The sequence below is a fragment of the Perca fluviatilis genome, chromosome 8 (genome assembly GCF_010015445.1).
Source record: "Perca fluviatilis chromosome 8, GENO_Pfluv_1.0, whole genome shotgun sequence".
NCBI classification, from domain to species: domain Eukaryota; kingdom Metazoa; phylum Chordata; class Actinopteri; order Perciformes; family Percidae; genus Perca; species Perca fluviatilis.
In genome coordinates, this window is record NC_053119.1 from 40,725,773 (window position 1) to 40,869,951 (window position 144,179).

At 41.0% G+C, this 144,179-nt stretch overlaps 4 protein-coding genes across 11 annotated transcripts in view; 3 read left to right on the forward strand and 1 right to left on the reverse strand.

Moving 5' to 3' along the window:
* The first annotated feature begins 4,986 nt into the window (after positions 1–4,986).
* Positions 4,987–76,379, forward strand: ndrg4 (NDRG family member 4). Of its 7 annotated transcripts, XM_039807839.1 has the most exons (19): positions 4,992–5,138; positions 9,217–9,290; positions 36,668–36,758; positions 42,506–42,664; positions 51,464–51,502; positions 57,179–57,284; positions 60,600–60,720; positions 61,319–61,381; positions 63,739–63,799; positions 64,153–64,239; positions 64,361–64,417; positions 65,139–65,242; positions 65,439–65,495; positions 66,684–66,735; positions 69,037–69,084; positions 70,796–70,831; positions 70,966–71,017; positions 72,486–72,524; positions 75,283–76,379. In XM_039807839.1, the coding sequence occupies exons 2-19, from the start codon at positions 9,217–9,219 to the stop codon at positions 75,435–75,437; spliced, it is 1,401 nt and encodes a 466-aa protein (XP_039663773.1). In that variant the 5' UTR covers positions 4,992–5,138; the 3' UTR covers positions 75,438–76,379. The 7 variants fall into 7 exon arrangements, with proteins under 7 accessions (XP_039663775.1, XP_039663777.1, XP_039663773.1 ...); XM_039807841.1 differs by lacking the exon at positions 9,217–9,290 and having other exon boundaries at positions 4,987–5,138; XM_039807842.1 differs by lacking the exon at positions 42,506–42,664.
* A 4,310-nt stretch (positions 76,380–80,689) lies between these two features.
* LOC120564173 (olfactomedin-4-like) lies at positions 80,690–89,659 on the reverse strand. Its single transcript, XM_039808953.1, has 7 exons — positions 89,433–89,659; positions 88,431–88,556; positions 87,518–87,736; positions 86,732–86,882; positions 85,977–86,204; positions 83,674–83,842; positions 80,690–81,589 (listed from the first exon to the last, which is right to left on the reverse strand). The coding sequence occupies exons 1-7, from the start codon at positions 89,484–89,486 to the stop codon at positions 81,124–81,126; spliced, it is 1,413 nt and encodes a 470-aa protein (XP_039664887.1). The 5' UTR covers positions 89,487–89,659; the 3' UTR covers positions 80,690–81,123.
* Positions 89,660–93,786: 4,127 nt separating this feature from the next.
* On the forward strand, positions 93,787–104,114 carry si:ch211-194m7.4 (olfactomedin-4). The gene is made up of 5 exons (XM_039808954.1): positions 93,787–93,896; positions 96,342–96,500; positions 96,696–96,908; positions 101,737–101,869; positions 102,825–104,114. The coding sequence occupies exons 1-5, from the start codon at positions 93,864–93,866 to the stop codon at positions 103,670–103,672; spliced, it is 1,386 nt and encodes a 461-aa protein (XP_039664888.1). The 5' UTR covers positions 93,787–93,863; the 3' UTR covers positions 103,673–104,114.
* Positions 104,115–141,948: 37,834 nt separating this feature from the next.
* Positions 141,949–144,179, forward strand: part of smpd3 (sphingomyelin phosphodiesterase 3) — an 82,445-nt gene continuing 80,214 nt past the window's right edge. For both annotated transcript variants that reach the window (XM_039809354.1, XM_039809355.1), the window contains exon 1: positions 141,949–142,142. The gene's annotated coding sequence lies outside the window, so the exon portion shown is untranslated. The remainder of the gene's footprint in view (positions 142,143–144,179) is intronic.

A 144,179-nucleotide genomic window follows, 5' to 3' on the forward strand; every position in this document is an offset into this window, starting at 1 on the left:
CCATTTTTACAGGATACACACCTGTTGACGGTGTGGAAGTAAAAGTTATCTCGGGTCCAATTCAGTGGTTCAGATGAGTTTTATTCACTGCGCAGTGCAGACAGAAGCTCACAAGAAGCTGTAGGATTCTCTCTGACCAGAATGGGTTTCCTGGTCAGGGTTTTATCCAAGGTTACAGAAAGCAACATAATATAAAAGGCTGAGATGACATTCCCTCACAAAACTCTTGCAGAGAGCCAATACGGTCTGCTCAAACTATTGAAAAAAGGTCCGTTGTTTAAACGAGGTGTAAACTCCGCTGGAGCCAACCTGGGCTCTGAACAAAAGGTCTCACTCCCAGTGACCAAAGTAAAATGCTTTGTTTTTAACACTAAACTAGACCAAAGGCAGACAGACTTAATTAAAACAGGAGACACTAAAAGTTGTTGATCAGAGAAAATAATAGGAACCTAATCAGTGAACAGGAAAGAGGATATCAGGATAAAATGAGACTAAAACTGTTCGGTAATTTATTTTCTTCTACAACGGACACATTGGGAGATTGCAGAGATTGAGCCTGTGGCTGTCTAGTTACAGAACAGTCTCCAGCCTCACTGTAGGCTGGCCTTGTGGTTTAGTGGTTGCTAGAGTCTGACTAAGATACACACATGACAATAGCTTCATGTACTGTACAAAGGAAGTATGCAATGAGCAAGTACTGGTAGACTTCAATTGTAGAAGCTTGCTCTAGCCGTTTGCGGGTGCGGTAAACATTACCATGGCAACAGCAAGTTCCACCAATCACAGATGTAACTGTTAAATTTAGGATTGTGGATACTGTAGTATTTCTCCATAAGATCACATTTTTTTTCTTAAAACAAGGTTAATTTCCTAGAGACACAACCTTGGCGCTCATGGTCAGACTATCTAGGGATGGTTTAAACATTATGGCTGAGAATCAAAAACCCTAGGGAGAAAATGAATGGGATTTTTACTTCCGGAAGAACACATTCTCACTCCCATCGCATCAAAAAGCGATGCTTGGTCAGGTAATTTTGGCATTTGTTATTGACACAAAAATTCTCCTTTAGCATCACATTTAGATGTGCTTGGTCGGGACTCTTGGTGTCACTTATTGACGCTCTGGGTCGGGACGTAAGTTTAACTGACATGCGTCACAAAAACAGGACAGTTTTTCAAGTTTAGGAAAAGATCGTGGGTGGGGTTAAACACGGGACAAGAACGGGACACGAGCCCCGGTCTCTTGGGTGAAAGTCCTGTGTTGTCGCTCTTAATACTATGTCATCTTACAGGGGTGCGTTCCATACAGACGCTAAAGGGTGATTTTTGCGTCAGTATCTGACGCTGAGAGCCACAGACCAAGCGTCCATATTTTAGGAGTTAGGAGTGAGAACGGGTTGTCCATCACTTCATAATCATGATGTTCCTTGTGACCTATCGTCCAGCTCCCTGACTCATTCTGCCATCCTGACAGGCCAGAGTAAGAGAGGCCCAGTCCAAAACAGTGACTCTGTGATGGCCTAAGCCACACAGGTTAAACCGCCAGCAATGGTAATATGGTACACAATTTCACCCCATGATTTTAGTACACATTAATTCATTGTGCAGTCAGTCACACTCCAAACAATTTCAACATTAAAACAAACACATTACATTGTTTGGTTAATTCATAATCCACATTTATTTCCTTTAGCTTTATATGGTTTAAACGAAATACACTCTTTTCTACATTGTAAGGTTTTTGTTATATTCATCATTATTTTTGTCTTTGTTACCATGCTGGCGATGAGGTCCTTCCTGATGCAGAAAAGGCGTGGCCAAGGGTGAAGGACTGTTATATACTATGGCCTGCCAATTGGGCCGTACCATCAGATGCCATGCTGGAGGGGGGATTTAGGTTTAGTTTGGGTTTATTTGTATTAGTTTCAATTATGTCCATTTTCCAGTTTTCCCTGTGTGTTATTTGGTTTGGCCCAGTTAGTATATAGGTTTATTTTTGTCTCATTCATGGAGGGCAGTCTTTTGTGGTACACATTTATTTTTTGTTGTAGATATTTTTGGTTTAAGTTATATTGAGTTGACCTTTTTTTTTTTTGAAGTTTATGTATTAAGTTCTTGGTCTTATATTGTTTGTGCACTTTTGGGTAAATAAAAACCCACTTTTTTCAAACAAACTCCTGTTCTTCCAAATTGTCTTACTGCTTGGTCCCTGACAGACTCACAGAAGTCACTAAGCCAATGACAGTATCAATTGATGCTTCCTAACAGCGCCACACAGGCATTCAATGCTGACATCTTTTTCCTCAAGCCCCATAAACAGCAGTATCCTATTTGTCATTTCTCACAGAAAATGAAAAAAAACATTCTGGGAAAATATCATCTTTTATACCTGTACCTAACTGGCCACAACTAAACAAATGGAAAGTGATTACTCTCTGTAACACCATTTACCATTATTGCCAAATAAAAAAACTGCAATACACTCGACATCATAGAATTATGATACTTGCCAGGGGAGGGAGAACTTAGAATTTCTTTTTTTTAATCCTTAAAAATGGCAAAGTTGCTTATTTCAAGACAGATAATCTCATTGCAAGCTTCAAGGTGATTGCCATGTAATTATTGCACAAAATGCTCTAAATGTGTGCGCAACAATGTGAAATACATATTATATAATGTGACACAGATATGCTATTGACAATTCTATCCGAATCATATTAAATGCTCAACAACATGGTACAGCATATGCTTATCTAATGAAGGGTTGAGCCATACATCTATTTAAATCTAATACATTTAAATTAGATTAAACTCCAGGGCTGTTATTAGATGCTGTTAGATGAAGATAAGTTAGATAGCAGAGAGTGTTTTGGGTGAGCTGCTGTGTAGTCAGTCAGATTGTAGTGTGCTAAGTAGGTCACACTGTCCATGAGAAAAAAAGAAATACGTACAGGGCAGGGAAGGGGAGGGATGGTGGGATGGATGGATGAACAGATGGATAGATGGCTCCCTTGAAACAAAGACAGGGCTGAGTTTCCCCAACTCTGAAAAATAGGTTTTACATGCACATTTCCGAAACGTTATCAGGATGGCAAACAACAGAATCATCTAGCAATCTTTTTTTTTTTTTGCTTGTGCATTTGGACTGTGCATAGGTTATATCAACAACGTTTCCTTTCCCGGATTGTTCAGGTGGCGCCGAAAATTACGCTGAATGTCCCTCATTTTACAGCCGGATATCTGTTACCTTCCGCTTCCTTTGTGTTGTTGTTCTAACCTCCGGTGGATTTGTGAGGACTATGGTTAACTGCTCCTCAGATCTCTGCAGGGTAAATCCAGACAGCTAGCTAGACTATCTGTCCAATCGGAGTTTTCTGTTGCACGACTAAAACTAATTTTGAACGTACACATGATCCACCAAAACAAGTTCCTTCCTCACACTATTTAGCAGAGGCACCGTGGCTCCGCCCAGAGCTTAGCGCCGCCCAGGGCGATGGTCAGCGTTGCGGAGGAGGGTCTGGCTAGTCCACACAGCATTCCTGGATTGGAGAAAAACGTGCTCTGGTTTATTGGCATTTCTTTAAACCAATCACAATTGTCTTGGGCGGTGCTAAGCTCTGGACGGAGCCACGGTGCCTCTGCTAAATAGCCTCGGGAAGGAACTTGTTTTGGTGGAACATGTGTACGTTCAAAAGTGGTTTTAGTCGTGCAACAGAAAACTCAGATTGGACAGATAGTCTAGCTAGGAATATCAGTCTTTCATACTACTGTCTACCATTGTCTCTCTTAATACTACGTCATCTTACAGCGCTGCGGCCCAGCTGCGTCTCTGCCCGGTGCGTCCCGTACAGACGCTAAACGTGATTTTTGTGTCGGTATCTGGCGCTGAGAGCCACTGACCAAGCATCAGTATTTTACGAGTTGGGAGTGAGAACGGGTTGGGCACATCAGGCCACACCAACTAAACTCCCCACCACAACCACTCTCAAACAAACTGGCAGTGCAGGGAACTGATCTGGAAATCAAGGGTCGAAAGTCCACGAGAGGTTTACATGTTTAGAGCTTTGTACTAAAATATCTCCTCTTATACACATAGTATATTCAATGCAGTCTCTGCTAAAGCTTTGTCATGGATTGCTGAAGTCAGTGAGATAACTGAGCCACATGGATGATGTTGCTATCAGTGATCAGTGTTACCATCATTTCATGCACCAGTTGCCCAAACATGGTCTGTTCCTTTGACGGTAGCTTTAACCAGTCAACAAAGCTCTTCTGGTTGCCTGTGGGCTGTTGTGTTGGTATGCCCATGTGTGTGTGTGCTTGCGTGCGTGCGTGCGTGCGTGCGTTTGTGTGTGTGTGTGTGTGTGTTTTGTGTGTGTGTGTATGTGTGTGTGTGTGTGGGTGGGTGTGTTTGTGTGTGTGTGTGTGTGTGTGTGTGTGTGTGTGTGTGGGTGTGAGGATATCTGGGAGCTGATATGGAGTAATTTCGTGTCAAAATTGGATGCTCAGAAGAGGATATTTTCTTTCAGAGTTGAATGAATTTATTTCCATTTTTATGCTTTTTTCTAAAAGCATGAGTAATTTCAAAGCAGGCATTCGCCAACTCAGAGCTGCAGTGCCCTGCTTTCAATAACAAGATGAACACACACAGGACAAACATCCACGCACATACTGTACACACAACTCTTTTCCAGCCAGACTCAACTCTTTCCCTTTTTCCTTTTCTTGTCTCCTCTTCTCAACTTGCCCCCTTTGTTCTTCTTTTCATCAAGTCTGTTTCCTCCCTTCTTCTCCTCCCTTTGTCACTTCTTTCCCCACCTTACTTCTGGGTGCTGTGATCTTCAGTGTGCTGCATCATTGGTGAAGCCACGTGCTCTCTGTTTATCATCAGCAAGGGGAGGGAGATAGAGAAAGAGAGATACAGTAGAGAGAGGAAGACTGCGTCTCTCTCTCTCTCTCTCTCTCTCTCTCTCTCTCTCTCTCTCTCTCTCATTTTGTTTAGTACACCCACAGACACACACGGCGACGCACACTATTCCAATCCTTAGCAGCCTGAGGGACGCACACACTATCACAGAGAGCAGAAAAGCAGCTAAACCAGACTATACCGACTGGAAAAGATCTGAACTACACCACAGGTACAGTAAAGCTTTATCTGTCTGGAGCATGATTTTTAACAGTTTTTTGTCTGGAAATGTGTGTGTGAAACAGTCGTTCTCAAGTGTTTTTCGTACCAAAATCAAGGCTCTAAGAGTCTTTGTGAAACTGACATGGGCAGAATATGTTAACTGTCTAAAAAAAGTATAAGAATTAAGCACCCATATGCCGTAGCTGTTTTGTGTTAGAGGACAACAGGAGGAGGATGTTAAAATGAGGACAAGCGTTTTGGCACAATGTGTGTGAATACTGCTGCTGAGGGCTTTGTACTCTATACTTTACTTCACCACACACACACACACACACACACACACACACACACACACACACACACACACACACACACACCCTCTGCATTGGAGTGAATAGCATGTCGACAGGTTGAATTTATTGTCCCCACAGAAAACAAAGTGTGCCATTTACACTAGAGCCACTACAGCAGTGCTTATGAACACAACTCAAACAGTAAACACCGCAGACCTAAGTTTAAAGGGGCATCTAACTGCAGAGAGGAGGGAACAGTGTGCACTAAAGAAAATAATGTTTGGTTTGCAGCAGACCAAGTTGAGTGAATGATGAACGTAGAGTAGGTGGAAGTCATAAAAGTTGATTGAATTTGGTGCAGGCTTGTGTTAGCGGTGCCCCGAATCTGCCTGTATTTGCTGAATGCTGCTGGCAACTCCTGAAAGACTGAGGCTGTAATGCATGACGGTATAATGGCAGAAAATAAAGCAGTTGGGTGCTCTTAGGCTACGTTTAGACTGCAGGCAAAAGTGACCCAATTCCGATTTTTGTTTTTGCTCATATATGATTTTTTCATGACAGTGTAAACAGCCTGAGTCACATGACATCCGATCTTTTCTGATTTGGGCCGGTCCAATTCCGTTACAGGTCGGATCAGAGTCTGGACAGTCGGAATTAATGCTAGAGCAGGGCTTCTCAAACGTATCACTGAAAGGTCCGCATCTGATCTTTATTCCAGGTCAGAGGTCCAGAACGATTGCCGATTGCAAAACATTTTTAAGCAACATACATTCAAGATGAGTTCTCTGTTTTCCTGCTCAACTTTTGGACCAATTTGGGTACGAATACATTGAATTAGCTACCTTTTTTAGAGGTTCATGCAGTTTTTCTACATTTTCGTCCCTTTTCCGCCCGCCATGATTCATTATTTGTATTATCTTATGATACATCCGAGGGCTGGATGCTGTAACGCCTGTAACGTGGCTATAACGTTATTACCGTCTCTGTTCCCGAACTGCCGGCTATTGGCTAGTAGCTATCGGTAGCTACTAGCACTAAATAACAATTACATCTCCTTGGTTCTCTGAATACATCCATGGGTTTATTTTGCGTGACGTCGTAAAAATCTGATCTGGAAAAAAATCGGAATTGAGCATTAAGTCTGAATGTAGCCTTAGACCCAGTAAGACACTTAAATATGTTAAAGCGCCTGAATTCTACCTGAATAGTCATGTTTTTTTATTGGAAATACTACAAATAAATCTCATAAGACTCACAATTATTGTATTTTTGTATTGAATTTTGTATTTTCAAAGTGCTTGATTGGGTCAGGCCAGAACTAAACTATCAGCAGAAACGTCAACATGTAGCCAACTATTGTATCCCATTCAAAGCCTTTGTAATAGCAACACTGTAATGTCCCATTTTAGTTTGGTCCTCCTTACATAATCTCTCCATAGCATCCAGAACTACGCTCCCCTTTTCGTTTCCTTGCAGGAAATATTTGCACATTCAAACCCATAAAACTTATTTGGTTTTTGTCACTGCTGTGCTGCTCCTTCAGTACATAAACCAGCCACTAAAGCTGAGCCTGCCTTCCCTTTGGGAGCAGGTCTGTTTCTCAGCTCTGGGTTTATAAATAGATTTACAAAGAGCAATACACTCCTGCTTTTGTTCTTACATTAGCTTCACTTCATCACTGCTCATTTAGAATTTTTGGATAGCAGTAGCTAACTATTTACCAGAATCCTCCACAAGTTTGAGTGTGCAAGAAACTAGAATTGAAGTCAAACTTAAATTATATAGGCCTATATTTTTGCTAGAAAAATGTTACTTAAAAAACTCAAAATTGTAATTTCAAGGACAAGTTTCTTTAAGTTTTCTCCAGTGACAGCGCCCCCTATATGTTACTGTAACATATCATCTCAATTCCATTGATTCGAATCAGCTGGTAACATGCGTGTGAGTGCTTAGGTTACAGGGCTACCTGTTGCTGTCGGTTTTGACAGTTCACCATGACTGGACTCATGAAGGAGACAGCTGAAGACCACCCTCCTTTCTATTTCTATAAAGCAAGATGAACAGCAGCAAGTGACTCTGCAGGTTTTGAAATAAAATGAAGAAAAAGTAACATCAAGTAGGAATCAGGGCTAAATGAATTTGCTAAATTTAGCGAGGTAGGCTAACTAGCTAGTTGGAGGGCTTTCACTTTCTGAGTGGAATACAAGTTTAACAGCACGACTGGTTTTCTTAAATGTTGAAAGTTGTTAAGAGACTTAAGTCACAACATTTGACAGTGACAGCAGGCTTGTTGAAAATGGAAAAGGGTATCGCCATTCATAGAATATTTCCGTTTTCAGTTTGATTTTAAGGGTAAAGAGACAATTACTGAGGTCTTAACTATGTCCAGTATATTAACTACTTTAAGGATCCTTAGGGTGCTTTCACACCTGTAGTTCGGTAGACCCGGTGCGATTCGGACGTGGAGTTTGGTTCAGCTCGGTTAGCATTCACACTGCACTTTGTCAAGTGCACCAAAGATTGTAAACCAATGTCACACAGTTGACTCACGGTCGCCTATTGGACAGAATGTCTGAGTGAAACTCGCCGGCACCTCGTGGTCTCAGATGTAATGGAGCAACACCAAATGTATGTGGTCTTGGGTTTTCTGGTTTTGCTTTAGTCTTTTTTAATAATTTAGAAGAAGGCGAACAATTTGAGCAGCTGACCGACAGCAAGGAAGAAGAGGGCAGGCCATAATGAGAGAGAGATTATCATGTGAGATATGAGCATAAGTTATGGATATGAAAGTTATCATCTGTTAAGTTTGTATATTGTGTGCAAGTTTGAATTAATTTTAAAATGCAAATAAATAAATAAAAACTAGTAAATGCAGTTTTTGGTTCACTTCCTATATTTGGGTCAGATGGAGTTTTCACCTAAAATGAACCAAACTCAAGTGCACTTGAAGGCAAACCGAGACCCACACTTTCAGGCAGACCAGAGTTTGGTTGTTTTGGTCCACACCAGAGTTTGATTGAGTGTTCACACCACCCCAAACCAACCAAACCATCCAACGAAAAACTCCAGGGTTCGGATAAAAAGGACCAAACAGCTCAGGTGGGAAAGCGCCCTAATACTGTATGTGTTTTTATGATTCATACAGTTGCTGATCATTACTCGTGAGTCATTGATTTAGATGTTTCTGAGATTTCTGGCATGCAAGGCTAGCTCTGTGTTTCTTTTTTGGAACAACTTGAAGTCCCCAAACCCCATTTTCATGCTGCCAGCCCCTCCCACCCACTGGCATTTTCAACAATGAAGTTTGGCACTGCAACTGGAAAAGCAGTGTTATTACTGTGTTTTGCATGCTAATATTTGTTCCTCTTAGCTCAATGTTTCTTTTAATCTAATTAGTTAGCTTCCTTGTTTCTGTTGGGAAATAGGACTAAAGTAATATTCATGGAAATCGCAGTATGTGTTGCACTTCTTAGAGGCGTATGTAGCTTTAAAGACCTCACACTGGATTTGTTATTGATTTTGAGATTTAATAACTTTGACAGTGGCAATCACTCGACCACAGAACAGTCTTCTTATTTTGTTAACCTTCACATTTCTCTCCCTTATGGCCAGTTCCACAGGATCCTATTCATCTCTCTCTCTCTACCTAATGATATCCTCTGTCTGCTCTGTGTAGTTGTATTGCATGGAGTCTCTTCTTATAATTCTGTGAATCATATTACTGCCTTTGCACCTGCAATGCACCAACACCAGTACAGTAGATCTTGTCTCTTGTATTTTTATACCCACTGCTAGATGGGGCCTGGATTGTTTTGGAACTTCCCTCCCAAGGCTGGCTGCACGGTTCCACAGAGCCTCCTGCAGACCATGTACGTAGGATCGTGATGCCACTGTACCTACCTACATTACGTACCATACCGTGCCACACAGCTCTCTCCTTTTTCCAGCCTGTGTGGATTTATCTATGGCATTTCCCGTCCATCCGTTCCATTCTGTCAATCAGTCAGTCCAGTGTTTCACATATTCATTCTGCAGCAGTGGGCAAAAGCCCCCAGATCCAATGAGAAGTCATCATGAAGTTATTAAGCAAACCTGCAACACGACGAGTAGTCCATCTGTCATCTGAAAAATTTCTATTCAGAATTTTTTTTTAAATCATAACATACTGGAACAGATACTGGGAATTAGGCTGGGAACAAAGCCAGACCCTGAAAACTGAAAAATTCCCTCAACACCATTTGGTGCCAGCCTATTCCAGGTGACACACTGTGTCAGTGAGCCTTTTACAGCATCAGCAGTTTGCTCATCCCTTTTATCCTTTTAACGTTTTTATATACACATCAAAACCAGACACCACAAATAATTATGTCTTTGAAGGGACTGTACTCGACATTCAGAACATTAATGTAGCAGCAAACAAATATTGCTATGTAAAGATATAAAGATACAGTGGAGTAATGGCATCCTGAGCAGAGAATGAAGTCACACTTCCTCTGTGTGTCGCAATCTGAACTTCTCTGTTCTATTTTTTTGATTAACGGTTTGGCCGTGTGTGCATGTTAGTGCATGTACCCGCGAAAAAACGTAGGTATTTCAGGTATTGGGGAAGGGTCTGTGAGAGCTGTGTGGAGGCAGCCTGCTGTTTTTTCTCAGTATTTCGAATACAGCCCGTTAAATCAGCTTTGCCAAACCTCTTGTGCTCCCAGTTACACCATGCCCAAGTTGTTTTGGGTTGTAGTTGTACAGATGAGCTTCTCTTAGACTTAAACTTAAGACTAATCACAACACGGCATATTGTTGGCCTTAAATGTGATACTAGATTGACGAAAATGGATCTCTGGGATCTGCATTTACGCACTTAAAAGCATTCATAAATCCTGCAGTCAAATAAAACTGTATGCTAAAGGGTTGGTAAAACTGAACAATAATTACATTACAGCTTGGGACCGTTTAATTACATTTAGCTTGTAGACGCTAGCTTAGGGTCAGATGTCCTTTGTTTACTAGGTTCAGAAAGTGGCTGCACTGATTTTTTTCTGCAATTCTTCAAGTACATGATACAATTTTACAACAAGATTACCAATAACTTGTTGATCCCATATTTATATTTTGCTATAATTTCAGCCCCCTGTTTCCTTGTAGCCCAGGAGACAATCCAGTGTTCAAAAACACCAGTACATTCGAACAAATGTTGTAACTCCCTAGTACGTTTTTGGATCCTTAACAACAAAAAGATACGATTTGATTGGGTGATTTTTAGGTGAATCCCACCCTGAATTGGTTAATATTACTGTAAGCAGAAAGAAATGGAGCATAACAGCATGTCCTGTGATCACACATATTTCTGTTCTATCAATGTGTGTGTTATCTATTAATGTCGCCCATCAACTTTGAAATGCCAGCCTGGATGCTGGCTGTCCTGTGTGATTGTCTGAGTCAGTCTGGAAGGAACTGCACGTTCCACACATCTCTGCATGCGTATTATTACATATTATTTTTATGGAGTGTCATTGTGTATGCAATATTCGTCGTTCGTCTTCATCTCAGCATCTGCAATAAAGAGTTGCATATCTGTGGTTATAATGTTAATATGTTCCTGAATTGTCAAAAAAAGACACACTTTTTGTGTTTACGTGATCACTGCAGAAAAAAAGCCTTCATTATCAGAATTTGTTCAGAGCCAGAGCGGATGTCATGATGTGTTAGAGAGAAGGGGATCTATTCATTAAGTGAATGCTGCTGCTGACATATTGGTTATTGAATGCCTTCGCTGTGGCCACTAATGGAGGACGTCTATTAAAATACAGGGTGGCACACCAGGGGCAACAGTTTCATAAGTGTGGGAAATGATTTAGCATTTTGCCCTCAAGATGAGTTGTTTGTGAGTTGAGCTTTTATTAATTAGAAAAACTGAATGGCCATTGCTCTCAGCAAAATCAATAGAAAATGATTTGAAATGTCACTGAATACAGATTGGTACTAAAATAGAAATGTGAGCTCTGGTAGTAAATGACTCTGCATTAATTAGTGGGTTATTTGTATGGAACAAAGATAGTAGCCGGGCAAGGATCATCATCTTCATCAAATTTCCCTTAGTGTCTGTAAGGTAGCAACAATCAGAAAAAAATCTAGTGTTAGCTATAGCTACTAAATGAACATAATGAGATGTAAAGGCTAAAAGTAACGTTTTATGGATTGAATGGAAACAACTTGGTTATAAAGAATCTGTTTGTGGTCTATCAATCCAATAAATGCATCAGTTTCGAATATGATCACTCTATGTTACGTTAGTTGGTTAGGTTTAGGCATCAAAAGTACTCGGTCAGGTTAAGTAAAAGATTATGGTTTGGGTTAAAATACCTTGCGTTAAGACTAAGAGCAGTAAAAATGTCAAAGGGAACTGACATTCCAGCCTCATATCCACTAATAAAGCGCCTCAAATTGGCAGTTCAGGAGCATTTGTGGACCAAAACTTTAAACTAACGGTTCCGGATGCGGACCTTGGTCCGGACTTTGTGAAGCCCTGGATTAATTCACTTTTTAATTCCCTGATTAATAATCAGAAAAATAGGAATATTTCCTGACAATAATCGTGATGTCTAAATCTCATATTGTGACATCCCTACTTACATAGCCAGGTAATTAAAGAAAAGTCAACAATGACTTTTGCTTTAATGCTGGACACGAACACCGGTCTCCTGGGTGAAAGTCCCGTGGTGTCCGACCCACCCCCCACCCAGCCTTCCTTGTTATGCAGAATTTCGCTCTTTATACCAGAGACGCTTTAGAAGCTTTAGTTATAGAGCATCTTTGTTTATACAGTTTCCTACCATTGTTGCTCTTCATACTATGTCATCTTACTTAGCGTTGACTATTGACGCAGATGGGTGATCCAGCTTACCGAACAGTGTCCCCATTACTCTAGATAAATTGGAGACATCAGTGTGAACACATTTCCTATAAAAATTTCCAATTAGGTCTGTGGATATTCCAGAGTAACAGGGACACTGTTTTTCTCCATCGCATTGGGTTGGAGGCAGAATTATCACAAGCTAACATGACAAGCTTACATTGCTGTAAGGTAGTTGGGTTTTACAAAGTCATCAATCAGCCTTACTGTATCTTTACCCAGAATAAATGTATCAATGGTGTTGAATTTTAAATGCCTCCACATAGCCTATGACCTCTCAGATGGTTTGGTGTCATGATTGTCCGGTCAGCACACTTTGCCAGTTTTCTTCATTTTGCATTGGCATAGACAACAACAACAACAACAACAACAGCCTAGAATCCTGTTTGTCAATACAATGGAAATATCAAATGAAGCAAAAAAAAGTGACAGCCCTTCTCGGCACATAAAACTTGAAGTATTTCCTATGGCTAGATACATCTATGGAGTTAAGTGAAAGAAAAGTAGGCTTAAAGGGTTAACCCTTTATTGCTTTATAGGTTATCGGCAATAGATTTTCATCAAGATCTATTCTAAAATTCTCCCTCTGGGGAATGATGACCCCTTTATTTCTACGTAATTTGGCTTTACACCTCCAGTCCCAGTCAGAAATTAAAATGGAAGACAATCAGCTGTTGGGGTTCTGAGTTATGACCTGTTTTCAGTGGCCGCTGTAATAAAGCCATGTGTCTCTGAAGGAAGCGACTGCAGTTTGCTCAGGAAACCATTAATCCCCTCCGCGTGCTCCACTGAGCTTTGCTCCTCGACATCTGGTTCGCCGTTTGGTTCAGGAAGGAGACCGACAAACACTCCCCTCACCCCACAGTGTACTGCTGGTAGCCACACACTGTCTGCCCGTCTGGCCTGCTGGCATCCACCCCTGTGGGCGGACCATTAAACACACCCACTAGAGTGGACATTTGGTTGTATTTTTCAGTGCGTCTGGTGGACGGTCCAACAGTGCCATTTAGCTTGAGCCAATTTAAATATAAGTCATGGTGTGTAAATGTTGGTTGATGAGGCTAAGATGTAGTGTTTTGCCGTGGCTGGTGGCCTTAGCATGATGGTAAATGATCGGGTTAATAATGTCTCAAGACCTCAGCATGACACAAGTGATCGTTGAAGCATGTTCATAAAAACTGTGAGAGGTAGATGTGCTCTTTTAGCTTATATTATTTTTATTTTATATTATATTTTTTTAACCCAAAGACATGTTAATAACAAGGCAGAGCTATGACTCAGTGAGCATTAGTGAGGCCCAACACCGATGTTGGCGATAGGCTTCCAGTTTTTGGATGGGGTTGAGGTCAGGGCTCTGTGCAGGACGGTCAAGTTCTTCCACAACAGACTGGGAAAAGCATTTCTTTATGGACCTGGCTTTGCATACAAAAGTGCATTTTGTATGTTAAAATAGGAAAAGGTCTTCCCCAAACTGTTGCAACAGAGCTGCAAGAACACTATTAAGATAGAACATGATGACCATTTAGGTTGATGATGACCATTATTACTCCTTCACCACCAACAGCTTAGCCTGGCATGGCCACTAAATGTATATTAGTCTGGAACCTCACTGTTCATTTTCAAATACCACTGGGCGTTATTGCAGCGCAGATTGCCTCTGGATGCAATTAAATCAGAGCAACGAGACAACATGGTTATGAGTGTCACATGCAAGTTGGGGCAGGGTAGATGCTAGATCGCACCCGATACACGTGTCAACGTCAACGTGAGCCTACTGCGCAGGCATCAACCCTTGGGCTTTCCGTCTGTCACTGCAGCCGAAGACCGACTGTGACAGAGTCTAGCTGCGCTTTCTACCACCAATATCACCAATAAAGTCAAGCTAAGTCAAGTTTATTGTCAGTTCTGCAATATGTGCCAAACATACTGTGTAATACTGTGTAACAATCATGACAATCAGTAAGATGGATACTAGGATTTAGGTCATGGTTTACACATTGGTGGAGATAACAGCTACAGTATAGGCACCTGTAAATATGTTTTATACAGTATTTCTGGCACACAGGATTGCACAAGTTTTTAGCATTAGAACAAGTTGTCATATCAGACTTTATTCACTGCCTACAAATTTGCCGAGCAGAGTCCCAGATGTGAACAAGGTGATGATTAAAAGTGTGCTCACTCAGCCTTTCCAAATTACAAAAAAGGGTGAAGGCGACCACTAAGTACCACTGGCCTCTTGTCCGTGGTCCAATTAAGGTGGAATTAATGAGACAAGTTGATATATATGCAAACCTAGGCATCACTGGGCTTCACTTTAATCACACCTGCTCACTCACATCTCAGGCTTCTCATCCATCCAACACACTCCTTCAAAGCTGGTAACATATTTTAGGTTATACATCAGAGCAGGATTTAACAGAGTTATGCATAAAGTTATTCTTGGCATGCAGGTCATCGTCACTGCTGATGCTTATAAAGAATCTAGACATTGAACTCAAAATGTAACTTCTCTAACTAAAGCGTTTTGCATTCTTAGATTAATACCAAGCAGTCAGAGATAGAGCTGAAATCAATATATCCCAATATTTTCCAATATCAAAATATATCACAAATGTAAATGCGTGCAAAATTATTAGGGCTACGCCCTGAAAGTCGATGAGTCAAATTATCCGTTGGTGACCCCTCAGTGATGACACGGCAGACAAGTCACACCCACAAAGCATGGGCAACTAGACGGTGCTGTGTTTGAAGACATTGCATTGGACTGCATTGGAAATGTTACTTAAGTAACAATATGTATCATCAGGGAAATGTACTTAAAGTATTAAAAGTACTCAATGCAGACAAATCCTCATATTTTAGAAACTGGAAACGACGAAAACAGTTCTGTCAAACAACTAAGTGTTTAATGGTCTAATCACTTCAGCTGGACTTGTAGGCCGTTATATTGTTGGTTAGTTAAATTTATAATAAAACATCAGATTTTATAAAGTACATGTGTATGGTGTGCAAAAATAAAGTAACTAGTAACTAAAACTGTCAGATTAATGTAGTCAAAAGTACAATATTTGTAAATGTAGCGGAGTTGAAGTAGAAAGTGGCATGAAAAGAAAAGACTCAAGTAAGGTACAAGTACCTCAAATTTGTACTTAAGTACAGTACTGGAGTAAATGTACACGGTTACATTCCACCACTGGCGAGGGGTGCTGTAAAGCTCACGGCAGTTGACCTCTCGCAACATCACGTGATCATGCGAGAATTGCGCGATCAAATCTCACATGAAAATGTAACAAACCATCTGATACACATTTCAAAATGTTAGCTTTTTTTCTGCATTTTCCTTGATAATCAGGTAAACTCATGATGCCATTATATCGCAGTATTGTAAATCACAATGACAATATGAATGTTTCTCCAGATCGTGCAGCCCTATCACTATCCTCATTCATATTCGAAGACGCTACAAATACATAATATCCAGCTACAGTAAAGCCTGTCGGATGTTAGAACGAAGGTACAGAGAGTCGTTGCTATGGACATGATTCACCGTCTGGCCTATTCATTTTGGTGTAAAAACTGGCAGGTTTTATAAGGCTGCAGACCAGCTCATTGCAAGTAGTTGCCAGTCTTAACGCGTCTCGTCGCTTGGTGTGAACTGGGCTTTAAAGAGTTCTTTAAAGCTCTTAGATTTGTCTTTCACTCCAAGTAAATGAATTAATAAGACCGGCGATTACACAGGTTCAGTCCTCTGTCGTGTGCTCACATCTTCACTGCTGGAAACTAATATTAGCCTTACCCCTGCACAGTGGCTGCTACACTCAGCAGAATCAGCAGTAGACCCTTAAGGTGGCACCGGGCTCACACACCCCAAATCTGATGCCACCACTGAGAGCTGAGGAGAAAAAAATCGCTCCGAGGGAGTGTGTTGTCAAAAGTGTGAGCACACCACTGTGTGACTTGACACTCCCTGTGTCCTCTTTATTCTCTTTTGTTTTACCTGGTCAGCTTGCTGTATGCTATGAATACAGTATGAACGCAAAAATACACAGCCTTTAATCCCCAAATGTGGCTGCTTTTCTTACTGCCGGTAAAGCTGACTTTTTGGATACTGTTTGTAACACTTTTTTAGAGACACAAAACTTTCATCTGACAGCGCTGACAAGGAAGCTTTTCATGCCAGAAGAAACAAGTGCTTCTCAGTCTGGAGCCGATAGCGGATATTTAATATTTAATTCTCCACTCCGACATTGATATCTCTGCTCTGTGTAGCTTCTCAGCCGCAGAAGACTCCTCTAGACATTCAGCAGCTATAAATAATTAAAAGTTTCACTTAAAATGGTGGGGAGAGCTGAGTTACTAACTGGGATTTAAATACAAGCAGTGCCATGATTATGCCAATTCTTTTTTGCATTAAGGTGTGTAAAAAGATGTCAGCATGTCAGCCGGCAGCAGGTATCTGTTCATTTTGCATGTTTGTGCTCACCACAAAGACCAACAGGTTGGGTGATGGTGATGTGACCGATGATGTATAGAAGTGAATGTCGGGGCATGTCAGTAAGGATTAACATCTCCGCTCTGCTTGACTGGAGGAAGCATCCACCTCTTTCAATAACACCAACAACTGAAATACACAAAGTCATCAGGAATGAAATAAGACAGCAGATATAGATGGGATGGACTGCTGCATAATCAGCTAATGACGTGATGACTCGGGCTGGGTATCGTTAAAAAAATTTCGATATCGGTACCGATACCAATATCGCGACTTCAATAAAAGGTTCCTGAATGATACTTTTAAAAATAATAATTTCATAAAATCCATTTTGACAAAAACAAATGACAACATTAAACATTACGGCACAAATCCTTTTATTTATTTTTCAGCTCCTGCATAACGTAGAGTTCTTCCTGCATGTGTCTACGACATGTAACGTTAGCTTAGATAGCCAATCACAGACATTAATAGATCTTGGTAGAAGCATGCTTATTGGCTCACTGATGCTGATGATATTTAGTCCTTAGGTATTGAACTTTGGTATTGATTGGCGAGGCATTTTTCGATACTCGATACCAAGGAGGCAATTCAGTCGGTGCCTAAAAAGTATCAAATTCGGTACCCAGCCCTAGTGATGACTCGCCCCCTTCAGAAACCAAAGCTTTGCTCCACTTTCAGAAGCAACAAAAAATTCTTCATACTTGAAATTTTCTTGCAAAGCAATCACATGTTCATAAAACAGTAAATTCATCCAACTCACAGAGGTTAAATATGAGACTAGTGAATCTAAAAGTATAAAAAGTATAGTAACACAATCCAGTTGTTGCATGATAAAGATTGGAATGGGGAGTGAATGCTTTGAAATGCAATCTGTGACATATACTGTGAAGCGTCTCATATCCAGTGGCTCAACAGATGTACTGTACTGTTGTTGAGCAATGTTTAAGCAACTTTGTTAATTGCTTTTTTTATTGAAACTATAGAGAATTACAGAAAACAATACATTTAATATAATGACATTGATTTCCTGAAAACAGGTAGTGAAGGGATCCACTGTATCCTGCTTTATTTCACATTTTTAAGGCTTGACCTCACTGAACAAGGGACACTGCCAAGTGAAGCAAAAGCTCAGTGAAGCAGAACTACAGTAGACACGTATTTTATTGACTTCAGGCTTTAAAAAGTCAATTTCGAGTCTGTGTTTTGTAACAAGACTGAAAGTCTTCAGCCACACTAGCAGCTCTGCGAGGCTGTACTTAGGCACAGTTTCTTCAGCCAGGTGTTCTTTACTCACACTGAGAATGTTAACATGCTGATGTTCAGAAAGTATAATGTTTACCATGTTCACCATCTGAGTTTAGCATGGTAGCATTGTAACATTTGTGAATTAGCGGTAAACACAAAATATTGGTACCAACTATTGGACAAAATAAAAATTTGACCTGATAATGGTGCTAGATGAAAATTCAGAGGGTCACCAAAGTGATTACAATTCATCCTGAGGGGAACATTACTGTCTATACCAAATTTAATGGCAATCCATCCAATATTTGTTGGGTTATTTCAATGAAGAAGAAAAAATGGCAACCTCATGATGGCACTAGTGAACAAGTCAGTGACTAAGTGAACATTTGGACCTAATGCTGGCACTAGATGAAAAAGCAGCGGATCACGATCAAATTCATTCAAACCCATGCTCTGGGCTCATGAAGAGGTGTATAACATTTCATGGCAATCCGTTCATAGGTTGTTGAGGTATTTCTGACTGGACCTAAGTGGTGGGCCTACTGACAGAACAACACTGCCATCCATAGAACCATGCCGGTAGCATTACTAGCAAGTTCATTCAAACAATGCTGTTAACGGTCCTATATTGTAAAAAATGAAATGTCTTCTGTACAGTTCAGGACTTCTGTATGGTTGTGATGTCACAAAAATACATTATATAGGTAGAAAGTGCTGCTACAGTGCCCTTGCTGTCATTTCCCGGCTGCAATGATGGTGCAGAGACTCCCAGAGCGCAGATGCAGAAGACCTGGCAACTCCAACTGGGCTTTTTGGGGAAGGGGGCTTTAAGAGACAGGCACTTAACCGAGCGTTTCAGACAGAGGCTAAATACAGGTATATTCAGACAGACAGTATGAGAAAAAAAAGTGTTCTTTGAACATTAAAGCATGTAAGAATGTTCTTGCAGAAACCCCAAATACAAGTACAAACCTGAACATGAGCATAATATAGGACCTTTAAAGGAGCAGTGTTTTCTAATTAAGGGAAAATATGTTGACAGAAATAGAGAATCATATTCATAATTGTTCTAGCTAATGTGTGATCACATTGAAACTAAACATTGTTGTGTTTCTGTCAGCTTGGAATGAGCCTCTTATCTAGAAAGGGAATGCAACCTCACAGCTAGATGCCACTAAACCCTACGCACTGGGCCTGTGACACAGGACACACTTATCTACTGTACAGTATGCTTTTCTATCTTTACCAAAATCTGTAAGTTGTTGTTGAAGTCAAGCTTCAAAGCTGTAGTTGACTTCACAGCATTTCCTTTTTCATTTTCTGGCTGAAGTAATAGATATGTAACAGTGTGTCCTTGTCACTTGTACTATACCAGTCACTCCATCTTCTAAAGCTCTGCAGGTGGTGGGGTGTGTGTGTGATCTCAGTGAAGGGGAGGAGGAGTGTGAGCGAGCGAGAGAGAGAGAGAGAGAGAGAGAGAGAGAGACAGCTAGCATCCATTTCCTTTACAGGGCTGTTAGCCTTTTTGAAGTATGGCAGCCATCTGTTAATTATTAATACACTTGAGCAGAGTCAGGAACCTTGTAGTATGTATTGATGACGTTTCATTTAGGGGTTTGTTCAGGTGCTGCCGGAGGTTCTGCCGGATGTCCCTCATTTCCGGCCGGATGTCCGTCCCCTTCCTCTGTCTCTGTGTTGGCGTTCTAACCTCTGGTGGATTTGTGAGGACTATGGTTAACTGCTCCTCAGATCTCTGCAGGGTAAATCCAGACAGCTAGCTAGACTATCTGTCCAATCTGAGTTTTCTGTTGCACGACTAAAACCTTTGAACGTACACATGGCTTTTTTGCAGAGGCACTGTTGCTATGTACGGCGCTTAGTAGGGCTTTGACTTTTGCCCAAAAATCATATTCGAAGTTCGTTTGTATATTAATATTAATATTCAAATATATTCGAATATTTATTAATATTTTGACCATTAAATGCCTTCAGTTTAAAAAAAAAATTAAGTCAGACCCTGGATTAAACACAAGCAGTGTGCTTTCGACAGGAAGTTCGGAGCTTTCACCGTAGCCTACGTAAGTGGTCTGATGTTTATACTCGTGTGCTGGTGTGTGCGTCGAGCCAGTGTTGCCAACTTAGCGACTTTTTTTCGCTAAAGCGACTAGCGACAAATCTGGTGACTTTCTGTAGAAAAGACAGCGACTTTCTGTAAAATAAAAAAAGAGTCGCCAGTATTGTCCAGCGAGCACGCAATGTATTTCTCTCCTGTGGCCGCCGAAACACTCACCTTTCTCTTCTGTTGAGTGACTGAGGAGCAGCCCCGCCCCCCCCTGTGCTCTCTCCTCATGTGCAGCAGCACTGAGCAGCAGGTAGGAAGGGGAGAAGGGACAGTGTTCGGCGCCGGTGTAGGTAGGAGAGACAGCGGAACGCGACGGGAGAAAGACGCCGCTGATCTGGCCTGGCCCTGGGCCAGCCTGCCTTCTTTGAGAATTCGGGGGGAATGCACCGCTACCGAGCCACGGCCGAGAGACGTGCGTCGCCGCGACGTGTAGTTACATTTTGAAATGCGTAAAAAAGTCTCGGAATCTGAACTGAAAACAACGTTTACAAGCAAACGCATTTACAAATAACAGGTTCGAATATTAAGGGCTGGCTAATATTCGTTCGAATATCATTATTTTTTTTAATATTCGAATGATATTCGAATAACGAAGTTCGGAGTCAAAGCCCTAGCGCTTAGCGCCACCCAAAACGATTGTGATTGGTTTAAAGAAATGCCAATAAACCAAAGCACGTTTTTCTCCCATCCTAGAATGCTGAGCGGACTAGTCAGACCGGAGGGAGGTCTGGCAATGCGAGACAAGGAACCTTGTAGCCTGACAGAGGTGGAGAGAAGGCAGGTTGACAATTTAATCAACATGTAGGAGTCTTTGACCGAGCAGCTTTTCTGGTATGTTGAGCAAACAGAAATAAAAGGAAAGAAGTACATTCAATCTGACACTTCTCTGTGTCAACAGGGGTTCTCTACTCTTTTCCTTTACCGTGGACAAACCACTCACAACCAGTGAAAATCTCTCTCCTAACTCTGTCCTGTTGCTGTCACAGGTTACTCTCCTTCCGTCTTATTTTCTGCCTGCTGTCTCTCTCTCTCTTTCTCTCTCTCTCTCTCTCTCTCTCTCTCTCTCTGCCCGTGTCTCTTTCTGCTGTCCCAGTTCCACGGTATCGATTCAGTGATTGTATATCAGATCTGATGCTTCCCCTTCACATGGACGTGCAATTGATTTCCCCCTATTACAGGAAGTTTCTCTCTGAGCCTCTTTACTGTCCTTCCATCCCGTCAATGTGCTCCATTGTCATTGGATGATTGGAGCAAAAAAAACTGGCTCCGAATCTTCCATCACTCATACATACCACACAAATGGTTTCACTCATTTACACGCATTCTCATGAACCTGTTTGAATGATATCGTACAAAAAGTTAGGCACAACTATTTGTATGATATTTAACAAAAGATCTCTGTAAGCCGGCTACCAGGCACGTAGGTAATGGTCGTGACAGAGGCTGTTACAGTTAAGTTTAGTCAACAAAAGGTGACTCTGAGCCAGGTAACGCACCGTAACTCATGGTTGTAACAGTGATAACGGCCGTTCAATTGGCTGATAACATTCGAAGGGGCTGTCAGGGAGGGGAGAGCAATAATGCCAAATCTATTAGTTAAAACAATGACAATGCAAATGCAATGATAGTATTAATGCTATGGTGCCAGCTCTCATAAGATGGTGGGAAAATTTTGTGTAATGTAAAAAAAAAAAAAAAGCAATGAGGAGAAGGTGAGCCAGACTAAGCTTGGTTGTCATAGCAACCTTGTCTGGGCAGAACTGAAAAAAGGAGCCAACGAGCGAGAGAAAAGAAAAGAGGACAGGTCTATTTTGTTCTCCTCAACAAACTGCTGTAAAAGCCCCCCTGAACTAGAATCTGAAAAGCCACTTGTTTCTGAGAGAAAAGGCTCTTTTTTGGCAGTGTTCCTTAAGGAAAGAGTGGACATAGAAAACAGGCCTGTAAATAACTTCTCACCCACTGGCACTTTTGGCTGCCTGACCACAGTTGGTTGAGGGATAAAAGAGAGGCTTTGAAGTTAGGCTCTCCACTGTGATGGCCACATGTCTCACTGATCCATTCATCAGGTACAAAACACATTCCTGAACGGAGGAGGTGAAATGAAATCGGAAACTATAACGTTTAAATATATTCCAACATATTAAATATCTATATGATAATGTGAAGAATATATATATTATAAATGTTAAAGGGGTGGTTCAGAATTTTGGACATAGGATCTCATTTCCAAGTTAGCCAGTGTGTTATTTATCAGTGGAGACAGTTTTTAACACTTTTCATCCAGTCCTTCCAGTTGCAGAGTTTGCTGGTGCTAGGCTGGCGCAAATCAACAGTATCTGCTAGCCTGCCATTAAAAGCAGTCTTACACACTCCAGAGTACACCCGAGGCAAATAAATTATAACGCTACTATCGATTTAAATGTCTGTTAATAGAATAATGTTAGAATTAAAACTACCCTTGCATCTCAATGATCGCATTACATTTTGAGGGACTAGTTTCTAGGTATGCATCACATTACCAGGTCTGCGTAAAGATATAGAGAAGGCAGGTGACAAGTTTCCAAATTGTCCAAAACAACTAATTAAATAATCAGCCCCATTTCCAGACAAGAACATTCTGCATATATCGGACAGTTCTGCAAAAAAAGGAATACATCCGCCAGAGATCATTACGACTAGTCTCTCTGATCTCGTGATCTCTGATCCCTGTATATTGTGAAGCTAACTGTGCCATGGGAGGCTGCAGTTGGAGAAGCGTTTGAAAAAGGCTGAAATGTCCAAACATAGCAGCCGAGGCAGTACAATAGGGCTGGCAAACCCAGGTACTGCCAGTAGAGGTCGGTTACAGAGGTTTTGTAGCCACTTCAACAACCAGGCTGCTGAAAGGGATAGGAGTCCAAGGACAGGCATTACGACAAGCTGTCAGATCACTGTCAGAGGCTGCTGAGCGAAGTAGCAATTGGCTTTGGCTGAAAAGAAAGGACCCCAACTGGAATGCAAACTGACCAGCTAGAGGGGTAAGCAGAGGGGAGCGCACCTGGGACGGCAGGCGTCGCTGTTGAGCCCTCCGGAGGTGTCGTGGGCCTATCAATGAAACACCAAGGAAGGAGGGTGCCCACCTGATGACCCCAATGAAGTGATTACCCCTACTCTCCACTCAAGACACCAAGAACGTGCCGATTATTCAAAGGGATTGTAACATCAAGTCCTTTTTTGTGGTTTTTAAAATTCTTGCCTTCTATAATATCTCCACATATACATCAACTATGGTTTATGTATGGTTAGGGTGAGGCAACCAAAACAAATGACCATGATCGTGGTTACGTTTAATAAAATATGAATACATGAATGTTAATTGCAGGTCTATGACCGAACGCAAAGTTTGTTCCACTGTGTAAAAGCCAGATGCCTATGCACCATCCCGACATCCACACCCTTACTTCCCACCTCACTACACACACCATTTCCTGCATTGGCACTCAACATTGGCACTGGATGTAAATCCTGAGTTGTGGAATTGTAAGGATAATGGCCTGAAACAATTCACCCTCTCATGAATATCTTGACATGGCACAGCTCCACTGCTTCCAACGTTGCTCTTCTGACATCTCCAAAGTGTGTTGCACCAGTGGTTTACAATCGTCTAGTCTCGCATTGCCACACCTTCCTCCACAACGCTGTGAAGGATGGTCTGGCTAGTCCACACAGCATTCTGGGATGGCACAAAAAAAACTTCCTCTGGTTTATTGGCATTTCTTTAAACCAATAACAATTGTCTTGGGCGGCGCTAAGCCCCGGGAAAAGCCACGTTGCCTCTGCAAAATAGTCTCAGGAAGGAACTTGTTTTGGTGGAACGTGTACGTTCAAAAGTTGTTTTAGTATTGCAACGGAAAACTCAGATTGGACAGATAGTCTAGCTAGCTGTCTGGATTTACCCTGCAGAGATCTGAGCAGCAGTTAACCATAGTCCTCACAAATCCACCGGAGGTTAGAATTACAACACAAAGAAAGCAGAAGGTGTGGGACATCTGGCGGAATACCCAGCGGCACCTGAACAATCCCGGAAGTTGAACGTCATCGATATAGACTAACAATCTCTTCCTACCACACTGACCTACCAAACTGAGTGACCTACATTATAATACTGCTACTATTATTATTCCTACATTCTTATCAGTAGCTGGAATCCAAATGTAAAGTTTGTCCTGAAGGTGTGTCCCAATGACTGTGCTAAGTGAGTTTCATAGCAATCCACAAAAAAACCTTAAGGAATAATTTTATGGGGACCTTGACTGCACCAAATTCCATAGAAATCTTTAAGATACCTTATTAAGGAGTTTATTAAGTGGAAATTAGGGGCCGAAGAGTTTGTCATTTGAAAATTAGGCACCAAAGAGTTTGTCGAGTGGAAAATCTTACATGATGGTGGTGCTTGACAGAAAGGTCACAGAGTCACCAAAATGATTAGGAATCATCCTCTGGGTACTATAAATGCTCCACATTTCATCCAAATCTAAACAGTAATTGTTGAGCCATCTTGCTACAGTACAAAGTGATCAGCAGACCAAATGATCAACATGCAGTCTGACCAATTTAAATGCTCACAAATTCACAACTTCACACACCATTTACAAACTGTGTACATAGACTAGCAAGGAGACACACAATCACTTATAAGTCCTAAACTACATGTGTTTGAGTAACATCTCTTGTTACAGTAAAGAAACAACAACTTCACCATGGATCAATGCAAAGTTAGGCATTAGACAAGGTATTAAATCAGAGGAGGACCGCACCGGTGTCTTTCCACTGATAGCAGTGGCATCATGAGGCCAAATATAGCCGGTGCAATGCAACGGTAATTGATTTCACAACCAGCTGTCTTACATAAGCATGTCAGAGAGAGTGAATAGAGATGGCGAGAAAAAGAGGGATGAGACCGGGTGAAACGAGGAAAGAGAAAAGACAGGGATGGGAGGATGAGATGGCGTGAAGGAGGAAGAGTTGAGTGAAATATTTGCAGTGACCGAGAGGGATAGAAGAGAGACTTGCTGTGAGTGGCAAGAAGAAAAAGAAAACCGAAGAAGACAGCTAGAAGAAGGCATGAAATGCTGGGAGACAGAGAAGGAGGTGCACAGGGAAAAGAGTTTGGAAAAAAACTGTCAAACAAAAAGAACCAGAGACGGAGAGAGTGACACAAGCCGATTTAACAGCAGAGAATGCCAATGCAAGAGAAGCAGACATGGCTGGTGGAAATAACACATTTGTCAAGACTGTCCTCCCCTGCTTCATTAAGTTGTTGAAGCAGCAATTACGACTCATATTTACGTTTGTAGTGATGGCGCACTCTAGCAGCCATAGTAATTATGACGGGAGCAAAGCAAGTCAAAAGTCAGGTGACGAACAATAAGAGCGCCAAATTCGGCATATACTTTATTTGGTTTGGATGGAAAACACTCCTATGTTGTTGCATGGTTCGAAGGACTTGTTGCAGTTATTGTCTTACCATCACTGAGTGGCTGTGTACAAGTAATTTGTAAAGCCAGCAATGTTGCACTAATTAATAGTTTTTAATGTAAACAATGCATCAAATGATTACATATCATGTGAAAATAATCGTGAATCCACAGAGAATTATCACCAAACCTTCCAACTAACTTTATAGCTTCTTTTAGCTCATTGTTGAGGTTTTACATCTGCAAAGTCTCTTCTCATCAGCACCATTTTCTAGCAGCAGCAGGCAGCTGTTTTCAGTATAAAAAAGAAGCTAATGTACTGAGTTTACAGTACTTGCTTAGCACCAAACAGTCGAGTCGCCGGCTCCTCATTTGTATAAAGTTTTTTTATTTTATTTTTTTGACAATTTTTTTTATTGATTTTTCAATTAAGATACATAATAGAACAAGGCACATCAGTAAATACAAATAGGCCCCCGATAATATTCCATATGTAGAGATGATAGTGGTATGCTCATCTGTTACGGTAACCCCTTGACTCCCACCATGGCGTTAAAAAAGGGGAAAAAGAATAATACTAAAGATAAACAAACATGTACATGCACAGATGGACACAAAAAAGAATAAAAAATATATAATAAAAATAAATAAATAAATAAAAAGTGTTTAGAAACAGTAGACTACAAGGTCACAATGAAATCTCCCCCCTCCAGAAATTGCATAAATGAGCCCCAAATCTTAACAAAGGTGTTATATTTCCCTTTAACAACATATGTAAGCTTCTCTAGGGCAAGGCATTGCAGTAGCCCTTCGATCCAGATGTGTTTGCTTGGTCTGTGAACAGATTTCCATGACAGTGCAATTTTATGTTTAGCTTCAAGAAGACAAAATATAACCATCTTCTTCCTGTTATTGTTTAGCGTACAGCTAGCTGGAAAACATCCAAAAATACAAAGTTTGGGACACAGTGGAAGTTGTTCATTAATAAACATAGATACAATTGCAATGATCTCTTTCCAAAATTCTTGAATGAGGGTGCATTCCCAGAGGCAGTGAAACAAGCTACCCTTCTGTATACCGCATTTGACACAAGTATCCAGTGTATTAGGGTGGATGCGATGTAGTAACTCTGGGGTAATGTACGTTCTCATCACCCATTTATACTGGAGGAGTTTGAACCTTGTATTTATTGTTTGTACTTGGCCCTGGAAACATATATCCCGCCATTCTTCAACAGTGATTTCTTCAGTGAGATCTGAACACCATGCTTATCTTTTATCCTCTGAGGACTCTTTTGACGCAGCTATGATAATCTGATAGAATTTTGTGATTAGTCCAGCTGTGGTTCAGAACTATCTTTTCTAAAGAATTTAGACAGGGAAGATTCACAGAGTTCTGTGTTTTCGTTAAGAAGCTCTTTATCTGAAGATATTTGAAAAAATGTTTAGAGTCAATACTAAACTTTTGCTTAATCTCATTAAAATTTAAAAGAGTATCATTCTCAATCAGATCTGATATTTTCCTAATACCTCTGTCTGCCCATAGTTTAAAACCAAGGTCATTAGTACCCGGAGTGAAGCTTCTGTTCCCCCAGATAGGTGAGAATTGGGATAACGGGGCATTTTCCCCAAGATAACTTAACACATCATGCCATACTATCAGTGTGTTTTTAACAAAGGGGTTTGCAGTGTGTTTTTTCAGAGTGGATAAGTTTGCTGAATAAAGGTATAGGTATAAGGGGATTTTAGAAGTTGTGATTTCCTCCATCCTAATCCAGTGCAGAGGTGACTGGTGTTCAAACCAGCATGAGGCTGCTCTTAGTTGGGCCGCCCAATAGTATCCCTGGAGGAAAGGGAGCTTTAATCCGCCCCTGTCATTTGGTAAGTACAACAGGGTCATACGCAGTCTTGAGCGTCTACAGTTCCAAATATACTTACGAAAAAGTTGTTTCATTTTAACAAAGAAATTAGGAGGGGGAGCCAGTGGAATCGATTGAAAAAGATACAGGAGCCTAGGGAGAATATTCATCTTCAGGACATTAATACGTCCAATCATAGAGAGTGGTAAAGAATTCCATCTGTTAATAGATTCAACTACTGACTCGACCACAGGGTTATAATTAGTAGGTACCATGGATTCTATTGTAGGAGTGATTTTGACACCGAGGTATGTAAAGCTATCCACAATATTCCTAAAAGGTGTACATAGTGGAGGACACAATCTCTCAGTTCTTTTCAGAAAAAGGATTGTAGACTTTGAAGCATTAACTTTATAACCCGAGAAGTTGCCGTACGATCTTATTACATTTAATAGAGTAGGTATAGATTGTTTCAAGTTTGTCAGAAATAGAACTATGTCATCGGCAAATAATCCTATTTTATTTTCAATATTATTAATTTTGATACCAGTTATCCCACTGTTGCTTCTAATCGCGATCGCTAAGGGTTCAATGGCCAGTACGAAAAGAAGAGGGGACAGAGGACATCCCTGTCTCGTACCTCTGGAAAGGGAGAACTGATCTGAAACTCTATAGTTGGTCATTACTGAAGCCCTTAAGTCGTGATATAAGATTTTAATCCAACTAAGGAAGTAGCTGCCTATTCCAAAACCCTTAAGCACTTCCCATAGGTATTCATGCTCGACCCTGTCGAAGGCTTTTTCCACGTCAAGCCCAATCACAGCCGTATCAGGTGTTTCTTTCTTGGTGTATATAATATTCATCAGCCTACGGATATTGTGAGAGCCCTGCCTATCTTTAATAACATTTGTATAAAGTTGAATCCAAACACACTCTGTGTGTTTGTGCATGTTGCTTTAATGTTTTAATGTGATTTGCACTTACGATACCAAGACACATCCCTCGTGTGTGTAAACATGGCAATAAAGCTTTTCTGATTCTGATTCTGATTCTGATTCTTTATGCAAATGAGGAGCCGAAAATCTTTTAAACTGACAGTTGTTGATCTGAACTAAAGACAGATTCAGCAACTGCATGGCCTATTTCTCGTTTAAAATGGTTTCAGAAAAACGTTTTGGTGAACTATTTTCGCAAAATAACAGATCGTATTCTGAACGAGCTGCCATTATGGTTGGTTTTGAAATCCGACAGCCCTGTGTGACGCATTTGTCCAATCAGCTGCAGTTGTAGGAGGGTGTAGACTGTTTTCTTTGTTTGTCAGTGTAGAGGACCTGGTGGCAAGCTAACTAGCGTGCAGTACAGGGAAGCAGGGCGATTTTCATCCCATGAAAACAACATGTATATGGACACGTACCATACACGCAGAGTGAATATTGAATTTACATTCATCGGGTGACCTTTATCATGACACCAAATGAATGATAATGTTGTTCTGTGTCTGCTGGATACATACAGTAAATAGGCACTGGATATTATAATCGATCAGCAATCAATGTGAAAGGTCAGCAAAACAACATTGAAGGCCACGAATCAATAAATGATAAATGAAAACTAAAATCAATAAATGCTGTTCTGAATCACATTCGCTACAAATTTCCAAGCTCTTTTTTAGCCTTAAAACCTGACGTTAAATCACCGCATGAATGCTCACCAACTGTAAAAAAAAAAAGGTCAAATTGATTCAGTATTATTGTAGTTTGTGTTGTTGTTTAGCTGATTTTCCAGAAAGATTTCCTAAAGATTGTGTTACTATGTGTGTATGCGGTGACAGATAACATATAATACATATTGTATACGGGGATGTCTGAGTTGTGTAATTAAGTTTTGTGCTGATGGATCAATAACCACACAAACCTTAGGGGAGACAATCTTCTCAAAGTTATGCACAATTTAGAGAAAATCCAGTATGATGTACACAGATGGTCCTAGAGGCAAAATTGTAAATCCCTGGAAGCGATTATGTAAGAAACCCAAGGAGGGTAGAAACAAGGATTTATCAAAGTGAAATAATGATGAGGTTATCCTTTAGGATGTTTGTTGTTTTGAATATTTAATGCTCAGTGCTTATTTCTGCGCTGTCTGTGGGCGGCACAGTGTTCATTTTCTTTGGATTATCTGTCAGTGACGTTGGAATGTGTGTAGGTGGCGCTCTTTTCTTTGTCTGTTCAGCCGTTTGGGCTGTGACTGCTGGCGTTACTCATCCAGTTCTACTTTTGATTCCAGCTTAAGACAATTCACAGGCTGTCTAATGCATATTGAGTTGATCTTCCTGACAGTCAAGAGGCTTTACTTCTTGGCTGTCTCCAATGTCAGTTGCAAGTGTGCACTTCCATTTAAAATAAGGCTTTGCCCCCGGACCCCCGTACACTACCCCCACATGTTTGTGTTTCCATCATTCATAATGAACTTACTTGGAATCCGCAATTTGGTGAGACAAATGGTATAGGATATTTTTCTATAAAAATCCTCCTCCTGAACAATCTGTCCCTCTCACTTCAGAAATTACGGCTATGCCCCTGACGTGACGTGTACGCTTGTTGCAATTTAGCGCGCGGCAGGTCAGGGCCAGCGTAGTCTATATCCTCGACCTTCCACTTCTGGGATTGCTCCGTTGCCGCTGGAAATTCCGCTGTATATCCTTATTTTTGGCCGGATGTCCGTGACCTTCCTCTTCCTTTGTGTTGGTGTTCTAAACTCCGGTGGATTTGTGAGGACTATGGTTAACTGCTCCTCAGATCTCTGCAGGGTAAATCCAGACAGCTAGCTAGACTATCTGTCCAATCTGAGTTTTCTGTTGCACGACTAAAACTACTTTTGAACGTCCACACGTTCCACCAAAACAAGTTCCTTCCCGGGACTATTTAGCAGAGGCACCGCGGCTTTTCCCGGTGCCTAGCGCCACCCAAGACGATTGTTATTGGTTTAAAGAAATGCCAATAAACCAGAGCAGGTTTTTCTCCCATCACGCAATGCTGTGTGGACTAGTCGGACCTTCCTCCGCAGTGCTGTGGAGGAAGGTCTGGCAATGCGAGACTATGGACAAATCAGACTCAAACAGGAAACAAGGCTAAACAAAGACACATCAAACCAAACACTACAACATAATAACAGAAAGTAAATCAAGTGAAACATACAAGATGAGTACAGGAAAAACAGCACAAATAACAAGGAAACAGGAATCAATCAAAACACAAAGCAAGAGTTAACAAAATAAAACAGAAACCCTGACAAAAAAGCCAAACGGAGGATGACGGAGAGAGGAATACTTTCAGCAGCAGGAAGTATTGTCATTATATAAAGGATTTGATCCGAGTGGGAACGTCGATGACATCCAACATGTGACTGTAAGCAGAGCAGCGCCCCTCTCCCCTCTCGCCTTGTGCACAGCGAGTTGCTATGGTGATGGGAATCTGCATCGCCAGGTCCGTTTCATAACGTAAGCCTTTGTGAAACTCAACAACAAACTTAATATGTAAATGTGCGACAGCCTTCGTAACATAACATAGTTTAAAGTCAGAATTTAGACTTTTTTCTTAGAATTCTGAGATTAATGTCAGAATTCTGAGATTCTGACTTTAGACGAAATGTTCACATGTGGCCCTAATCCTCTTCCGTAGGTGTTTGTACAGCAACTGTAAAAAGCATTAATTTCAACCAGAAATACAGAATAGGAAATAAATTGGCTCAAATAAACATCTCGTTACTGATTTGTTATTTTAATAAGAAGATAAAGGATGATGATGGAGGAAAGCAGCAGAAATGCAGCTTTAAAGTAAAGGGAGCAGGAAGAAGAGAGGAGGTGTTGTTTGGTCTCTGTTCCCTTCGTGGCTCCGGTCCAGTGGCCTCAGAAAGGTCACATTCACCCACTTAATAAACTGGTCACAATGGGAGGGAGAGAGCAAGAAGAGAAAAACAAAATCATTAGGTTTGAATGGAATGTGTGCCTGGCTCCATGTTTATCTAGCGGTTGCGAGGGATTTCCCCCTTTCTGGTATATTTCTAGAGTTCCTTCATGTAGAGAAGAATGTGTTTACCCAGAGTTACCCAAAATGTGTTTGTGTGAATATCCTACAGCTTAATGATAAATGACATTAACTGCTAAAAACTGTTTGAAATAAGCCTAAGCTCCCCGTCACCAGTGAGTAATGGTTCCTGCGTCTTGGAAACACAGCCAGGACACTGTGCAAGTGCAATCTAACTATTAACCCTGAGAGGTCAAAGGGCATTTTTACATATCTTTTTAAATGAACCTTTTAAGTGTATTTGTATATATAACATGATCCCCATGTGTTTCATATCAAAATGTTCAGAACAAACTCAGCTTTCTGTATAGTGAGGCCCAAATGTGTTCCAGAGCAATGTATAAAGAGATAATTTGGCCCTAAAGCTGAAAAGGTGATATTCGCTTTTTGAAATTTCTCACATCTCTTGTGAAAACAAACCTACACTCACTTGTTTTGGTGCTTGAAATTAATTAACAAAAGTCTTGGGTTCGCAATAGTAGCGTAGCATATGAATAAAATAGTAAATAAATGTCTAAAATGAAAATTTTGTAATATCGCTTTTTGAATACGAGCGTTGTCAAACATCACTTAGACTCGCCGGTGGGTCTTTTGTCCTTGGAGGGTTAAAACAGTATATGGAGCTCATAGTGATGAACCCACAGAGAATTATTACCAAGCCTACAGTTCCCCTCAGCTCCACAGAGCATTTCATCATGTTTCCGCTCATCATTTTGTTTTTTTACGGCTCACAACTTTATAGTTTTGGTTCAGTCTCACAGCTGCCTTATGCCTTTACAGCAAAATTTTAAAAAGCCTTGGATGCATGAACAAAGCTCTCAGGTTGATTTGAGTACTCAGTAGTCACATATTAGCTTTGCGGTGGAGCTTTACTTCAAAGATCCTCAATAGCTATGGTCTTCACTACTTTTCCATGAGAGCCACACTGATAGGACAAAATCAATAGGAGAGCCCCTTACTGCAATGTATCAAACGTTACATCCAGTCATAAATAGCATGACTGCTTATCATTCCTGAACATATGTAATTCTTTGCATTGCTGGACAGACTGCCCAAAACTGGCAACTTTGCAGGGAGTCAGTGTTATGGATGGAAGGGCAGAGCAAGTTTAATACCTTTTCTAGTCTATATTTCTATCTTGTAATGCCACTGTTTTGGGTATTTAAAAAAAATTAAAATAAAATAAATATATATATATACATATATATTTGTAAGATGACAGATGACTTAAGGTTATGTTATAGCACTTCTTGTTTTTAATGTGTTTATGAAATATCTGTATTGACTGCATGATCATATCACCGTATTATTTACTGCCATGCGAGCCTCAAATTAAAGCTTGGGGGGCCACAGAGTAACACTGCTCTATACTAAAGATCAAGCGCATTTAAAGCAGCGCCGATGGTATGATATATATATACACACGTGGCCTTGTTTGAACATGTATTGAACGTTGTGTGGATGGATGAAACTTATATTTCAATAATTTATTAACATTTTATTTTGTTAATATTAGATATTTACACAGATTAGTTTTGTTAGGGTGTTCATGAACATTAGCTGACGTTAGCTTCTCTGTGTTGCCAGATCTCGTGAGAGTTTGGTCCTGAGACAGAAACAGGTCTCAAACAAAGTTAATTTTCTCCTGATGTGTCCGTCTGAAAATTTTCATTTTAATGTCAGAATGTTCTGGAGATATGTGGCTTCTGAAGAATAGGTCCAATATTTACATTGGTGACTATGAGGCTAAAGAATCGCTCATAATCTGTGTTCACGTTCACTTCTCTATTGGAATCAACACACTCAGGACCTGCCGCTAGTCTCCTAAAGAGGCGTGGCTGTGGAGGAGCCCATGTGACACTGATACAGGAAACTACTCGGAGTTGGGGCATCTCGGCTCTAAACCGTCAATGTTTACTTTAAAAATCTGTCCAGGGCTAATGGGAATAATTTCTTATAGGGTGGATTTTTGTTTGTAAGTAGTGTCTCTGACACTCTAGGGTCACTCACACACACACACACACTTCATCAGCTGCAGGGAATGACTGTAAGTGGCATCTGGGCTTTGTCTCTTTAAGGGTGTTGGATAAAAACACAGATTTCGCTGAACCACTGCCAGAGAGAGGAGACGGAGGGCAAATGAGGATGGAGAAAAGCAAAGGGTGGAACGAGACAGAAGGGAAGAGACAGAGAGGTGGTGTGTGGGTTGATACCATTGTCAAGGTGTTGCAGGCCCTGACAGATTTGGGTCAGTGACATCATCAGTTACATCCATCTCTCTAACTTCACATTAAAGGAGAAATTTTAGAGTGTGTGTGTGTGTGTGTGTGTGTGTGTGTGCCCTCAAACACAAAAGGTCAGTTTAATCAGACCCTGATACAGCCTCTTTCTCTTATTATCTTTGGGGCAGTAGTCTGTGTACTTGAAAGCTCCACTTTATACAGAGTAATCAGTCAGGAAGCATCTATGTCACATCTTTGTTTGCTGCGTTTTTCTAGATACTGTATTTTAACCTTTTGGAAAACAATAAGATGGTTGGTCAATCTCTCTCAGGAATTGCTTTTTAGAGTGTGGTGGAGAGTGATGTGGCATTTGTGTGTACAGAAGAAATACAATCTGTATCTGTCCTGCGTTATCACTTCCTTGTTAGGTAGATTAAACTCATGTCAGGACTGCAGACACATGACATAAACTGTGCTTTTTTACTCACTGTACTGCAAGTCCAGACACACAATGTACAAATTCCAGCACAATTAAAGGCACCCTGTGGACTTCTAGTAGTGCTAGAGCACTGGGTTTATGAGTGAGTTTTCTTTGTCTCATGTACTCACACAAGAACAAACATGCATTCTTGCGCATAGGTGACTGCCAATGGTTTCACATTATTCCAGTGACCTATGCACCAAGAAACATTACTGCACCAACAAAGGCAGAACGGAGAATGGATATAAGCAAGGCAGGTCTCAAAATGCTCAAAAAATTGTGTTTGCAAATGTATTCCGCGGCAGGCTGTTCTCATAAACCATTTATACATATATCTACGAAAAGAAATGCTGTAATTCGTATTTATTCCATTTATTTATTGCTGTATGCACCACAGTAACTGCTGCTGTATAAGGCTACATTTACATTGCTACATTTTGGTTTTTAAGCGGAGTTTTGAGCCAAAAGCGCTCTCCGTGCACATAAGTGTTTTTAGCTCTACTAATCTAACTAATCTCCGTTTAAACTAACACGCCCAAACCACATATCTCATCAACATTCTCATACTGGGCATGCGCGTGCCCGTTGCTGGTAGTTGCCATGGTAATGTTAATAGCTTAGTCTCGAACATCGTGATGGGTGAAAAGGCGGTGAAACGTTGGCGTCAGGGTCAGCGTTGCGAAAGGTCTCCGTTTGCAGCCGTTGAGACTGCAACACAAGTGAGAGGGGGAAACGCCAGAGCAGGGGGAATGAGAGGGGGAAACGCCAGAGCAGGGGGAATGAGAGGGGAAACACACCAGAGCAGGGGGAATGAGAGGGGGAAACACCAGAGCAGGGGAATGAGAGGAAAACACCAGAGCAGGGGGAATGAGAGGGGAAAAGCACCAGAGCAGGGGAATGAGAGGGGAAACGCCAGAGCAGGGGGAATGAGAGGGGAAATGCCAGAGCAGGGGGAATGAGAGGGGGAAATGCCAGAGCAGGGGGAATGAGAGGGGGAAACACCAGAGCAGGAGGAATGAGAGGGGGAAACACCAGAGCAGGGGGAATGAGAGGGGGAACACCAGAGCAGTGGTGGAAGAAGTATTCAGATCCTTTACTCAAGTAAAAGTTCTAATACTTGTAACAGTAACTGTACCAGTTACCTGTACCTGTAACTAATAACTGTAACAACACTCACAAGTAAAAGTCCAGCATTGAAAATGTTACTCAAGTAAAAAAAAAAAAGTATCATCAGGAAAATGTACTCAAAGTATTAAAAGTAAAAGAACTCAATGCAGACAAATCCTCCCATTTTAGAAATTGGAAATTATCTAAAAAGTTCTGTCAATCAACTAAGTGATTAATCGTCTAATCATTTCAGCTGGACATATATATTGTTGGGTAGTTTCATTTATAATAAAACATTGTATCTTATAAACTACATGTGTTTTGTGTGCAGAAATCTTAATGTGTAAAGTAACTAGTAACTAAAGCTGTAACAGATGAATGTAGTGGAGTAAAAAGTAATATTTCTCTCTGAAATGTAGCGGAGTAGAAGTAGAAAATGGCATGAAAAGAAAAGACTCAAGTAAAGTACAAGTACCTCAACTTTTGGACTGAAGTACAGTACTTGAGTAAATGTACTTAAATACATTCCACCACTGGGGACCAGTGTTTTAACCCAAACCACATGATGCTCACATTTTGTTGGCTAAACTCAACTGAAACGGCCCCTAAAACGGTACCCGACTCCCAGTAACCTTTTCTCTAACTAAACTAAAGCTAAACTTAGCTGTTATGTGACGGCGGTCACCTAATTTCGTAGGATATCACACCAACCCGTTCATGAGAATGCGTTGTATGGGGAAGGAAATGCATTCAGACCTCAAAGATACACACAGCGCAAACATACTGTAGCATTATGAAAACTCCACGGAAAAAAATCTGTTTGGATTAACCTCTAGCTCGAATCTAAAGCATCACTGGTCCTGTTTTTACTTTTTCATTAACTTGTCATTAAATTCTGATATGTACGGTAACGGTTTATGTTGTGTGTTGATTTCCCAATAAATCAGGTTTGCAGCAAAACTAATTCCCATCTTGATTCCATCTCCTCTGTTTCCAATCAGCTCCTCATCTATCAGCTGCTCACATTATTTCCGTTCAGTACAACCTTTAATCAGCGAGTCCTTCCATAATTTCACAATGTGGATTTGTGAAATTACCCCAGGAAGGACTGTTTTTCATTCCATTGAATTACAACGGCCATCATCATGTATCCCACTGGTAGCGATGCACATGCAAGTGTTTGGTCAAACAGAAAGTATTCTGCATAATGAAATAATGGTGTAACCCTAGATGTATGTGTGTGCGTGTTGCCATGGTGATTGCAGGTTGCTGTCCAGGATGGCGGGGATGAAGGAGCAGCAGTTCACCGAGGAGAAGCCCCTGCTGCCGGAGCAGCGAGGAATGGACTCAGACATGGTCAGTCCGCCTGCTTTATTTACCGTGTGTGTGTCCTCTGTGCAACTAAGCCTCCTTTGTGCAATTAACCCTCCTGTCTGGGCACTCACACACTGTTTAGTGTGTGCAGGATGAACCGTTTTGAAACTCTTGTGTGTATTAAGACAGAGATGTTTGTGCTCATTAGCTGTGATGGCTCATAATTAGACAATGGGCTTGTTTACCAGCGGAGAAGGAAATTAATGAACTCCATCCAACCATGACTCATTTAAGCTGAGAGAGAGTGGTGGAGAACAAAATTCAGTTCAGTTTTATTTATAGTGTCAAGTCATAATAGGAGTTATCTCAGGACACTTTACAGACACTTTATGGATCAGAGTAAGTCTAGACCACACTCATAATGTTCAAAGACCCAACAATTCCCCCATGAGCAATGCAATGCATCTGGTGCAACAGTGGTGAGGAAAAACTTCCTTTAAAGGTCCCATGACATGGTGCTCTTTGGATGCTTTTATATAGGCCTTAGTGGTCCCCTAATACTGTATCTGAAGTCTCTTTTATATAGACCTTAGTGGTCCCCTAATACTGTATCTGAAGTCTCTTTTATATAGAACTTAGTGTCCCCTAATACTGTATCTGAAGTCTCTTTTATATAGACCTTAGTGGTCCCCTAATACTGTATCTGAAGTCTCTTTTATATAGACCTTAGTGGTCCCCTAATACTGTATCTGAAGTCTCTTTTATATAGACCTTAGTGGTCCCCTAATACTGTATCTGAAGTCTCTTTTATATAGAACTTAGTGTCCCCTAATACTGTATCTGAAGTCTCTTTTATATAGACCTTAGTGGTCCCCTAATACTGTATCTGAAGTCTCTTTTATATAGGCCTTGGTCCGGCCCCCAATACTGTATCTGAAGTCTCTTTTATAGAACTTAGTGTCCCCTAATACTGTATCTGAAGTCTCTTTTATATAGAACTTAGTGTCCCCTAATACTGTATCTGAAGTCTCTTTTATATAGACCTTAGTGGTCCCTAATACTGTATCTGAAGTCTCTTTTATATAGGCCTTAGTGGTCCCCTAATACTGTATCTGAAGTGTCTTTTATATAGACCTTAGTGGTCCCCTAATACTGTATCTGAAGTCTCTTTTATATAGACCTTAGTGGTCCCCTAATAATGTATCTGAAGTCTCTTTTATATAGGCCTTAGTGGTCCCCTAATAATGTATCTGAAGTCTCTTTTATATAGACCTTAGTGGTCCCCTAATACTGTATCTGAAGTCTCTTTCCCGAAATTCAGCCTTGGTGCAAAATTACAGCCACTAGAGCCAGTCCCACAATGAGCTTTCCTTAGTATGTGCCATTTCTGTGTCTGAAGCTATTGAGGAGGAGAGAGTGGGGGGGGGGGCAAGGTGGAGGGTGGGGGTGTGGCCTTGACCAACTGCCACTTTGCTCGTTTGAAAGCCATGATGTCTCTCTCTCTCATGGGTGGGCCAAATTCTCTGGGCGGACAAAGCAGAGAAAGGGGAGGTAACCTTGCTCCTTATGACCTCATAAGGAGAAGATTCCAGATTGGCCCATCTGAGCTTTCATTTTCTCAAAGGCAGAGCAGGATACCCAGGGCTCGGTTTACACCTATCACCATTTCTAGCCACTGGGGGACCATAGGCAGGCTGGGGGAACGCAAATGAATGTTAAAAAACCTCATAAAGTGACATTTTCATGCCTTGGGACCATAAAAGAGGCAGAAACCTGGGACAGACCCCTTGGTGGGCACTGCCGGTTGGGACACAGATACAGACATACAGAAATATGATTCATATTAATTAAAGCAGTTGGTGTGATGGACAGTAGCAATTAGAGTGACAACAAAAATAATATAACTATGACTAGAAATAATAGTAGTAGCACTGCAGGGCGTAGCAGGGCGTTGAGCAGGACCACGGTAGCAGCTGCAACCACGATCTAGGTGCGACCACAATCCAAGAAAACCTGCAAGGCCAGAAAACACAAGGACCCCTCGGAAGAAGCTAAGTTAATAACACACATTAATGGCACATGAATGCACACAGATGGAGAGAGAGGAGAGGGGAGCTCAGAGTGTCAAAGGAAGTCCCCTGGCAGTCTAAACCTATAGCAGCATTACCAAGAGCTGGTCCAAGGCAAACCTGGGCCAGCCTAAAAAGGGTTGGTAGATGAATACGACATCAATGAAGAGAAGCAGAGCTGAAGAGGAAAGCAAAGACACAGAATAGGGAGTGGACGGTTACATGAAGGCCACCTATCCATTATCTCAGCAACAGGTTGTGGCTGAATCAGGGCTCTTGAATGTTTGAGAGCCACTCGTTGCAGAAATTATGGAAATAGTGGAGATGTGCCAGATCAACTTGACGGAAAAGCGACACGAAGAGGCAAGAATTATGCCTGAAAAAACACTCCTTTCTCCTTAAACTTTTTAAACAGCCATTGCTTAGTGAGGTGCGTTGGTTGTCACCAGACTTAAAAGTAATCTGCAGATTTTTTTGGTTTTGTTTTGAGCTTCTCACCCTATCTCTAAGGGTGACGCCAGCCCCCCTCCTGAGGAAACCCATTTCGGCCGCTGGTTCCCTGGATCTCGTTCTTTCGGTCATGACTCAGCCTTCATGACCATAGGTGAGGGTAGGAACGAAAATTGACAGAGTAGGTAAAACTAAATATATAAAAAACTAAAACTAAACCTTAATAAAATAGAAAGAAAATTAAACTAAAATAGCAAACACACTACCACTAAACTAAAATGAAATAAAAACTAAACGCTAAACTGTTATAACCTTGGAATGGAGAAGAACAAATGTAGATAGAGTGTGTTCGATACTAAATTGCCAATTATGCAAATGCTGTTTTTATTGTAGTGGAAAGCAAACAGGCAGCGAGGTGATTACTGCCCAGAATAGCGTGAAAACAACATATTGAACAAACCATAAACAAGACTGGTTTATTCTTCTGCTCCTGACAAGCATCTCATTTCTGTTGGAGGAATCAGATGAAACATGTTAGCCATGACGCACTTGGCCAGTATGTCAGAAATGAAACATGCAGCCAGGAGACACAGTCGCTCAGGGTGTCTTGACTCTGAAGCTTAACCCTTGTGATGTCCTCGGGTCAAATTTGGTCAAAGTTTCTATTTCAGAAATATAGGTATCTTTCAACCAAATTGCCCAATAATAACACAGATGGTTCCATACAACGCTCTTCACAAGTAAAATTAAAGATCAGTTCACTATTTTCATTAAATTGTGGGTGTTTTATTCAACATTTTAGCACATTTCTGCTTTTTAAACAAAAAAATTAGGTATGATTTCATATAAATGAGTTGTAGTATGTGTTAAACTAGTGTTTATAATTTGGTGTTAGTGGGACAAAAAAACTTAAGCGAAAAATGTCACAAGTGACAAAAATGTCAGAAAAAGTTACAATCAGTCAAACACAAATATAAAAAAGGCGTCAAAAACATCGGTAAAAAGCAACAAAATGGCAAAAAAGCAACAAAAACATCAGGGGGAAAAACAAAAAAAAGGCTACAAAAACGTCTGAAAAGTGACAAAAAACTTCAAGAAAGTGCCGGAAACCTGGAAAAAATGAAAAAGAACGTTGAAAAACGTGTCACATTATTTTTATAGCCGGGAGGACAACACAAAGGTTAATAGAAGTAGCCATAAAATGCTCTGCATCAATATGAATGACTAATTATGCTATTGATCACCTGGGCAAGCGGAAGGTTATTTGGCCTGCCTCGTTATCACTCGCTGCCTGGGAATAAACTAGGCCACGGACTCCTGGAGCTCTGATCCAGTTACATGCAGCGGTGGAACAAGTACTCACAACCACACTGTACAAATACTCTGATACAAGTAAAAGTCTTGCATTGGAAATGTAACTTATGTTAACGTATGTTAGAATCATCAGGAAAATATACTCAAAGTATTAAAAGTAAAAGTACTCAGTGCAGACAAATCTTCCCATTGTAGTGTGTGTAAAGGATCCAACCAGTTGTGTGTTTAATGGTCTCATCATGTCAGCTGGACTTGTAGCCGTTATATTGTCGGCTAGTTTACTTTAGAATCAAACATCAGATTTTATAAACTACATGTGTTTTGTGTGCAGGAATCTTAATGTGTAAAGTAACTAGTAACTAAAGCTGGAACAGATGAATGTAGTGGAGTAAAAAGTCCAATATTTCTCTCTGAAATGTAGCGGAGTAGAAGTAGAAAGTGGCATGAAAAGAAAAAACTCAAGTAAAGTACAAGTACCTCAATATTTGGACTTAAATACAGTACTGGAGTAAATGTACTTAGTTATATTCCACCACTGATTCGCAGAGTGTGTCATAAGTTTATTAAGTAAAATAGCTGAATACTTCTTCTACCACTTTTATTAACTGAAGGAGAAAGATATAATCAAAATATCAAAATTTTTATCTTTATACTTCTCCAGTGTTGAGCAAGTTACTCAGGAAGTGTAATGTGTTACTCTTGACTTATTATCATGCAGGGATAACAGAGAAGTCCTGCTCCCGATCAAGCGAATTCAAATATGACGATACGCCAAATAACAAACGCCAAAAGGCACCTGACGAGGCATCCCTTTTTGACGCCATGCACTCTAAGAACTACATCTGTAAAATAACAGAAATGGTACTGGCAGCTCGTTACCTGGACTTTGCCCCGTAATAAAAAAAAATGAAATTATGTGTGTAACTACAGTTAAAATACATTTGAAAGAAACTTCAAAAGTGTTGCAAAAAGCGACAAATGCCGAAAAAAGCGACAAAAACCTCGTAAAAAGTGTCAAAAGCTCAAAGAAAAGCAACCAAAACCTTTAAAATTTAGTAAAAAGCGACAAACTCTCCCAAAACCAACCTCTGTGGCCGCCAAAAGTTGGACAATTTCTGTTACAACATACAGTGATACTGTTGATACACAGATATTTCTGTGACTGTGAGTGTGGGAGAAGAGAATGTGTTGCCTCAGTATGTCTAAGATCCTGCGCTACGGCCCTGAAAGAAACATCCCAGCTGCAGCCTTTTTCTAGTCTGCAGCTTATATTTACAGTGTTTCCCATGTGACTTGAATGCAGCATATTCCTGGTTTATAGTTGCATGTGCACAGTTTCATCCAGCAGGTCTCCGCTCACAACCAGTTCCTACCAAAGGAAGCTTGAACTTCCTGATGATGCTGGAACAGAAAGTGATGCTAGAAGTGTGAGCCATAAAGGCTTTGAGCGGGGGTGTCAAACTCAACTTCCCTGAGGGCCACACTGGAAAAGAGAATCAGATCTGAAGGGCGAGACATGTAAAGTTTATTGACATGCTTTAATTTCAATGAAAAAGTCAAATATCTTTGACCTTGTTATTGCATGTCTTATAAAAGTCTTCTTACTTCTCACAGTTTTGTCGACATAAAGCTCCAAAAAAGTCAGCAAAGACGTTTGGTAGCCATCATAGAAAAAAGCGACAAGAATGTTGAAAGAAAGTGACAAAAAAGGTTGAAGAAAAGCAACAAAAACAGCGGAAAAAGTAGCAAAAACTTCGCAAAGAGCGCCAAAAATGTTGGAATAGATGTGGCCCGCGGGCCTTAAGTTTGACACCCCTGGCTTTGAGGCTCACTGTGTGCATCCCCGAAGACCTCCATAAACATTGCATCAGAAAATGAATGATGAATGATATTCCTTGTTGACTTCCCCGGTTGTTACCCAATAACCACCTTGTGTTTGTTGTTTTCACCACACAGCAGGATAAAGGAGGGGAGGCATCAGGGGGGTTACCGCGCCCCGCCAGCCCTGCGGCCCTTAACCCCCCTCCTCCCCCTAGCCGCCCCACTCACCGCTGGCATGTCATGGCACGGCACTGGCTCCGCCAGACCCGCCGTCGGACCAGCGGGGTCCTCCCGGTAACTACCAGAACCAGCAGAAACATCCTGACTGCCAGCACACTGAATCAAACACACACACAACATGGACACAGCTCGGAGAAATGAACTGGGTGCAGCTGAGCAGTTATAGAAAAGCAGGAAGGAAAAATGTCAATTTACAAAATCATAATAATAATAGCAATAAAAATAACTTTATTTATAGCCCCTTTAAAAACAATAGTTTACAAAGTGCTTTGACGGAAGAAACAACAGCACATACATACAATACACAAACACACAGTATACACATCATTGTAATAGAGAAAATAGAAGATGGAACACCTTTAAAAGGACAAAAGACATTTTATTTATCATAAAATGAAATAGGGGTGATAGGGGGAAAGAAATGATTAATAAAAGACGACATCACATAAAAGCAAGCCTATAAAAATGTGTTTAAGAAGTGATTTAAAAAAATAGATAGATAGATATTTATTGTGCCATGAGGGGAGATTTGTTTTCACAGTTTCAATAAATCAACAGATAACATAAAGACAGGTGTATGGACACATAGAAACCAGCACATTTACATTTGTATGACACCGGATCTATACAAGGTCAGCGAGATAGTTTGTTATATAGTGCTATGGCAGAAGAGACAAAACTTCTGCCATAGCCAGTCCTTCTACACCTCAGAGTCCTGGATCTGCGGCCCGATGGCAGCAGTGTGAAGTGTGGATGTAGAGGGTGATTGGTGTCATTGACAATGGTGAGGGCAAGGTGGCCTATCGTTCAGGTCTGAGATGTCAAAAGTCAGCCTGTTCTCATGAACCATTCGTTCAAAAAGCTACGAAAAGTTAAGCACTGTAATTTGTAAGCATTCCACGTTTCTTTTTTAACATACAGGACTTTCAGGCCAGAGAGCGGAGTTCACTTCCTGGGGAAAACTAAAGTCTTTCACCCAGGAAATGCGTGTTCCTCAGTAGTGTTTTAATCCAAACCACAACCTTTTTCCTAATCTTAACTAGTCCTTTTTTAACTTTCGTCGAAGCAAAATGCTAATGCTAAACTAAATTTAACTGTAATGTCTGCCGAAACGACCGGCAGCTCGCGGTGCTCAGTACCCGGCTCAAAGTCACCTATTCTCGGGTAACTGAACCACCAACTACTAGTGATGAAGCTTCGTGAAGCAGTTTCTTTATTTTCTGAGCCCACTAGATGGCGCTCTCTGTTCAACAAAGGGTTGAGAATAAACTGAATTGCAATGCCTTAGGCCTTTCTCTTAAAACCAAGAGTGCCATCTAGTGGGCTCAGAAAATAAAGAAAAAGGGTTCACGAAGCTTCATTTGGCCATCACTACCAACTACCGCTGATACAACGGAGGTCTGTAGCCAGTGTCACCAAGCTCTGTAGTGGCTTAAACAACTAGCAACTGCCGCTCAGCGCCATGGAGCTCATAGACAGCCGGCGTGGTCACATGACCACCCGACATAACGTGACTAGCCGGTAGTCTCCTAATTTCTAAGGATATCATACGTTTTGGTGTCCATACATTTTCGTACGATATCATAGGAACCTGTTCATGAGAATGCGTTGCAAAAGTGAATAGAAGCGACTGATTCGGCAAGTCTTATCTCCTCGGGGCAAGTCGTTCCAAAGCTGAGGCGCCCTGATGGAGAAGATGGAGCCTCAACTTTGGCACAGTTAGAGGTCCGCCGCCCGAGGATCTGAGGCTGCGAACAGGTTCGTATGGGGTCAGCATTTCTAGGATGCAGTTGGGGCATAGACAGTGAAGAGCTTTAAAGGAACACGCCGACTTATTGGGAATTTAGCTTATTCACCGTAACCCCCAGAGTTAGACAAGTCGATACATACCCTTCTCATCTCCATGCGTGCTGTAACGCTGTCTGACGGCTCCAGCATTAGCTTAGCCTAGCACAGATCCTGCAGGTAACTGGTTCCAACTAGCCTACTGCTCCGAATTGTGACAAAAGAGACAAAATAACGCCAACATGTTCCTATTTCCATGTTGTGATTTGTAGAGTCACAGCGTGTACAAAAAACAACGTAACATGAGACACAGCCATCTTCTATCTGTAAACAAACCGGGAACTATATTCTCAGACAGGCTTGCTGCGAGCATATCACTCCGCCCAAGTACTATATTCTTCCGCCTGTGAATATAGTTCCCGGTTTGTTTACGGTTAGAAGATGGCTGTGTCTCATGTTACGTTGTTTATTGTACACGCTGTGACTCTACAAATCAAAACATGTAACAAGGAACATGTTGGCGTTATTTCGTCACTTATTCGGAGCAGTAGGATTACTGGAACCATTCACCTGCCTGTTCTGCTGGCCTGATGCCACTGGAGGCATGAGACAGCGTTACAGCACGCACGGAGATGAGAAGGGTATGTATCAACTTGTCTAACTCTGGGGGTTACGGTGAATAAGTTAAATTCCCAATAAGTCGGCGTGTTCCTTTAAAAGTCTTAAAATCTATTCTAAAACGGACAGGGAGCCAGTGAAGGGAAGCTTGGATTGGATTTTTTAAGTGGGGTGGCACAGGGGGGACCAATGATGAGACAGGGGGGGCAGGGGATTTTATCAGAATACAGCATAGAAGAATCTGCTTAGAAATATAGGAAATATTGGATAGGATAGAACAACACAATGTAGTTTTGCTAGATAAAACACATCACATTCATTATTAATTTAACTTGTTTTAGTTAAATTAATAATTTAACAAATTGTGTATCCACATACAATACAGATGTTCTACTGGCTCCTAGGGCCAGATTTTGGATATGTGGAAACATTAATAGGTCATGTGAAAAGGGCTGGGACGATTTTTTGTCACAAAGCCTCACAAAAAATAATGTGCAATACATTTACAATAAACTTGCCTCTAACTTCAACAAATAGAACCTTATTGTAAACAGTTTTCAGATAACAGGAAACAGAAAAGAAATAAAGTGCAATACACAATTTATTTCTCAGGACTCACTTTCTTTTTCTTTCTAATCTCTCTCTCAGAGACTTTCACTAGTATAGAATGGGACATTTTGATAAGATTTTATTAATATGATAATTTAATAAAACAACATCATTTATAACACTGCAAATCAGTTACATAGGCTGACATTAAAGATCGTCGAGTATGAAACCACAATAAAATCCAAAGGCTTATTTCCATCGTGGTTCTGTGGAAAACCACATATCCCGCCACAAGATAAAACGGCACAGCATCAAGACAACAAGTGCAGACAACACCATCAACATACAGTATGATGGCAGACAGCGGGTTGCTATGTCAACATGCTTTTTAAAAGTAGAGTTAAAATGAAAATGCTACATGTTGCTCTGTGCCATGTCTTTAAGACCATTTTAAACATGCTCAGTGAAACACTCACACACATTATGCCACTCTACTGCTGCCGTGTAGACACAATGTGGTCCTCAACAGGGGGTCCTCAGAGTGTATACATTAACATAATTCCAACATATTATTTGTAAAGATAAATCTTTCTTTAATTTACACAACATTAATCATAGGCTTACTGGCCCATAGGTAAAGAAGCCATCCACAGATACAGTTCAAATTAAGGATGAACTGTTCCACAAGTTAACAAAACCAGTGTCCTACCTATAATTCATTTAGCTGGACAACTAAATAACTTTAAAGTCTAGCGAGTTAAGGTCTTTTGCCTTTGTAGGGCAGTAAAGTGGCTTTGATTTTGAAATTTTTTTTCCAAAAACATAGAAGCCACACATTTCAGCCAGTACACACTACAGGTCCACAGTGCTCTCCACTCTCACTGAGCTCAGCGGCTGCACATCCTCTACATGCAGCATCACGGGGCGAGGGCAGGGGGGGGGGTTATAAGAAAGAGAAGATTGCCACCTGCTGGTCCGACCACCATACAGTCAACTCTCATTTGTATTCCCTTCTGAACACAATGATCCATTTGCATGACGTCCACAGGGACTGAAGTTGCCCTGTCAGTTGCACATTTTCTGTTGAGATCACTTGTATTGGATTTCTCCCACTCTGGTGATGATACAGTAGCATATCGGATAAGTTAACAGCTCATTAGGGCTGGGCCATACATCGATATTATATCGACATTGATATATGAGACTAGATTGTCTATCGTCGGGAGACACTACAGACAAAACCAAACCAAAACCATAGCATTTCTTCTTTCAGACTACTGGGGAAAAAGCATCCAAAATACACATTTAGATGTTTATTTTAACCCACTTTGTCTATTTGCGCCTGTATATTTCTCCTAAATTCAAACAATAGTTTTTTTTACAGAGGGATTTGTTCAGATATCATTCATAGCCTGATTTATGTAACATTGTATTCTTAAAAACATGGTGTTAATTGTTTTTTGTTTTCATGGCTGTTGACACCATATTCTGATTTACAGAGTGATAAAAAGAGATTTTCTAAATTCCCTCTGTTAAAACCTTTGACTTTAATATGTCAACAAAATGACGTAAAATGACATATCGCCCAGCCCTATGGCTCATTCAATATTATTTGATATATCATATTCTTCCTATAGGGCAGCTTCAGGTCCTGTTGTTTTCTCTCTCTTTAGGTGTGTCCGTGATCTGACTTTGTTCACTCGGTGGAGTGCCACTCCTGTCCTTTCTTTTTCCAGTCATCACTGCTAATCACTTCAAATGTGACTGTCTTCACTCTTTTCCCCCTTTCTTAATCCACCACTATTCCTTTTCCTTTTTTCACAGTATCTGTACAGTATCCATCTTTAATCCTGTCATACTTTCTTTCAGCAATAATATCACCAATAATAGTATCTTCTATTTGTGCATGTTTCACAAAGGAAGCTGTGTGACAACCATCTGTCTGGCAGTTCTGACTGGTGGTGTCTAACCTCATGTGCATGTCCTTTATTTTAATCGTCATCGATTTCCAGATGTTCCTGCTCTGCTCTAAGCTTTTACAAAGGCAGCAGAGCAGGAATTAGCTCTTAAAGGGTAACTGCCATTTTGACAACATGTCAGACACTTTATGGAAAGGATTTCTAAGGAGGTTGACCTTTCTGTTAAAGAGTAAAATCCTTTTTTTAAACATAAATTCTGTTCGCTTTACCCACCAGACTCCATGTAAATAAACAGTAATTTTAGCGGTAAAATACAATTAATTCAAAGTCAACAGAAACAAAATTAAACTATGAAAAGCCATTATGGGTCGTCCGTTTCCACTTGTCCAACCATCACAACTCTAGTTCTGGTTGAAATAAATACATAGTTTACTGATTTACATGTGAAAATATGTTGGTTCTATACACGCTAAAAGTATTGCTTTTTTAAATGGAGTCTGGTGGGTTTAGGGTTTCCATAATGTTGTTAGACACTTAGAATATTAATCTGAGTCTGTCAACGGCAAAACGAGCACTTTTGTGAAGGTAAATACAAGTTGTACAATTGCTCTATTAACTTACATTGTAGCTTGTTTTACCGCTGAAGACTGCAGCGATCTCTCTTAATACTGGACCAATGTCAAAGATTGTTCCCATCAGTCACTTAGACACAAACACATAGGAAAATAGGGTCCAGGTTGAAAAAAACAGCAGTTACCCTTTAGGCATGTGCTGAAATAACACAGGTTAGGATCAGTGAGAGTTCACTGTTGTGTTGAGAAATGACAGAAACCATATTAAAAATGAGGGTAACACTTTTTAATAATGGAACATTAATTAATGAATTTAGCACTTCATGAACTATCAGTAATGCACAAGGATTAATAGTATCTCATGCATGACTTCATGCAGGAACAATACTTTAACTAAAAGCCTCCCGGCACGAGTCGCCCCCGACGACCCGCCCAGCACACAAAAACGATACCCAAGGCGCAATGGTGGGGAGGCAAACTTAAATTATAATTCATGTACAATTATTATAAAGTGTTACCAAAATGAGTTTGAAAGTCGCTCCGTCATTTCCCAGGACATCAGTTACATTTAATCATGGATGGGAAACCTGTTTTATATCAATTTAATCATGGATGGGAAACCTGTTTTATATCAATGCATCTCTTCTTAAATTAAGAGTCAAGAACAGATTCCTCAACAAGTACACACTGCAAGAGAAAAGCATATTTTCTATTTTCTTCAAGCCTCCAAAAAATATATTGCCTGACATGATATTCAGAGGATTCCAACACTGGAAAGCTTTGTCTGACGTTGGCATAGCTATCACTTTGACTGATGCCAGCTTGTCATCAATCAGTGTCTCTGAAAAAAAATCTATTTTGGCAGGGATTCTGACTCACTGTGGCCGGATGACAAAAAAAGTAATTTTTTTACATCCAGATCATCTGCCCTAACTCGTCTTTGTATACAGACGTAGATGACTCGTATGGAATCTGGTTGCTTTGCTCTCTCTCTCATCCTCTATTTAAAAAGACTATCTAACCCTCACTAGTTACTGCTGATTTGTCCCCAGTGTCCCACATGCACTTAAGTACTTATCTTTACTGTCTCTTTAGAACGAGATAACGCTGGAATAACGACTGTATTTGGCACTAACCAAAGGCAAACAGATGTTTTAAAGGGTAATATCGGTATTTTCTTTTAACCTGGACCCTATTTTCCAAAGCATTTGTGTCTAAGTGACCTGAAATCTTTGAAATTGGCCCAGTATTGAGCGAGAACTTTGTAATCGGCAGCTGCGAACCGTGCTGCAATGTAATCCTTGAGGGCAAATGTTCACCATCAATTTACGTCCACAAAAAGTTATGTTTTTGCCGCTGACAGACTCAGATTATTATTCTTAGTGTCTGACAACATTATGGAATCCCTACAGAGATAGACGTGGTTGTTAAAGAGTAAGATCCCACCAAACTCCACCAGACTCCATGTAAATAATCAGGACTTTCAGCTTGTATTTTCACATGCAAATTGGAGAATTAAGGTTTTATTTCAACCAAACCAGAGTGGTGATTGTTGGAACGGTGGAAAGATGAACCAAGATGGCTTTTGATGTGTATTTTGGGATAATAAAATGACTGTTTATCTGAATGTAATCTGGTAGGTATAGCGATTTCGGGGCCGTTTTATGTTAAGGTGCTGACACACTAACCTGATAATCGGCCGTTGGACAGTCTGTCGGTGACTCGAGTCTGTTCAGCGTGTTCCGTGCCGTCGTCAGTCTGGGGGGCTGTCGGCGTTCATTTTGGCCGAACTGACGTGTTCAGTCGGAGGCAGTCGGGATTCACCCGGAAATGGCAAGCGGAATGAGCGTGACTAGAGTCTCTCAAAATCTGACGAAAATCTTTTAAACTGACCTTTGTTGAGCTGAAATGAAGACAGATTCAGCAACTGCACGGCCTATTTCTCTCTTAAAATGTTTTCAGAAACACTTTTCGGTGAACTATTTTAGTACAATATGAGATTGTGTTCTGAACAAGCCGCCATGACAGTCTGGCTTTGAATTTCCGGAGAAAACAAACCCATGTGACGCATTCGTCGAATCAGCTGCCGGTTTTAATTTTTTTGGGCAACAAACAGATTAACGCCGTCTGCTGTTATGGAGACGTATTACGTCTGAGGCACTTTTTGGACCAACTCGGGGAGACTGATCAGTCACACTGACTTTTCTGCCGACGGTCGGCCGTCTGGTCGGTGTGTAACTGCCTTTAAACAAAAAGGATTTTACTTTTTAACAAAAAGGATTTTACTTTTTAACAAAAAGGTCTATCTCTGTAGAGATCCCTTCCATCCAATGTTCTCAGACACTTACAGTAACACCCTGAGCCTATCAGTGGGAAAACAAGCACTTTTAGTGGACGGAAATTGAAGGTGAGCACTTGCCCATTAACGTTCCATTACAGCTTGTTTCGCTGCTGCTGGCTGCAGCAGTCTTGCTTAATGCTGGATCAATTTCAAAACTTCCATCAGTCACTTAGACACAGAAACATGCATAAATCCAGGTTGAAAAATACCAAAGTTACCCTTTAAAACAGTGCTTTTAAAGGGGCACTCCACCAATTTTACCCACCAATATCAGTTTGCTAGCCACAGAGAGAGTACTACTACTACTTTGAAATCAGTTGAATCATGTCTTCTGTGGCTCTGGACGGAGCGTTTCAAAGTCCAACAAAACAAGCCTGATGATGTCATTATGATGTCATCAGGGTTAACAAAAACCTTTTAACAGAGAGTTTGGTAAAAACTGGTGATGTGACATTTTAATGGCTGGTTACCAGGGCCTGATGAAAGCCACTGACTTGCTGCATTATGGGAAACGTAGGATCCAGCATTGGAATTTGAACCATTATAGGGACTAACTCAGACTTGACTTCCATTGCATCCCTTCTGACCATTCGGTTTTAAATATGTCTCTTGTTAGTAGCCCGACCCAATGCAGTGCATTACTAAATTGCTGGAGTACCTTTGAATTAGTTCAAATGCCTACGGTACAATTCTACTACAAAAATATTGGCGTTTTGTGCCTATAAATGGGGAAAATAATGCTAAATTGAATTTATGACCTACATTTCTGTTAATGTTCAGAGACAGTTGAAAATGATTGAACACGACACTGTACTGCTAAGGTGCTTTTGGGAAACTGTGTTTTTTGTGTCTGTGGTTTGGACCTACAGTGCACAGCTTGTGTTGCTCTTCTGTAAGTCTTCAGTTCCAACAGTGGATGCACACATAAATGTGTGTGTGTGTGTGTGTGTGTGTGTGTGTGTGTGTGTGTGTGTGTGTGTGTGTGTGTGTAAGTTCAGATCACTTATGTCCTACCCATTTTAATTTGGTTCTCTCTGTCTTTTCTCTCTCTGCTTGTCTCTCACTGCAGGAAAGCTGTGAACAGCTGATGCCAGCGGGGGATTGGAAGGTATGAGCTAGTGTGTGTGTGCTGCTGTCATGTTGAGATTAAGCCTTCCTCTGTCTCTGTTCTCTCCTTTTCTTATCAGTGCGTCTCGTCTTTTGTGTTCTTAATCTTTCTTTGTTTGCTATCTCTTGGTGCTTGCTTACTATGGTAAACAGCTTTTGATGTTTGAAAGTCTCTAGATTTTGACATAAATGTAGATATAAATGTAATTAAAAATAATAATAATAATTATCGATTTTCAAATATTGCACCTGTCAATCCAGAAGGAAATATTCTGGAGCCTATGTTGCCGTCAATACTGCCGACGTTGTCTTTGCTGTAATCAGATCAGTATATATTTAAGTTTATGTTTATGGGAAACTATGGCTAGCAGCAGCTGCGCAGCGTCAGACAGGTTTCTGGTGTGCAACGACATAGAAAACGCCACGCAACAGAAACGCCACGCTCACGCCACGCTCATCGCCACGCTCACGCCACGCCACGCTCCACGCCACGCCCACGCCGCCCACGCCCACGCCCCGCACGCCCACGCCACGCTCACGCCACGCTCACGGCACGCAGGCAGTGTGCAGGAGGCCTAACTGTCCCGTTCTTGTGCTGCATGTCAGTTAAACGTAGGTCCCGACCCAGAGCGTCAAAAAGTGACACCAAGAGTCCCGGCCAAGCGCATCCAAATATGACACTAAAGGGTTATAAAAAATATATATATCCAAATCCACCGGATCAAGCGCCGCTTTTTAATGTGACAGGAGTGAGAATGTGTTGATATGGTCGAATGGCTAACATATTCTTTATACTATTTTCAGCACTGTGGTGGCTGCCCTGGCAGGTTTTACACCAGTTTTAAACTCGAGTAGAGCTATCCAATTCATCAACTTGCATGAACCATTACGCCAGCCATTTGAGATGTCCTTTTTTTTTTAAAGTTGAGATTCATAACAACAAAGAAGTTGAGCTTCACACATGTAACAACTCTGGTTTGTTTTAGTCTGACACGTGCTGCGGGACTAATGAGACGTTTTCTCATGAAACACCTCTCTTTCGCACTTAAACCTGACACTTCAAGCTCTCAAAAATGATCGCTGCATTTAAAGAGCCGTGTTGTTTCTTCGTGCTGGCTGCCAGTGAGATATAGCTCCTTTATAGAATTCATTCTTCAAGTAATTGAAGTTTTTTGTAAGACATTCATGTGTGTTTAACTAAACTGTAAAAGTTGTCATTTTACCAAAAGCATTGCTTCATTGCAAACTTGATATTTGCAATATATAGTGTGCAGACTATTTTTAACCCAACCCACAAAATATAGAATTTGCAACATCAACATGGCATTACTGTTTTGAGGTTTAGCATAAGTCTGGGAAATAAATAGTTTGTCCACTATATAACTTATAATGTTCATTATAATGATGATGATGATGACTCCCAAGACATAGAAGAACTGTTTTAGACAACACAAATGCTTGTGTAGCATTACTGTATGTGTGATATCAATAAATATGGCATTACTATTTTGAGTATTGGCATAAGAGAATGTCATGAGGGCAAAAGTGTCTGGAATTTTTTTTGGGATATTTTGTCCACTGTATAAGTTATAATGTTTATTTTTTTCACTGTTTGACTCCCAAGACATATGAGAACTGTGTTAGACAACAGAAATGCTTGAGTTGCCTTCACCGCAGAGGCACATAACAACTTATGGTTCAGCCGAGGACCGAGGAGTCGAGGAGCTATCAAATCAGGGTCATGAGATGCAGCCAATAAATCCATTCATCCTCTGCTTCCTGATCTAACAATGCCAGCGAGGCGGCTGTGGGTGGACACAACTTCAAAACTCACTAGAGCTCACTGTACTCCACTGTAGTCTACCACGGCTCGGAGGTACAGTGGTCACCCCTCAACCACAAGTTTTTAGGTTTGATTCCCAGGCTCCTCTGGCCGCATGTCAAAGTGTCCCTGAGCAAGACACTGAACCCCAAGTTGCTCCCCGGATGCTGTATGTATAGCTAGCACTGTAACAATTACTACATAATGGTCTTTTTTCTTACATAATGGAGGTTTCTTTGTTTAACTGCAATTAATTGCTAACATTAGCGAAGGTCTTAAGGCGTATGACTGGAAATTATTGATTTTGTTCTGATGAAAAGTCTAAATCCTAAACAGCCTCAATAGATTTTAAGACAAAGTGAAGAGGCTGTTGCAATAATCAACGCATGATGATTCTCCTCTTATTCTTGTTGACTGCTGCATAACACGTTATGTCCAGACTATCTGCCGTCCTCCAGTAGAGGTCTCCTAATATTTTCCATCAAAAGATGCGGCCTCATTACGGCTAAATCAGGAACAGCGGCTGCTTTGTTTTGTTTTGGCCAAAAGGCTGGAACAAAACCACGGTCGCTAAGGAAAACAGAAAGACAGTGAAGGAGGAATAGATCCAAACCAGAGCAGTGGTGCTGATGAGAGAGAGAGAGAGAGAGAGAGAGAGAGAGAGAGAGAGAGAGAGAGTGCAGACTAGAGACTGATGAGACAGCTGACCAATCCTGTGCAGGGGAGGCAGCGCTCTGAGCAAATCATCTCCAGCCTCCCCCCACACCCTGTCTCAAGCGCCTATAGAGTGTGAGAAAAGGGATTGGGAGGGGTGGGAGGGGGGCAGCTCCGAGGCTTAAGGGTCTGGGGTGGGAGTATTGCCCAGCAGACAAAGACATTGCAGCAGTCTGCAGCATCTAGCATCCGACTCTCCACCGTGCAGCGAGGGCTCACCAGGACCTAGTCCCTTAAAACAGGAGAGGCCTGGCTGCTCGTCCACCCACCCCCCACCCTCTGCACCCTCCTCTTCTTTGTCGACTGAGAGTGCAGTTACTGTGGAGCCATGCCTGAGTGCTGGGACGGGGTGAGTGGTAGGCAGGAGTGTGAGGGAAAGATGTACACTATATATATATATATATATATATATATATATATATATATATATATATATATATATATATATATTCACTGTGTTTTGGATCTGGTGTGATAAAGCAATGTCAGAATGAATGTCTGGGTCTTTACAAATTTGGTATATTTTGCTGGCAATCAACGGCCTTTACACAAAAAAACTGTTTTGTTTTTTAAAGTGAGCTGTGTTACATTACTATATGGAATATGTTTTGTATTAATATTCTGTATTGAGAAGAAGAAAAACTGCAGCGTCATTGTCAAATGATGGGTCATTCTTTGACTCTGGCCCACTGACACACTTAAGCTCGCTCAACGTGTACACAGATGGTGTGTGTGTGTGTGTTTGTGTGTGTGTGTATGCGCTTTCTGCTCTTTTTTGGACCCAAGGTCACAATTAAATGAAGCAAATCCAACCAATCATGTTACTGTGTAGCATCAGAAAAGCTTATTTTGGAAGCGTGATTGCCACTTCCATTGAGAGATATTATAAATTCCTCTCTATGTTTTCCTCCTGGCTGTCTGAAGGTCAATAGGAGCTCATGTGTTTTTGGAATGTCTCCATGTCATATTTACCAGAATCCACTGCAAACAGTCTGTGAACAAAGCGCCTGATGCAGTAGTCTCAAATTAGAATGCTGATTGCAGATAACACTGATGTTGAGGCTGGAATAATACAGAGATAATCTGGCTGGATTAACTCATAACTGCTGGCTGCATGACTATCTGCTGCTGCAGGGGGGGTTGTGCAGATGTATGTCAATTGGCTGCATCCATACGTGCAGTTTGTTTCTGTACTGTGAGAAATCACTCCATAGTCAATGCGTATGATGTTTCAGTGAGAGATGCTGTAGATTGACAGCAGCAGTTTGCCGGAGGATTTTCAGTCAACTGTTTGTCCGTGTCTGAATAGTATAGAGGTTGTAAAAACATGCTAAAGGAAAAACAATACTTCTGTATTGGATCCCTGTTTGTAGAGCTTAAATTGGAGTACATAGACATGAGTGTCAGCATCATCAATAAAGGCTTCCGTGCATTTTATCGCCCAAAACACCACGTCGCTGTGTCTGTGTGCGTATGTGTGTGTGTGTGTGTTTACACAACAACACATTTCTCCTACCTCCATTTTGAGTTTGGCTGGCTGTGACCAGCGGCTGCTGACAAAATGTGGGTCATAACAAGAGAGGTTTGGATGCGCAACAAGCAAACTGTTTGGAGCCAATAGCAGCAATTAGACATCTCTACTTTTATTTCATGCCAAATAATTGACTGTAAAAAATAATAAAACAGAGCACATGCAATAGACTCTAACTTATTTGGATGTTGTTACTTTAACCAATGAGATCAATATTTTAAAGGCAAAACTCTTAATACAACATTTAAATAATTGCCTGCTATGTTCTTAGGTAGGATTTTTTTTTAAAGCTGAATTTGATTTTAAGAATATGATTTTCTCCAAGAATATATAAATAAAAACCCTGCCAAGCTACAGCGCCTCCAACATAAGTCAGATGAATCATTATATTTTTATGTAAAATAACTCATTTTGACCGTACATTCAAATTTTCCCTCAATTAGCTTCATGTCCAGTTTTGAATGTTTCCAATTCCCATCTACTTGTTGTATAATATTACATAGATTCAAACCTCCCTTCTCTTTTTGGCATAGACATTTTTATATTTAATTTTTAATTTCCTTCTTTTTGCCATAGAAATGTTACAGTCTACAGTCTTTACAGCCATTTACTGCTCAATTATTGCAGAGCATGGCATCAATCCACATCCACTAATTTACTGTCAGGATTCGGATATAGGTCAAAGTAATTACCGACCTTCTTTCCATAGAGCTGAGACGCTGTCTCTCGGTCATACTGATGTGGAAGCCTTAACACTGAAGATTAATGAGGAGCAATCCTGCATAGATTGGCTGTTAATGGTGAAGGAGCATTTGACTGAAATTCAATAAAAAGCAGGTTGAATAATGAGTTTCTTATAATGCACAGATGGATCTCCTTACAACTGTTTCCCTGTGAGGATTCACATGCCAATATGTTCTTTCTTTCTTCTTTTACAATGTTTTTATTACATTTTCAACAATCCCATGATCTTCCAGATGAGAGCTATAGTCCTTTTTGCCTGTTGTATAGCAAAATCAATACATTTGTATTCTTGGGGTTTCAGATTCAGATTTGTTGAATAACCGTGCAGCAAAATCCTCTTAGGGTCACTGACAAGATAAACATAGTTTTATTGACCCCCTCCCTCCAGAATGATTGAATTTTGTCACACTCCCAGACTCAGTGCATAATGTTCCTTTAGCCTCATTGCATTTTAAACAAACTTCAGGTATATTACTCTTCTATTTATTCAATTTAACAGGAGTTGTGTATGTCTGCATCAGCCAATTATATATGAGTAGCTTTAAATCAAGTTTTCTTCCAAACGTTTTCTGAAATGTCCTCTTCAAAGTCTCCCTCCATGTCTCAAGTCTAACTATTGATGTTTCTTTAGAGCCAGATGTAAGCCAGTTATATATTGATGAGATCAAACCCCTCTCATTGCAATTGTTTGTTGTAATTTATTCTAAGGATGAGAGTGCAGGAAGGTTTTGTATAGAAGAAATAAAGTTCCTCATTTGGAGATATATATATATATATATATATATAAAAAGTGCTAATGTTCTCACTGAAGCAGCTGACTGTGTGTGAACACCAGGTGAGTGAGAGTGTGTTTGTGTGTTTCACAGGAACATGATATCGAGACCCCTTATGGGATGCTGCACGTGGTGATCCGCGGGGCACCCAAAGGAAACAAGCCCGCAATCCTCACCTACCACGATGTGGGACTGAACCGTGAGTATCCAACAAAAATGTGTGTGCGTGTGTGTGTGTGTGTGTGTGTGTGTGCGTGCTTGCATGCGTTCGCATCTGTTTGTGTCTGTGTGTGTGTGTGTGTGTGTGTGTCTGTGCACGTGCATGCGTACGTCCTTGTCTGTGTGCGTGCGTGCGTGCGTGGGTGCGTGTTGCTTGACAGACGTTTCAGGCTTTTCGGCAAGGTGTTTCTTCACATCAGAAGTGATAATTGGCGTCTATGTCGCTTCATTCCTTTCCACCTGCACTCTGCTGGCACACACACACACACACACACACACACACACACACACACACACACACACACACATCATTAGTGTGATGAGTGGCGACAGAAATATAAAATAGAGAAGGAAATGAGGTGGCAAATGAAAAGATGTGAAGACTGTGTAAGAGGCATCCATGAAATGTAGGTCAGAAAAACATCCCCATCCTGCGGAGGGAGGCGGGCGGGGCCAGCGGCGCTGCTTTGACGGGTGGAGGTGGGACAGAGATGGTGGGGGCTGCTGTTGTTGTCTGTCCCACTGCAGGTTTTGGTGCTTTTCCTTTCTCTCTTTATTACTAAGCTGATTATCCATCTCACTTGGAAAAAACATAATAAAATATACATACACTCTAATGCATGTGGAATAAAAAAAACAGTAATAAAGGAGACATAATAGACAAAAAAATTAAATAACTGGTGTTTTGCTGCTGCAGCAGCACGACTGAGGCTTTTAGTATTCACTGCCTGTCACTAAATCACTCGACTGTGGCGCGACTGTGGAAGGAAGGGCAAAAACAAGAAAATTTGTAGGGAGTTTATTGTTATTTTATTTATTGTTTATTGTCCCATGTAAAATGACTCCCAATCAACAAATAGCACAGTGCCCTGCCACTCCCCCGATTAGAAACACAGAAGTAGAGAGGAGAAGCAAACAGGACGGAGTGGGAAAAAAAGCTAGAGGAAATTAAATGTATTGATTTTGTCATGCCAATAAAGCTAATTGAAAAATGTAAATGGAGAGAAAGAGATGAGAAGAGAGAGAGAGAGAGAGAGAGAGAGAGAGCGTGTGTGTGTGTTTATCTATGTATTATAATTATAACACTCACACACACACACAAACAAATACATCCCTAAAAAAATACTGTTTGTTTATAGTTATTTATTTGTAATAGCGCTTTAAATATATGTTCATATATATCATATTTAGAATATTTAAAGATAATCTAATGAACATTTAAAGACAGGAACATTTAAGATTATAATATTAAATTTTCCTGTCTTTAAATTTTCATTAGATTCATATTGCTTAAAGTGATGGTTCGGAGTAATTCACCCTAGGGTCCTTTGCACCATGACCTCGAGCCAAACACCCCCCCAGAAGCTTTTTTCACCTGGGTCTAACATTGGGAGAGTTAGCTAGAGTAGCGTTATCAGCTGAATAGTTTAGCGCAGGGGCTGTCGGACCCACGTTTGTATCTCAGTTACTTACACTAATGATACCGGAATGATACCAACGTCTACAAGTAGTACAAATAGGTTATGCTCTCATAAACGATGGATTGGAAAGTTTGTAAGTACACCAGAAGTTTATGTAAATAACACTTGCCTGCTGGCTTCTGCTCTCTGCTGTTGTTGCTGCTGTAAGACGAGTGCTTAGGGCCGTCTACAAATTACAACACCGAAAAGAGATGCAACAAAAATATTTATTAATTTAACTTTTTTTTTTAAAGTAAGTGCTGTAGTATAACTAGCAGGAGGCAAGTAATAATTGAGGTAAGTTTGGAGACATTACGTTATTTAATCATTGAATTAATAAATATTTTTGTTGTAACTCTTTTCGGTGTAGTAATTTGTAGACGGCCCTAAGCACTCGTCTAACTGCAGGTAGCAGCAGCAGCAACAGAGAGCTGAAGCCAGCAGGCAAGTGTTCATAAACTTCTGGTGTACTTACAAACTTTCCAATCCATCGTTTTATGAGAGCATAACCTATTTGTACTACTTGTAGACGTTTGGTATCATTTCGGGCATTATTAGTGGGGTCATTTACGAGATACAAACGTGGGTCCGTTAGCCCCTGCGCTAAGCTAATCAGCTGATAACGCTACTCTACGCTAACTCTCCCAATGTTAGACCCAGGTGAAAAAAGCTTCTGGGGGGGTGTTTGGCTCGAGGTCATGGTGCAAAGGACCCTAGGGTGAAATTACTCCCAACCATCACTTTAATAACTTTTGTTTTCATGTTTACTTCTTTTTCCTATGCCAACAAAGCCCCATTGATTGATTGATTGATTGATTGATTGATTGATTGATTGATTGATTGATTGATTGATTGAGACAGAGAGAGAGAGAGAGAGAGAAAGAGAAAGACATTTAGAAAAAGGTGTCAAGGAGCAGAAAATATGTAGAAGGGAAGTGTGAAGGGAGTAAGTAGGTCAAGAAGTCAGTGGGAGTGCAGACTGCGAACGCTGACCGATGACTCAGCACGGATTGATGACAAAGTGAGAGAAACTTCTCACCGCTCTGTCCTCACGTAGCATCGGTGTTTCTGTATAAGTTACAAGTCCCCTACTTCTCCATCTCTAACTCAGTCGCCATGTTAACCGTTTTGTTAATCAACAGCGCTCAGTCGCAGCCAGAGGCGAAAACAATGTTGCTGCGTGGTTTCACTGAGTCTGACACGAATTTGGGGCTGAAAGTAGGCCAACTGCAGAGCCAGGGGGAGGAGGGCAACAACTGAGCTGACATCCATTAAATGTAGCTATTTCAGAATGCCATGTTGTGGATTTTCTACACTAGTTCAGGAAGTAGAGCTCACATTTTTTTAGATAAATCCTCAGTGAGTCACTCTTAAAATTAAGCTCTCTTTTGCAAGAAAGGACATTTTTTAAATGTAATTATAGTCCCTCATAATCCCCCTTCATTTAAAAATGAGCTGAGGGACAATGTGGAAACACATACTGCAGTACTGTTACACAACACATACCCTTTTATGGCAAAAAACATTGTTATACAAGCTGTGCTGCTCTGTAAATATTTACAATATGCACTATTATTGATGCTTGCCAACGGCTTTTTAATTTTAAAGACGCTCCAGCGTCAGAAATGATATCACAGTTTGAATCATCGAGGTCCTCTCTGACTGTGGTTAATGTCTGATGTGATCCCATTCCTCTGTGCTCATCCCTCCATCCTCTCCCCCGCTCCTTTTGCTTTCTTTCTACGTCCCTCTCATGTTTCTTCCCATCCTATCTCTCTGTCCTCTCACCCCATGCTACCTCTCCTTATTTCCTCTCCTCCCTCACTCTCCTGCAGACAAGCTGTGCTTCAACTCTTTCTTCAGTAATGAGGATATGCAGGAGATCACCAAGCACTTTGTGGTGTGCCACGTCGATGCCCCGGGACAGCAGATTGGAGCGTCACAGTTGCCACAGGGGTACAAAACACACACACACACACACACACACACACACACACACACACACACACACACACACACACACACACACACACACACACACACACACACTCGGATGGTTTAGAACAGAGATCTTCAACAGAGACTCTGAGCACTAGGGGGGTGCTGCCAAATTATTGTTTTAAATACATTTTTGAAAGTTAAAAAAGACCCCTGGTTAAAAGTTTCACTTTCTGGAACCACACTAGTGAGCAATAAGTAAAACCAGATGATTTACAGTCACCTGTTGGCGGCTAAACAACTGCCACTGGTAGCCGGCGTCCCGGAGCTCTGTAGCGGCTAAATACAACCAGCAACTGCTGCTCTGATTTTATCATTCTATATTCACGTTACAGCGCTTTACTTTACTTTAAAATACTTCTATTTTAGGCAGATAATAAATGGTCTATTGGTGAAGAAGCATTGATAACTATGATGGGGGTGATACATTTTGTTGGATAAAAATAATTCAGCAGAGGCAGGGATATGTGGACCAGAAAGGGGGAAATCCCATGCATCGCACCCCCCTCCCCGCCCCCGCATTGCTGACCAGACATTGTGTCCCTTTTCTCCGCAGGTACCAGTACCCCACCATGGACCAGTTGGCCGCGATGCTGCCCACTGTGGTGCAGCACTTTGGGTTGGTGCTTTTACAAATGACACATATTGCACATTTACTCACAGAGCCAACGCAGCCAATGTTTTATACCATCATATGCCATCTGCAGGGACATTATGTCAGAGATGAGACATTTTTGTGTTGCTGCAAAAACTATCCGTTACCTCTTTCCCATAACATATAAAATCAGCATTATTATCTGTTCATCTTTCCTTTCCTTCCTTTAGATTAGATTAGATTCAACTTTATTGTCATTGCACATACACGCACAAGTACAGAGCAACGAAATGTAGTTAGTGTCTAACCAGAAGTGAATAAGTGAATAAATAAATTAAAATAACGTGCTACAGTATGAATAAATAACATATGCTACAGTACAGAGTGCAAGGTATGAATGATATGTAAGTATATAGATATGTGTCTATACGAGTGACTATTACTACAGGTTTGTACAGGCCATGACTATGGTCAGGCCAGCTGACAGTCTTGCCTGGGCCCGGGACGAGATCTTAGATGGGTCCCCCCCCTTCCCCCTCGCGGCCAGATCTCTCCTTTTCCCTTGCTCTTCCTCTCCTCTCTCACTGAAATTAAGTGTGTAATCAGTCTCTGATCCATCCTGCTCAGACTCTCCGACAGGGCAGCGAGCCCCCCCGCATCTCTCTCTCTCTCTCTCTCTCTCTCTCTCTCTCTCTCACCGGTAGCCTGACTCTGTCCCTCCCGCATCACTCTCTCTGTCACCTGACTGCAGCTGGATCTCTCTCTGTCTCATCCTTACTGATGGAGCTACCAAACTCAACTCTTTCTGTCAAAGTTAACGTGTTGTCTCAGGCTTTTATACGAGCTAATGGACGTTAACATGAGAGCTGGCCTGTTAAGTTACGTTACATGGCTCGTAAACGTTGGCTGCGCTGTTTCTTACCTTGTTCTACGTTGACAGTTCCAGCTTCACCGTCACCACCTTTTTTTTAAATATTTGTTTAGAAAATCTCTACGGCCTCTATTTTCTTCTTCTCTTTTCTTTCCTTTTCCGAGCTCCGGACTTGTGCTGACCGGCCATTTTGAGCATACTGAACTTCAAATCAAGTGACAATATCAAATTTTGATCAGTGGCCAAACCATTTTTATGTTGGGGGTGGGGGTGGGGTTCTTGACCACCATTTCCAGGACAATTAGGAAGAAAACAAATAAAAAGCTTTTATGTAATTCAAATATTATGCTACATATTGTTTTTCCACAAATAGGCCTATTTAAAAAAAAGATTTTTAATTATTCCATAATTTAATGAGGGCCCAGTTCTGGCCCCTACTGTGGGCCCGGGACAACAGACCCGTTTGTCCCCCCCTATCGGCGGGCGTGACTATGGTAATACAGAATAAACAACTACACAGCATGTATATTGGGGCAAATTGTGAGTGTTGGAGGGCTTTTACAACATGTACGGCGATTATACAATATGTACAATAGTGCAAGAGGAATGATTGACAGTGAATGATTTACACCAATTCAATTCAGTTTATTCAATAGAAGGACAGTGCAAATTAATAAAATGCATGATTATACATGGGTTAAAAATGCCAGAATTAGCCAAAAGGCTATTTTTCATTTGTAGCCCCCTGACGTCCATGTTAAAACTACATTTGTTTTTAAATGCTTTTAGATATTTTTAGTACATTTAAAATGATGCATGAGCATGCAATTATTGTTCAAAATAAAAATCAGTCAACATTTGTTTGCATTCACCTTTTTTTCCCAAAAGTCTCCCTGTGTTAAAACAGCACAGCTTCACGGCCATGGTCAGGTTGCTAGTCAGCCTCTTTGATTCCATTTCCAATCCAATCCAATCCACCTTTATTTATAAAGCACTTTAAAAACAACACTGTTGACCAAAGTGCTGAACACAGTCTATGAATAAACAATAACATACAACAGAGGCACAACACAATATTAATAAAACAATAAAAATAAATACAGCAATACAAAACTCAAAGTCAACCCTCAAACTGAGTTAAAAGCCAAAGAAAATAAATGAGTTTTAAGATGAGATTTAAAAACAACAAGAGACTCAGTCAGTCTGATGATGATGATGATGATGACATTTCTGTAGATTGCAGATAGAAAATATCCAGCGAAGACATTTCTTGCCAACAAGAATTTAATTTTAGCCTGGACATGGAGTACCGCAGCTACGGTACAACACTTGGCTCGGCACAAGCATGCTTTTCAATCTGTGCTTCCAACAATGGCAGTCTGTAACATCGTATACTGAACGCACACCAGACTGCCACAACACTCTGTCAGGATTCTTGTATCCATGTACCCTCCACACATATGAAAGATTAATAATAGTGTATCATTATTTCTCTTTCTCGTCTCTTTAGATTTAAGAGCATCGTTGGGATTGGAGTTGGAGCTGGAGCTTACATTCTGGCCAAGTTTGCTGTAAGTGACATCTTAATCCTCCTACACTGTACTCTACTGTTCACAATGAGCATAGCGTTGGATTAAACATTTAGGGGTTTATGTTCTGCAGTGATTTTTGTAACAAGATCTCCAAGCCATGCGACGATAACAGTCGTTTATTCCTCCCCTCTAATACCACCCACATGACAGTTTGCCTCCCTACGTGGGACATGGCACTCTTATACTTTGTCACATAGCTTTCTGCTTTTGCGTTAATATGGGTCTTAATTGCTGCTTAAACAATCGTTTTTAGAGGGGACGACAGTATTGTATTTTGTCAAAGTCTTTTTGCCACTACCTCTGAATCTAAGACGTGTGTCTCCTGCTCTCAGCTGATCTTTCCTGACATGGTGGAGGGTTTGGTTCTGCTCAACATCGACCCCAACGGCAAAGGCTGGATTGACTGGGCTGCCACCAAGGTGTCTGTTTATTACTGTGTACTAATGTTTGGAGTTGGTACACACTGTATATACACTTCCAAATCCACACCTGCTTGTTATTCTTACAATACCAATCTCCCTGTCTTCCCCCCCCCCCCAGCTGTCAGGTCTGACCAGCGCTCTGCCAGATACTGTGCTGCCACATCTTTTCAGCCAGGTAAGCCCAGGGACCGGGAGTAAAGTTGGACAAGAATTGTTTTTCATTTCTATTCTAGTTTCTCTTCATTTATGGTACGAAAAACAAGGCAAGGAAAGTGACATTTCCTAATTCTCAAATCAGAGACTATATTCAGAGGTTATATTCACCCAGATATCTGTTAGAGCAAGGGTGTCAAAATCAATTTCACTAAGGGGTCACACTGGAAAATGAGAATCACATTAAGGGCCAGACATTTATAGTTTATTTACATGCTTTTATTTCATCGAAAAAGTCAAATAGCTTTGATTGTATTGCTGCATGTTGCCTTTTTTACGGTGTTATTTTTGTAGATGTTTTTTGACATTTTTGTTGACATAAATCCCTACAAAAGTGAGCCAAAACGTTCCTTAGCCAAGAAAGAATTTAGCAAATCAAGCAAAACAAAAGCAGCTACCACACAGCCGACTCCAAACAACCTGCAACATCAACTTTCTGCTTCTGGAGGAGTTTCTGAGTCTCAAAGTCGGCAAATCTGCCAAATTCTGATTTGAATGTCGCATAGTTATGGTCTACAAAAGGTTTGGCGCACAACTAGGCGGGCCAATATTTATCATGAACCTAAATTAATTTGCGAGCCTGATCCAAATCTGCCAGGGGCTGGGTTCGGCCCGCAGGCCTTGAGTTTGACACGTGTGTTTTAGAGGCAGATGTGTGAGCCGGTGTGTGTGTTTGTCTGCAGGAGGAGCTGATGAACAACACAGAGCTGGTGCAGAGCTACCGGCAACAGATTAACAACACCGTCAACCAGTTCAACCTGCAGCTTTTCTGGAACATGTACAACAGGTGGAGAGAAACTTACTCTCTCTTGAGTGCATTTTGCTGTTGACACGTCTTAATAACTCTGTACCTGCATGAGTCAAACTATGAATGCAGAAAGTGTGCCCGTAAATTAGTATTGTTACATTGTGTTATGTGCTAACTTTACTTAAGTAAAGGATCTGAATACTTCTTAACATAACATTTATGATGTCTCTTTCAGCCGGAGGGACCTGGAAATGAATCGCAGTGGGACGGTGCTCAATGCCAAGACTCTGAAGTGAGTCTGCACACACAGTTTCATAATATAACCATGTACATCATCCAGTTAATTTGGGTCTAATTGAGTTAAATGTAATTCATATATATATAAATTAATATATATATATACACATCTATTACACGGCTTGGTTGAATTCTTGATTCTGATTGGTCAGTCATGGCATTCTGCGGTCTGCTATTTCTGTATAACAGGCCGTTGCCATGGACAGAGTTTTGATCATAGACTCTGGCAAACCATTTTCAAATCAATATTCGGGCTCATACAGAGCTCCACGGATCAAGTGTCCACAACACTGTGATGCGTTGGAAGTGTCCGGAACACAGTGAGCTTACGCTAGCTCCGTAATTAGCTGTGTGATAAGTTGTGTAATAAGTGGGATAATGTAGAGCAAGCCTGTCATTATTGCGAATTGGAACCCTGACAGGGTGATGCAGCTTGCGTAATGGTTCCCAAACATACTGTATAACCTGGATAAACGCTATCCGTAAATAAACTCAGTATGTGACCAGATCGTTTCAGTCATTTATGAAGATGAAAACACTAACAGTAATTAATATAATATTTGGGGGTATTTCGCTTAGCACCACCAAAGGCGATTGTGATTGGTTTAAAGAAATGCCAAAAAAACAGCATGTTTTTTCCCATCCTGGAATTCCAGACCTTTAGGGCAATGCCAGACTACCCTAAACCTAACCCCACTACACAAGCTGATTAAAGCTATAGTACATAGTTCCTGTCTCCCCCATGAGGAAAACTTTCAGCGCATCCACATGATGCAAGCCTTCCGTGATCGCGTACCCCCCCCCTCCTCCACGCACTTGCTAGTAGCCATGGAGGACATGAAGGATTAAAAAAACATGATGGACTCTTCAGAAGAGATCTTCACTCTAGTTTCTGTGTGTGAAAGTCGCCGGACGCCCCAACCTTCTGAACATAGTCATACTGAGAAATCCAGAGAGGGTTGTGTGGAGCTGATAGTCTTAATTAGCTTTGTAGCAACTCATTTGGCGATGGCTTGAATATAACGGATGTTCATTTATATAAAAAAGTTATGCACTCAAGCTTTAATCAAAATAATAATTAGCAGAATCATACCAATACTGAAAATAATCCGGCCTAAAACTCAACATATAACCACGAGGCCGCCTCCAGCCACTTGTCTTAACAGTCTAAATGTTTCTGCAGGTGTCCTGCGATGCTGGTTGTGGGAGACAACGCCCCGGCTGAGGAGGGAGTGGTGAGTCCATCGTCTTTCTCCCTGCACGACTTTATCCAGATGCTCTAAAAACACTCTTTGTCTCAGCGTGCGTTGCCTTTGTTTCCCCAGCTGTCTTCCTTCTTTAGCTCACTCCTTTAACTTTCTCACTGAGCACTGAGATAACTTCTTCCTGTTTCCAAGAAATATTAAGTCTATCTAAAGTAGGGGTGACCCCGAAAAGTCGAATATGCTGATTCGACTGCCAGTCTCACAGTCAAATCTTCGCCCGGCCGTAAAGTCCAGTTCAGACCACAGTTTCTTGAAAATAGATTATGCATGCCCTACAAGAACAGTGAACATTGAACATGGGTGGAAATTAACTTCTAGCTTGTGTTGCTAAACATGACATGATGACATGAGTGCAGATAGATATATAATGCTCCATTTTTGACTGTTTTCGCTTAATTATGTGTCTAAGGATTTATCACACGCAGCCGAAAGAGGGCATGAATCTTGCTACTTTGCCATCGCTCTGAAACCTGCCAGTTCACACCAATGAGACGAGATGAGATGGTGTATCATCTTCATAGCACAACGACTCTTTGTACTTCCATCCTAACTTCCCACTTTCAGGCTGGATACATAATTTGTTATGTCTAAATATCAATGTGGATAATGCAAAGATCCTCTATTCTAAACCGTCTGTGGTGATAGTGAGATGCTTGCTACAGCTGCATTTCTTTTGATGAAACGGCGAAAATGTTTTATTTCTCTGATTCACGTCTTTGTTTTAAGTACACTCGCTCTCTATAGTCCCTCTCTAGGTCGCCCGACCACATACCGTGCTTGCTGGTGGTCGTTGAGGTTTTGTCTCATATCTTTGAAGCTTTTTGTAAATCTTTTTAAATAAATCCAACCGCCCAATGACAGATTAAAGTTTCACTTTCCATGATCCGTGACCGCCGGTGGCCCCCCACCCACATGATTCGACAATCATTCGACAATAGGCAAGACTTGACAATTCTGATTGGACTATGAACATTCTTAGTCGGCGACACCCCTAATCTAAAGCTCTAAATGGCAAACCCTCCCTTTCTCCCTCTGTTCATGCCATGTTAAGTGTTTTGCACTTGTACTCCAGTTAGTGACTGTCTGTCTTTATTTAGTGAAACTGAAATAGGTCCGCCAGCAGAGACCTGGTTCACTCTCACTGCAACCCTGTTACACCCCCAGAGACTCTGTGTGTCTCTCTGTCTGTCCATCCGTGTGTAATGCCTGTGATACTATTTGTGAGTGTGTGTAATGTGTGTGTTATCCAGGAGCCAGATGGCCTCGCTCCGTCTCTGGGGTTTCCTAGTTTGAAGTGGCCCAGATATGTGTGCTTCTGCACCAGTTAGTCTGCCACATGTACAAATTGAAATCAAATCCCTCCTCCGTCGGAGGAATGGGATGGAGGCATATGAAGGGAGGGTTGTTATGAAACGGAGGAAGATGGAGAGATGGAAAGTGACAGAGGAATGGAGGGAAGCAGTGTGAGGAAGCGAGAGATGAACAGGTTTTTTTGTTGGATGTGGCAGATGGAGGTTATGTTAATATTTTTATGCGCTGATATGACCAGTGAGGCTGCTGGGTTTGCTCCCACTTAAGCCACGTTTCAATCAAACCCTTTTGTGTGTAGTACCTATATGGACATGTACCGAAACACTAGGTCTGTTGTTTTTTTTTTACATTGTTTTTACTTTAGTTTTTTTTTACATTATTCACATACGTATGTGAGTTATAGTTACATATTTCCAGTAATATGTTTGGGCAGTAAAATATGTATTTGGAAATCTGTGTGAAGGACTAAAGATTAAATGCAGCGCCGAGCAAAAACCTGTTTCATGGGTGTTTGACACTGGCTGTGTTGTGTGTACACAAGTGTGATGATCATGCGTTGAGTGTGTATCTGTGCACATCTGTCTACTGTAAGTGTGTGTTGTGTGTGTGTGTGTGTGTGTGTGTGTGTGTGTGTGTGTGCACTGCGGTTGTGCTCTTAGCCTGCCTGGATGACTCATCGCTGCAGCACACTGCAGTATCTGGGCACTCACACACACACACACACACACACACACACACACACACACACACACACACACACACACACACACACACACACACACACAAACACAGACAGACAGACAGACAGACAGACAGACAGACAGCAGACAGACAGACACACACAGATATATTCTCCATGTATGCACTATAAATACAGTACATTCACAGTTCCTCTTCGAGTCCTGATCATCTTTTAGCTTTTTGCCTTATTCAGTTCAACCTGCTGTTTTTGTCCTTAAGGTGGAGTGCAATTCCAAACTGGACCCAACCAACACCACCTTCCTGAAGGTAGCCATTTGTCTTCATCTCACCTACAGCTACTCCATCATTACACGAAAAAGTCTGTTTTGATGTGCAAGCACAACTTGAATTTAAATCAACTTCTTACTTATGCAAAATAAACAACTAAACAAATGCTCAATTTTGAACATTGTAAACATTCTACATTGACATTACTTTTAGTACGTACTGCAGCAGCCCTAACAAAGTATGTACCGTTGCATGCAGAATGCATACAATTGGGGCATACTTCCTTTATAACATTGTGGCTTGAACTTTGATCCTTTTGCTCATATGCTGCAAAGGATTATGGGTCAGAATATGACAGAAATGCATGCTGGCTTGCCAACACATTCTCACTCACATCGCTTAAAATACGGATGCTTTGGCATGTGCCTTTGGCGTTGTTATAAAGGAGACCTTTAGCGTCATATCTAAACACGCTTGTTCGCGACTCTTGACGTCACTTTTGACACTCTGGGTCAGGACGTACGTTTAACTGACATGCAGCACAACAATGGGACAGTTAGGTTTACGAAAAAATGGTGGGTGGGATTATAAAATGTATGTTTCAGTGACAAGCGGGACAAGAACGGGACATGAACCCCGGTCTCCTGGGGGAAAGTCCTGTGTTGTTTGACCCATCCATCACCCCAACCAACCTCCTTATGCGGCATTTAGGTCTTTCATACTACTCGCTATCGTTGCCTCTCTTAATACTACGTCATCTTACAGCGCCGCGGTTGAGCTGCTGCTCTGCCCGGTGCGTCCCATACAGACGCTGAAGGGTGAGAGCCAATGACCAAGTGTCAGTATTTGACAGATTGGGAATGAGAACGTTTTGGGATTGCATACTGCAAAATCTGACTGGATGCAGTACGATATCTTGGTATTTGTGGCGTACATTTTCAAATGTTTAAACCTGGCAGTGTTAACCTTACAGCAGTGCTCAACAATTACTACTGTCAAACTCTTTTTAAAATGAATTAAGATTAATTAAACTTACATACCTGCAGGTGTTTCCTGTGGTTGGACATCAACATTTTGGCAAACATTCTTTATTTATTAACGTTATTTTTGAACCCTTCTCAGATTTTATGAATGAACTGTTTTTTTGGTATTTCCAGAGGGGCATTTCCATTTCCTCTCAGACAGCTTGAGAGGCAATGTAACTGTCAGACAGGCGGCGCTGCAAATTCAAACAGCAGAACCAATCGAAAGCATCATTATAGCATCAAACTTTACTAAACAGCTGTGGCTGGAAATGGCAAAGGAATACATTGCGCACACATGAAAAACATGATGATGTTTGATCATTTTAATAATGAATATTATTCAACATATAGCCTAGCTTTTTACATAAAATATTCAGATGTAACCCCCAATGTACTCACGAACATTTTCATAGGTACATGTAATTTAATTCCCAGTAACTGTAACATGTTAACAGTTACCTTTATTTTGTAATTCATTATGTAATGCTGTTACATGTAACTAGTTACTCCCCAACACTGCCGAAACATGTAAAATTCAAATACGATTATTTTAGAGCTAACTCCTACAATATATAATTTACACCACATATGATGCAAAGACAAGAAGAAAAAAACACGAGTTACCCGTTGCTAGCAGAACAGAGGCAGGCAAAGTAAGAGGGGGTACACTCTGGTTGCGAGCTATTAGCAGTTTGGTTAATTGCTGCTCTCTCTTCTCTTGGTAGATGGCTGACTCTGGTGGACTTCCCCAGCTAACACAGGTAACACTCAAACAAACCTGCATAATCCACAGGCAGCTGTGCAATCAAATGCAGACAGACCGTGAATGCATCATCCACATATGACATTGTTGGCTCCAAATTCAGTGAAATGAAAATGATGTGTTGTTTTCCAGCCCGGGAAGCTGACCGAAGCCTTCAAGTATTTCCTGCAGGGAATGGGCTACAGTAAGTATCCAGAAAAAGAGACTGTAGTTAGTAAGTGATGGTACGTGTCCATTGGCAAGTGTTGTTTCCCATTTTATTGTCCATGTGGCAATGCATTCTGGTAGCGTCGTAGCGAATTAAGTGGAGTTGCCCGCTCCTCATTTGCATAAAGGTGAGATCCAGGCTACTTTTTGCAAATGAGGGGTGTCAGTCTTTTAAATTGACCATGGTCGATCTAAAGTGAACACAGGTTCAGCAACTGTATAGCTTATTTCTCACATTAAATGTTTTCAGGAACCCAGTGGCAGAACTATTTTTGTAAAATATGCGAAAGTTTCCAAACGAGCCGCCATGTTGGTCTGTTTTCAAATCTGGGAGCAGAGAGCGCACGAGTGAAGCGTCAGTCCAATCAGGTGCAGCCATCGCGGTTGTAGGAGGGTGTAGCCTGTTTTATTTGCTTGTCAGTGGTCAGTAAATAGAAACTGCGTCCAATGCTGGGAAGCTGGGCGATCCCTGCCATCGGAAAACGCCACTGTGGCAGCCTGTTCTCATGAACCATACGTTCAAACAGCTACAAAAAGTTCAGCATTATAATTCGTAATTATTCAAAACTTTCGTGAACCACATTGACTGCTGCTGTATGAGAACGCGGCTGGCAGTGTAGAGAGGGGCTTCAGGTGGATGGGTGTTAAAACACAGGACTTTCATGCCATTGAGCAGAGTTTGCTTCCCGGGGTAAATGCATGTCTCTTGGGAGTATTTTAATCCAAAGCTGAAGCAGTACCTGCACAAGAAGCTGCTGGACGTCCTTGTATGACGCTCTCTCTCTCTGTGTGTGTGTGTGTGTGTGTGTGTGTGTGTGTGTGAGAGAGAGTCAGAGGCGACACCCGTTACTGTTTTGAATCAGTACTAGTGGTTTGGGTGCCTAAACTTAACCGCAATGTCCGCCAAAACGGTGCTCTGTACCCAGCTCAAAATCAACTATTCTCGGGTAACTGAACCACCAACTACCGCTGATAGAACAGAGCACCATGCGGAGCACCGTAGCCGGCGTCGCAGAGCTCTGTAGCGGCTAAACACATCTACTAACTGCAGCTGATACGACCGAGCTATGACGGAGGTCTGTACCCAGCGTCACAAAGCTCTGTAGCAGCTTAAACAACTAGAAACTAGAGAACGTGACCAGCCGGCGTCATATGACCAGCCAGCAGTCTCCTAGTTTCGTATGATATCATACGTTTTGGTGTGCATACATTTTCGTACGATATCATAAGAACCCGTTCATGAAAATGTGTTGACTGTGGACACGTACCATGAGAGTGTGATCTGATATGTTTGTGTCTTTGCCCTTGCAATCATTTCTAATAACTATTTCAGCGGCTGTGTTATCGTAGTTATGTGTGTGTGCTGTGATGTCATGTGTTTCATGCAGAGGGACATGAGCTGTGTTAATCTTGCCCTCTGTCTCCCCCCCGCCCCGTTCTCTCAGTCGCTTATGTGAAGGATCGGAGGTTGAGTGGAGGGCCAGGTACTTCCTCCTCCCCCTTCATCCTCTGACCTCTTATTGCTGCCCTGTGCGATGACATTGGCATTGTGAAATTTATTTTAATTTTATTTGGTTATGAATACATTATTTTGGGCAATTTTACATTTGCTGTCATTTCTAGTGGTTTGTTTTTTTTATCCCAAGGACATTAAACCCCCATCATTGTTTTATTACAAATATATTTTCCTCCCACAGAAAAATATACTGCCCTTACTTCCTCTTTCCACATTCCTTTGCCATTGCATCTCCAATACTACTCTTTGCATGGCCTTCAGCTAGCTTCGAGCACAGCCTTTTGGAATAAGTTTTCAACAGACAATGTCTTTAAATGACAACCAACCTTAGACAATTACAAATTTAGCCTTTAAAGGAGAATGGTCAACAGAACAGTAAATCTAGTTTCTGTCATCAAATCAGAACTTAAGCTAATTAACCACAAAATGCTGTTCAAAAACAATTGTCCTCAGGGTTATGTGCGTTCTGTGCTAAACTGCTAAGCCTAAACCACGTAAGCAAAGTATACATTATGAAACATTCAAAGTGTACTTTGAATGAGAGACTCAAAATTGTCCTCTAGGGCTCTGGGCTTTTGTTGAAAACCGTACAAAGACTCTGCAGCCTCAATGAAAGCAGAACTTGAAATTTTTTCTAGAACCAAAGAAGACTCACCCAGCATCGCTTGGACTTATACAGGTCTCTTAAAGCTGGAGCCAGTGTTTTAAATTGTTCATGCTCAAACCATAACCATAATAAATTAATTCCAGGTTATCAGCTCTTTAATGCTGCGCTTATCAATATTAACATGGATCAAATTACTGTGTGACATGCGAAAGGAGTCATTTATTGTGAAGAATTATGCCTCAGCCCTCAGTTTCCTGCAACTTCTTTTTAGCCTCTTGTAGCTCTTTGTTGTGGTTTTCTGGCCCACAAAGTCCACTTTCATCAAGCTTACAGTATCAGAAAACACTCTGGTTAACCCCCATATACTACCCGAAAGTGCCAAATAACAGATAAAGCAACGTTTGTAACGAGCTGGATAACATAGTTGCGCTTTCAGCAGCTTCAGAGCCTGATATTTTCTTCAGGAGTTGGTAGAGACCAAAACAGATCTAAAGGGAAAGTAAAAATGTTTCAGGTGGCCCAAAAATATGACTCCAAATGAATGCTACATAAAAGAAAACGGTACTCGGAGTGCTGTTAACTCACATTGTTTATGCAGTGTGAAGTCGGGAAGTCATTTTCCTGATTATTCCGACACCATATGAATATATATATGCTTGAGGCGTGGTAATCATTTCAACTGTAGACCTTTTTTTTATTCATCACTGCTTTAAACTTACCTACCGACTAAAATAATTATTTGACAATTACATCAATAATGTATTGTTTTATTGCATGAATTCTACAGATATCTTACGGAATTATTATACTTTTGTTAAACCTCAAGCTTAACATATTCAGAAACAGGATTGATACATAGAGCAAAACGCGTAATTCCTAACCTTGGAAACAGCAGTTGACAAAACAATCTCAATTCACTTGCTATTAATTAATTGATTATTAATTAATAACTAGGCTAATTTAATACAATTCCATAACAATAAGCTTCATATAACACAGTGCACGATGCCGAAAATGTGTCTGTTTGTAGACACACTGACAGCTTTAAAGAGCCCCTATTATGTTTTTTGAATTTTTCTCGTCTTTTAGTGTGTTATATAGTTTTTTGTATATGTAATAGATGTGTAAAGTAAAAAAACAAAACATTTCACTCCAAATGGAGCTTTCTCTCCTTATCTCAACTACCTAAAAACGCCTCGCCCACATTCCTGTTTGAAATACGCCTGCCCAGTTTTTCATATGTGCTGCCCAGTGGTGCTGCCTGAACAAGCACAGGCCGCCCAGTGGCTTGTTTGAATTTGGTTTACCAATCACAACAGAGTGGGCCAGCTGACCAATCAAAACAGACTGGGCTTTTCAGGAAGGCGGGCCAAGAGCTCAGACAGGCAGAGGAGCTACACCAATGGCAATGAAAAACAATGTTTTTTGAACATCAAAGCAGGGCTGTAGTCAAGTCCAAATTTGTCGAGTCCATGACAAGTCAAAGCCCAGGACTAGTCGAGACCGAGTCAAGACAGAGTCCAAATGAGAGACAGAAAAATAGAATTCTGAAAATGATTGATGCCTGATAATTGCGGTATATGATGCAGCCAGGCAAACACCAGGCGACCAATGTCAATGCCTGTTCTAGATGGATTTTGAATTAAACCAACACCTGTTTTCTGAACAAGCACGCTTCATCAATGGTTATGTTTAAAAGGAGCATTAAGTGCTGGACTCGGTCCAGACCAACAAGAAAGTTTGGTAAGTCATATGGCTGAGTCCGAGACCATTCCGAGTCCAACTACCAAGAGTCCAAGACAAGTCCAAGACAATAGAAAACATTTTCTCAAGTACTACAGCCCTGCATCAAAGCATGTAAACCTTTTTTAGTAGACCCCCAGAGTACAAATAAGACACTGAAAAGAAGTATAATAGGAGCTCTTTAATGAACAACTCTAACCATTCAGGGCTGTTGTGTGAGCCAGCCAGCTGCCTTTTCTCACGCGCAGAATGATATTTTTCAGTTGTCCACATTAGCATGTACTCCCAACATCTCCACAATATCAAATGATCACACACTTTTTTTTCCAAAATGTAATGCTGAATTCTGATTTGTTTCCACCCCTCCCCGTCCCAGTGCCCTCCGCCAGTATGACCCGCCTGGCTCGTTCCAGGACGGCCTCCCTGACCAGCGCCAGCTCCATCGACGGGTCCCGCTCTCGGGCCTGCACCCATTCCGACAGCACTGAGGGAGTCGGCCCGGTCACCCACACCATGGAGGTGTCCTGCTGAGGAGTCGGCCAGCCCTAGAAAGAGGGAGGGGGTGGAGGGATGGAGAGGGAAAGAGCAAGACCGAAGGGATGATGGCCAAGAAATGACGGGGGTGGGGTATGAGGAAAAGGTGAAGGATAGAAGGTGTGACTCCTGCTGTGTCTCAAATCGCCCACACCAAGCTACAGGACCACCAACGTTTCTTTCAAACTTCGAGGAAAATGCTGCGGTCATGATTGAAACATGCGAACACTGAACTTTACAAATGTACTTCATACACTTGTTTATTCAGTAAGTACTACTATTCTATATTCAGATAGTGATGAAGCAAGCCGATATATATTTTGGCAGGCGACAATAGGTGGCGGTAATGCTCTGCCCGGCTGCAATTTACCATTAAAATGCAAAGGTAGAGGCATTTTTGATCAGTGCATAACAACCGTGCGCGATTTGAGACAACACTACCCTGTTGAAATGTACCCACTACACAATTAAGTACATAGTGTACTCATGGGAGTATCCAATTGAGACACACCTTAACTCTCCGGATCAGACATGGTAGATTGTAGAACGAGACAGCAACAGGAAGGAAAGTTCATGAACAAGGTGGAGACAGCTCTCTCTTTGCTTCATCTATTTCATCCAGATCCCTTTGTCTGCCATCTTTTCCCTACTCCACTGTAAAATAACATATGTGTTGCCCCCCCCCCTCTCCCCTCGCCCAGCAGTTAAACGATTTAAGCAACTGTTTTTGTTCTTGCAGTTTTATTCTTGTGTTTGCTGTCTCCTCTTTCTTTCCCTGCACCCCCACCACCCACGCCTCCACAGAAAAGGACGTGACGCTGTCTATATGATATGAGCTGCTGTTAATAATGTAATTTGGAAAGGTGAGAAGAGGTGAAAGTGTGGGCAAGGAAAACACAACCTTTAGGTGGTACCTTAATGAAAAAGTGTTATGCATCAGTATTTTTGCAAGCAGTTATTATTTTGTTGTTGTATGGACAAAATGTGAGTATCTCTCTCACTGTTTTTTTTAAGAGATGGTTTCTTCTCTCTATGAGTGACTTGTGAGGGTCAGAGGGTGTGTCCAGAATTTAAAAGACAACAGAGCACAGCCCATCGTAGCCGAGTGCACCTGTAGTGCTTAGAGAGGATTTGTTAGCTTTTTTTAGTCTAAGTAGTAAGAGCATAGCTAGCTATAGTACACTACGCTGATTTAAAGCTGCACTTGGTAAGATTTTATGTCAAATTTGTAAACTACACTTTGAATGCAAAAAAAGTCATCTGCATACATGTGTTTCAGGCCGCAAGTCATTAGCGAACTGAGACCTAGCCACTACACCACCAGGGAGCTTAGCTGGCACAAATGTGCACCTCCATCCATTTGTATTGCTTTTCCCATGATAATGTGTATGCGATATGGCCAAAGTACAACCATATTTGTTTTTGAATAATCTTGATGATGAGTGCAATGCAAGATTGTCTTATTCACACTAATCGGGACACTACAGATTCTTGTGTTTGTTATATCACTTCTCTGCCATGGAGAAAAGAAAAATCTAATTAAACTGTCTCCTAAGAGGCACTTATCCACAGACAGCTTTATTCCATTAGGTTTGATTCTGTATAGAGCATCACAGAGACAGCAAGGCTGGTGAACATGAGACATCACATTATTGATTACTGAAGTTCAAATCTTCCCTTATTACTGCCATTTGGAACCACATTATTGCAATGTTGCTGAGTGCAGCTTTAAGCTGTGTGCCATCTCACATTTTGTAGCCAATCCACTACTACATGAATATAGGCTAGAGTAAGTATTTATTAACACGTATATGCATGTGAACGTGAACGTCATTTTAGGGCATTCTAGTATCTGAGTAGTATCTAGTATTAGGGTGTTATTCATTAGCACCTTACATGTGGCTAGTTATATAGAGCCATGGATGTGACCGCCATCATCAGTCTGTAACTCTAGTGCATGGACGCTGTTCTGGCCATATTCGGCTCTCCATCATGACAATCACACTCTGACCCAAACCAAACTAGACCAGTACGACCGAGGCAGGACCAGGATGACCCGAGAAGCTCTCTTTGCGGGTCACCACCAAAGACCTTGCAGCAGCCTTCCCTTACAGCGCCCAGCGTCTATCTGTGGATATACCAAAGCTATCCACCCACCAACTCCCCCCCCCCCCCATCCCCCACCCCTCCCACTCCCCACACACACACAGTATCCACAACCACAAACAGTCCCATGCACACACGCATTTTCACACACCTTCTCAAATGAAACCTGCGTGGGCTGTAAGGGAACTAAGGAAAAAGGAAAGACATTAATACACAAAATTCACACACAAGAAGGAATCCATTTCTATGTCAACCTGTTCTCACTCCCAACTTGTCAACATACTAATGCTTGGTCAGTGGCCATTATAGGCACCCTTTAGCGTCTGTATAGGGCGTAGCAGTGCTGTGAAATGACGTAGTATGAAGAGCAACAATGGTAAGGAGTAGTCTTAAAGACCGAACATCCACACAAGGATGCATCATGGGGTGGCGCGTCACTCCAACCCGTTCTCACTCCCATCTCGTAAAATACTGACGCTTGATCAGTGGCTCTCAACGTTGGATACCGACGCAAAAATCACCCTTTAGTGGCTGTATGCCACGCACCGGGCAGAGCAGCAGCTGGACCGCAGTGCTGTAAGATGACGTAGTATTAGGAGCAACAACGGTAGCGAGTAGTATGAAAGACCTAAAATCTGCATAGGGAGATTGGTTGGAAAGTGGATGGGTCAAACAACACAGGACTTTCACCCAGGAGACCGTAGTTTGTGTCGTACATTTTGTAACCCCACCCACCATCTTTTCCAAAAGCTAACTGTCCCGTTCTCGTGCTGCATGTCAGTTAAACGTACCTCCCGACCCAGAGTGTCAAAAAGTACGGCAATAGTTCCGACCAAGCGCGTCTAAATATGACGCCAAAGGGCTAGATGCGAGTCCTGAGAGCGTCAAGTAGTGACGCCAATAGTCCTGACCCAGAGCGTCAAAAAGTGACACCAAGGTTCCCGACCAAACATGTCTAAATATGACACTAAAGGAGACTTTTTGCGTCAATAACAAACGCAAAGGCACCAGACCAATCATAGCTTTTTGACGCGATGGGAGTGAGAATGTGTTGGTCCCTCAAACGTACATTTGTTAACCCAACTACGATCTTTCCCTACCACTTACTGAGTGGTTTTACAGTACTCTGCACACAACAAAAATTACACCAAGGGTTCCAGACCCTGAGCGTCAAAAAGTGACATCAAGGGGTCATGACAAAGCGCATTGAAAAATGACAAAGTGGTAAAAAGGTTGGGAGTGAGAATGTTTGGTCAGTGTGTGTTTTGATGTGATGTGTAACCATAATCTTACCAGTAGAGTACACATATATAAGTATAGTTTTAGACTAGTGAAGCTGTGTGCTGTTGTCTGCTGTAAAACTGGAACACCTTGTCAGTAGTAATCAGAGATGGGGTCCCCTGGTTTTGGCTTAGTAATGTACAGTATTTGTGTACCATAAGCACCTTCTTCTGTTTCCACTGTCACAAAAAACCCTTTGGTCCCCAGTCAGAAGGGGCCGTAGCTTCCAATCGCTGAGGTGTGCGCTTTCCTGAGGTGGCCTGTAAGGGGCGGGGCTTTTTTGGAGCCATTTGGGCACCAAGTTTGGAATGTAGGGCAACCCCCAGCCACATTAAAAAAATATACCCCCATCCCCCTAAAAAAATCACAAGGTGCCCCGGCTCTCACAGGCAAACCCAGTCGCAACCTAAAGGGCTATCAGCTGAAGTCACTTTTTAAAATGTTGGTAGTGTTAGTCGTGTTTTTGAGCACCAGGGGGCCCTAGAGATCAGCAGATGGATTTTTTTTCAAGCAAAGAAGAAGATAAGGGATTATTACCAAAACAGTAGAGAGAAATTCTGACCTGTAAAATAGTGAATGAATGAATGTTACAGGAAAAATAATGTGATTTTGATGAAGATGAAGGAATTATTGTTGAATTGTTTTAAATATCCAATAAATGTAATAGTTTGAAACAAAATCAAGAGGAGAAATTATTAGAAGATTTTAGACAGTCAGATCAAACACATCAGTAACTCCTCTGTGAACCTTATGGTTGGATTTCATAAACACAGAAGTTTGCATGTAGCGTATAAGATCATCTTTTAGTGTTTTCGCTCTTCACTAAGCTATTTTCTGCCACCTACACTTTGGTTTCCTCCTACACGACTTCTACCCAAACTGCCCAGGGGGGCTCCTGAATGTATTTTGTCCTTTTTTGAAGTGATGTACAGTATTGTCAACCTACGCCTCTAATAACCCCCTCGCATATGGTTTGCACTTCTATCCCTGCCCCACATCTTTAACATGTAACCCTGGACATGAAAACCCAGTTCCTTCCTGCTCCCTCAAGGTCTATAAATAGTGAAGTTCAGTAGTGATTTGTGAAATAGACAGCTCCTGTAGGCTGGCACTCGATCAGTTAGTATAGACCTTGGTCCTCCTTGCACTTGTAGATACTTTTTATTTATAGAGCAGGTTACCTGAAACGAACACTCTAACACTACTGTATTGTGAAGAAAATTTCAACATATTTCTGTTCCTCTTCCCTTGGAGTTTCTCTTTTTTTTATAGGCAACGATAGGGTGTAACCTCATCTTGGTATGATGATATTGGTTCTTGTGTACTACTACTTTTCTTCTTCCTTATACTGCCATTATGAATGATTTGTATTGAGCAATAAGTTCTTTTTTTCTCATTTGGTTGTTTCGTGTTGTGGGAGTCTTCCCTATATGAGCTTGTTTCTATTCACAAGAGTAGAAAGACTCTTACCTACTTTGCTGTCATTCAGATGTGTAATGTAAAGTTTCAATATATTATATACAAATAAATATAAAAAAGTAAGCTGTCTCTGTCCATGTACTGATCAAGTAACAAGTAAGAAATAAAGACTTTATGTCAGACATTTGTGGAATCAGGTGTCTGATCATTTTCAGTTTTCAATAAATGGGGAGCAGCTCTCACTTCCGTTTGCACATCTCTCACCTCTGCTGTGACAAAATCAAATTTACAAAATGTCCTTCAAACCATATGACGATACACATGAGCGTTTTCCATTCTCATATTTAAACGTAACAGTTGTGTTTTGAAACACGTTAAAGTTGTGAAACGATCACAGTTTGGTTATGTTTAGGCACAATAACGTGTTCCATTAAAACAAGTCATATTTTCACTGTGGGATTTTATCTATCCAGGTTAGCCAATGTTAGCAATACCAGTTAATGAAAACGCATTAGGCTGTATTTTGTGCATACAAACTGCAAAACAACATGTCCACAGATAGAAGTTGGACAGTACTGTGTTTAAGACAGATTTAATGATACACAAATAAGACAGAAGTACTAATAAACTATATTACTACAGCGTTCACACTCTAAGATATGCATAAATCACCTGCAGAGAAAACTAGGTTTTGCAATGCAAATTAACATTGTGCAGAATTTACCGTGTAAATAGACTATGCACCATGTACAGTAGGCGTATAGTAGTAGTTATTCCACACTTTCTCAATGCAACTTTTTGCTGGCCTTTACTAAGGAGTCACCTTTATTTCTTTGTGCTGGTCACTATTACTGTAGCCATTATTTAGATACAGGCTTTAATAGAAAACGTTGTCAGCATATCCATTTCGGTTAAACAAAACCTTATAGGAGACCATGTAGGAGTCACAGTAGGCATGCAGCATCTGGTCCACAGGGCTGTAGTTGAGGGCATAAATGTTGGGAGACATCTTTTTGATGAAGATGCCAATGTTGAACCTCTGCTCTCCTGTCGTGGTGTCAAACGAATAGAAGATCTCCTCCAGCTCCTTGTTGAGGTACCGTGTGGCATAAAGCACGCCACATGCCATGAAGGTGTTGGTCACCCCCTGCTTTAAGACCGAGGTGTGCCAAGTTTGGCCGAGCCTCAGCGGTTCACCCTCTTCCACCTTGGACAGCACCAGGTTGCCAAAGTCCTGGGTGGTGGTATAGATCACCCAGACGCCTGACTCATCTGTTGCCAGATCCAGGTCGGTGAACGGGTAGCATTCATCAAGGTGGCAGAAGTTACCCTTTGAGTTAAACCTGAAAAAAACAGGAGACAGAACTGATGTTTCATTTGGAAAACAATATATCAGTATATTTTCTTGGACTCATTATTTTGTGCTTGTACCTTCATAATTTTACAAGTATGTTAAATTGTACATTCATAATTTTACAAGTATATTATTTTTTTTACAGAGGTAGATTCCATAGAATGTTATAATAGTGGACCTAGCATCAAGGATGTCACCCATTGGTTTGTGGACTGCTGTTTTGAAGCTAGGAGTTTGCATTTTGGCGGTCGCCATCTTGGTATTTTGGAGCCAGTCGTGATCATATTTGGACAAGATAGCTGGGAGGATGACACAGCTAAGCCAGTGTTCTTTATGGTTATAATGCGTTATTATGGAACCCATGCAACTTCTAGGCTAGACACGCCCTTCAATAGCATTCACATGCTACTATTGGCCAGGCTTCCATGCTTACACAAGGTAACAGAACCCGATTTGTTCCAGGTCCTATCCTCTGACCAATCGGCTATCCTAACCTTAACCACTCGAGGTCAATGCCTAACCCCAACCAATCAGGTTGCTTCGTAGGGCGGGACTTGCCTGGAAGTTGTGTGGGATCCATGATAATGTGATTATATACGTGCCGCGCTAAATGCTAAGGAGGGAAAGTTGTTGATTTTTTTAACCAGCTGAAGCGAGTCATCAAGCCAAGTTTTGCAGGCTGGTAAACAGGGACCTGTGGGCACTTGCTCCGCTCATCTGCATGTATGGGAGTACAAAAAGCTGGTTGGCTAACACTACTGCTAGCTAGGTAGCTTTGGTTGGCAAGGTGCTGGTGTTGAACAAGACCGTTATAGTCGGCCTACATGTTCCAATTAACCTTCATGAAGTGAAAACACAGAGAGCGTTTTATAACAAAAAATGTTCAGGTCTATTTTCATGTCCACAGCGCCAGGGTTAGCATTGTTAAGCCTCCATCATGATTGACAGTTTGGCGTGTAGCCACACCCCTAAAGCATCCCATTCCCACATGAACCCTAACCCTAACCCTAACCATAACCATAACTTGTCATGACAAAACCAAATGACACTTACTAAAAAAGCATTATGTCATAAACGTTTATGACTTGTTTATAATGTTTTATGACATGTTCATGGCAGTGCCATGTCACTCTTATGTAGAAAACTTCAAGTAAAGTGTAACTGTGTAATTTTCCTATAGACATACTGTACAAGCCAACTTCTTTACCCTAGTCTCGCATTGCCAGACCTATTTCCACAGTGGTGTGGAGATGGGTCTGGCCACTCCCCACATTCACACCTGGATAGGAGAAAAACACGGTCTGGGTTGTTTTTGCATTTCTTAAAACCAATCACAATCGTCTTGGGTGGCGCTAATCTCGCATCTCAAAGAGGATGGAGCGTTAAAATAGTCTCGGGAAGGACCTTGTTTTGGTGAAACATTTGCACCCTGCTAAAGACACAATACAGTAACGTGAGCTATTTAAATTAGCTGGATACATGGTTAAACCTCATTTTCTCTTACCAGTGTATCACCGTGTGTGTTTTGTACATAGCAAGTCCCTGCCAATCGGGGAAGTCGCCGCCAGTTGGAGAGTAAATGCCGTAAACATCTTTACAATCATTCCCCGAAAAAACAAAGCAGGCTAGCACATCCAAATTTTCTTCAAAACTTGCCATTTATAGCGTTTAACCTTAGTTGCTAGCTCGGTTCTGGTTGCTGTCTCTCAATGTGAGCGGAGTTTAGAAACTGAATTCAAAGAAAGCGGAAGGTGAAGGAACTATCTGATAAATGAACTGTCATCGATCCAGACTAAGTCGCTCCCTTCTGGAAATTAGATAGAATGCAGGTTTAAGGCACTTTAGCAATGGCTTCACTTTTCCGGTCCGGAAGGTGCCGTTTGGTTGATTCCTACATTCTAATATTTTACATTCTTGTTTTGTTGTCCTACAAATCTACAGAATTCAACATTGTCGTGCAAATGTAAAATATTTCATGACTTTTGTCTTTTTTTTTTTTTTTAGAAACAAGACATTTATTCTGCCGTCTGCAACATCCATTCAAATAATGATCTCAAAGACAAAGCAGCAAACCTGGTGCCTTTGGGTAGTTGTAATGTGTCAACAGTTTGGCTGGTCAGGTTGAATCGACAAACAGAATCCAGGTTGTAACAATTGTAGTACAACTCCCCTCCATACAGCACAACATTTGGCCCCTGGATGGTGTTGGTTGTGGGATTAGAGGGGCTGATCTGGACATTACCTGGCAAAAGAAGAAGAATGAGCAGGAGGGGAAGGAACAAATGCAATCATATGTAAGTTTATTGTTATAATTTGTTAAATATTAAAGAAAGCAATACAAAGTATTTGTACCCTACTCTTTTAAAGGTTAAGTATTTAGTTTTCTTACTATCAATAAATCCTACAAAGACCCAAATCAGTAAATTAATTCCACTAAGTATTGAAAACAACAAACAACACTCTTGCACTGAATGACATGTTCCATCATTACCATGAACACACACACTAGATTATTTTGACTCAATCCCACACACACCGTCCTGCTGCCCCAAATACTCACTAATGCAACGTGGATTAATTCACCGCTGAAAATAATCCCCAACAAACCTCCTATTTCCTCCTTGCTAACAATTACAGTGTTCAGCTGTTTAAGGAAATAGTTTAGTCCATTTTTAAAGTTAAAGTATAGCCTATTATACAGGACAATTATACATATATGCAGTGCCTGAAATGGGCCAGTAATCACCAGTACGTACCGGCACTTGTCTTATTGTTATTAACAGTATTACAGTTTTTTTCGATTGCTAAACGACAGTGGGCACAACTGGAGTCACATGTGCAAAACTCAAACTACAGTCTGCACTACCTACATTGGATGTATGCATTATCTCTAAATACAAATTACTGTAATGTGGTGTTTCTATTGCTTTCACCTCCATTACTTTCTGAAAAACAGTAAGAACACAGTTTTACTATTGTAAAGATATTGTGTTTTTCACTTTTTTTTATAGCTGCGTACATAACCTCAGACATCTTACCTGGACATATTGGTATCTTTGCTCTTTTACCCGTTTCTCTCAAACAGTACAGTGTAGAATTGTTTCATTCTTATTTGGTGTTTGTATACAAAAAAAGACTTTCTGAGCTTTCTCTGTATAAATACCATATATGTTCACTAACTAGTCTAAAACAAGACACCTGCTTAGGCTTTCAGCTAAAATTGCAATCAGCAGTGTTTGATAGGCACCAGACTGAAATCTATTCTGTTTTGAATGTGTGGTTAACAGTTTTGACAGCAGTGTGTTAGCATTTGAACAAAGTGCTGTAAATCTACAGTGTTGTGCACGTTGTGGTTAAAGTCATGGGATAAGTGTGTAGAGTTTTGAAAACTGTGTTCAAGCAATGAAAAATGAACTAGAGTTTGGTCCACATGAACTGCTGCTGTGCAGACTGTAGTTAGAGTTTTGCACATGTGACTCCAGTTGTGCCCACTGTCGTTTAGCAATCGAAAAAAACTGTATTAGGCTGATATTTTTACCAAAATAGGCAATATATAATTTATGATTTTTGATTTATGATTAATGATTAGCCATTCAGCACCCCATATAGCTCACATGGAATTAAAACGTGTTTCATTACCATATTTTCAGACCCTACGATGATTCAACGGTGAGGAAGGGCAGTCTAATCAGGCTCTTTAGAGCAAGTCGTCGGATAGTCAACTATTCGGGTTCATCCCCACAAGATATAAATATATCAAACATGCGAGACACATGCGACTGGACCTTTTTCTTGTCCAATTTAGGCACTGAGTACATACACAGACAGACTGGAGACATCAGACAGTCTTCTTTTTACCTGTAAACAATCAGTAACTCACACACTGCAGTGGGGATTTTTGTAATTTTTGGAAACATCCAGGGCCAATTAGTTGCATTCATTAAAACATCTCATCGCTCGAGTGCTCATTTCCCCAGAGCTTTGTGAATAGAAATAGAAAATCAGCCCCCCCATCAACCCTTCCATTTTAACATGATCACAGTAATTACCAGTGGGGCTTTAACCCTCTGAGGTCTAAGGGCATTTTTACATATCTTTAACTGATCCCCATGTGTTTCATATCAAAATGTTCAGAACAAACTCAGCTTTCCGTATAGTGACGCCCACATTTTTTCTAGAGCAATGTGTAAAGAAATAGTTTGATGCTAAAGCTGAAATGTTCATGTTTGCTTATTGAAAGTCCTCAAATCTCTTTTTGAAAACAAACCTTAACTTATGATGTGTTGTACAAATTGTTTCGGTGCTTGAAATGAGTTTACCAAAGTCTTATGTCATATATTATTAAAATAGTAAAGAAAAAGACAATGGTTCGTTACCTGGTGTGCTCACCCCAACAATGAGAGAGCTCAGGCTGGAGTAGAGACGGACATAGTTGGCGTATCTGTTGCTGGAGGTCAACATTACCAGCCAATACCAGCTCTCCTTCCCCGCCTGTGGTTTGGGATCCTGACCCCAGGCTCCATACTTGTAGGAGCCAGGGTACTCTCCTGCTGTGTACACCCTTGGCCCCGTTACGTTCAGAAATTTACCGTGGGGGCAGTTCCCTAAGGGGAAAATATTAAATAAATGAGAAGGAAAGAAATTGTACATAATAATTACAGCTGATTGAGCAATGATAATCACTTCCACTTATCGACCTCAATTGAAGTGCAGACACAGTAGACAGAGAACCAGAATGGCCCTTTGATATTGGGTGTAATTTTGCTGGAGGTTAAGGACAGGACAGACCATATCTCATTTTGCTCAGGTAAAATATCAAGCAACTCATCAAATTCAATCAGGAAGCCCAGTCAGTTTCTGTGGGTAACGGTCATGTTCATCTCACTTCAATGTTATTGCTGCAAAATGCAGACAAACTGACCAACACACAGATAATAATACATCGATACTTGGCGTTTGTGTATCAATACAGTATTGCCATGGAAAATATTGCAACACTATGCTGTATCGCCACTCCTACTACACAACCGGAGTCATATTTCATCTGGTGGCCTCCAGTGGAAGTGAAAGAGAAGTAAAATATAATCTCCCAACACGCTGGTGCTTAGTGTGGTTTTGGCACATACAGTACCTTGTAGAGGCTGAGTGGGTTGGATGGTGGCGAGTCCATTGCTGCACTGGTCCAGTTCTTTCTTCAGATCCTTGTTGGCTCGTTGGGTCTTCACGACCTGCATGATGTCGTACGTCTCCAGCTCCTGCATCTCTGCTTTCAGTTCCTCCAACTGAGCAGCAGAACAGACATCACAATATTTGTTTGGATTATTATTTTCTTTTTTACAAACATGAATGCCCTTGAATGCAGCTGTCATCAGAGACACTGGACTGGCTTATACAATGATAAAGAATAGGGATGGGGGAAAAAATCGAAAAGCGTATGTATTCATCATATCTTTTTTCTGACTGAAAGCAGAAAATGCAGAAAATCCATGTAATAAATGTCAGACTGACTAACTGACATGTGATGTGCATTCTTTTTAGAAATCCAACATATTATTGGAAAAGATAAATCTGCTTATTCGTAAAATAGCCATGGTAGCCATCCACCGATACAGTAAAGCTTAAGGAGTCACTAGGACTTCCACATGTATGCTTGACATTAAAACATGATGATATATGAATATGTAAATAGTAGCTTATTATTGTAGAGCACCATAAAGGTTTACACTACACATTATGTTAGGCCTAGTTTCATATGCAACTCAATACAATATATGTAGTAGGGGGTCCCTGCTAGTCTCTCTTTCAGGTTAGGGGTTATGGCCTAAAAACAACCCTGCTATAGATACCAAAATGAATCTGCATATTAAGCAGACAGACGCTGCTTTCTTGAACAACGGGGCCCTCTGTGTGACTCTACCTGTTGACTAGTGTCAGCAGTTAGGTGCTGGTGTCCCAGGGTGGTGCTGTTGAGCCTGTCCATGAACAGCTTGATCTCCCTCAGTTCGTTCTCTATCACCTGCAGGCTGATGACTGCGTAGAGGTCTCCGTCATCCTCCCTCTCCAGCATGGACACATCGTCCTGCAGCTGGGGCAGACGCCGCTCCAAACCCAGCAGCAGACTCTCCAGCTCCAGAGTCTGCACACAGAGCAGACCAACACTGGGCTCACTCAGGACTCACTCAGCAGCAGAAGTGCAGCATTATTATTATTATTCAGTGGTGGAACAAGTATTCAGATCCTAAATGATGTCTCAAAATGAGTCTGTTTCATTCACACATTGAAATGTAAACAGTAAACTCATGAATCGAATAAAAAGCCTTTTAGAAATAATTGATTACATGTCATTTTGTTTAAATACAGAAAAAGTACAATTCAGTTATACTGCACATTTAGTTAGCACATTAAACAGCATCACTACGGTGCAAATATAAGTATTCAGATCTTTTACTTCAGTAAAAGTACTAAAACCACACTGTAATATTACTCTGTTAGAAGTTAAAGTAATGTATTGAAAATATTACTTTAGTAAAGGCATGTAAGTATCATCAGGACATGTATTTAAAGTATTAAAAGTAAAGAAAAATCCTCACATTTTAGAAGCTGGAAACAATCATCAACAACAACAAGAACAACAACAGTTCTGTCAATCAGTGTTTAATGGTCTAATCATTTCAGCTGTACTCGTAGGCCTGGATATTGGTGGCAGGGGCGGGTCTTGAGGGGGGGCCCGGGGTGGCCACCCCCCCAACCCCCGCCCCCGACCCCAAAATATGATTGACCCCTGGTGCCCCCCCAATCCACTGGGTTCAGAGGATAACGCAGCTACTTACCTTCTGTGGGGTGATGTTGCTATTGCATTTTAAAGCATTGGTCTCAACTGAGCCGAGTTTTTCATGAGGGAATGCCTTCTCTGAATTTGTCAACTCACATGAACACTTATCGCGTGGTGAAGGTGCCTGAAATTAAGAATATTAAACGTTAGTTGTTTTTTTGCCACTGTTGAATTGAGCTCAGAAAATGTGCCGGCAGATTACTGGGGGTGAAGAGGCTGACTGAAACAAGCAATCAAGATGAGGAGGATTCAAAGAAAAGTACAAGAAGAGGTTTTAATACCAACTGGACAGTTGGCGACTACGGCAAGGTTCGTGAATGGCTGATTTACCAACACATCCCATCGCATCAAAAAGCGATGCTTTGTCAGGTGGCGTTTGTTGTTGACTCTAAAAGTCTCCTTTAGTGTCATATTTAGACGCGCTTGGTCAGGACCCTTGGTTTCACTATTTGACTGTTGGCCAAAATAGTTAGAAATGGGCAGTGTGCGATTATCTGTAATCAAATATAAAATGACATAGTAATCAACATTTTCTTAGTATTTTCTAGAGCTGTAACAAATATAGCTGTACAATCCATTGTCTCAGAAATAATTGCAATATAATTGTCTCTTTTAGTCAGATTTAAAAATATTTATTTATTACTTTTTGAAACAAATTATAGTTTAGAGTGAATCCCAGGGTACATCTTTTGGTTAAATCATGTCATGTGACCCAGATAAGATAAGATAAGATAAGATTTTTAAACATTCTAACTGTACCTGCCTCCCCCCCTTGTCATTTTTGTTGAACATGTAAAGGGTCAAGTCCCAACATCTAACAATAACAATAATAGTAAAAATATATAGTCCATATATTACAATTTGGCATATCTAAACAAAATCAGCAGCTACCAGTCCTACGCCTTAAGACCTTGGCTAATATGGGAATTAATTGCAGTTAAACAAAGAAACCGCAATTATGTAAAAAGTAATAATTGTTACAGGCTTAGTGTTTTCTTACCTGTTGGGTGAGGGTGAACAGAGCACATAGTAGAACGATCACATACAGCTTCATGGCGGAGCAGAGAGCAGAGCTGAATGAAACCGTCCCTGAACACACCGTGACTATGACTGTGTCTGACTGCAGTTTCTAACTTGTGAACACTCCCTAACTTGTGTCTGTATTACATTATGGGGTCCACAATCTGGTAGCACAGTCACAATATGGGTACCAAAATGTGTTTGTGTGTGTGTGTGTGGGTGTATGTGTGTGTGTGTGTGTGTGTGTGTGTGTGTGGGTGTGGGTGTGGGTGTGTGTGCCATTAGTCATGTATCTTTCACAATGTGATCACTTCCTCCTTGTGGTTGGAATAGCAGCCACATGGACTTTTTTATATAATGAAGGGAAAACTCCATGAATACTGACAGATGTTAAATAAGATATTTGAGCTAAAACTTTCCCTTTTGGAGCACTAAGATCATTGGGGAAATATCCTTTACTTTAGTAGCACAATTAGCACATAACACAATGTAAAAATACTAATTTCCAGGCACACTTTCTCCATCATAGTATGACTCATACAGCTACAGAATGTTTTAAGACATGTCAACAGCAAAATGCACGATGCATCAAGCGGTGAAAGTACTCATTATGCATATTATAGTATTGGATTATTATTATTGTTTCATTAAGGTTAAAGCAGCACTTTAGTATCAGCTGAACTCAACTTGAATATTTGTTGCTTAAACGTTATAAGTAAGTTTAATTACCTGTTTTTGTTATCATCAGTTGTCCGGATCCCTGACCTAAAAAAAAAAATCAGATGCGGCCCTTTGAGTGATACGTTTGAGAACCCCTGATACATGAGCTTTCATGTATGCTGCTCCCTTTGCTCCCCCTCCAAGGTTTATTGCCACAGAAAACCTAAACAAACAAACATACAAAAAATGAATATGAAATAAATACAGAAAACAAATATATCAGCCTGACCTTAACGTCCGACTGAAATTCAATTGCTGCAGCATAACCTTCATGCTACTCTGTAAATCACTTGTCATGTGTCCTCCATTGATAAATAGATTCAGAAGAAGAAGAAGAAGAAGAAGAAGAAGAAGAAGAAGAAGAAGATTTATTTATTTATATTAGGACAATGCCAAAAGAGTTTCAGACACAGACACGATGCTGCAGCCAGCTCAGACCAAACGGAGCATTTCAGTTCCCCAAAAAACAATATATTTTTTGAATACTGAAAACCTATACATACATTAAAAATAATTAATTTTTTAAAGTTGGAAACAAAGGAACAAATCCCGCACTCTGCTTCTGCTAAAGCATCACCGTTTCTTTACAAAAAACTAAGGTTTTGGTCCCTCCGGACCTTCATCGAGAGTATCTCAAACAGCGAACATTCTGACAGACTTATCAATGGGAGTATCTCTCAATCAACACACGTGTCACTTGTGCAGCATTTGACACTCATACAGGCTATCAACATCCCAATTCAATTGCAATACTTATGCATTATATAATAATTGGGATGTTGATTACCTGTACGTATGAGTGACAAATGCTGCCCGCACCTGGGATTCTTGATGAAGGCCTGGAGGGACCGAAATAATAATCGCTTGATGTTAAAATGTGAAAGGGAAGCAGTGGCCACCAATACGTGCCTTTGGTTACTGGAGCGCACACAGTATCTGTGGATGTGGTAGCTGGATTCAGGAACAGAAAGAAATGACTCTGCACTGAGCGCATAAAAATATCCACTTAAGAAGTTCCACAGACAGACAGACAGACAGATGGTCTGCAACTTTTACATTTCAGTACAGTTTTTGGTATTAATTTGGACCCCAAGGTACTTGAGTCCACCCTTGACACTTCCTCTCGCTGGATAAGAACCAGGAGAGGGGTCTCCGCTTCCTCTTTGGTTTTGCTGATGTTGAGCTTCAGGTGCTTGTGACAAAGCTCACAATTCTTAAAATGTATTAATTAAAATGTAACTTCCCCTTGTGGGATTAATATAGTCATCTTCTTCTTCTTCTTCTTCTTCTTCATCTTCTTCTTCTTCTTCTTCTTCTTCTTCTTCTTCTTCTTCTTCTCTATAAGTCCTCTGTTTTCCATTGTAAAAATAGTATCTAAGTAAAGACAGCTTCTCACTGGACATTATTTAGGCTACTGGAATCATACATGTCAGTATAGTGGTAACCAGGGTGTGTTTTGTGAAAAAAGCAGAGGTGCGTGGTGATTTTTGATCATGCACAACAAAACATACAAGACTTAAATCCCCCTTTCAATACCATGGATGCCACTCGAAAAGGCATGCCAATACACTCATTTAACACATCCAAACATTTTGACCACCATTGTTTACACAGTTCCAAAGGTATTTTTCATTTCAAGGGCAATTACTTTATGAGACAATAACTGTTTTGAAGCATGAGTTTTAGTTTTAGGTGACTTATTATTTCAAGTGAATGATATTCAGAACCCAAATGCAGAAAGATGCAGAGCCAGGAGTGTGAATTAAACTCTTCAATTGACGTTTTGATACTATAAATAAAATTGAATTTAGCGGACATTGAATTAATTAATCATATTTACTGATACAGACAAATAGAACAGAAAGTAGAACAGAATGTGTCTTATTGTATCAGAAAATATGATCAAACAAAAGGATTATTAGGAACACCATACTAATACTGTGTTTGACCCTATCCTATCAATATGGGCCAACATTTCTAAAGAATGCTTCCAGCACCTTGTTGAATCAATGACACAAAGAATGAAGGCAGTTCTGAAGGTGAAAGGGATCCCCCACACCATTACACCCCCACCACTAGCAGCACCCTGCCCAGAGGTAACAAGGCATGACAGATCCATGTTCTCATTCTGTTTACACCAAATTCTGAATCTACCATCTGAATGTCTCAACAGAAATCGAGACTCATCAGACCAGGCAACATTTTTACAGTCTTCAACTGTCCAATTTTGGTGAGCTTGTTCAAATTGTAGCCTCATGTTCCTATTGTTAGTGGAGATGAGTGGTACCCGGGGGGGTCTTCTGCTGGTGTAGCCCATCCACCTCAAGGTTGTGCGTGTTGTGGCTTCACAAATGCTTTGATGCGTACCTCGGTTGTAACGAGAGGTTATTTGAGTCAAAGTTGATCTTCTATCAGCTGGAATCAGTCGGCCCATTCTCCTCTAACCTCTAGCATCAACAAGGCATTTTCACCCCCCAGGACTGCAGCATACTGGCTGTGTTTCCTTTTTCAGACCATTCTTTGTAAACCCTAGAAATGGTTGTGGGTGAGAATCCCAGTAACTGAGCTGATTGGGAAATACTCAGACCAGCCCGTCTGACACCAACAACCATGCCACGCTCAAACTAGCTTAGATCACCTCTCTTTCCCATTCTGGCATTCAGTTTGGAGTTCAGGAGATTGTCTAGACCTGGACCACACCTCTAAATGCATTGAAGCAGCTGCCATATGATTGGTTGATTAGATAATCGCATTAACGAGAAATCTTTACAAATCTATATAGCCAAAAACTGAAAAAATTAAATTTTACTGAGTGACATGACATGTTATGCTACTGTACTGCAATTTATATGGAAGGAGAATATAAACAAATCATATGGTCCAGGGGTAACTGCAGACCTCTTCCTCCCTGTCATCTTCATCTGCCTCCTCCTGATCACTCCCTGCCTCTGTCCCTCTCTCTAAATCTGCAGCCTCCTCTTCATCCCTCACAGTCAATTCTTCCTTTCCCTCTTCTCTTTCACTTATTTCTGCATCTCCTTCTGTGGTCTTCTCCTGCTCTGACCCACCTGGTCTCTCCAGTTTACTGCCTTCTCCTTCTTCATTTCCCTCCTTCTCTTCCTCCTGTCCACTGTTCAGAATGTTCTTGGCTGGCAATATCCCCACTTTTAGTCTTCAGCTAATATCTCCAGCTACATCTGGTCAAGATGTGAAAAGCTCTGGTTATCCTTGTATTACATTACACTGTAGGGCCCTGTAGCTAATACGTAGCTAACAAACATAAATTCAGAAGATATTTATTACATGCACACAACAGGTATGTTTAGACTAGCCTTCTTAATCCCATTGTATTTGTTGTTTTCCCAGTTTGACAGTACAGGATGTCACCTGGTTTAATTTGTGCAGTCTTATTGCCGTAATATGTGAGAGGAAGTGGGAAAAATATAGGGAACTCCTGGCTTGACCATAACTGTTTGGAAACTCCATAGTTTCACATTTTTAGAGTTTCACATCCACAGGAAATGTTTTTTATGGTTCTGTAGTGACTCATCAGCGACGAGACGCAAGTCAGGGACACGTGTGTTTGTTGTGATTGTGTGTATTAGCGAAAAGAGAAGAGGAAAGGGTGCTGATTTCAGTACGATCAGATTCTGTTCCTGTCAGTCCACCCTTCATCTTTCCAGCTGTGAACATGCTGCTGCTGCTCCTACTGCTGCTCTCATCAGTGAGTTCAATCTTGATATCATACTATTAGAAACTTAGGACAACTAACAAGATATATAGCACTTTATGCCATTATGCGGAGGCGTTTATTAAATTTTTTTATATTGTGAGTGCAGTCTCTAGTGTGATTTATGCTTCTACGGAGGCTCCATGCAGAGCTTTCGCCGTAGCTTACATACGTGGCCTGAAGGTTATAATTTTGCGTTGGTGTGGGCATCAATCTCTTTAACCCTCTGAGGTCTGAGGGCATTTTTTGATTTCTTCTTGAATTTTTAGAGTTTTAGCATTTAGCCTGACCTGTGTTTCATATCTAAATGTTCAGAACAAACTCAGCTTTATGTATAGTGATGCCCAAAATTGATCCAGAGCCCCTATATAAAGAGATATTTTGACCCAAATTATAAATAATCTCTTGGGAAAAGATACTTACGCTTAATTGTTTTGGTGTTTGACATGAGTTTACAAAAGTTGTGGGTTCACAAAAGTAGTGTAATATCCATCCATCCATCCATCTTCGTCCGCTTATCCGGTGTCGGGTCGCGGGGGGAGCAGCTCCAGCAGGGGACCCCAAACTTCCCTTTCCCGAGCAACATTACCCAGCTCCGACTGGGGGATCCCGAGGCGTTCCCAGGCCAGGTTGGAGATATAATCCCTCCACTTAGTCCTGGGTCTTCCCCGAGGCCTCCTCCCAGCTGGACGTGCCTGGAACACCTCCCTAGGGAGGCGCCCAGGGGGCATCCTTACCAGATGCCCCAAACCACCTCAACTGGCTCCTTTCGACGCAAAGGAGCAGCGGCTCTACTCCGAGCTCCTCACGGATGACTGAGCTTCTCACCCTATCTCTAAGGGAGACGCCAGCCACCCTCCTGAGGAAACCCATTTCGGCCGCTTGTACCCTGGATCTCGTTCTTTCGGTCATGACCCAGCCTTCATGACCATAGGTGAGGGTAGGAACGAAAACTGACCGGTAGATCGAGAGCTTTCTGGCTCAGCTCTCTTTTCGTCACAACGGTGCGATAAATTGAATGTAATACCACACCCGCTGCGCCGATTCTCCGACCAATCTCCCGCTCCATTGTCCCCTCACTCGCGAACAAAACCCCAAGGTACTTGAACTCCTTCACTTGGGGTAAGGGGGTAAGGACTCATTCCCTACCTGGAGAAGGTGTAATATATGAATGAAAATAGTAAATAAATGTCTAAAATTCAATTTTTGAAATGTCGCTTTTTGAGTAGGAGTGTTGTTAAACATCACTTGGACTCCATTTTGAAACAAGCTACAATGTGAGTTAACAGGGCAATTGTGAATCTTGTAGCTGTAGGGATCATTTCTATAATGTTGTCAGACACTTAGAATAATAATCTGAGCCTTTCAGTGGCAAAAACAGAACTTTTAGTGGACCAAATGACAATGCACATTTGCCCCATGGGGTTATACTGCAGCCCGGTCTATGGCTACCGGTTACAGCGCTCACGCTTTAAGTGCTCATAGTGCTCATATTATGCTCATTTTCAGGTATTTAGAGGTTATATCACAAAAGGTTTACATGGTTTAATTTTCAAAAAAACACCATATTTTTGTTGTACTGCACATGTACCTAGGTAAGGACTACTAGCCAGTCAGAAGCAGAGTATGAGGGCGTGCCCTGACAGTACCTAGGTAAGGACTACTAGCCAGTCAGAAGCAGAGTATGAGGGCGTGCCCTGACAGTACCTAGGTAAGGACTACTAGCCAGTCAGAAGCAGAGTATGAGGACGTGCCCTGACAGTACCTAGGTAAGGACTACTAGCCAGTCAGAAGCAGAGTATGAGGACGTGCCCTGACAGTACCTAGGTAAGGACTACTAGCCAGTCAGAAGCAGAGTATGAGGGCATGCCATGCTAGTAGCTAGGCAAGCATTATAACATGTCTTGTCTCTGAAGTAAAGGCTGGACTACAATAGAGCTGTTTGGAGCAGTTTGTGAACAGTGTTTTCTGTTGGAGATGGTAAGTCAAAAAGCATAATATCAGAAGATTTATTTATTTATATTAGGACAATGCACATTAATCAACATTTCTGTAAATGCGCCAGTGTTAGCCAGACGGCTAATTTTCAACTGCAGTCCTAGTTGCATGTATGTTTTTATGGTGGGAAGAAACCGGAGGGCACGGAGGAAACCCACGCAAGCACGGGGAGAACATGCAAACTCCACACAGAAAGGCCTGGGACGACCTGGGTTTGAACCCAGAACCTTCTTGCTGTGAGGCAGAAGTGCTAACCACTGAGCCACCGTGCTGCCTAATATTGCCTAGCACTTTAATACTGAATCAATGTCAAAGATTGTTGTTCCCCTCAGTCACATACACACAAATACATAGGAAAATAGGGTCCATGTTGAAAAAAACCGTAGTTACCCTTTAATCTTTGGAACTCTAACTGAGTTTGTTTTGTATGTGTGCCTGCAGGGTGGCGGCCAGGCTCAGCGCGTGCCGGGCCTGAAGAAGAACGGCTCGTGTGTTTGCGAGGTGAACTCCACCATGTGGGCGTTCCCTGCTGTGAGCTACGAGGCCGTGCTGCTGCAGGTTCAGTCCTGTGAAGGATTTCTGACCAGCCTGCAGAAACAGGTGAGAACTACACAGGGTCCTCCCCCCTCCCCCCCACCTTTATTATAACATTGTACCACAGTACCACACTGGTTATGAAACATTTATTATGATGGGACATCTCAATTTGATTCTGCAATAATGATTATTATGATTACTATTTCTACAACCTGAAAACCTGAAGAAGTTTCAGTTTCTGTCTGTGTCTCCATTCAGGTGGACTTGTCCATCCAGCGTCTCCCTGAGATCCAGGCTGTGATTCAGAACATGACGGAGCGGCTGAATCCTCACCTGTACCTGAACAACCAGGGCCTGTACACACACTTGGCTCTACCCCGGCTGGTTGAGGAACTCAGCCGGCTGGAGACAGACATCGGTGATATCCACAGCCAGGCTAACACCGCCCAATCCCAGAAACTCTCCACAGAGGTACAGCACAACATGGACTGACACTAAAATTGTTCCTAGAGTGGCAGTCTAATTAGCATACACGAGTAACATAAACTGAAACCTTACTAAACTTACTGAAATCTGCGTTGTTGCATCAGCAGATAGCAATATATTACAGCAAAAAATAAATATATAACTTCTGTTTTGTTGAATTTTCAGTGTTTTTGTTGCCTTTTATGAGTTTTTTTGACAATTCTTTCGAGGGTTTTAATTGCCTTCTTCGGCGTTTTTTATTTTTGTTCCTTTGCTTGAGTTATTTGCCTTTGTTTAACGTTTTGTCACTTTTTTTTTAATACTTTTTACAGTTTTTTTTCAACAGTTCTTACTATTATTTGCCTCTTACACCAAAATTTTTTTCATGTCACACCGCATTTTTGAAACCTCTCACTCAAAGTGCGAAACTACACACCAAATCTCCAAAACCAGAAGCTATTTCTCAGCCTTTCACTCAGTTTTCAATTGCATAAAACACTTTTTTCAAAACACTACACACAATTCTCTACCTAAGACACAAAAATCTAACAGGAAGTGACTTTTCCAAACCCAACCAATCAAAATGCTACACTTATTTCATAGGGCACACACACACACTCCTCACATGTGCAAACACATTATGCTTAACTGAACACTAACCAATCACTGCTTTAGTATAGGCCTATACAGAGGTCAAAGGTCAGATTACCTGTTTTGAACAATGGATGCCAACAATAGACAGCGAGCAAGGAGAGGAGGAGGGAGAGACAGGGGGCAACAATGAGGAGGAGGAGGAGGGAAGAAGAGAAAGAAGGAGAGCCATCTCTGATGAGGTCAGGGCCACACTTATTCATCATGTGATCAACCACCCCCCCCAATGTTACAGTTTTTAACAATCGCTATGACAATTTTTTCAATACTGTTAACAACTTTCCTAAACTGTTAACGCACCAACACACCTACAACACACAATTGGTTAATTTCATGCTCAAAATCACACATTGTAAACTAAACTCCAACACTAATTTTCAAAATACAATACAGTTTTTTACGATTACTATGACACTTTTTTCAATACTTTTAACAACTTTCCTAAACTCTTAACACAGCACAACATCCGTCTGTGTAGGCTATACAATTAACACATTTCTTGTTGCTTTGACACAAAATGCATACAGTTAACACAAATTTAAAATGCTTGAACTTCTTTTACACACAAGCTCCACCAAAACCAAAACAATGGATCTTTACTGCCAAATTTACAAATGCTTTCACACTGTATGTCAGATCAGATAACGTCATGTTCTAAACCTAACTTATAGGCTAAAGTCAAAGTGAACAGCTGATCATATTGTAAATTGAAACACAAATATATTGCCTGCATTTTATACATGCATTTATTGAGAAACAGCTGATTGAAGTTATAGATCAATCACAGCTGATTCCCTTCTAGGAAACACACTCAGGTGTTGAGGTTCTTTCAATCACATGATCATATGGTAGTGCAGTAAAAGAGGACCTATTTGAACAATATACTGTAGATGAACACAGAAAATAAGAAAAATGCCTTCACGAGGGAGAGGAAGAGGAGTAGTCTCCTTTTTTTCCTAAACCGTACATTCTATAAAAATACTCTGAGATGGGTCAATCATTTGTTGTATTGAATCTCTGCAGCAAAAGAAACAAAATGGTGAGCAGGTAGAGCAGGCGCACATATACTTGGAGGTTTGTGCCTCGACGCAGAGGTCCAGAGTTCAAATCCGACTTGTGACGATTTCCTGCATGTCTTCCCCCCCCCCTCTCTCTCCCCTTTCTCAACTAGCTGTCCTGTCAAATAAAGGCGGAAAAGCCCAAAAAAGAATCTTCAAAAAAAATGTACTAAACCCAACAAAACAAAAATGTAGAGAGGCTTCAACAGAAACTACAGTGCAATATGATCAATACAATCACTTGTGTCTGTTGTATAAGGGCAAACCTGACACATATAAAATAATGCAGTTTCTGTAATTCCATGGGATGTTAGTGTTTTGTATGATATTGTTCTATGATTGACTAAATGTTCCTGTTGGGAGAGAACCTGTGTTAGTGTTGTGGAAGAAGTATTTGATTTTGAGACATGATTGCATTGTTTTGGTAAACATAGTGTATTGTGTTAGTGAATTATTGTATTTTGAAAATCAGTGTTGGAGTTTAGTTTACAATGTGTGATTTTGAGCATGAAATTAACTGTTTTGCCAATCGTGTGTTGTAGGTGTGTTGGTGCGTTAAGAGTTTAGGAAAGTTGTTAAAATTATTGAAAAAATTGTCATAGCGATCGTGAAATACACTAATACAATACACTATGTCCACCAAATATGTCTCAAAATCAAATAATTCTTCAAAACACTAACACATGTTCTCTCCCAACAGGAACATTTAGTCAATCATAGAACAATATCATACAAAACACTAACATCCCATGGAATTACAGAAACAGCATTATTTTACATGTGTCAGGTCTGCCCTTATACAACAAAAGTGATTGCATTGATCATATATTGTGTTTTGCACTGCAGTTTCTCCTGAAGCCTCTACATTTTTGTTTTGTTGTGTTCAGTACATTTTTTTTAAGGATTATTTTTTGGGCATTTCTGCCTTTATTTGACAGGAAAGCTAGTTGAGAAAGGGGAGAGAGAGGGGGAAGACATGCAGTATATCGTCACAAGTTTGAACCCTGGACCTCTGCGTTGAGGTACAAACCTCCAAGTATATGTGCGCCTGCTCTACCCACTGAGCCAACCTGGCCACCAATTTGTTTCTTTTGCTGCAGAGATTCAATACAAAAATTATTGACCCATCTCAGAGTATTTTTATAGAATGTACGGTTTAGGAAAAAAAGGAGACTACTCCTCTTCCTCTCCCTCGTCAAGGCATTTTTCTTATTTTCTGTGTTCATCTACAGTATATTGTTCAAATAGGTCCTCTTTTACTGTACTACCATATGATCATGCGATTGAAAGAACCTCAACACCTGAGTGTGTTTCCTAGAAGGGAATCAGCTGTGATTGATCTATTTGCATAACTTCAATAAGCTGTTTCTCAATAAATGCATGTATAAAATGCAGGGGATATATTTGTGTTTCAATTTACAATATGATCAGCTGTTCACTTTGACTTTAGCCTATAAGTTAGGTTTAGAACATGATGTTATCTGTTCTGACATACAGTGTGAAAGCATTTGTAAATTTGGCAGAAAAGATCCATTGTTTTGGTCTTGGTGGAGCTTGTGTTTACAGTTTTTTCCAACTGCTTACACACAAAATCTTTTCATGTCACACAATTTTTGAAACCTCTCACTCAAAGTGCAAAACTACCCAGCAAATCTCCAAAACCATAAGCTATTTCTCAGCCTTTCACTCAGTTTTCAATTGCATAAAACACTTTTTTCAAAACATTAAACACAATTCTCTACCTAAGACACAAAAATCTAACAAGAAGTGACTTGCTATCCATTTCTAAACACAACCAATCAAAATGCTACACTTATTTACCAGCGCACACACACACACTCCTCACATGTGCAAACACATTATGTCATAACTGAACACTAACCAATCATTGCTTTAGTATAGGCCTATACAGAGGCCAAAGGTCAGATTACCTGTTTGGAACAATGGATGCCAACAATAGACAGAGAGCAAGAGGAGGAGGAGGGAGAGACAGGGGATAACAACGAGGAGGAGGAGGAGGGAAGAAGAGTAAGAAGGAGAGCCATTTCTGATGAGATCAGGGAGAGAAGCCCATCTTGAGTAGCTTTATAGTGGCGTCCATACTGCATGCAACTATCTAATGACTATTTCAGCATTACAAATCAATCAGACTTTGTTGTGCACAAAGTGCATACAATTCTGTCCCCCCCCCGCCCACACACAAGCACGCACAAACACTCACAACACACACACACACACACACACACACACACACACACATTCTTTATTCTAAAAATGATACCTTTGGTTTACATATGTTTATACTTTTTTTTCTTGTTTCATGCTACTGTATACAACACTGGGCTACTCTTACAGACGTAATGTTTTGCCCAATACATATTTTCTGTTTTACTGTAACATTACATTGTTTTTTACAGTGCACTTTTCAACCACTTTCAGCAGACTACTTTCTCTCTAGAACATTGTAGATATAAGCCTATGAAAGACAAAAGAGCTTTAGATTTAGAACAACAGTGTGTACATGGTATATCCAAAAATTTACTATTATGAAAAAAGTGTTTGCCATTTGATGCAAATGCTTCATTTTGAGATGTGTTTATGGTATTTTGAATGCAGTGTTTCATTTTGAAGGAGATGTGAGGCATTTTGCATTTTGTGTGTGCAGTTTTGGGAATTGTGTGTAGAGTTTTGAAAAAAGGAGAGATAGTTTTGAAAACGTGTGTAAGCAGTTGGAAAAAACTGTAAAAGAAGTTCAATCATTTGAAATTAGTGTTAACTGTATGCATTTTGTGTCAAAGCAACAAGAAATGTGGTAATTGTATAACATACAAAGACGGATGTTGTGCTAACTGTGTTAAGAGTTTAGGAAAGTTGTTAAAAGTATTGAAAAAAGTGTCATAGCGATCGTAAAAAACTGTAAACACAAAGTTACGCCTTTGGTCATGGTGTCATGTCATGGGTATAAAACAGATATGAAAGAGAGAAAATTAGGACCTTACTGACATTTTATGATGATATGAAGAAACATAACTGTGCTGTTTAAAATGTTCTAAAGTGAAAGTTAATTTAACGGTCCGTGAACAATGTTGTAAATATAAATGTGTGTGTTTGTGTGTGTGTGTTAGGTGGGTAAACTGCGTAGCGATGTAGAACGGATGCAAATGTCAGACACAATTAACTTGAAAACTGTCAAAGAGAAACTGCGCTACCTGAAGAACAGCGCTGAGTCCTGCAAGTCCATCCCCAAAGACTTCAGAGGTAAGTGTGTGTGTGTGTGTGTGTGTGTGTATGTGTGTGTGTACATGTGTGTGTGTGTGTGAGAAAGTGTCTGAAAGTGTGTGTAAGAGAGCACTCACTCATTCATTTCAAGAACTATGATGAACACTCCAAGTAAAAATGTGCATTACCTCCAAATGTGCAGTACAGTAGCAATTTAAAGAAATTGTATGCAAATTGCATATGTTTTGGCCTTATTTGTCAGTTACACTACTCAACAGTCCAACTATTGTTGAAGCATTGAATGGTTATACAGTATGGAGAGAAGGATCTTAAAAAATGCATCTCCGGCATTAAAACATACTCCAACCAAACTTACTTTGACAATAAGTTATGTGTATCTACAGATTCATCCTGTTATCCAAGTACTTGCCACTTTTCTTAAAAAGTGTGATGATGTGAAGTCTGATGTGGCAACAAGAGATGAGTGTTCTGATTTTAGCAAACTTATTCAAATAGGAAAACAACATGTATTGTAAAGTATGGACGCATTTTTCAACAGGGAAGAAAAGGAAAACAGGCGATGTTCAACCCCTTTTTATTAGAACTATCCTACAGTATTTCTATGTCTTTATTGTTTTTGCGATTTCTATGTCTTTATTTATTGTTTTTGCGTCTTGTGTCTCCTGTTTTTAATACCTGTGTTACAGAGGTTAAGTTAAGTTATTAAGTTGTAGCTGTGCTGTCTTCTTTTTCGGCAATCCGTGTTTATTTCACGGGATTCTTCCATGGGCCCATCACGGAATTTGACGATCCGTTGGCGATCTGTGTTCATTTAACGGAATTATTCCGTGGCAGTTTAACGGATTTTGTTGCAATTCCGTGAAACTGCCACGGACTTAGAGTTAAGGGCCCGTGCGTGTTCATTTTACGGAATTCTGTGAGATCAGGTTGGTGCTGTACATTCACGTTCTCTTCTTGTTCTCTCTGTTTCCAGGCATGCACAGGTACTGCCTCAGGGGCCTAATCTCCAACATTAGTGCTCCTGTCATGACTAAGGTCAGTCCCTACAGTAAGAGCTACATCTCTGGTTCATGGGGCAAACAGGCCCAGATGGACAGCGAGGGGCAGAAGAACAGCTACTGGGTTCAGGCTCTGCTCAGCAACCACGTCTGGGGTAACACGCTGCGCATCTACCAAACCTACGAAGACTTCATGGCCTCCGTCAACCACAGGGAATTCACCTTCGCTCCATCCTTCACTCACGCCGACACCATTGAGGGTCCCAGTGCTGTTCTATACGGCGAAGCGCTGTACTACCACTGCTACCGCTCTGCAGATGTCTGCCGCTACGATCTGAACAGCAACAGCGTCAAGCGGGTCACACTTCCAGGCACCGGCGTGGGTTTCAACAACAAGTTCCCGTATTGCTACTATGACTGCCGTCCCAATAGTGACGTAGATGTGGAGGTAGATGAGACGGGACTATGGGCCCTGTATGCCACTGTCGGTAACCACGGTAATCTTGTGGTGAGCCGGCTAGCTTGGGACAGCGAGGCGGAGACACTCAATGTCTCACAGACGTGGGAGACGACGCTGTTCAAGAAGGCGGCGACCAACGCTTTCATGGTGTGCGGTGTGCTGTATGCCACTCGGTATGTGGACGACTACCGCGAGGAGGTGTTCTACGCTTTTGACACGGCAACAGGCAAAGAGGACAACTCACTAGCGCTCCCACTGGAGAAGGTAGCTAAAGGAGTGGCCAGCGTGAGCTATAACCCCACCAACAGGCAGATCTACATGTACAACGATGGATATCTACTGGCTTACCAGGCCCACTTCTGATCTCAAGCTCTTTTAGCTGGCAATTAAAACATGTCACGTAAATGTCAAACTATTTATCCTATCAGCAGTCAGGTACTCCAAATTGTACAAGTTTGTAGGGCATATCACATACTATATGTTGTAACCAACGTTTGTAATGTAACGCAGAATTTTATAAAGCTGGAAAATCAATAACAAATAAAATAATAAAAACTGTAATAATTAATAATAAAATAATTGACATTGTGTTGTTGGCTGTAACTTGTAACGTGGCTGGTGTAGGTGGAGGGAGCTAGCAGTTAGTCGGAGCTCCGAAATAGCCGATTACCTCAAAGAGTCCACAGACAACTGAATGGAGATTCCACACTAGCCATGTTTCCATCCACACATTTTTATGCAAATTAAGTGATATTGAATGAAAAATGCCTTATGTAAACAGTAAAATTCAATTGAATTTCTTGAATATGGACACAAAGTTTGTATGTTCGATCTCATCAGATTTTTATCTTAATCGCTAAATGGCTTATGTGATAAACACTGATGGAAATGTTATTTGCCGAATAAATGATGAATTGCCATTACGTTTTAGATCATTTTATGGTTGCAACCCGCCATAAAGCTAAGAAGAAGTTTTAGATATTTTCGGCTACGTATTTCTGCGATGGCTATTGTAGATAGCAAAAAAATCTAAGAAATGCCATAACGTTGATCTGCATCATCATAGCGATGTTTTAATAACGTTGTTGTCTTATTATAGCTTGATATGTCGCTATCATCTGGCACATAAGCACTATTACAATTTATTACATTATGAATCATTTGTAGGTAGACAGCACGATCCGTTTTGTCTAGCAAAACTTAGTTAGCGTGAATGTTCGATTCAGTGCAAAATGAATGGAAACACCTTAAAATGTCTCAAATCTATTCGATACATCAATTTGACGCCGAAACAGCATGTGATGTCATTACGCACAGGTTTTTATTCGCTTTAAAGCCGTTGTATGGAAACACACTTTCACCAGCTTTATTGGCATGAAAGTTTTTGGCAAACTTCAGAAAATGTGATTGACAAGTGGATGGAAACATAGTTTATGATACTTTATTCTACAACATTGACCATACTATGCCAGTTCTCTACGGAGCTATATTTATCTATCATATATGAGCAGTAGAACATAGCACCAACTTGTTAGTTAAGTCTCTCGTATGTGTCGGTCAGAGGAGAGAAACTGCAGCGTACTGTACTGTACTGTCCGAACATCACAGTAATAACAGAGGGAGGTACCACGTTGTGGCGCTACCAAGCATTGCAGTTCTAACTCAGTTACATATTGCAGACTGGTGTGTCTGGTTTTCAGCCACGCTTGGCAGCTCTGTGAGGATGTACCAAGGTAGTGGTGCTTTGCGCTAACTGCTAATGTCAGGTTGCTAACATGCTCACAATGACGTTAACAAGGATGTTAATGTGCTGACGTCCAGAAGTTTAGTTTGAAGTATCACACTCAGCTTTAACCTGATCAAAGACAGATATTAAGGTGATATTTCTTTATTGCTTACTAGTCCCATATTGCAAAAAGTGACCATGTCTTTTTTTGTTATAAAGCAGGTTGAGGTACTACAGTATATAAATACTGTGAAAGTATCAAAACGCTCAATCCACAGAAAAATGCACACAGCCTGTATTTAGAAACTGTGCCTTTAATCGAGCCGTCAGGATTTCCGTACAGTTGTGATGTCACAACTTAGGCACTCAAACAGAGCTTTTCATACAGAGGGTGAATAGAAGGATCAGAGGATCATAAAGCAAAACCTGCCAGTGAACATGTTACATATTACTGCAGGTTAACTCACTGGGTGGCTGATCCAGTCCCAGCGAAGGATTGCTCGATGTTATGAGCCATATGGGGACTGGGTTTGAATCAGCCACCAAGTGAGCACTTCTACTGATACATTATTTTTTACAGTACCACATGTACGTCCAAAGACTTCCAGAGGTAGTTCTGTGCTTCTGCATGTAGTAGTTATTAGGGGTGCATGATTCAGAAAATGTGCATGATTCAGAAAAAAACGATTCCCAGTATGTAAATGTAACTACTTTTCCCATGTGATTGCAGTAGACATACAATTACACCCTTAGTATTTATGCTGACGCCTCAAAATTCTAATATTCTAGTGTTGTAGTTGAGTCGAGTCCAAGTCGAGTCACCATTACCTGAGTTTGAGTCTGAGTCGAGTCTCGAGTCCAGAGAATAGCTACTCTAGTCAGACTCAAATCAGAGTGCAGGGGCCTCATTTATAAAAATGTGCGTAGATTCTATTCTGAAAGATTCCGTGCGCAAAAAAGTCAAAAACAAAACAAAATATTAAAACAATAATAAATGAACAATAAAACAATATTCTGATTTATAACACCTTGCAGCGCACACCGGTACGCACTCTTCTCGTTATAAATACGTGCGTTACCTTATGCGGTCGTGCACGAGCCTGAGGCAAATATGGGACGACCTTGGGATATTTGTCCTAATAAGGTCCATGTTAGTTAATGAATGAATATTCCAGCCTTGAAAGGAGCCCCTGATCACCAATCACGAAACGGAAAAATGGGGGAAAAACATGATTCAGTGATTGTGAGATCGATGTGCTCCTAACAGAGGTAGAACATCGAAACAAAATCCTGTTTGGAAGCTGTAACCCGTGTGTAGTGTTCATATTGTTGTTACACAGCCTTAATACTTAACAGATTTAGCTCAGTTACCAATGATACATACATCATTTATGGTTCATATTTGCTATTTACCCCTGTGAGATCACATTTATGATCATATGATCATTTTCGTTTTTTGTGAGAAAGGAAATTCAATTATTAAAAAGGTAAAAAAAAGAAAAAAGATTTTGGATCATTATTGGTGCAAAACAGGTGAAAGTGCTTGAAATGTGACAATTTGGTAACTTGTATCGTAACTGTGTGGGAATAGCAGGTGCAGAAAGACAACATTCACACACAGACACCTACAATCAGACACGACCACATAAAGACGCACAGACACACACACACACACACACACACACACACACACACACACACACACACACACACACACACACACACACACACACATACACATCAAACAAACAACGCATTTCCCGGGGAAAGGCATTGGAGAGCAGCGGAGGAAAAGCGCATTTCCTTCGCTGCACGGTGTGGGAGGAGCCCCTGCCTCTCCCCCGTTGCTGGCAGCCCCTCGCCGGGCGCCGCGACCGGCTCTGGGTCGGTTTAGCAAGAAGGGGATTTTTGAAACAAAAACTGGGTTAGGTTCGGAAAACGGGCATACCATCGGAGTTCACTAAAACGCAGTCTACAAAACCTTGGGAGCATTACGCACGATCACACTTGTGGTCAAAAGTTTGCGGAAAACTGGGAACATTTTTACGCATGGAAATTCTTTATAAATCCCTATTGCGAGGAATGTTGCGACGACAAATTTCACCCTGCTTCACGCAACTTTTTCTTGCGTAACAGGTTTTATAAATGAGGCCCCAGGACTCGGACCTGAGTAATCCATCACTGCCTATTACATATAACATTTGTAAGAAACTTCATCCAACTTCTGAGTCATATTTCCTGTCCGATTTTAAAGGGGTGATAGAATGATTATATAGGGTATTTCACACTGTTCCTTATGGTCTCCTAATGGGGTATGTAACATTGGTTGGGCTGAAAATGGCCTGGTTGATATTTTATTGGCCCTTGTGCATCCCTGTGTTTTGGTCCTATTTGTAACAAGAGCTTTTCTTCCAAATATGGTATGCTCATGAATATTTAGATGAGCTGCGCGCTGATTAGTTAAGCGAATTGCCATACGCACACATTAAAGACGCGCGCCAATTGGTTGAGCGAATCCCCAATACACATACATTAGAGACGCGACAGAATCTCATATTTCAGACACTGCAATGTTTCGTTACCAAATTCACTTCTGAGACTTTTTTATGCGAGAAATCAACTATATAAAGCTCAAATATGGGCCGTTTTACAAAAATGGATGGCTAATTGCAAATTTTGTCTGACTGTGTGTCGGAGTTCAGCGGCCGGTGCTGCCTGTGTTGCTGCCTCGCCGCCCGGCCTGCCTTCCTTCACAGACCCCGGCCTGCTGTGAGCTCGATTGAGCTCTGTTACGGCTGGCAGCCCACAGCACCTCATACCCGCGCAAAGTCACCGTTTTGTGGGCTAATGTCTACCAAACACCGCTGCCCTGACAGAGCTCCAGGGCCTGCAACTCCCCTCTTACTGCTAGCTAAATGGCTAGTGTGTGAGAGTGAGATCAGCGAGCTTATTACACCAGCAATCTCTTACCACATGTTACACACATGTCACGCCACTTATAAAACATCTACCTAAATGTCTTATAAAGCTAACAACGGTGTCCGATTTCAAGTTAATGAATATTTGTGAAGATTAGCTAGGGGTTTCGTCAGCTGCGACTGTCCCTTCAATCCTAGCTATATGTAGCTACAAATCACGGATAGTTAGCTTCATTTTCGGCGTAATTCGAGTATATTTACAGTTTGAATTTCGTCACGCCACTTACACAACATCTAACTAAATGTCTTATAAAGCTAACAACGGTGTCCGATTTCAAGTTAATGAATATTTGTGAAGAGTAGGGCTTTCATTAGCTGTGACTGTCCCTTCAATCCTAACTAAGTGTAGCTACAAATCATGTATAGTTAGCTTCATTTTCTGCGTAATTCGAGTATATTTACAGTTTGAATTTCGCCACGCCACTTATACAACATCTAACTAAATGTATTATAAAGCTAACAACGGTGGCCGATTTCAAGTTAATGAATTTTTGTGAATTTCAGAGGAATTCTAAGGGGAGGCTAGCTAGCTAGCTCTCATTGATAGAGCTCCATCCAGCCGCAGGCTCTATCAATGAGACTCGCAGACAAGAGGCGTGTATTTCACCGATCGTTTGTTTAAATAACTCAACACATTATAATTACACACATTATAAGATTAACTGGAACCTGTGGTAAGAGATTGCTGGCGTAACAAGCTCGCTGACCGCGCTCTCACTCACACACACCGGGCATTAGGAAGAGGGGAACTGCAGGCCCTGGAGCTCTGTCCAGGCAGTGGCGTTTTGGTAGTCCATTAGCCCACAAAACGGTGACTTTGCGTGGGTATGAAGTGCCGTGGAAATGTTGGGGCGTGACCGTTCTCTTAATACACCCATGGGCGTGACAAAGGTACAGGTTTTGAGAATCTTACGTAAGCAACTAGCTTTGTTGAGATTCCCCCATTTTCAGCGGCAGTTTCAAAATATGAGATTTTCATAGTAAAGGGGTGTCAATGGGATTTGAGCTTATATGTATGTCCTATTTACCCACCGAACTGTCGTTATTCAACTATGACAACTACGACTATGGGTAAAATCGGTTTTGCATTCTATCACCCCTTTAATAAATCCTCAAGTCCAAGTTGAGTCATGAATCCAGAGAAGAGTGACTCGAGGTATTGAGACTGTTTAGTATTTTCCACATCGAGCATATATAGTATGTATTGGGGAGTTTGTGGTAGTACTGGCTGTACCCAGTAGAGGTCGGTGTGATCTCACACTGAAGTCAGGAGGCCAGATGTTAGCACTGCTGTGGCCTGGTTTCCAGTTTCTGGCTGGCTGCCTCTCAGACACACCCAAAGCTCTGCTCACATAATGACAGACCTGCTGCCCTGCAGATTTAAAGAAGTCAAACAGCAGCCGGCTGGCTCAGGACAAAACTTAATGGTCTACTCTTTACCGTGTATGTGGTCAGGCTGATTTCATGTTTCTGTACAGGGAAAATAGACTGGGCACGATCTACATGTTCTGTAATGATATGCTGGGACACAGTAACATTTTGTAACTTTCAGAGTAATAATGTTTCATCTTCAGATCCTCTCTTTCATCGTGCTACTCCTTTAGAAATAAATGGATCAGTCACTGCAAAATCATTAGTCATAAAGAAGCGAGGTATAAGATGCAGTAATTGGTGTAGAAATAGATCTATTGTCTGAGCTCATTTTATATGTGATGACAGCCGATGAGTCCTAAACTGAATCAATGCTTCAGAGATTCAACAACTACTGGATGGAATGCCATACATTTGCTACCAATATTAATGTTCTCCACAGAATGAACTGTAATGACATTGGTGACTGTCCGACGTTTCATCTAGCACCATCATCAGCTCCACATTGCAATTCGTCCATTTGTTTAGTTTATAACCAAACCTGCAAAACCAATCCAGAGATGTGGACTTGAGTCAACTCAAGGCAATAGACTCGGATGACTTGTGTGTATTCATAAGTTTTAATTTTAGCTGTTAAATATAAAATAATATAATTTAATGTTGTCACATTTCTTGATTTGCCTTAACTAAGGACTTGACTTGACATAACCTGTGAGCTGACTTGACTTGCCCCCCCCCCAAAAAAAAACTCAAGACTTGCTTGAGACCTGGACCAAATGACTTGAGACTGAAGGTTTCTTCGACCATTATAAACATAATTAGGGGTTGGAATCACAAGGTACCTCACTATACAATACACAATACATGGCTAAAAATCCAGATAATATCACGATAATTGTGCAATAATCAATTTATTGCCAGACAATCCTTTACAGATACATCACAATATCGGCCTAACTATGAATACAAAATGCTGGTGAAAGGTTAAATGCAGGTTTTCTCTTGTTATTCACTGCAAGTCCAAACTGTTAGAAAACAGCACAATTATGGGGCACAGGTTTTTCCATCTGTAAATTAAAATGACACAACTATAGAGCAACTCTTGGCGCCAGCCTATCGATTAGCGTATCGCACGAAGGACGATATATTGCCGTATCAATATTTTGTCCCACCCCTAAACATAACACCATCATATATAAGCATCATAAGTACGGCCTCACAGAGCTGCTATCACAGCTGTAGACTCTGTGCTGCAAAGATTCAAGGCCCAGGCAGGAGTGAGCAAGACACACTACATGCTATACTCACAAATACTACACCAACTCCAATGGAATCATTTCAATTTCATTTTCATGTGTTTTCTCATTGCTAGAAAAGGAAGACAGACTGAGCCGCGGATTCCGGCCAAGACATAGTGGTGTTTGTTGATGTAGGAACTGAGACTAAATTCTAAACCAATGGGTTTAAAAAGTTCATAAAGTTCATATCAGGACTTTTCTCTGTTTAACTGCATGATCACTGAATGTTGCAGGCTGATGCCTTACTGACCACTTACAGCATATCCTCATACTTATTGCCAGGAAGTCCGTCCTGTTTTGTCTCCAAGGCAGAATCATACCATTATGATAGCCTGATAGCTTCACCTTTACACATCATCACACCATCATTACCCATAAATATGTAATGGTCACATTAAAGAGTCCATCTGATACATAAAGTCGTTATTATTCGCTGCCCGTATAAAGTAAAGATGATTACTGGTAATGACTGCAACAAGTCATCTTTCCATCCTCCACCAGCTGCACCAGGCCAGGGTTTCATGTAAAAAAATAAGACAGGCTTATGAGCTTAAATGGCAGGCTGCTGCACAGGAGAGTGCATGCTCCAAACTCCACACACTGACTCTGGAAGTGTAGACTGCAAATATAAATCAAGTATAAGTATGTTCACTGGTTGGTAATCTTGCATACAGGACACAACTTAACAATGAGCTTAATTACTTTTGTCTCTCATTTCTGGGTTACTTTTGTAATGAAAAATTAGTGAACATGAGCTCTGTGCTGTTGCCAACAATTCTTCCAAACCATATGACAACATAGGTTGTTAATCCTTCCCTCTAATAAGACACACGGGAGCGTTATATAAATTAGCACCCCTAAGGTGGCAGGAAATAATACCAACAGGAGTGTTTTCCGTACTCATACCTGAACTAACGGTCACGTCAGTAACGTTGTGAAACAGTTGCAGTTGGGTTAGGTTAAGGCAGTAAAACTACTTGGTCAGGTAAAAGTAACAAAACTACTTGTTAAGTTTAGAAAAAGATTGTGGTTTGGGTTAAAATCAGTACATTTGGGACGTTACTTCACTTCCAGAAACACACGTGACGCACAACGTGATGTAGTTTTAAAAACACTACTAAAACGTTACTTTTATTTCCAAACAGGACACAAATACTGGTCTCCCGGGTGAAAGTCCTGTTTGTTTAACCCATCCAGCACCCAAACGTGTCACTGTTGCAGAACACGACCTCTAGCTCATCAAGTAAGAGCGTACGCCCCATGTTGGTTCAGTCCTGCAGCGGCAAGGGTTCGAATCCGACCTGCTGCCCTTTGCTGCGTGTCATCCCCCATCTCTCTCCCCCTTTCATGTCTGTCACTATGATGAAGGGAAAAGCCCCCCAAAAATGATATATAAAAATATATATATATATATATTTCAGTCTGGACCTAGACTGACACTGCCATGGTGGAGGGGTTATGTGATAAGTGGTTGGCTTTCTCGATTCAATGTAATTGGCAAGCAAAGAAAAACATTTCGTCCATCCAAATTGTTCACCAGAAAAATTCACCAGAATGCAGGAAATGAAGTGTTTGATGCTCAAAATGTCCCAACCCACCCAATTTGGAATCCAACGTTTCGCCCTGGGTAAAACTGCTTCTTATTTAGCTGTTAGAAGCATATGTAATGTATTGATCAAAGTGCTAGTGTCTTTCTACCGCTGCTCCATAGACATATTGACTTATTGCATCTGTGTGTGGTTTGCAGAGAAGCGGAGAGGAGAACTCTCCAGAGGGTCGTCACCACTGCCCAAGAAGATCATTAGCTGCCCTCTTCCCTCCCTGGAACATCTTTACAGTTCCTGTTGCCTTAACAAAAAGCCCAGAGGATACTAAAACATCAACCTCAGCCCGCCCAGACACTCTCTGTTTTGAAAGACCGTTTCAGGACAATTACAACATGAACAAACTGACTCAGAAACTTTTTATCCAAAAGCTATAACTGCACTTAATGATAATTGAGTATTACTGTAAGGATGAATCGTGCAGTGAATGTCTTTTATCAGTGCTATGTTTGTGTTTTTGTTTCTCTCTCTCTTTTTCTTACAATGTTTTGTCTCTTTTTATAAATTTTTAAAGTAACTTTTAGAGTCTCTTGCACATACAGTATATACAATATATACACATACAGTATATACTTTTGCTATTGTTTGCACTGATAGGACTGTATACAATTTGTTGTGCATGTACAATGACAATAAAGACTAGTCTATTCTATTCTAACATCATGTGACTGTATATAGACTAAATGTTGATTTCTATTAGCTGAGTCAGTAGGTCAACCTTTTGTTTTCCAGCATGTTCATTACAGTAGATACATTATGTCTCAGGGGCACTAATCCACTCAAGAACATGTCTTTTCATATTCTGACAATGCTTTTAGTACCTATGCACTTGCAGTCATGGACAGTGTTTTACACTCACACACTGACATGTAATATGCATATGTAGAAGTATATGGCTCCTCTTACCTCTTTAGCTAATAGTTGCTAAAGAAGCAGCTGAGTCCACCAGAGTTTAAAATTCCAACACAAAGAAAGCAGAAGGAAATGGACATTGGCAAAAAGACATGCATCCGGCGGAATTTCCTGCAGCACCAGAGCAATCCCGGAAGTGTAACGTCGTGGATATAGACTATGATGTACTGAACCTTTCTTGCAAGAAATAAATGTCTTAAAAGATGAAGCTTTATTTCACATCTCATCCTATGTATTAGAATTTCTACCCCAACACACAACTGGAAAACAAGAAAACTTAAGAGACATCAGAGGGCCTATTTTCTCTCTTTTCGTTTGAAGCCACCTACACATGATCTGCACTGGCAGTCCAGCCATTATGTGTTTCTGCCCAACGCAGTTTGTGACCACTTAATAAAGACATGCATCTTGAACAGGAACAAGTGTGCTTAGGACTGAATGCTACAGACAAGGAAGGGTATTATTCACAAAAACATTGACAAATGGATTGAATACAACATAGAACAACACCAGCCTTATCCTTTAACATCACTGAGCTCGTCCTTAAAAATATTTTCCTGTAATTTGAGAAAGTGGTTCATTGTCATGGCTTGTGACTCAATTTTGACTTGCAAACCGCTGTGACTCACTGATTCTCCATCACCAATGAAAGACAATAGTACCTCTAGTCATCACACTCAAAATGATTGAACGATTATTGTGTGAGGCTTTCCTTTGTGTGACAGGCTGCAGGCTCCAAGAGTAAAACCGGTAGCTCTTCAAATACACACATCTCTCCTCTCTTCCTAATGGATTTTCGCACCGGTCTTTAGTCTAATGGTTTTCAGCTAAATACAAACTGAGCTCTTTGGCTCTGTTTAAGTTTAATTAACCAATAAGATTGAATCTGGTCAGCCTCCTGAGAGGCTCTGCCTTCAAGAACTATTTGGGTAGCTAAAATTTCCACTCTGGCAGAAGCAGGGGAAACAGAGCTGCATACACTGCACCAAAAGAGGATGATGAAAATGAGTTTCCCCTTTATTGATTTAAACCCTGGTGGCGTACCATTGCAGCTGTGTTGTCCCACTGTGAAATATTCTGACAGACTTATTTTAAAATATCAAAGGCCCCTTCAGGGAGCAAAGTATTCAAGACATAGTCTATATTGACAACGTTTCATTTCCAGGATTGTTCTGGTGCCACCGGAAATTCCCCCGGATGTCCCTCACTTTCAGCCGGATGTCCGTCTCCTTCCTCTGTCTCTGTGTTGGCGTTCTAACCTCCGGTGGATTTGTGAGGACTATGGTTAACTGGTCCTCAGATCTCTGCAGGGTAAATCCAGACAGCTAGCTAGACTATCTGTCCAATCAGAGTTTTCTGTTGCACGACTAAAACAACCTTTTAATGTGCACGTTCCACCAAAACAAGTTCCTTCCCGAGGCTATTTTACAGAGGCACCATTGCTCCGTCCGGCGCTTAGCACCGCCGATTGTGATTGGTTTAAAGAAATGCCAATAAACCAAAGCACGTTATTCTACTATGCCAGAATGCTGTGTGGACTCGCCAGACACTCCTCCGTGTGGCGATAGGTCTGGCAATGCGAGACTTTTCAAGACATAATGTTTACCATGTGTTTACTGTATATCTATAGGTGCATTTAACTTCCCTTATTTGATAGGTCCTCGGTCCTCGGGTGAACCAGAAGTTATTCTGTCCCTCCTCCGTGAAGGCCGTTTCAAAGCTCTTATTCCTGCCCCAAGGAGCAAGGATCGAGGGATCTCTGAGGAGCTATGAGTGAGGATACACGTAGCAGAACTTCCCGGAAGCCATGGAGCTGAAAGAGTTGTTAACTCCGCCCAAACAGCTGAAGAATTCATGTGACGCTTCAGAGGAAAGGACATCTCATCCATCTAAAACACATTTGCTCGTTGCCTCGCTCCTCCCGTGATTTCCTCGCGTCTCTCCCGGGCCTCCTCGGTGGGAGGGACTAAGACGCAAGGAAGGGAGGCAAGTGGAGGAGCCAGGGAAGCAATTTAAGGGAAGTGAGATATACCTACTATGTGTGTAGATTTATCAGCTCAAGGGCGCTCTCTCTCTCTCTAGAGGTAGTAGATAAAGGCCATTGTGTGTTTTTAATCTGTTATGAGAGACGTGCCCTGTGGTGATTTGCAGAGCACAGGACAAATAATGTGTATTAATGTCTGTATGTTCATTGTATGAACATATGTGCACTGTGATTTGTGAAAATGTTAATAAGAAGAGTTTCAAGTGGGTTGCTGTACTGTTTAAGTGCTGAAATGTTAAAATAATGGCATAATGCAAGCTAAGCTAGCTCGCTAGCCTCTGTGCCTGATTAGCATGCTGTTCTTTTGTAGTGTGCTGCGTGTGAGCTACCTTGAGCCAACTGTATGACTGACCGCTGCATACTCTGTTCCTATTCAGATTTTAAATGGGCCAATGGCGGCGTAGAAGATAAACAAGTCTCCCGCTCATCATTCTACACAAGGGCGTAGGTTTTGTTTCAACATTGGTGGGGACACATTGGAGTGTCAAACATTTCATTTCCTGCATTCTGGTGAATGTAAATTAATATAAATTTATATTGATAGAATTTAAGATTTTGAACCCAATTTCATTCTTCTCCTGTGTTGTTCAAAACTTTCTGCATATTCAAAACATCACGTGTTTTTTTTCAAATCATTTACATCTTGTTAACCTTGTTAAAGAGAGAAAGAAGAGGAAGAAAAGAGACGGAGGGACTATACTTACTCGTATTACTATACTCGTTGGATAGAATATATACCGTACATGTTTGAGCCCCCTGAACTGTGTGGTCTAGACCTACTCTATCTGTAAAGTGTCTCAAGACAACTCTTGTTATGATTTGATACTATAAATAAAATTGAATTGAATTGAACGGTTATTTTCATCTCTTTTGGGGAGTGGATTTTCTTTCATATTTTTTGAGGGAGACAAATCAACCTCTTCTAAATATTGGGGGGACATATCCCCTGCATCCCCTCCGAAATCTACACCTATGATTCTGCACACAATGAAAAGTCGAGGGGTTGCTTGAACCAGCCAGTCACACAAGTACAACTGATTGTGGTTAAATATACAGAATCAAAACGGTTGGAATTGCAACTGAAACTGGAAGATCTCAGTTGAAGTTAAAATAAAAAATACACTCCAAGTCCACAGTCATCAGTAGCAGTAACTATGGATGTGAAGGAGAATGGAGATGTGGAAATGTGTAGTGGAGAGGACGGGGAATGAGACAGAGATAAATGCATTGTTATTGTAGCACATAAACCTCTGAATGGATCCAGGTTAGTGCTTTTGTATTTTTTTCTTTTTCAGTATGTAGGTACATGCACACTGGTATGTATGCACTGCTTCTGGGAAATAATAAAGCCTCTCACTCTGAGTCTGACAAAAGCTGTCTCCTTCTCCTGCCTACTCCACCTTTGTGTATTACCAAGCTAACTGCCATAAATGGATGCATTACTTTAACTTTAAAGCTGCACTAGTATTATAATGCATTGCCAGACCTATCTCTACAGAAAAATAAAGCTCTGGACTGCATTTCTTTAAACCAATCACAACCGTTTTGAGCAGCGCTAAGCTCTGTGCAAAATAGTCTCGGGAAGGAACTTGTTTTGGTGGAAGTTAGAGAGTAAATGCTCTAAACATATTCCTTGTAAATCTGTAATCTGCATTGTTGCACAATCCAAATTTTCTTCAAACTTTGCCTTTTTCAGTTTGTTGTTGTTTCTTGAAGCGAACAGAGTTTGAGAACGGCGACACATAGAGAGGTGCGGTGGATGTCAGGCAATTATACTGGAAATGTACTTCCCGTTGATCCAGACTATGTATTTAAATGACACATGAAATGAGTTGCCCATAGTGACAATCCCACAGCAAATTATCACCCAATTTTGCAGTTCCGCTCAGCTCTACAGAACTTTTCAGTGTCTTTCTACTTTTGCTATGCAACTTTATTGTTTTGGTTTGGTCTCACCGCTCTGAGGCCTGTACTATGAAGCAAGATTTGGTGTTAACGAGGTAACTTCAGGTTCAACCCAGAGTTTTGTGTATCACGGTGGTGGATCACTTGTTACTGGGTTACAGCGTATTTCCTTGGAGAACGTTGGCACCAAGATCCTGGTTGCAGCTGTCGCCGTGGTCCTGCTGCACTCCCTGCTGAGCTCAGCGATGCCCTGCAATGTCATGCTGCGTCCTGCTGAACCCTGCAGCTTCCCGCTACATCCAGTCACTGTTCCATTATTAATGTGACTACTATCGCCACTGTTCATCACACCCCCAACCGGCTCGTCAGACACCGCCTACCAAGAGCCTGGGTCTGTCCCAGGTTTCTTCCCAAGAGGGAGTTTTTCCTCGCCACTGTCGAACTGCTTGCTCTTGAGGGAATTACTGGAATTGTTGGAATTGTTGGGGCTTTGTAAATTATAGAGTGTGGTCTAGACCTACTCTATCTGTAAAGTGTCTCGAGATAACTTATGTTATGATTTGATACTATAAATAAAATTGAATTGAAAAATTGAATTGAATTGAATGGCCGTGGTAACTTATGCTGAACACCTAACCTGCTCGGGAGCATTATAGTTATGTTGGAGATCAGAGATCTCAGCACCGTAAAAGCACCGCCTACTGACCAATCAATACTCGGTTGATAACGGCGTCACCATTCTTAGAAGATCTGGTGGAGCTCGGTGCGCGGAGAGAGAGAGAGAGGTGCGCTCAGAAAAGTTAAAACATTTAGAGACCGACAACCCCGTTAACATTCCCTGATGGGTATTTTTTCTGGTAGATGTTTGCGATTGGTCGTGCTGTGCAAACACCGCTTCTTTTATGTGAACGCACACGTCGCTGGATTGGGAAACCCTGGGTTGATTGAACTAGTTTTATTTTTTTTAAAGATAATTTTTTGGGGCATTTTTAGGCCTTTAATTGACAAGACAGTTCAAGACTTGAAAGGGAGAGAGAGGGGGAATGACATGCAGCAAAGGGCCGCAGGTCAGAGTCAAACCCTGTCCCGCTGGATCAAGGAGTAAACCTCCATACATGGGCAACCGCTCCACCAATCTAGGTGCCCGATTGAACTAGTTGTTAACCACCGTTGTGACACAGCTTATGCGGGACCGTGGTTGTTAGGTTAGGTGTTCACACTACCTGCCTAGCACCAAACGACAAACGGAGAATTTAGCAGCTAAGAGGCAGCTACTTGCGTCAGGAGTTATTGAAGACCAAAACCAACACATTCTCACTACCATCGCATCAAATAACGACGCTTGGTCAGGTGCCTTTGGTGTTTGTTATTGATGTAAAAAGTCTCCTTTAGCGTCATGTATAAACGCGCTTGGCCGGGACTCTTGGCGTTACTTTTTCACGCTCTGGGTCAGGACATATGTTTAACTCACGCCCGCCGATAGGGGGGGGACAAACGGGTCTGTTGTCCCGGGCCCACAGTAGGGGGGGGGCCCAGAACTGGGCCCTCATTAAATTATGGAATAATTGAAAAACATTTTTTTAAATAGACCTATTTGTGGAAAAAAATATGTAATATTTGAGTTACATAAAAGCTTTTTATTTGTTTTCTTCCTAATTGTCCTTGAAATAGTGGTCAAGAACCCCCCCACCCCCAACACAAAAATGGTTTGGCCACTTATCAAAAGTTGATGTTGTTTTCAGTAGATTTGAAGTTCAGTATGCTCAAAATGTCCGGTCAGCACAAGTCCGGTGCTCAGAAAAGGAAGGAAAAGAGAAGAAGAAAATAGAGGCCTTAGAGATTTTCTAAACAAATATTTTTTAAAAAAGGTGGTGACGGTGAAGCTGGAACTGTCAACGTAGAGCGAGGTAAGAAACAGCGCAGCCAACGTTTACGAGCCTTGTAACGTAAGCTAACAGGCCAGCTCTCATGTTAACGTCCATTAGCTCGTATAAAAGCCTGAGACAACACGTTCTCTTTTACAGAAAGAGTTGAGTTTGGTAGCTCCGTCAGAGAGGATGAGACAGAGAGGAGAGAGATCCAGCTGCTGTCAGGTGACAGAGAGAGTGATGCGGGAGGGGCCCGCTGCCTCGCAACGGAGGGACAGAGTCAGGCTACCGGTGAGAGAGAGAGAGAGAGAGAGAGAGAGAGAGAGAGGGGAGGGGCCCGCTGCCCTGTCGGAGAGTCTGAGCAGGATGGATCAGAGACTGATCACATTAATTTCAGTGAGAGATGTGAGGAGAGGAGAGGAAGATCAGATTAGAGGAAGATCAGAGGAGAGGAAGAGCATAGGAGAGGAAGAGCATAGGAGAGGAGCAGGAGAGGAAGAGGAGAGGAGAGGACCAGGAGAGGAAGAGCAGAGGAGAGGAAGAGCAAGGAAAAAGGAGAGATCTAGGCGCGGGGGGCCCATCTAAGCTTATCTCGTCCCGGGCCCAGGCAAGACTGTCAGCTGGCCTGGTTTAACTGACATGTGCCACAAGAGCTGGACAGTTAGGTTTAGGAAAATATGGTGGGTGGAGTTATAAAATATACATTTCAGTGACACGAGGGACAAGAACGGGACATGAACCCCAGTCTCCTGGGTGAAAGTCCTGTGTTGTTTGACCGATCCACCACCCCAACCTGCTTCCCTATGCGGCATTTCAGGCTTTCATACCACTTGCTACCATTGTCGCTCTTAATACTACGTCATCGTACAGCGCCGCGGAGCTGCTGCTCTGCCCGGTGTGTTCCATTACAGACGCTAAAGGGTGCTTTTGGCGTCGGTATCTGATGCGGAGACTCCCTTTGCCAGGCGGCCAAAAGATATGACTCCAAATGAATGCAAGAACTCTCTCCCCGACTGACTTCATAAACCACATTAAAATCGATGCCACTTTAATTTCTCATCCTGTTTATAAAGAGACCGTGTGTTATTTGAGATACAGATGTTAAATCCTCTCATCACTTTGGCACATTTGTAAATAGAAATGATTGTCCAAATTCCCATAGCATCGTGGCCGGCTCACGGAAATCCTTTCAGCGATACTCCAGGGAGAGGGGAGGGGGAATTAAAAGGAACAAAGTGGAGAAGGGATGCTGGTGCAGACATCAGGCACCAGCAGGAGGTTGGCAGCGCTGTCCTCCCCTCTAATTTAAGCGATTAAGAGAGTAATTACACACCAATTTTACCTCCACCTCCTCCCTTGACTACTGCGACTCCTCCCAGCCCTCCTCCTCCTCCCGCCCTGCTTCACCTCAACCCTGTCCTTCTCGTATCGCCTCCTTACCCACACTGCACCTACCTCCTTCCTCCATGCAATTTCACTCATGGTGGTCTACGCTACAAGGGTGCGACTTGTGAAAAACGCAGGGGGGGTGGGTGTGATCATACACAACAAAACAAAACATGAAATAATTAAATCCCCCTTTCAATGCCATGGATATAGTGCCACTCGGCCTCATGCCAAAACACTTAAATATGAACTTCAATATCCAATGGAACATAATCTCAAAATGAAATAGCACAAAGGGGTGTCAACATAAAACACAGAGCTTTCAAGCCGGGGAGCGGAGTTCAGTTCGTGGTGAAAACAAAAATACTTTCACCCAGGAAACGCTCGGTCGTTCCTCGGGAGTGTTTTATTCGAAACCACGATCTTTTTCCTAAACTAAACTAGTCGTTTTGGTGCATAAACTTAACTCATCCCTGCATGACGCTCATTTTTTCTGGCTAAACTCCACTACCACGGCCCCTGAATGGATGGTCATCTGGCGGTGCCTGTACCCGGCTCACAGTCACCTGTTGCCGGTGTCCCAGAGCTCTGTAGAGGCTAAATACAACCAGCGACTGCTGCTTGAATTTTATCGTTGTATGGCACTATGTGTTTACGTTACAGAGCTTTACATAGTTTAAAATACTTCTATTTTAGCGTTTTAGGGGCTTGGAAACGATGTAGTATTGTGGACGTGCGGCGTAAATGTAGCAAAAGATATTTTTTTTAAACCAAAATGTAGTAGTGTAGATGTTGCCTCAGTCAAACACATCATCAAATCATCAAAACTAAAATTAATCTATGACAACGGAGAAACAAGCTACAGTGTAAGTTAATAGGACAATTGTCCAGCTTGTATTCAGCTTCACAAAAGTGAAAAAGTTTTGCTGCTGAAAGACTCAGATTAATATTCTAAGTGTCTGACAACGTTATAGAAAGGATTTCTAAGGAGGTCGACCTTTCTGTTAAAGAGTAAAATCCCTTTTTTTTTTTACATAAAAACATCCGCCAAATTGCATTCGCTAAAGCCACCAGACTCCATGTAAATAAACAGTAATTTTACCATCATAAAAAAAAATAAAAATAAAGCTATGAAAAGCTGTTTTGGGTCGTTTTTCCACTTCTCCAACCATCAACTCTAGTTTTGGTTGAAATAAACACATAGTTTACCAATTTACATGTGAAAATATGTTGGTTCTATACACACTAGTGTTTTTTTTTTTTTAAATAGAGTCTGGTGGGTTTAGCTCTAGTGACTTCAGAGCTGTTTCTGGTTAAACAGAAAGGTCTTAAAGAGGTTTTAAAAATCCCTATCTCTGTAGGGATCCTTTCCATAATGTTGTCAGACACTTAGAATAATAATAATCTGAGTCTGTCAGCAGCAAACCAAACTTTTAGTGGACCAAGTTGACGAAGCACATTTGCCCCTGCCTGGTGTGTGGCTGCCGGTTCCAGTGTTCACGCTCAATACTGGAATTACATACAAAAACATAGGAAAATAGGGTCCAGGTGGGAAAAAAGTAGTTAACAGAAAAAATAAAATTCGGTTTGAATCTTTGATGTCATTCAGTTTTACCGTACGGCTCCGTAGGGGAATGAGGAGGTTAGTGGAGTTTTGTGGGTTTCAGTGGGAACTAGATGGTGAATGTGGCTGATGGTTATGTACACTGTAGATTTATGACGGCACAGCCAAATGTTTGCTACTGTACATTGTGGCTGCAAATAAATTATATCAAATTAATGAAAAAATAGAACAACAGTTGTGTTTGGACACACTTGTTAAATATAACATTGGGCTAGCACTGTTTAGGCAAAACCACAAAGATGGTGGCCTTGATGAGAGAGCGAGAAGCAGAGAGAAAGGGATGTGGGAGTGGAGCTGTGACGGGTGGAACCAGCCTTGTTGCTATATGAGGCTTTCTAATGACAAGGCGTCCCAGAGTTTGGAGATATAAATACTTTTTTAAAAAGCTGTTCCAAGCAAAACCTGGAAAGAGTCCATCTCCCCTGCTTAAAATGACAGGGTGGATGGAAAGGGAGTGTGGGTGGGGGTGTGTGTTTGTGTGTGTGTGTATGTCAGTTAATTCAAACACTGCCTGGACAGTTTTACAGTTGAACTTGTTCTTTCTTCCACAATGTGTCACAGATGTTTCTCATGTTGAATACCCATTAAACACACACAGTATCCTCAGCTATAAAACTGTGATGGATTTACATTCGAAATGTGTTGTCTTACATGTTCTGAAATGAGTTACTGTACTCTTAGAACACTGAGTTTAGACCATCATTCAAAATGCTGTTTCTGCTGACCAAATACTGGCACAGATGTTTGCCTTCTGTTGACACAAGACCGGGGAGACTATATGCAGATGGATAAAAAAAAGAACCACATTTAGACAGAGTAACCTTTTTAGTGAGACACAAACCTTCTATTTGATTTTTAAACTTGTCTGACCAATCCATATTCATGGATTTACTTTTTTGTGTTCTGTATGCCAGCGACTCCGACCATTCGCTCATGCTTTCTCCCTTCACCCGATCCAGCTGTACTATGGTGGTGTTTACTTTAATCTTCAGATTTAGAGGGAAAAGCTGCTGAAACAGAAGTACTTCTGTACTTGCCGTGTGAAGACTGTTCTGTTAGGATGTTGTGTGTGTGTGTGTGTGTTTTACCACATTTACCCCTAGTTTGAAAATCTCAGTCTGCATCTAAATTTGCCATCTGGAAAAAGTGACACGACAGGTGATGCTCCTGTATATTCCAGACTTGAACACAATTTAACTCTCATATGTCTGAAAGCAATAATCACATTTTACAGATTCGCAATAATGATGTTGCCTGCTGCAGCTTTAGCCTTTTTCTCCCACGTTGACAGTGTTTCTACACACAATAGTACCATACCAATCTGTGCTAATGGCATTCTCACACTATAATGGATTTGTGAAGTGGAAAGAGATATGTTGGGTGTCTAGGGTTCTGGAGGTACTTCCAGACAATAGTAGGTGACTTCCCAGGCTTGGGGTTGAAGCATCAAGACAAAAGAATACCTACCAATTTTATCCAATTGCCCATTTGAGGCATTACAACAAAACTGTGATGACAATATTTACCAAAGGGAATCTTTAAAATCCACTTTGTTACATATATTATATATATTATAAATATTTTCACGTGACCTTTCTACTTACGATGATGGTATTTCCATTTACATCAACTGACCTCTGCCTCCACAACCCATTCTCACTCCCAACTCGTAAAAATATGGACGCTTGGTCAGTGGCTCTCAGTGTCATATACTGACACATAGATCACCCTTCAGCGTCTGTATGGAACGCAGCGGGCAGAGCAGCAGCTCGACCGCGGTGCTGTAAGATGGCGTAGTATTAAGAGCGTCAGTGGTAGCGAGTAGTATGAAAGACCGAAATGCCGCGTAGGGGGTTGGTTGGGGGGGTGGATGGGTCAAACAACACAGGACTTTCCCCCAGGAGACCGGGGTTCATGTCCAGTTCTTGTCCCACGTGTCACTGAAACATACATTTATAACCCCACTCACCATCTTTTCCTAAACCTAACTGTCCCATTTTTGTGCCGCTTTTCAGTCGTTCTAACCCAGAGCGTCAAAAGTGACGTCAAGATTCTTAACGCTATAGGGGACTTTTAGCGTGAATAACAAACGCCAAAAGCACATCGCCAAGCTTTATTATTTTATTATTTTACGCGATGGGAGAGTGAGAATGTGTCGGCCCAGGTATGATGCAGTTCTGCTGTTGCAATTTCTCTCCGATCAATCCAGTGGCGGTGAAGGTTCTAAACCAAGATGGCACCTCTAGTTGCCGTGATGTTTTACCTGCTTTGACTATGTGTCTGTCTGTAGTGCTCTGTCTCCGCTTGTGATGACAACAGCTCCTCCCGTGGTGATAGCATTTCCACCTGTGGTGGCGACGCTTCTTCCTGTGGCGTGACCTTTTTCTACCCACGACAATGGCCTTTCCCACCAGTCAAGGGAGTAATGCAACATTAAATAGATCCACTCTTAAACCACTCGAGAAGAACAGGAAATAATCTATGCTTAATAGTTTTACTTCAAGCAGCGTTGTCTGATGACATGTAAAAGTTGCAAGCCATAGTGAAGATATTAATTACGGAGACGCACAAAACCAAATGTGTAACAGAAACATTAAAAGTTTACTCTCATAGTGTGGCAGGACTTATTTTTTCAGTAAAAATGAAAATGAATTAACCAAAGAGATGATAGAAAACAGCAATAGATAAACCGTTTCACCCTCTCGACTCTTTGCTCTCCACCTGACTGAGAGACAACTTATGCCTACCATACACTAGAAGACTTTGAACAGACTTTGAAAAGATTAAAGCCTACCCTAGGGAACGGACGACGATGGATGGATGGACCATCTCACATCTAAAGACAATCATCTCACATCTAATATTAAAGACTGTCATAATATGTAAAGACTGGGGATTTTGTAGGGTTACACATTGCAAGACTACAACTAGATTCGTTTTGGAAAGGTTAGCTAGCTAGCTACTGCTAGCGTTAGCTGGTAACTTTAAGGGAAAGTCTGCAGATGTTCTGTCTCCAGTACCCAGAGGTCTGTGTTTATCCACCGCTTCAGAAGGGTTGAAAATCAGCAACTTTCCTGGTGTCATAGCAACCATACACAAGACTCGCTCTAGCCGTTTGCTGCTTCTTGTTTGGTGCTGGAGGGAGAGCACCCATTGGTTGTCAACAATGTTCACATGATTTAATTAACTACCAAAACTTAAAACTTAGGATAATATCAAACATGTTTGATTTTGTCGTAACGTCCAGATGGGAAAAAGATTGACTGGGACTGAGTTTTATAACCACCTTCCACCAAATGATGGAGACGACGGGAGCGCCCGACTCTAGCAAGACTCTCATGATTTCATTCCGATATTGGAAATTACTCTGTGACGATGGAATAGTTTGAAAAGTCGTTCGGTGTAAAGTTGGCATTAGACTATGAATGAATAATGTTTTTGTGGTAATCTGTGGTGCAGCCTTCCAGCTATTGGCTGATGGAAGTCCTCATCAGAGAGATGAATGATACGCCACTGACCCCAAGGGAAGCTACATTCATTTAACAGGACTAAAAGGGTAACTGTGATTGTATGGCAGGACAGGCAGACGAGGAAGGATGGAGGGACGGGATTGTGTTTAACTACTTCCTTATTAGAAAGCAGAGACAGTGATTAACAGTAATGAGACAAGACAGAAACGATAGAAAACATGTGTTCTGTGTTATCTGCCTGAATGATTCAATTAAGTCTTTTTTTCATTTTAAATCTAGTGTGCAACTGGAGTTTGTTAGTTGGTATTTTTTCTCATTTTATCAGCATCAGTATGTGTGAAGTGTAAATGTGTGTGTGTTGCTGTCAACAGCCTGTTTCCATGCATGTTGATGTTATGCTAATAGGCAGGAACAGAGGAGCAGGGGCATCGTGGAGTTGCCTCTCGGGCCTAAACCAGCTAACAAGAGCTACTCTATAAAGATTATGAGATTAAAGAGGCTTTGAGCCGATCCACTCCCCAAGTGCACTCACTCTTCTGCCCGCTTCAGCTTATCACACATTACTGAGCTTTTGCTAAAGGAGGCTGTGCGGTCAAATGTGGATGCTCACTGTATTTAGTACGCCGTATATGGTTACTCCTCTGGCTAATTTATCTGCACTTAATACATGTTTGTTATACCATATGGGTTTGTTATGTTTACACAGAGAATTAGCATACAATTCTGTACTGTATACTGTATAATGTGCTTCAATTCTATGACGAGCTGATGCTATACAATACCATATCATAATGTGCAATATGTCTTATATACAATATGACAATTAACTATATGAGATTTATATATTATATAGTATATATGATGCAATACTCTACTATAATATATGACCATAGTCTGTAAAAGTAGTGGTCGTAGCATCCATGACATCACCCATTGGTTTGTGGACTGCCGTTTGGTAGCCTCAAATTTGGCGATACGCGACTGGATGTGACGATTTGTGACGAGAGGGCGGAGCTGGGGAGGATGGCACGGTCAAGCCAGTGTTGTTTATAGTTGCAATGGAGCTGTGCTAAGCTTAACGCTAAAGGGGAAAGATGCTGATTTTCAACCCTATCTGAAGCGAGTCATCCAGTGGAGATTTACTGACGGGTAAATGTGGACCTCTGGATGCTGACTGCAATTTGGATCGTGTAACAAGGCAGGCTTGCTTGGTTATTTCAGGGACTGATTGTAAAGATTTACAAAGAATATCTTTAACCTCATGACATTTGCTCTCTAACCGATTGGGGGGATTGCTGTGGACGAAATACACACGGTGATACAGTGGTAAGAGCCAATGACGTTTAACCATGTATCAGCTAATTTAAATAGCTCACATTACTGTATGGTGTCAACAGTTAACTTCATTTAATATTTTATGTGTTTTTTTCTTTATTGTTGTGAAAATGTTCCACCAAAACAAGTTCCTTCCAGAGTATTTTGCAGAGCCACCGACAAGACGCCAGAAGACGATTGTCGAAAGACTTTAATCCACAGCGCTGTGAAGATAGTTCTGGCAATGAGAGACAAAAGCTGCAACTTGAGATCTTTTTGGAAGTCAACATACTGTACTGTAGGTCTGAAATGGTCTTGTACAAATAGCTGCAATGAAGAATAAAAATGTATCTTGTCTTAGCGGTTAAAATTATCTACACTTGTTTTACAGCCAAGCTTCAGTGCATGATGAAATGATCAATGATCGTTTCGTGAGCTTCTGCCTTGCAGGAGTAAAAGATGATCAGTGATCATTTCACAGTGATAATTTTGTTTATTTGTAATTTATTTAGTTGGAAGTGTTAAGGGTTAGGAGCATCTGCTTAAAGCCCAAAACAATTGTGCTTACATGCACAAATATTATCCTATAATACCCTGTGTGTAAATCATGTTATATGCTCCCAAAATGTGTGCCCAAAACACGTCTTCTGTGTGTAGTAGCAGAGGGACAAAGCTCTCCGCTCTCTTCTGTCAACAGGAGGCACAAGGATTAAAATTTGTGGAGGGGAACAGCCGCTATGTTATGCCCCATCCTCCTATACATAAAACACTGGTGCTGATCCATCGGCACTGTCACACACGGTAACAGCTTAGCTTCACACACACACACACACACACACACACACACACACACACACACACACACACACACACACACACACACACACACACCATAAATAATTTAAAAAATCTTTAACTTACTGTAAGTTTATGATGGAGTCCACACCACAACTTCAACGTCAGCGAGCGATATCGTTGGGATCACTTTCCCAGCCATTTGATAAACGATAGAAACACTGACAGTCAATCATAATCCATCTGAATTTACAATGTGGGATGAGACTGCAAAGAGAAGGTGTATTTGTTCCACACAGGTGGGTCAGTGCATGGTGGGGCGGGGCGGGACATTTTAATTTTTTACTCAGTGGGTCTTCGATCCTTTAGCTGTGTGCATTTTTGGATTTTTAAACATTAACACTTTTAAAAGTATTTCTCATGTCACAGAAACCACTGTGACATGAGAAATACTTTAAAAGTGAATCTTTGGAGAAGAGTTTTGGATGATATTATCATATTTTTGGTGATGCGTCTGTGTTTTTGTTCCGGTGATCTTTCTGCTCTACTGTGCGTCGCTGTTGCCTGGAAAAGGCAGCGGTGTGAGCGCCCCAGGGACCACCAGTAGACTTTTTTTGGTCATAAAATCTTCATAATATGACCTGAATTCATGAATATGTAGGATATTACTACAGACAGTCGTGTAATCTTACGTTGAAACATGGTTCTGGGGAGGCTCCATGCTCCATGCTTCATGTTGTTAATGGAGAAGGAGAACCAGGAAATGAGTCGGGGGGGAAATGCAACGCTACCAAGCCACGGCCGAGCGATGAGTGTCGCCGCGCCATTTTTTGAGAGGCACATGTCAGGCTACGGCGTAGGGTCGGTATCTCCACATACGTACGTAGCCCTGGCGTAGATTTTATGCAGAATCATAAATCACGCTTTAGTGTAATATGTATCATTATCAGATGGCGCGTGCATACTTGACGACACTGTTTATACAATGCTATCATTCAGCAGTGTGTTATAGTTATAGTTATGGTCATAATTATCGTTCTTAGTCTGGACGGCCCTTTAGAGTGATTGCACTGCAGAGTCAGTTGATAATTCAAGTTGGATCCCCCATGATGAGCAACACCTTTCACATAAACATAGCAATTTGATCCTATGTTAATATAAAAATATTGATTATAGCTGTGTCAACATTCGTCCCAGCTGTTAAGAACAACACAGGATCAAATTACGACCTGCCTAGTTGGCCTTAATTCTTCCCTTCGGTCCAAATAGAGAGATACTAGGGGCTGATATTAAAATATATTTAATAATCTGCCCTCCTGTCATATAAAACTGCTTTCATAACAGTAAAGTCAGACTGAACACAGTGAGCAAGAAGAGCTTCCTTCCTTTCATTTTCTAGAAGGGGCCGCAAATCTCACAGAACATCATGAGATTTCACGAGGCAATAGCAAAACTCAAATCAGGGTTCGACATTGCCAATAAAGTCTGATCAGAGTGGAGCCCACACATTGGAAGGGAGGTTTAGCACCATGTTGGTATTTCAACAGTATGAGCAGTTTTATCCCCATAGTTTGCTGTGACATTTTCCAAGGTTCCAAAGCTGTTTCTGAAACTGAGGGAATTCATCAGCAACCTATTTTAATGTTAGGTAGCTTCAACCTACAGTACATACCAATATTAAACCATTAGCAGTGCTTGCTAGCTGTGTTCTCTTTTTTTTGTTTAGTTTATTTTTAACAGGTTGAAAATGTGCTTTCATGCGTTCGTGTTTTCGTGCGTGATGTGTATGTGTGCGTGTGTGTGTGTGCGTGTGTGTGTGCGTGCTTGCGCATCTGTGTGTGTGTGTAAGAGGACCAGCAGCCTCATTAAGGAGAGCAGCCAGTAGCTGGGTATCGACAGCAGCTTTGTGGACCAAATGACTCCTGGAGAGATAAGAGCACGTCAGGTAGACAGGCTTCACCTCGACACACTCCTCCGTAACAACAGTTTTAGCTCTTCTGAAGACTTCTGTTTAACAGAGAGCTGCTGTAAGTCTAAACTGCTGAAATGGTACCGGGGGGATAACCCAAAAAGACCCAGGACCGAACCGGATACCAATTACAAGAATAAAAGTTACAGTGCAGTATTAGAAATGAATAATTCTTTATATTGATAACTGTACTGTAATTCTACTTCTTCTATGTTTTTTTTGTTGTAAAACCTGCATTGTGAAAAACTCTCTCTCTCAAACACACACACACACACACACACACACACACAAATACACACAGCACTTCTATGTTGATCTCCATCTGGGATTTCAGACTTTCATTCCATATATTCAGACTTTCATTCCACATATTCAGACTTTTATTCCATATATTCAGACTTTCAGTCAATATATTCAAGGTTCATAACATATATTCAAACTTTAAATATATATATATATATATATATATATATATATATATATATATATATATATATATATATATATATAATCATTTCCTAAACTGGCCTTATTTAAGAATATTTATACTTTTTGTTGCATCAGCACCTAGTATTAAACGACCCAAGGGGAAAACTCAGAGTGCTATGACCAGTCCATCATTGGCCAAAGCAATCAGTGAATTGAAAAGACATTCCTGCACCTCACTCTGGTAGGGAAACGTGTGCAGGGCTCATGGTTTGGGAGTGTAGTAATAAATGATTCTCTCCAATACGTCAGGCGTTTAATCAGGCCTCTGATTTATTGTCCGTCATCTCTGATGTAGCCAGTATTGATAAGTACATTTTTATATTTCAGCCTCTGCAACACTGAGTTGTCAAAGAATTTGGGATGGAGTGATTTTTGCTCCTGTTTCTAGGCCCCCCCACCACCCACCCAATGCACCCGCACACACACACACACACACACACACACACACACACACACACACACACACACACACACACACACACACACAGCAAGGTACACTCCCCGGGCAACTGAATTTTACTCCCTCATCTTGATTCTGCACTGCATTTCTTCTGATGATCATTCAGAGAGTAGCAGGGCTGTATTTGTGGCTTGAATATGAGCTACTCAGCAGATATGTGCTTGCCAACTATGCCAATGTTTTTTCTCTCCACACACACACACACACACACACACACACACACACACACACACACACACACACACACACACACACACACACTCACACACACACACTATGGACCCCAACCTTGTCTCGGAAGGAGCAGGAATTACTGTCATGGTTGATGGGCTCACAAGACAGAGGCTGCTTTTGGACTACTTTGTATAATTCATCTGAATGCCTGTATGAAGAGTTCATCATCATTCAGGCTGTGTGTGTGTGTGTGTGTGTGTGTGTGTGTGTGTCTCTGTTGTTTTGTGTGTCACTGTTCTCAAAGGTTGTTTGCACTTGACAAACCATCAACAAAGATGTAAAAGCACTTCACGGTGCTTCCTAAGTCTGTACGCCACATAAACAGAGCCACAAAATGCTGTTCTCAGCTCGCTGTCATGCTGGGTAGTGGGTCCAAACAAAATGTACGAGAAGCTTCAGTTTGACTCACAGCCAAATGGATCCTTTTGACATTAAAGAGCTTCCTGTTATATAATAACTGCACCCTGACAGGCCAGAGCTGAGCAGGAGTGGCTGATGTAGAACTCTCGCCATGTAAACATAGTTTCCAGTCATCCGCTGCACAGTTTTACATTTACACCCCCCATACCCCATAAATTATGTTGAATAATTGTATTTCGGTTAACATACGTGAAAGAAACAATTAATTCCCACAATTTGCCACCGTAGCTAACCGAAAAATGAATAGGCCTATCCTATAATCCCCATAGAATCACTCAGAAATCCTACAAAACTAAATGAAACTAAATACTTGAGTACAATCCTAGTAATTTTACATTGTAATCAAATTACTTCATAGCCCTTAATTATTTTAGATTTTAAAGCTTTGTTTAAACTTCAACAGAGACGGACACATTTTCAACTCATCATTAAGTTAATTCCATAATTTAACCCTCAAAACTGAAGCACATCTATATCTTACTGTTATATCAACAGTCTCAAATTATAGTTACCTTCTCTTAATTTATAAAAAAAAATGAAGGAAAAAAATGAATACAGCTATAAGGCCATTGTTCACAACTTGAAAGTATTTCCAAAGTTTTTAAATATGAAAATCACATAGAACTCTCCATGTCATATCAGGTTGATGGTGAACCACCCAGCATGCACCATTGCCATGTCATTCAGGCGACGCTTGGCCTGTTTCATCCCAAGGCATTCTCATGAACGGGTTAGTATGATATCGTATGAAAAGTTATGCACACAGGCCAGGAGAGAGGAACTCAGTGTGTCAAATGACTAATAATATTAATAATAGTTGTAGCAGTGGGCATCGAGCAGGACCACGGCAGCAGCTGCAACCATGATCCGGGTGCCACCACAATCCAAGGAAACATGCCAGGTGAGAAAACATTCTGGGGAAGAAGCTAAGTTAGTAACATGCATTAATAAAGATGGAGAGAGAGAGGAGGAGGAGAGAGGAGCTCAGTGTGTCATAGGACCTTTTGAGAATTCACAGGATTTTCATCGGCGAAGTAGACTCTGTTGTGAAGGATTATCCCCTCAGCCATTCACTGGAGCCAGGTGCGGCTCATATACTGCATGGCAAATCACCTTAGACACTATCTGACTCAGAGATCACCCAACCACCATGATGTAAGCCCCCACAATCCCTCATGTCCCAAATTCATTGTTACATCTCTCTTCCTCTGGCTCTCCACCTTCTTTAATATCCTCTATTTCTGTCTCTCGGGCGCCTGAGGACTGAGGAAGCCTCCAGGCTTACATTGTAGCTCAAATATCTCACATCAATCAGATGTTGTGCTGCCAGGTCAAACTGATGATGCAAGGATGCTCCAGTCTGAGTTTAGATCATGTATGTCTAGGGGATGTAGATTAAATGTGGGTTTCCACTGAATTAAACCATAGCTTGACGCTTTTAAATATCCTCGTCTCCTACTAGGTCGACGTTAAATATCAGGTTTACTGAAGTCAATGGGAAGATTTGATTTGAAGTTGATTAACAAAATATTTTAGATCATACTGTATGCAGTTAAATATATGTGATTGCTTTCATGATGCAGGAACAAAATGTTGCTTCATCTGAATGCAGCATTAGACGTCAATCAACCACACGGGCTAAGACCTGCGAGGTGCAGGTCTTAGCCCGTTTGACTTAAAGACTGCTCTGCTCTGCCTGCCAATTAGCAAATCGTCTATAATTAAAATTGGTTTATTATTTTCTTTGCCCCAGCCAATGGTTTTTGGCAAGTTATGATAATACTGTACCCACCAAAGTAATTGCTTTTAAACTCCATTATTAAGATAAGAGATTTTCTCGCTTTGCCAGACCATCCACACGCTGTGACGAGAAGGTGGAGCTGGGGTGGGGAGGATGACGCAGCCAAGCCAATGTTGTTTATGGTTGCAATGGTGCTGCGCTAAGCTAAACGCTAAAGAAGGAAAGTTGAAGATTTTCAACCGTTCTGAAGGAAGTCATCCAGTTGAGATTTATTGGCGGGTAAATGCCGTAAGAGGGTCAAAGTTTAAGATGAAAACACAGACAACACCCAAAAACAAGTTCAGGTCTATTTTACAGTAATGTACACAGCGCCATGGTTAGCATTGCTAAGCCTCTGTCATGACTGATGGGGTGGCATGTAACAAAGCATCCCCTGCGTTACCGTCTATTTAAAAAAAAATGTGACCATAATTTACAAAATAAACATCATGCTGTATTTAAGACTTAAAACTTGAGAACATAAACTCATGAAAATGTCTACTGCAGGTAATAAATCAAGTCAGAAGTAGGGTCATTTACTTATAGACTTCTATAGAAATGAACTTCTTTATGGAGCTAGTGGAGGCACCCCCTGCTGGAAATTAGATAGAATGCAGGTTTAAGGCACTTGGCATTGGCTTCACTTTTGACACCTGGATTTGTCCATTATTTGTACATGTTGTTTCATTACATTCATTACTATGGTGTAAACCGACTGGTCTTCAACCTAACCAAGTTCTTTCACACTACACCGCTCCTCTGCTCCCTTCACTAGTTACCAGTTGCTGCCCGCATTCAGCGGCGCGAGCGGATGAGGCCCACCTTACATCCAGGACGTGGTCAAACCCGTCCACTCCGCTTTTCATCAGCCAACCTGCTTGTGGCCCCTCACAGCGAGGGAAAACTAATCACTCAACAAAATCCCGACTGTTTGCTGTCCTGGCTCTTAAATGATGGAAAGAGCTCCCCATTAACATCAGGACCGCCAAAAACCTACACACCTTCCGCAGCAGGCTAAAAATACATCTCTTATGACTGCATATTGGATGCAATTTCTTTTATAAAAAAGCACCTTCATGTGCCTCTTTGTAGTTTGGCTTATTTTAAGCTAATGTACTTGCACTTACTTCTTGCTGTTTGTACCTTCAAGGTTGAAAGCACTTTATTAGAAGTCGCTTTGGATAAAAGTGGCAGCTAAATGAAATGTAATGTAATGTAAACCAAACAACTGGACACATTATAACTTTGACATGAAACTGAAAAATCTCGAATCACCAAAGGCAGATTCCTCGCCAGGGAGTGTGTGTGAAATTTGTGCCAATCCATCTTGTAGATTTGGAGTTATTTTCTGGATAAGTCAAAACTTTGGCCTAATGATGCATGATGCATGTTCTTTTGCATGTTTACTGCTTTTATGTTTTGGTGATGTATAGATCATTTTCAACTCAGGTGGACAATCAAGTTCTATTCTATTATATTGCTCTTGTGCTTCTTTCAGAGAATAATTTTTTTTAGATGTAATTTTATTACTTTGAGCCTATTTAAAATGTTTTTTCCAAACAGGATGATAAACTGGCTTGTAGGTCTGCATAGCACTGCTTCTTCTTACCAACTCAACAAATATAAAAAAAGCCTTGTTCAGCTTTGCAGACATGATATGCAACATGTAATTTAACAAGGCTCATTTCCCAGGGATACATTCTAGTTTTTTTTAGGTACCAGTCCTTCTGCATCCCTGATTTATCTGCCAGTTGTTTCTTTTGCTGAGACAACCTTTTCTGCTGCATCATATTTTTCCATCTATAAGCCAACAAGTGAAGGGTTTACATTTTATTTCTATGAGCATGTGGCAAATATTTTACCTGTAGGTTTTTCACTTCACTAAATCCTAAGCTATGACACAGTTTCTGTATTTAATATCATTTGATACCAACCCTTCTAAATCCACTTACATAAATAGACTACGTTTGAGGAGTAAAGTGGAGCAGCAGCTTATGACTGACAAGATCTTTATCTATCGCTGACATACGTTGGCTCAAAAACAGCTATTTTGCGTACAGAAAATTATATATTTGCTCTCTGAGAGTAGGATTCATCTGTTGAAGTGTCTGTCTTAAGATTGAACACATCTCCTAGATTGATTTGATAGATGAGTCAACATCGCTTTGTAACTCCTGTAGTCTGTGTCAAATTTCAATAAAACAGTTCAAACCTTACAGGGGAAAGAATTCACTGTAAGACTAAGCTCTGAATAGTCTCCACGTCTGATATGTTCACTTCAAAACCCGCTCACATTATCTGACAACATCTGACATAGTTGTTGACACTGTTTAGACATAGATCATCAATCCCTTTTTATATTTTTTGCATTTGTTGTAGTATTTGCACTTCACACACAGAGAAAGTGACATTTAAAGAAACTTGCCTGGATCCCAGAGTACCGGTGACATTAACTCGGTGACTCTTTTTCTTTTTGCAAAGTGGATTTAACATTTTTTAAGTTTAAGTAAAAACACAGAAATTGTTTTGTTTTTTATGAATTCAATAAACTTTTGACTGTTTTTTCTGTGTCCCGATCTGACGGCCATATTCTGCTTTATGATGAGTCATGCACAAATTGAAGGAGCCTATGGGGTTACATTTCACTTAGTCTATATCCACAATGTTCCACTTCGGGGATTGCTCCAGTGGCGCCGGAAATTCCGCCGGATGTCACTATTTTCAGCCGGATGTCCGTCCCCTTCCCCTTCCTTTGTGTTGGCGTTCTAACGCCAACACAATTTGTGAGGACTATGGTTAACTGGTCCTCAGATCTCTGCAGGGTAAATCCAGACAGCTAGCTAGACTATCTGTCTCTGACAATCTGAGGCTCTGCCCGGTGCTTAGCCCCGCCTATGATGATTGTGATTGGTTTAAAGAAATACCAATAACCAGAGCACGTTTTTCTCCCATCTTGGAATGCTGTGTGGACTAGCCAGACCCTCCTCCGCGGCGCTGTGGAGGAAGGTCTGGCAATACGAGACATTTCACTGGGATTGTACCTGGTAGATGTTATGTGAAAAATGTATTGATTGAATGATCAACTCCAGATCAACTACTACAGTTTTTTACAATTGCTTACACACTAAAATTAAAACTTTCCCACAAGTAGCAAAACCTTACACTCAAGAAGCAAAACACTGGCCTAGATCTGCACAACTGTAAGCACATTGTCAGCTTCACACTTTTTGCAAAACATCACACACAGTGATTTTCAAAACACTAAACACACTTGTATGCATTTGACACAAATTTATCATGATGTCATTTCCTTGCAATTTCAAAGTAAAGGCTTTCAAATGAACACACCCATGAACCAATGGGTTAAACACAGCCACCAGGTATGCAAACACATGATTGCTTAATTGTAGACACACCAATCAGGTTTAAGCACTATATAAAATGCAGCAGGTAAGTTCACCTGCCTTCAACCAAAATGGAAGGAGTCAGAAGAAGAAGAGAGGGAGAATCCACAGAGGAGGAGAAGGAGGTAGAGGAAGAGGCCCAGCCAGAGGTAGAGGCCGAGGTGGAGGTAGAGGAAGAGGGAGAGGGAGAGGAAGACCTGAAGCCGGAGAATATGCTCAAAGAAGAAGAGGACCAAATTTATCAAATGAAAGTTGCACAACACTAGTTCGAGGCTGGACTAAGAGTTCAGCCAAATCTTAGCAGATATACAGCGGCATCTGTCATGAGGACATTTCAACAAGGAAAAGTAAAGGTAAAAGAAAATCTGTCTACAGTTACAGTAATCAGCTGCTCATTGTATGCACCATATCAGCACTTTTGATACCCCTCCCTGTGACATTTGAGGATTGAGGGTCGAGAATGACAAGGAGGAAGGGGGCCATATTCACGAGGCTCAGGTACCCCTCATTGAGGCCATGGAGGACGCCTGTGACCAAGTCGACGCCACAGCTGTACAAGGATGGATTCGACATTCAAGACGATGCCGATGAGGACGTTTGCCTGCGATGTTGATGAAATTCTCTGCCCAAATCCAGCTAGGCGAAGAGATAATGTCTAGTATTTTTCTGTGTATTTCTGTGTATTTTTGTGATTGCAACCTGTACTGGATACTGTATTTTATGTTTGTCTGTTGTTTGCTGAGCTAACAGTGTTATGCACACTACTGTAGTAGCATGAAAACTGGGACATGTTTTGTTGTGATTCTCCATGTTGACTGATTTGGGTATATGGAGAGAAATAAATTATATTTTCCTCAGTCTGCAGCATTGGTCTTGTGTAGTGTGTGGTGAACTTATTGTAAATTTGCACTTTCTCTGTGTACTTCATTTACAGTACTCTAATCACTGAGAAGTAGAATTGCTAAAAGTGTTTTAGGTTAGCAACAGCAGTGTGTAACTGGTTCAAACAGGATTAAGTCATATGGAACGTGTGTGTTTTCATATGGTAACAAAATATGTTTTTTATAAATTAGTGTATAGGTTTTTGCAAGAGTGTTTCATTTTGCAAAGGGTCTGATGTGTTCTGCTAATTGTGTGTGTGATTGTGCTACAGTTTTTTACGATCACTTTGCTACTAAATTCAGAACCTTGACGTCATTTTTCAAAACTCTAGACACAAAACTCAAAACGATCATCACTTGTAACACAGGCTGTCCAATGTTCAAAACATTGCATTGTGCATTCATATCTTTAAATAAATCTTGCACTTGCACAATCATTGGTTCAAAAGACAAATTGATGGTGAAATACCATTGAAACGTTACTTTAGATCACCCACACACAAGCTACCCATAGTTTCACTGGGTCATCGTTCGTATAATCATTACAGTTTTTTCCAACTGCTTACACACGTTTTCAAAACTATGTCTCCTTTTTTCAAAACTCTACACACAATTCCCAAAACTGCACACACAAAATGCAAAATGCCTCACATCTCCTTCAAAATGAAACACTGCATTCAAAATACCATAAACACATCTCAAAATGAAGCATTTGCATCAAATGGCAAACACTTTTTTCATAATAGTAAATTTTTGGATATACCATGTACACACTGTTGTTCTAAATCTAAAGCTCTTTTGTCTTTCATAGGCTTATATCTACAATGTTCTAGAGAGAAAGTAGTCTGCTGAAAGTGGTTGAAAAGTGCACGGTAAAAAACAATGTAATGTTACAGCAAAACAGAAAATATGTATTGGGCAAAACATTACGTCTGTAAGAGTAGCCCAGTGTTGTATACAGTAGCATGAAACAAGAAAAAAAAGTATAAACATATGTAAACCAAAGGTATCATTTTTAGAATAAAGAATATGTGTGTGTGTGTGTGTGTGTGTGTGTGTTTGTGTGTTGTGAGTGTTTGTGCGTGCTTGTGTGTGGGCGGGGGGGGGACAGAATTGTATGCACTTTGTGCACAACAAAGTCTGATTGATTTGTAATGCTGAAATAGTCATTAGATAGTTGCATGCAGTATGGACGCCACTATAAAGCTACTCAAGATGGGCTTCTCTCCCTGATCTCATCAGAAATGGCTCTCCTTCTGCCTCTTCTTCCCTCCTCCTCCTCCTCGTTGTTATCCCCTGTCTCTCCCTCCTCCTCCTCTTGCTCTCTGTCTATTGTTGGCATCCATTGTTCCAAACAGGTAATCTGACCTTTGGCCTCTGTATAGGCCTATACTAAAGCAATGATTGGTTAGTGTTCAGTTATGACATAATGTGTTTGCACATGTGAGGAGTGTGTGTGTATGCCCTGGTAAATAAGTGTAGCATTTTGATTGGTTGTGTTTAGAAATGGATAGCAAGTCACTTCTTGTTAGATTTTTGTGTCTTAGGTAGAGAATTGTGTTTAATGTTTTGAAAAAAGTGTTTTATGCAATTGAAAACTGAGTGAAAGGCTGAGAAATAGCTTATGGTTTTGGAGATTTGCTGGGTAGTTTTGCACTTTGAGTGAGAGGTTTCAAAAATCGTGTGACATGAAAAGATTTTGTGTGTAAGCAGTTGGTAAAAACTGTAAATATTGTAGTACAAAATAAGTGATACCTGTTCCATTATGGTGCTAGATGTAAATACATCCCTGTAAAAGTACTGCAGTAGTAGAGAGAAAACTACAGACACAGTGGATTCATTGACCATAACCTGAAATGTATTGATGAAAAACAATACAGTATCACAACATAGGTTTATTTGAATCAAAGCGAAATAATTAGCTACAAAATAGAAAAGACAGCACTGTAAAACATCAAATGCAGTGTTCCTCAACTTGCTTGTACTGTAAAAAGCAAAACAAAGAAGTGATTACTGTACTTCTACATCTTCATCAACTCTGTCTTGTGGATTTGGCCACAGGTTCTCATCTACATTGCAATTAGCCAAACATCTTGGAAAAAACCTTCGGGCATGGCGAACAATGTGGAACATGTATATATGTATATGTATATATACAGTACAGTGTGTGTATATATATATATATATATATATATATATATATATATATATATATATATATATATATATCCAAGGGCCTGCATGCATACAGTGCAGTACTGTCAATACTGTAAATAGTCTCAAAGATGGTACATGGGACCATAGAAGCAGTGTCTGGTAAACAGTAGTACATTACAGTAAAGAAGGATGATGAAATATTACATCCATAGATCATGTAGTCTAATTGGTTCATGTTCCACACTAATTGGGGACATGTGAATCTCGTTATCTTGAAACTTTCATGATCTAAACATGGAATATTGTTTGTCTGTTTCCATACAATTATGCATTAAGAGTAATGCAACAGTTACTTATCATTTAGAGTAGTTGTATCGATTGATAGTTAGATGATTTTAATGGAATGAATAGACAATCGTCTAAAATGTAATTTGTGAATTGCTTTTTGAAATAGTAGTACTTTGATGTTAAGTTGTATCATATTGAACAGGTGATCTTTGTTAAATGAACAAATGATCTTTGGTTTATGTGTATTGTATCCAAGCAATTGAAAAAAGTGTTAGAGTTTTGAAAAATGTGCATTTTGATCATTGGTTGTGAGTTTTGTGTCTAGAGTTTTGAAATATTACGTCAAGGTTCTGAAATTAGTAGCAAAGTGATTGTAAAAAACTGTAATAGTGTTTTGAAAAAGACTGTCCCTGTTTTCAAAATTGTGCTTAAGCAATTGAAAAAAACTGTTAATGGACCTTAAGATTTTCTCAGGGCTGTGGCTCAGTGTGGTCATCTACCAGAAGGTCGGTGGATTGATTAATGTTTATCTGATGAGCAGTGTGTGTGTGTGTGTGTGTGTGTGTGTGTGTGTGTGTGTGTGTGTGCGTGCGTGCGTGCGGGCGCGTGCGATGCCGGCGTGTGCGTCGTGCGTGCTTGTGTGTTGTATGTCTGTGGGTTTGTGTGTGTCTGTCTGGTCTGTGTGTGTGTCGTGTGTCTGTCTGTCTGTGTGTGTGTGTGTGTGTGTGTGTGTGTGTGTGTGTGTGTGTGTGTGTGTGTGTGTGTGTGTGTGTGTGCGTGTGTGTGTGTGTGTGTATGTGTGTGTGTGTGTACATATTGGGCAGCAAGATATGCCATGTCTCCTCCCAGGAGAATTTTATTATTTCAAAAGGTAATTTAGCTCTTTATACTCTTTTGTCTTAACATGAATCCAACATATTATTAGCAAATGTAATTTTTTATTTTAATTTTAAAATATTTGTGAAAAAAACACTGATGATAGGCTTACTGGCCCATAGTTAGTCAAGGATTCACTGTGATTCACATGTCTAACTTTAAAACATGATTTTTTTACTTTTTACATTTTTACTTGTTTTACTCTGGGATGGATTTTAACAATAATTTAACAATTATTTTACCACAGCTTTTCTGCACTGGGAAGGACCTCATCACCAGCATGGTAACAGACAGAAAACAATGATAAATATAACAGAAAACCTTACAATGTAGAAAAGAGTGCACTCCATTTAAATCATGTAAAGCTAAAGGAAATAAACGTGGATTATGAATTAACAGTGTAATGTGTTCATTTTGATGCCTGAATTATTTGGAGTGTGGCTGACTCCACAATAAATTAATATGTGTACTAAACATGGGGTGATATTGTGTACCAAATTAGCATTGCTGGCTGTTTGAACCTGTGTGGCCTCGGTCATCATAGGGTCACAGTCTTAAAAAACATGGAAGACCCCTGCTTTACACTGCAGGAGAAAGTGTATCTTTCTCTCTCTCTCTCTCTCTCTCTCTCTCTCTCTCTCTCTCTCTCTCTCTCTCTCTAATTCAAATTCAGAGGGGCTTTATTGTCATGAAAGTTTAAATAACATGTTGCCAAAGTATCAGACAAAACACAATAAAACAGTTATATAAACATTAACACAATATTAGGATGGATTTATATTAATTATAAAAATCTATTTCTATGGCAAATATAAAAACTAAATATATCAATATGAAACAAAAAAGAATATTTAAAAAATGTAAGGACAGTACAAATTTAACATAAGATATTTTAAATATGTACAGATATTTAAAACTTATATCTAAACAGACAGCATTTCTTTCTTTTCTTTTCTCTCTCCACTCTCTCTCTCTCTCTCCCTCCACCCCTCTCTCTCTCTCTCTCTCTGTCTCTCTCCCTCTCTCTGTCTCTGTCTCTCTCTCTCTCTCGCTCTCACTCTGTCTCTCTCTCCTCTCACTCACTCTCTCTCTGTCTCTCTCCCTCCCTCTCTCTCTCTGTCTCTGTCTCTGTCTCTGTCTCTGTCTCTGTCTCTGTCTCTGTCTCTGTCTCTGTCTCTCACTCTGTCTCTCTCTCCTCTCCTCACTCTCTCTCTCTGTCTCTCTCCCTCCCTCTCTCTCTCTCTCTCTCTCTCTCTCTCCCTCCCTCTCTCTCTCTCTCTCTCTGTCTCTCTCTCTCTCTCTCTCTCTCTCACTCTCGCCCCCGAGTCGTTCGCCAGGGAAGTGGGCGTGGCCTTGGACTCAGGCAGTGACGTCAGCGGGAGCTGTTCAAAGTGGCGGTGCTGAAGAGACTCGTCTCCCCTCCGCTCGGTCAGCCAGCCAGTCGCTCTGTCGCTCCGCAGCCATCAGCTGGATTTCACCGCCTCACAGATGGTCTATTAGCGACGGAACGGAGGACAAATAAAAAGCATTCAGCAGCGTCTAGGCGTCACTGAAGCCCATGTGGGAGAGATTTCCAACAAGTAAGTCGCCTCTTTTCCGTCTATTTCTCTGTCTAGTGTGTCGGAAAGCAGCGGGGGATTGATGATACTTTTACACCTTTACTGGGTTACACACACTAATCAATCGTTCGTGCTCTCTTCCCACTGGGAGCATTTCACTTTTGGTTTGTGTAATAGTATATATATATATATATATATATATATATATATATATATATATACCTGCTGTCTGTAATTGTTAGCACTGTGCATGTCCACTGAGGCAAGTCTTCCAGCCGCGCCTAAATCTTACCCTGTGCTGTGCCTGCCTGGGGTGAAACATTTGACTCATATTTGCATGAAATTTTTTTTTTTTTTTTTTTTTTTTTTTTTTCTCTATCTCTATCCTTAATCATATATATATATATACATCTCTATTACACACCACCATCTGAATGTTTATCCAATATCTTCTACGCACATGTGTCCCACACACACACACACACACACACACACACACACACACACACACACACACACACACACACACACACACACACAGAGACTAGTTAACACAGGGATGATTCACTGAACACCACTATTCTAGACTTAGCTCACATTAAGTACATTCTGTGGTTTCTAGTCATTCAGATGTGATTTTTCCTGTTTACTGGTTGACAACAGGAGACAGGCTGAGGAGACTGGGACTGCCAGTTAGTGGTCCGGCTGATGTACTGTATACCAGATACAGCATCACAGCCTGTGGGAGAAAGTAGAGGAGCCGGGGAATCTGTTGAGAGGTGTTGCTTTTTTGATTTCAGAGTACATTTAGGTGTGGCCCAGCTGGCCTCTCCTCTCCTCTTTTCTCCTCTTTCCCCCTCCCATTTTACTCTCTTCTCTCCGCCCATCTCATCTGTTTTCCTTTTCAGCTTCCTCATCTCCTTCCTCTCTTGTTTTTTTTTTTTTTTTTTTTTTCCTTTTTTTTCTTTGTTCCCCCCTCCCCCCCCCCTCTCTCTTCTCTTTGACCTCTTTTGATATCCTCATCTCCTCTATTTCATGTTTCTTCTCTCTTTCTTCTCTCTTTTTTTTTCCTTTTTTTTTTTTCCCTTTCCTTTCCCTTTTCTTCTCCCCCCCCCTCTTTTTTTTTTTTTTTTTTTTTTTTTTTTTTTTTTTTTTTTTTTTTTTTGTTTCCTCTCCCCCTCTTTTTTTTTTTTTTTTTTTTTTTTTTTTTTTTTTTTTTTTTTTTTTTTTTTTTTTTTTTTTTTTTTTTTTTTTTTTTTTTTTTTTCCTTTTTTCTCTTTTTTTTTTTTTTTTTTTTTTTCTTTTGTTTGTGAAAAAAAAAAGAAAGGAGCAGGTTGTTTGTTCTGTAAAACTCTTTCCTTCATCCACATCGCATGCATAAAGACGGGCTCCCCCATCATTTTTAATTGTTGAATACAGTGCAAGTCAGTGTCTTTTTCTACTAAATATTTCTTTTATTATTTTAAAACAACTTTTTGCTCATTTTTCACATCAAATTATACTGTTGAGTGTCAAAAATGTACATGTTCTTATTTTCTTGTATATTAAAGCACCCATATTATGCCCATTTTCAGGTTCATAATTGTATTTTAAGGTTATTCTAGAATAGGTTTACATGGTTTAATTTTCAAAAAACACCATATTTTTGTTGTACTGCACAGCTCTCTCTCACTGCTGCAGCTCCTCTTTTCACCTGGTTTCTGTTTTAGCTACAGAGTGAGACCTCTTTTCTTCTTCTTCTTCTGTACTATCTTTGATTGCACTCCCACATGCTCAGTAGCTTAGATGTAGATCATGTCAGCTAGCTCCACAGACAGTAAAATAAAGGTTGTTTCTCCAACTTTGGTCAGTTACAAGGCAGGATTAGCTGGGAGACTTCTAAATGAGGGCGCACATGGAAGTAGTTCTGTTGTAGATTATGGTGAACTTGTGTGTGTTGTAGCAGTGCTTTGCTATTGAGAATGAGGTAGCATGCTAACGGTTGCGGTTAGCCAGCTCGTATTCGGCTTGTGATGTCACAAGCCGTGCAGATTTTGACCAGCTCACCAGGAGACTGAA

Coding starts and splice junctions, on each gene's coding strand:
- LOC120564173 (XM_039808953.1), bottom strand. CDS start 89,486: ATGAAGCTGTATGTGATCGTTCTACTATGTGCTCTGTTCACCCTCACC. Junction 88,557..89,432: donor TGTTCACCCTCACCCAACAG/GTAAGAAAACAC, acceptor TCTTAATTTCAG/GCACCTTCACCACGCGATAA. Junction 83,843..85,976: donor TGTTGGGGTGAGCACACCAG/GTAACGAACCAT, acceptor TTCTTTTGCCAG/GTAATGTCCAGATCAGCCCC.
- si:ch211-194m7.4 (XM_039808954.1), top strand. CDS start 93,864: ATGCTGCTGCTGCTCCTACTGCTGCTCTCATCA. Junction 96,501..96,695: donor TGACCAGCCTGCAGAAACAG/GTGAGAACTACA, acceptor GTCTCCATTCAG/GTGGACTTGTCCATCCAGCG. Junction 101,870..102,824: donor CATCCCCAAAGACTTCAGAG/GTAAGTGTGTGT, acceptor CTCTGTTTCCAG/GCATGCACAGGTACTGCCTC.
- ndrg4 (XM_039807839.1), top strand. CDS start 9,217: ATGGGGCCTGGATTGTTTTGGAACTTCCCTCCCAAGGCTGGCTGCACG. Junction 9,291..36,667: donor CAGAGCCTCCTGCAGACCAT/GTACGTAGGATC, acceptor TGGTGATTGCAG/GTTGCTGTCCAGGATGGCGG. Junction 57,285..60,599: donor CCACGATGTGGGACTGAACC/GTGAGTATCCAA, acceptor ACTCTCCTGCAG/ACAAGCTGTGCTTCAACTCT.